This window comes from Populus euphratica, unplaced genomic scaffold (assembly GCF_000495115.2).
Source record: "Populus euphratica unplaced genomic scaffold, PopEup_1.0 scaffold24.1, whole genome shotgun sequence".
Taxonomy (NCBI): domain Eukaryota; kingdom Viridiplantae; phylum Streptophyta; class Magnoliopsida; order Malpighiales; family Salicaceae; genus Populus; species Populus euphratica.
In genome coordinates, this window is record NW_011499893.1 from 896,896 (window position 1) to 1,016,823 (window position 119,928).

The 119,928-nt window shown below is 35.1% G+C and overlaps 19 protein-coding genes, 2 long non-coding RNA genes and 1 pseudogene across 52 annotated transcripts in view; 8 read left to right on the forward strand and 14 right to left on the reverse strand.

The window, feature by feature from the left end:
- The window catches only part of LOC105131620 (ethylene-responsive transcription factor WRI1-like), a 5,050-nt gene extending 1,370 nt beyond the window's left edge, over positions 1–3,680 (forward strand). The window contains exons 5-8 of one of the 3 annotated variants that reach the window (XM_011034664.1): positions 356–480; positions 617–693; positions 2,242–2,301; positions 2,919–3,680. In XM_011034664.1, the coding sequence (XP_011032966.1) occupies positions 356–480; positions 617–693; positions 2,242–2,301; positions 2,919–3,418 (762 nt within the window). In that variant the 3' untranslated portion in view covers positions 3,419–3,680. Of the gene's footprint in view, positions 1–355; positions 481–616; positions 694–2,241; positions 2,318–2,918 lie in introns of all 3 variants that reach the window. The other 2 variants (XM_011034666.1, XM_011034665.1) reach the window with 2 other exon arrangements.
- Positions 3,681–4,576: 896 nt separating this feature from the next.
- LOC105131621 (protein FAR1-RELATED SEQUENCE 3-like) lies at positions 4,577–10,413 on the forward strand. 2 transcript variants are annotated; one of them, XM_011034668.1, is made up of 6 exons: positions 4,577–4,761; positions 5,362–7,696; positions 7,823–7,912; positions 8,273–8,422; positions 9,225–9,340; positions 9,994–10,413. In XM_011034668.1, the coding sequence occupies exons 2-5, from the start codon at positions 5,465–5,467 to the stop codon at positions 9,333–9,335; spliced, it is 2,583 nt and encodes an 860-aa protein (XP_011032970.1). In that variant the 5' UTR covers positions 4,577–4,761; positions 5,362–5,464; the 3' UTR covers positions 9,336–9,340; positions 9,994–10,413. The 2 variants fall into 2 exon arrangements, with proteins under 2 accessions (XP_011032970.1, XP_011032969.1); XM_011034667.1 differs by having other exon boundaries at positions 5,375–7,696.
- Positions 10,414–11,496: 1,083 nt separating this feature from the next.
- On the forward strand, positions 11,497–12,293 carry LOC105131623 (uncharacterized). Its single transcript, XR_843471.1, has 2 exons — positions 11,497–11,692; positions 11,889–12,293. It is a non-coding gene; the product is annotated as an uncharacterized LOC105131623 (long non-coding RNA).
- LOC105131622 (uncharacterized) lies at positions 12,050–13,497 on the reverse strand. Its single transcript, XR_843470.1, has 2 exons — positions 13,254–13,497; positions 12,050–12,515 (listed from the first exon to the last, which is right to left on the reverse strand). It is a non-coding gene; the product is annotated as an uncharacterized LOC105131622 (long non-coding RNA).
- Positions 13,498–14,306: 809 nt separating this feature from the next.
- Positions 14,307–18,049, forward strand: LOC105131625 (uncharacterized). Of its 5 annotated transcripts, none has more exons than XM_011034674.1 (5): positions 14,307–14,614; positions 14,895–14,965; positions 15,073–16,813; positions 16,891–17,095; positions 17,535–18,049. In XM_011034674.1, exons 2-5 carry the CDS (start codon positions 14,942–14,944, stop codon positions 17,605–17,607), a joined length of 2,043 nt encoding a protein of 680 aa, XP_011032976.1. In that variant the 5' UTR covers positions 14,307–14,614; positions 14,895–14,941; the 3' UTR covers positions 17,608–18,049. The 5 variants fall into 5 exon arrangements, with proteins under 5 accessions (XP_011032976.1, XP_011032971.1, XP_011032972.1 ...); XM_011034669.1 differs by having other exon boundaries at positions 14,309–14,614; positions 17,573–18,049; XM_011034670.1 differs by having other exon boundaries at positions 14,309–14,614; positions 14,899–14,965; positions 17,573–18,049.
- Positions 18,050–18,448: 399 nt separating this feature from the next.
- LOC105131713 (calcium and calcium/calmodulin-dependent serine/threonine-protein kinase-like) lies at positions 18,449–21,416 on the reverse strand (annotated as a pseudogene).
- Positions 21,417–22,748: 1,332 nt separating this feature from the next.
- Positions 22,749–23,468, reverse strand: LOC105131626 (phospholipid-transporting ATPase 1-like). Its single transcript, XM_011034675.1, has 2 exons — positions 23,126–23,468; positions 22,749–22,998 (listed from the first exon to the last, which is right to left on the reverse strand). The coding sequence occupies exons 1-2, from the start codon at positions 23,236–23,238 to the stop codon at positions 22,860–22,862; spliced, it is 252 nt and encodes an 83-aa protein (XP_011032977.1). The 5' UTR covers positions 23,239–23,468; the 3' UTR covers positions 22,749–22,859.
- A 2,073-nt stretch (positions 23,469–25,541) lies between these two features.
- Positions 25,542–29,853, reverse strand: LOC105131627 (ETHYLENE INSENSITIVE 3-like 1 protein). Its single transcript, XM_011034676.1, has 2 exons — positions 29,536–29,853; positions 25,542–28,066 (listed from the first exon to the last, which is right to left on the reverse strand). The coding sequence occupies exon 2, from the start codon at positions 27,880–27,882 to the stop codon at positions 25,894–25,896; it is 1,989 nt and encodes a 662-aa protein (XP_011032978.1). The 5' UTR covers positions 27,883–28,066; positions 29,536–29,853; the 3' UTR covers positions 25,542–25,893.
- Positions 29,854–37,029: 7,176 nt separating this feature from the next.
- LOC105131629 (putative pectinesterase/pectinesterase inhibitor 24) lies at positions 37,030–39,015 on the forward strand. Its single transcript, XM_011034678.1, has 2 exons — positions 37,030–38,062; positions 38,200–39,015. Exons 1-2 carry the CDS (start codon positions 37,030–37,032, stop codon positions 38,874–38,876), a joined length of 1,710 nt encoding a protein of 569 aa, XP_011032980.1. The 3' UTR covers positions 38,877–39,015.
- Positions 39,016–39,058: 43 nt separating this feature from the next.
- LOC105131628 (probable pectinesterase/pectinesterase inhibitor 25) lies at positions 39,059–43,155 on the reverse strand. The gene is made up of 3 exons (XM_011034677.1): positions 42,415–43,155; positions 40,066–40,420; positions 39,059–39,907 (listed from the first exon to the last, which is right to left on the reverse strand). The coding sequence occupies exons 1-3, from the start codon at positions 43,084–43,086 to the stop codon at positions 39,201–39,203; spliced, it is 1,734 nt and encodes a 577-aa protein (XP_011032979.1). The 5' UTR covers positions 43,087–43,155; the 3' UTR covers positions 39,059–39,200.
- A 2,636-nt stretch (positions 43,156–45,791) lies between these two features.
- LOC105131630 (type I inositol 1,4,5-trisphosphate 5-phosphatase CVP2-like) lies at positions 45,792–50,324 on the reverse strand. 6 transcript variants are annotated; one of them, XM_011034681.1, is made up of 11 exons: positions 50,177–50,324; positions 49,525–49,587; positions 49,210–49,285; positions 48,517–48,601; positions 48,282–48,386; positions 47,619–48,147; positions 47,303–47,496; positions 47,070–47,178; positions 46,519–46,667; positions 46,183–46,434; positions 45,792–46,082 (listed from the first exon to the last, which is right to left on the reverse strand). In XM_011034681.1, the coding sequence occupies exons 2-10, from the start codon at positions 49,555–49,557 to the stop codon at positions 46,230–46,232; spliced, it is 1,485 nt and encodes a 494-aa protein (XP_011032983.1). In that variant the 5' UTR covers positions 49,558–49,587; positions 50,177–50,324; the 3' UTR covers positions 45,792–46,082; positions 46,183–46,229. The 6 variants fall into 6 exon arrangements, with proteins under 6 accessions (XP_011032983.1, XP_011032981.1, XP_011032982.1 ...); XM_011034679.1 differs by having other exon boundaries at positions 45,792–46,097; XM_011034680.1 differs by lacking the exon at positions 50,177–50,324 and adding an exon at positions 49,951–50,149 and having other exon boundaries at positions 45,792–46,097.
- Positions 50,325–52,511: 2,187 nt separating this feature from the next.
- On the reverse strand, positions 52,512–56,415 carry LOC105131631 (nuclear migration and anchoring protein unc-84-like). Its single transcript, XM_011034686.1, has 2 exons — positions 55,143–56,415; positions 52,512–53,125 (listed from the first exon to the last, which is right to left on the reverse strand). Exons 1-2 carry the CDS (start codon positions 56,235–56,237, stop codon positions 52,820–52,822), a joined length of 1,401 nt encoding a protein of 466 aa, XP_011032988.1. The 5' UTR covers positions 56,238–56,415; the 3' UTR covers positions 52,512–52,819.
- A 1,508-nt stretch (positions 56,416–57,923) lies between these two features.
- LOC105131632 (ABSCISIC ACID-INSENSITIVE 5-like protein 2) lies at positions 57,924–61,628 on the forward strand. The gene is made up of 3 exons (XM_011034687.1): positions 57,924–58,077; positions 59,105–60,130; positions 61,296–61,628. Exons 2-3 carry the CDS (start codon positions 59,225–59,227, stop codon positions 61,374–61,376), a joined length of 987 nt encoding a protein of 328 aa, XP_011032989.1. The 5' UTR covers positions 57,924–58,077; positions 59,105–59,224; the 3' UTR covers positions 61,377–61,628.
- Positions 61,629–67,159: 5,531 nt separating this feature from the next.
- On the forward strand, positions 67,160–68,107 carry LOC105131714 (polygalacturonase-like; the record flags this gene model as incomplete). The annotated part of the gene is made up of 3 exons (XM_011034823.1): positions 67,160–67,455; positions 67,568–67,807; positions 67,897–68,107. Coding segments are annotated over 3 exons (747 nt in total), but the record flags the coding sequence as incomplete, so codon positions are not given.
- A 987-nt stretch (positions 68,108–69,094) lies between these two features.
- On the reverse strand, positions 69,095–74,364 carry LOC105131633 (protein ZINC INDUCED FACILITATOR-LIKE 1-like). Of its 2 annotated transcripts, none has more exons than XM_011034688.1 (18): positions 74,052–74,364; positions 73,613–73,859; positions 73,318–73,358; positions 73,135–73,195; positions 72,930–73,032; positions 72,713–72,815; positions 72,514–72,567; positions 72,369–72,431; positions 72,102–72,151; positions 71,916–71,991; positions 70,947–71,162; positions 70,703–70,790; positions 70,492–70,577; positions 70,294–70,401; positions 70,127–70,171; positions 69,950–70,038; positions 69,541–69,584; positions 69,095–69,448 (listed from the first exon to the last, which is right to left on the reverse strand). In XM_011034688.1, exons 2-18 carry the CDS (start codon positions 73,758–73,760, stop codon positions 69,336–69,338), a joined length of 1,488 nt encoding a protein of 495 aa, XP_011032990.1. In that variant the 5' UTR covers positions 73,761–73,859; positions 74,052–74,364; the 3' UTR covers positions 69,095–69,335. The 2 variants fall into 2 exon arrangements, with proteins under 2 accessions (XP_011032990.1, XP_011032991.1); XM_011034689.1 differs by lacking the exon at positions 74,052–74,364 and adding an exon at positions 73,953–74,028.
- A 9,071-nt stretch (positions 74,365–83,435) lies between these two features.
- LOC105131634 (protein argonaute 4A-like) lies at positions 83,436–90,627 on the reverse strand. Of its 2 annotated transcripts, none has more exons than XM_011034690.1 (23): positions 90,450–90,627; positions 89,365–89,608; positions 89,060–89,265; positions 87,942–88,166; positions 87,727–87,863; positions 87,561–87,658; positions 87,378–87,475; positions 87,100–87,271; positions 86,903–87,019; positions 86,706–86,813; positions 86,525–86,587; positions 86,331–86,444; positions 86,085–86,250; positions 85,877–85,989; positions 85,623–85,760; positions 85,351–85,484; positions 85,066–85,131; positions 84,805–84,868; positions 84,602–84,713; positions 84,438–84,511; positions 84,149–84,243; positions 83,993–84,024; positions 83,436–83,796 (listed from the first exon to the last, which is right to left on the reverse strand). In XM_011034690.1, exons 2-23 carry the CDS (start codon positions 89,596–89,598, stop codon positions 83,621–83,623), a joined length of 2,742 nt encoding a protein of 913 aa, XP_011032992.1. In that variant the 5' UTR covers positions 89,599–89,608; positions 90,450–90,627; the 3' UTR covers positions 83,436–83,620. The 2 variants fall into 2 exon arrangements, with proteins under 2 accessions (XP_011032992.1, XP_011032994.1); XM_011034692.1 differs by having other exon boundaries at positions 89,365–89,632.
- A 1,351-nt stretch (positions 90,628–91,978) lies between these two features.
- Positions 91,979–95,678, reverse strand: LOC105131635 (uncharacterized protein DS12 from 2D-PAGE of leaf, chloroplastic-like). 2 transcript variants are annotated; one of them, XM_011034693.1, is made up of 10 exons: positions 95,310–95,678; positions 94,563–94,623; positions 94,340–94,465; positions 94,062–94,156; positions 93,416–93,500; positions 93,254–93,310; positions 92,909–92,964; positions 92,596–92,701; positions 92,403–92,510; positions 91,979–92,320 (listed from the first exon to the last, which is right to left on the reverse strand). In XM_011034693.1, the coding sequence occupies exons 1-10, from the start codon at positions 95,432–95,434 to the stop codon at positions 92,258–92,260; spliced, it is 882 nt and encodes a 293-aa protein (XP_011032995.1). In that variant the 5' UTR covers positions 95,435–95,678; the 3' UTR covers positions 91,979–92,257. The 2 variants fall into 2 exon arrangements, with proteins under 2 accessions (XP_011032995.1, XP_011032996.1); XM_011034694.1 differs by having other exon boundaries at positions 92,403–92,471; positions 95,310–95,676.
- Positions 95,679–96,628: 950 nt separating this feature from the next.
- On the reverse strand, positions 96,629–98,919 carry LOC105131636 (cytochrome C oxidase assembly factor). 4 transcript variants are annotated; one of them, XM_011034698.1, is made up of 4 exons: positions 98,724–98,919; positions 98,359–98,438; positions 98,154–98,258; positions 96,629–96,756 (listed from the first exon to the last, which is right to left on the reverse strand). In XM_011034698.1, exons 2-4 carry the CDS (start codon positions 98,425–98,427, stop codon positions 96,715–96,717), a joined length of 216 nt encoding a protein of 71 aa, XP_011033000.1. In that variant the 5' UTR covers positions 98,428–98,438; positions 98,724–98,919; the 3' UTR covers positions 96,629–96,714. The 4 variants fall into 4 exon arrangements, with proteins under 4 accessions (XP_011033000.1, XP_011032999.1, XP_011032998.1 ...); XM_011034697.1 differs by having other exon boundaries at positions 98,359–98,447; positions 98,724–98,918; XM_011034696.1 differs by having other exon boundaries at positions 98,359–98,447; positions 98,646–98,917.
- Positions 98,920–100,026: 1,107 nt separating this feature from the next.
- LOC105131637 (tyrosine--tRNA ligase, cytoplasmic-like) lies at positions 100,027–103,136 on the reverse strand. The gene is made up of 10 exons (XM_011034699.1): positions 102,966–103,136; positions 102,712–102,862; positions 102,079–102,368; positions 101,897–101,993; positions 101,572–101,677; positions 101,396–101,478; positions 101,092–101,237; positions 100,706–100,811; positions 100,354–100,413; positions 100,027–100,163 (listed from the first exon to the last, which is right to left on the reverse strand). Exons 1-10 carry the CDS (start codon positions 103,058–103,060, stop codon positions 100,143–100,145), a joined length of 1,155 nt encoding a protein of 384 aa, XP_011033001.1. The 5' UTR covers positions 103,061–103,136; the 3' UTR covers positions 100,027–100,142.
- Positions 103,137–105,244: 2,108 nt separating this feature from the next.
- LOC105131640 (uncharacterized) lies at positions 105,245–107,507 on the forward strand. Of its 2 annotated transcripts, none has more exons than XM_011034701.1 (2): positions 105,245–105,615; positions 106,511–107,507. In XM_011034701.1, the coding sequence occupies exons 1-2, from the start codon at positions 105,583–105,585 to the stop codon at positions 107,405–107,407; spliced, it is 930 nt and encodes a 309-aa protein (XP_011033003.1). In that variant the 5' UTR covers positions 105,245–105,582; the 3' UTR covers positions 107,408–107,507. The 2 variants fall into 2 exon arrangements, with proteins under 2 accessions (XP_011033003.1, XP_011033004.1); XM_011034702.1 differs by having other exon boundaries at positions 106,562–107,507.
- Positions 106,557–110,413, reverse strand: LOC105131639 (galacturonosyltransferase 8-like). The gene is made up of 4 exons (XM_011034700.1): positions 110,375–110,413; positions 109,676–109,868; positions 108,239–109,477; positions 106,557–108,163 (listed from the first exon to the last, which is right to left on the reverse strand). The coding sequence occupies exons 2-4, from the start codon at positions 109,823–109,825 to the stop codon at positions 107,888–107,890; spliced, it is 1,665 nt and encodes a 554-aa protein (XP_011033002.1). The 5' UTR covers positions 109,826–109,868; positions 110,375–110,413; the 3' UTR covers positions 106,557–107,887.
- A 3,728-nt stretch (positions 110,414–114,141) lies between these two features.
- On the reverse strand, positions 114,142–117,664 carry LOC105131641 (mitogen-activated protein kinase kinase 5-like). 13 transcript variants are annotated; one of them, XR_843474.1, is made up of 3 exons: positions 116,484–117,664; positions 115,914–116,045; positions 114,142–114,736 (listed from the first exon to the last, which is right to left on the reverse strand). XR_843474.1 is itself a non-coding variant. In XM_011034706.1 (3 exons), the coding sequence occupies exons 1-2, from the start codon at positions 117,555–117,557 to the stop codon at positions 115,940–115,942; spliced, it is 1,086 nt and encodes a 361-aa protein (XP_011033008.1). In that variant the 5' UTR covers positions 117,558–117,664; the 3' UTR covers positions 114,142–114,736; positions 115,914–115,939. The 13 variants fall into 13 exon arrangements, 12 of the variants coding, with proteins under 12 accessions (XP_011033008.1, XP_011033007.1, XP_011033016.1 ...); XM_011034706.1 differs by having other exon boundaries at positions 115,914–115,955; positions 116,488–117,664; XM_011034705.1 differs by having other exon boundaries at positions 115,894–115,955; positions 116,488–117,664.
- Between the last annotated feature and the right edge of the window lie 2,264 nt (positions 117,665–119,928).

Here is a 119,928-nt window from a genome sequence, read left to right on the forward strand (position 1 = left end):
ACTCTTTCCTTGACTTTCTTTCATTCTTGCATTCTTTCTTTCTTTCTTTCAGGGATTGACCATCGCCGACATTCATGTACTTCAATGGCAAGTTACATGTCCAATTATTACATGAATCTCGTGTGAGCATGTGAATCGAACCAGTCACATTAATGAGTCGGTATTGATTCATATGAACCGGCTCGGATAGATCGTGTGATAACTTGCTAACTTGCACTCAAACCAGTCACATTATGAATTGTAACTCGATCTTGACTCACATGAACCGGGTCGGATGGTTCATACGATAGATTGCAAAGTTACAGTGAAGTTGATCGAACAAGCCTATTTTAAGCATAAACTGATGGCGATGCAGATAGAAACATACACAACGGAGATCGAAGAGATGCAGAGGGTGACCAGGGAAGAGTACTTGGCATCACTTAGACGGAAAAGCAGTGGATTCTCCAGAGGAGTCTCAAAGTACCGTGGGGTGGCTAGGTAAATGCCACTTCTCTGTCGTCTTTTATTTCTTTCCCTTCAGCAATAGTTGGTTTTTTGGACTATTATAATTTAATCCCTTGATTCCTGGCACTGGCTATGATTAGTTTGACTTGCTTGGCTTGAATCTTGATAGGCATCATCACAATGGTCGATGGGAAGCCAGAATTGGACGAGTTCAAGGGAATAAATATCTCTATCTTGGAACTTATAGTATGCTCCTCTCTCCCTCTCCCTCTCTCTCGTCTCATCATATCCCATATCTTACTGTCAATAATTATTGAAGCTATACCTTACTGGCACGAGACGACAACAATTTGCCATTTTACTTGAATGTCGAGCGTGAGTGTGTGCTCTGGGAAGAATACAATTCTTCGACTTTCTCCAAAATCTTCCCCAGTTGGCAAATCTGGCTTCATTTTTGATAACAAATCTTTTATCTCAACTCAAGTTCCAGTTATCCTGAAGACACTTTTAGAAAGGCAGGGTTTTTTTTTTTGGACGGACACCGTTTATTTGTGCTTTTTGAAAATATTTTCTACTTTAAAGTTCCAGTGAAACTTTTAGAAAGATGGATTTTTTTTACGGATGTTTGATACCGTCTGTGTTTATGTTTTTAGGTGTTTTTTCAAAGTTTTTTTAATTCTAAAAAATATTAAAATAATTTTTTTTAGTATATTTTAATTATTTTAATATACCAACATAAAAAAATTAATTTAAAAAACACCACGCAACATCTTTTTTGAATTGCACAATGAGCAGGCAGAGTAGGAGGAGGGCTGCTGGGTAGATTCCAAAAACAAGGCTGTCGGGGTATAATGGAATTAAATTTTAAGGTTAGATGTCTTGATTGCAAGAAGAGTTTTTTAGCTGATAGCACCTGCAGATGCATCAGGCCGAGGTTAGATTAGCATATCAGATCATATAAAGGATTAATCTTTAGATTACCACATCAATCTAATTACTAAATTAGTATAGAATGCGATGCCCACACGTTCAATCACCATTAGGAGGTCACGTGACAAACCCTTACAATGACAAAAATGGGCACGTGTCAGTTCTGCCAAAAACCCTCGATCTTAAATCTTCTTGCTTGCATAAGCCCAGGGCATTCCATTGCTAATGCAAGGACTAATGCTAGGTAGTGTCACCAAAGCCTCCTAATTAAGGTTTCATATTGCAATATGTTGTTTGTTTTAGAAATATTTTTTTATTTTTAATTAATATTTTTTAATATTTTCGTATTGTTTTAATTTATTATATAAAAAAATTAAAAAAAATATTATTTTAATATATTTTTAATTGAAAAACAACAACATCTGCATATTAATTAGCCACCGTGGCGGCCCTACTACAAGGGTAATGTAGATGACGGTGGTCACCGTCATGGTCGGCCTACGTTGCCTATAACTAGGAGAAATGTATAGCAGTTGCAGGTAGGTAGATGACGGTGGCTTTGAAGTCAAAACTTGTTCAGTCAGTCTCATTTCATTGGAAGAGAATACCTGGCTCATGGGCGAGAGAGGATCTACACCACAAATTGCTTTTTGGGTGTAAGAGTTGGGGTAAAATATATTCTTGCCCTTGTAGATTCAACAACATTCCACTTTGGTCCTTGTAGTTTAAGATTACACATTTAAATCATTTGGTTTCCAAGAATTCCCAGTGCGGTCAAGTACCTAATGATGAGCCCTCCTTTGTGAATTCATTCTTTTGAGATTTAAGATGTTTTTTTGTGGGATATTCTTGACTTATGCATAGGAGCTCGGAAGGAAAAGATGGGAGAAAATATGAAAAAGCTGGGGTCAAAAGGAAGGGAAGATGGGCATTTTGTCAGGTAGTAGCTAGATATACATGGTGGATAGAGGCCAGGGCTTGAACTTTTTCAGAACCACATGATTAAAATTGGGAAGTTCAAACCACATGGGTTGAAATGGAATGTCGATAAATATTTAGGGGCTAAAATAAACATTCCCCTTTGTACTAGCAGGAAAAAATCACCAAAAACAAAGGATTGGTCACCTAGAAGAATCCCAACTAAACATCTTCCAAAAGAGAAAAGGCAAGGTGGTGTGGGGCCTTACAAGCTTGGAAAATCTTTTTGGTTAAAAAGCTTGAAGGTACGGCTGATTCTTGATGCTGTGCCCGTCTAAAAGCAACAAGATCTTGTTCAGCAATGAGCTAGGGCACGATCAAGATCACAAACTTAATGTTTCAAGAAGTGAGATTTGAATCCTGTTGTTAAAATAACAAGTACATGGCAGGCATGTGAATTCCCAAATATCTAGCTTTGTTACTTAAAGCAATCAGCCTCTATTTATTATGTTCCATAAAATTATACTCTTCCTGCATGGTCTTTAATTTGCTGATTCTTGATTAATTAATTCACTAATCAGATTTTGTTTGTCTACTTCTTGTTTGCTAATTCTTCTGTTAAGATACGCAAGAAGAGGCAGCGGCAGCATATGACATGGCAGCAATAGAACATAGAGGAGCAAATGCTGTGACCAATTTTGATGCTAGCAATTATATAGAACGGATGAGGGAGAAAGGCATCCCTATAGACCAAATCCTCCAAGAACAACAACAACAACAACTTGGTAACTGCTCGATTGATAATCCCGGCATAGAAGTAGAAGCAGGAGTTGAACAACCATCACCGCAACAACAAGAGGAACAAGAACAAAAGGTTGCTCCGTCGTTGCAAGATCAATGCACACAGCTAGATTCAAGCTTGGATGGCGCATCTCCCATGGTTATTACGGGCACCATCGAAGAGCACGAGCCAGCATGGAGCTTTTGTATGGAATCAGGATGGAACCTCACAATGCTTGATCTTCCTTTCGAGAATTCTTGCGAGCTTCCGGACTTGTTCAATCATACAGGGTTCGAAGACAACATTGACTTGATGTTTGATGCATGTTGCTATGGAAACTAATAGCACAGGAGGGGTTGAAGAGGTTGGTGTTGCAAGGAGCATGGATGGGGAGGATAGGTTGTTGTCGGACTCTGTTTCAAGTTCTCCAACTAGCTCAACGGCCACCTCAGTTTCTTGTAACTATTATGTTTGGATGTTTTGATGGCCTTTGTAGGCAGAGGATTGTTGAGGTTTGTTTAGATTTTGTCATGTTGGGTTTTGTTGAGGTGGATGCGAATTAAAAGGCCTAAAAGATCCCTTCTGTTTTTTTTGTTTTTCCTTCCATGTTTGTTTTCTTTTAGAAGAAAATATGAATAAAAAAGTTCAATAATTTTTGTTTTCCCTTTTCAATTGGCCGGGTATTACCGTGTCATTTTTAAAATTCTTGATTTTTTTTTTAATTTTGATGATGTTAAAAATAAAAAAAATATTATTTTAATATATTTTAAAATAAAAATTATGTTAATTTTTTTTTTTACTATACTCCTCAATTGATTTATAATCGGTCTATATGCAAAGTTACACGAAAATGAAGATGATAGTTTTTTAAGTAGTATTTAAAATTATAATAACAATTATTTTTTAAATATTTTTTATTTTAAAATATATCAAAATAATATTTTTTATTTTTAATATTAGCATACTAGAATAATACAAAATTATAAAAAAAATAATTTAATATTAAAAATATTCAAAAATATTCAAAAATACTTTTTAAATTACAAACAAACACATTTAAAAAGTTGAATAAACTAAGTTTGGATATATAGAGTTAACCTAATAAGACTTGAAAGAGCTAAAACCATCATAAATATTATGTTTTTGAAAAAAATAACATGAATTATAATTTATCTTTATAAAATATAATTTTAATTGTACTAATCTAATTTTTAAATAATATTTTTCTAATATATCATTTTTTATAAACAAGATAAAAATAAAAATGAAAATCCTGGTTGAAAATCAGGAGAAAAACTGAAAATCCCATGGGCCTTGCCCTGTACCTTGACAAACACCGAAAATCCATATCTCTAACACCTTCTAAAAAAAGGAAAGAAAAAATAAAAATTTCCATAATTGTAACCGTCAGAGTATAATCTTGTAAATATTAAAAAAGGAAAGGGTGAAAATGTGAAACTGATAAACCAAAATGGCTTGAAGTAAAACTTAATGACAACAAGAATTCAAGGGTTACTAACGCTCCAAGAAATCAGAAAACAGAACTCTTCAAAATAGAAAAACACAGAGGACAAAATTTTTATGCAAAAACCCTAACAAAAGAGAGAGATAAAGAAGATTTGGGAAGTGGGTGTTTGTTAAAAAGAGGTTTTATTAGCTTAATTCACTCTATCACCCTTTTAAAGGTCAGTTTCATTTTATTTATGAAGACCCCATTTTTTATGTTGAAGTTTATGGCTTTCATTTCGATAGAGTTTGAAACTTCATTGATTTTTGTCAATGATTTTGTGGTTTTTTTTTTTTTTTTAAATGAGAGACTAAATATCTCGTGGTTACTGGGTATTTGTTTACTTGAATTTTGATATGCAAAACACAACACACTCTGCACATTTGCTTGGGGTGGTTTTGCTCTTATAATTCTGCTGTTTTCGTTGTTTTTTTGATGGGTTTGTTAATTTTTGCTCTTATTCTTGATGAAACTTTGTTGTGCTGGGATAGTAATTAGGCAGTGCCTGGTTACATGTTAGTGACAATGGCAGTGAAATAATGAAGGAGAAACAAGAAATCTGCTACATGCTTTATTTTTTCAAGTGACTTTTGCTTTAAGTGTGAACAAAGGCAAAATCTTTAGTTTTCTTGTTATATGTTTTTTTTCCTACTATGCAATAACCACCTTTTGTTTTTGTTACAATTCTTGTTTATAATTAGATATGTTCATTAATCTTCATGGATTAGTGCTTTGAACTGGTTACTTTTGTTTAATTCTGATAAGAGAGATTAATAAGAGAGATTATTCAGGCTGTTTGTACTGCTGATCGAGTTGGAATAAACATGAAGATTTGGTTCTAGTCACGCAGAGAGAACAAAATCTGCATTCACGCTACACCTATGGATGGTGAGGTGGTAGACGTGGAAGTCAGGGAAGGGAATAATCACTTGGCAGTGATTGCTGACCCGAATGAGACTGAGAAGCAGAATACAACCCGGAATTATACGGAAGCAGCAGTTAGAAATCAGGATGATGATGGAATTGCTTTACCGCATGTCGGCATGGAATTTGAATCAGAAGATGCTGCAAAGACATTTTATGATAACTATGCTAAGCGTATGGGATTTAGCACCCATGTTGGTCAGTTTACACGTAGTAGGCCTGATGGGCCAATTGTGACTTGGGAGTTTGCTTGTTCCAAGGAGGTTTTCAAAAGGAAGAATATTGAGAGCTGCAATGCCGTGCTTAGGATAGTGAGGAAAGATTCACATTCAGACAATTGGGCTGTGACAAAGTTTGTTGAGGAACATAACCACTCTCTGGGGACTCCTGGTAAGGTCCTTCGACCACGCAGGCATTTTGCTGGTGCTACAAAAAACATGGCTGAAACGCTGGATGCCACTAATGATGTTTATGTTTCAACAGACGGAAGTCACGTGCCTCATGAACCAAACCATGTTAGGAATGCCTTCCCTGTAGAACCTAATAATCTAGTCAGAAATGTTGCGCCTCTGCCTGCAACCTATTTCAGGGCTCCTGGTGGAAGGAAATCCCTTGGAAGAGATGCTCATTGTCTCCTGAACTATTTCAAGAAGATGCAAGCTGAGAACCCTGGCTTCTACTATGCAATTCAACTTGATGATGAGAACCGCATGACTAATGTCTTCTGGGCTGATGCAAGATCAAGGATTGCTTATAGTCACTTTGGCGATGCAGTTGTTTTTGACACGATGTATAGACCAAATCAATATCAAGTGCCTTTTGCTCCTTTTACAGGCATGAATCATCATGGTCAGATGGTAATGTTTGGTTGTGCATTGCTTCTAGATGAGTCTGAGTCTTCCTTTACTTGGTTATTTAGGACATGGTTATCTGCAATGAATGGCCAGCCTCCTGTTTCTTTCACCACAGACCAAGATAGAGCCATACACATGGCTGTTGCGCAGGTATTTCCAGAAACTCGTCACTGTATTTGCAAGTGGCACATCTTGAGAGAAGGCCAAGATAGGTTGGCTCATATATATCTTGCTCATCCTTCCTTCTATGGAGAGCTTTATAGCTGCATTAACTTTTCTGAGACAATTGAGGATTTTGAATCATCATGGGCCTCTCTCCTTGAAAAATACGACCTCCAAAGGATAGAGTGGCTTCAAGCTGTGTACAATGCTCGCCAACAGTGGGCACCGGTTTATTTTCGTAACACTTTCTTTGCTGCCCTTTCTTCAAATCATGGTATCAGCTCCCTCTTTGATGGGTATGTGAATCAACAGACCACAATACCTTTGTTCTTTAAACAATATGAACTCGTGCTTGAACATTCTTTGGAAAAGGAAATAGAAGCAGACTATGATACAATTTGCACCACTCCTGTACTTAAGACACCATCGCCAATGGAACAACAAGCTGCAAACCTTTATACCAAGAAAGTGTTCACAAAGTTTCAGGAAGAACTAGTTGAAACTTTTGTGTATACAGCAAATAAGATTGAACGAGACGGGATGGCCACTAAATACAGGGTTGCAAAATATGAGCATGATGACAAGGCATACATAGTGATGTTGAATATATCTGAGATGCAAGCAAGTTGTAGCTGCCAGATGTTTGAATATTGTGGCATTCTCTGTAGACATATACTAACTGTCTTCACTGTAACAAATATTCTTACCCTCCCATCTCACTACATATTGAAGCGATGGACAAGGAATGCAAAATCTTGGATTGGATCAGAGGAACAGAGTGCGGATTCACAAGGTCTTGATACTCTGACCTCTCGCTTTAACAATTTGTGCCTTGAAGCTATTAAATATGCAGAGGAAGGAGCAGTTGCCATTGAGACTTATAATGCAGCAATCAGTAATTTAAAAGAGGGTGGAACAAAGATTGCTTCTGTGAAGAAAAGTGTTGCAAAAGTCACACCTTATAGATCACATTTTAGTGGAAATAGTCAAGAAGAAAATAACAAGAAAACCCCTACTGCTCCTCATGAAATGATCCCGTCATTGTGGCCTTGGCAGGATGCTATGCCACCTCGGTTTAATCTTAATGATGGGGGAGTACCTTGTGCAGATTTGAATCAGCCCAGCATGGCCCCTGTATCTATTCACCGTGATGGTGGTCCAACTGATAACTCGGTATGCGGCAGAACCTATGTTTTTAATGTCTAATCATTTTCATAAAATTATTCTATTGAGGTAATAGAAATTTTTCCTTACAAGCATCTGAACATAGTTTGTGATTCTTTCATTGAAATAATGCAGGTGGTTCTCACTTATTTTAAGTCCATGACTTGGGTCATTGAAAATAAGACTTTGACACCAGCTGGTAAAGTAGCTGTCATCAACTTGAAGGTACGTAGTCTTTCCTTTTACTGAGCCGTTGACTTTTGTAAACTTAGTCTTACATTATTTTTCAGAAATTTTCATTAGCTAGTTACACGGTATTTGCTAGAAATTTATGCCAATTGTGTTATTTCAAAGCACCAGCTTCCTCTGCACAAAGCTTGCATATTATTTCACAGCTGTTGCTATGTCCAATGAAATTCTAACTGTTAATTAGTTCATTTTAGTCCCTCATATGCTTGCAAATTAATTAAGCATGGATGCTAGCTAATGAGCATATTCTGATACATTCATTTTATTATTCTAGCATTTTCAGCTTCAGTTGTGCATGCTATAAATTATCAATTATTTCCCTTGTCCTTGCTCTAGTTGCAAGATTATGGTAAAAATCCATCAGGGGAGACAGAGGTACAGTTTAGGTTAACCAAGGTCACGCTGGAGCCTATGTTGAGATCCATGGCCTACATTAGCCAGCAGCTCTCAACTCCAGCTAATCGAGTTGCTGTCATCAATCTGAAGGTACAAAACCAGATTTTACTATTCTTGTTTGTGAAAACTTACTAAAACAGTAAGGCTAAATACTTAGTGTCAGATTGGATTGAATCACTTTCATTAGTGTATTTTTAGTTCTCTCTAATAAGGTTTAATATTATGGTCTGCATAGATTTGTATGACATAGGCATTTCTTTTGAATGAAACCAGCTCCATGTTTTTTCTGAATAAAAAATTGATGTAAAAAAAAAATCTCGAAGATGGCCATTATACGTGAGCTCATAAGCTGCTTCCCTTCACTATTAGCACCATCCTCTTGTAGAAAGTATAGAAAATCTCTTTGTTATGCTATATGCAGCACATCGTTGACACGGGCTTGAGATCCAATCACAGATCCCACTGAAGAACTGTGATCGTGATTCTGGAAACTTGGTTCTTATAAATCCACAAAACCTTACCATGTCCCATAACCTCCATTTATCTTTCTACTTGCCAATTAAACCCAGAAATGTCAAGCTTGTCTTGCATTTCACAGCCTTGTGATCTTGTGGCTGGTGAGTGTCACCAAAGGCGTGCTTAATATTAGATGTCTTGGAGAATGTCAGGGCATTTAGTTTTTTGTTGCACCTATGTTAGGTAGGTACATCATGTTAGTATTTATTTTTTATTTTACATATCATCTCAAATGAGTAGTATTGCATCATCTGGTCACTTGAAAGTTTCAATCTTTTGCTGGTCCTATAAATCACTAGGAAAAGCCAACATAGACAATTATGCAAGGATTGTTTTTTTTTTTCCAACTCTTTTTTTTTTGGCTTATTGTCTCCAGCTCCAAGATACCAAGACAACAACTGGAGAAACAGAGTTAAAATTTCAGGTTTCTAGAGACACACTTGGTTCCATGCTGAGATCAATGGCATACATCCGTGAGCAACTGTGAGAGCTGTAAGTGGATTCATTTGGATTTTAAAATTTTGCTACTCATTGAATAATTAACAAGATCTTTAGTCCAACTCCCATGTCTTGGCAGAGTTCAATTTGCTTGTCCCATGAATGGCAAAATGGACTAATTTTCATTGCTTTGACTTGGCTATAAAACATTAATCTGGTTAGTTGATTTTGATTTGACCAGTGCTGGCACATTGGTGTAAATCCCTTATGTGCGAACTATAAGATATGAAATACTGATAATTTCCACTCTTAGATTATAAATTACCATTATGCTAAGCTGAATGTAGATGATATGCTGGCATTTTCAGGCCACCAACACTAGTTCTGCAGTGTTACCTCACATTAGGCATTGGTTATATAACACATTCTCACTCGAAGAAGATATTCAGAGAAATGGGTTCTTGTAGTACTTGAAGTTTTAACATGGCAGTTGCTAGTATAAGATGTCTGAGTCAGAATTTAACTTTCTGAGGTTCATGTATATAATGACCGAAATTTAGGAGATTATTTTTGCAGCTGGGCTGGAAACACCTTCATATTAGAATGTGATTTGATTGATCCACTCTTTGACGTGTTTTTTCTGGTATCTTTTCAATGTGGCACACTGAAATAATGTGCGCAGACATGAATATCTGTGATTCCTGCAGGTTTTCCGGCAGCAGCTTCATTTTACCAATTCTGTCAAGAATGGTATAATCTGTTAGAATTCCTTTGGGTGAGCTGAGCCCGAAAGAGATCCAGGCTTCCAGCTACACTGGGAAAGCTAGCAGGAGTGGAAGTGTACTCTTTCTGGTCTGGTAACCATTCGTGTATGATGTGCATGCTCCAGTGACATACAAGACGTGGCCTTAGCTGTAGTTAGGTATGGGGTATTGCTATTCCATATGACCAAGTTTGGATTAGCTGTAGTTAGGCATTGTTAATCTTATTCCTAACGTCTAGATAAGATAATACATGGTTTCCTTGTAACAATGGGCTGGAAACTTGATTTGTAAATGCGAGTAATTGCGAACAGTCTTATAATATTATATTGAATGAGCATTGCATATATATTATTGTTTCCCCTCTTTTGGAGCTGGTGTCATTTCGTTTATTAGTTTTGGCTCCCCCCGTAAATGTAGTTGCAACTACCAGCAGACCTATCTCTAGGGTTCTTAATCTCTGCCTGGTTCCATATGCTCTGTGCAGGCCCCCCAACAGTGCACATTGCTACATAAATCACTGTCACAATACTGATTTCAACACGGTCTTGGAAGATCACCATCAGGATTCAGCAACTCTGCTGCCTACATAGGAAGATTTCTGAAGAGTGAAAAGGGAGAAAAACCATTTTTTCCATCATAAATCTACCTAATTCAGGATATTTTTCTTTCAACACTCCCAAAATGAATGAGGCCAGACCCCTTTATGAATCCATACAATAGCCAATTAAATCTTTTCTTATTCTAATCTAGACTGTAAACTTGTTTCTCAACCAATAATGTAGTTTTTCATCTGTTTTTCAAAACCAGCAGTGGTTTATCACTCTTGAAGTCAAACTTGACTTGAGGATTATAATTCTTGGCCAGAAAAATGGATTTATTTGACAAGGCTCCTTTTTCTTTTTTTTATTAATCTTTATAATCATTACAGAATGTGAAGATAGAATTTAAGGTTATTACCTTCTTGTTCTTTATGCAACTCAAAAATCATTAGATCTTCTATCTAACAAGAAAGAAGTTGGTACAAGTAAGAAAAATCCAAGAGAAAAAAACAGAAAAATCCAAGAGAAAAAAACTTCTCATAGATGCAAAATTTGTATATGTATCCTCTGTGAACTCCTACTTTAATTGATTCAAAAAAATAATTACAAAACTTGGAAGATAAAAAGGCATCAAGAAAAGGGACAAACGTAAAATATACTTGGTGTCGTATCATTTCTTACAACCAAATTATTTTTTATATTAATTTTACCCTTAAACTCGGTTATAATTATTCAACAAAAACTATTAGATTTTATATAAAATGATATCATTTATTACAAAATAAAAGTACAATTTGAATGAAACCATAAATTAAAAAACTTGGAATTTGATATATATATATATATAAAACATTTATTTCAAGTCATTGAGAGTTTGAAAATAAGATTCGTACAAAATAAAAGCGATATATTTTTTTATATAGTTGGAGACTGGACAAAGAAAAACGAAAGCCACGAAACGGCGAAACTTCAACGAAAGCGAGCTTTCCTCTATCTTGTTTTCCTCCAGAAAACTTTGTTCCCTTTTCCTCTCACACCGGTTCACACCCCGCCGAAACATTTCCTATACACCAAAAGCTTCGGAATCTCGCTTAAGTTTCCTGGTATCTTTCTTTTTTCTGTATTTTCTTCTTCTTCAATGATTTCTGAGTTCTATCATATGCCAAGAATGCCTACCATGTGTATGATGAATTGCCGGTTGCCGGCCACTGACGAATTTGATGCCTTCTTTCGTTTCTTTCTCGCATTTTTGTCTTCAATTCCTTGTGGGGTTTAAGCATTTCAGTTGGTTTTGTGTAGGAATCTTGGATCATTGGTCTGTGCTTCTAGTTAAGGTAACCAAATGGGATTGTGCTTTCCTTCAACACCCAAGAAACTGGCCATGACTATAGGATTATTTGCTTCTGGAGCTGCTCTTTTTGCTGTTGGCTTGCATCAATGCTATGTCAACATTGCTCCTCAACGAGCTCGTATCAAAGCTCGTAATGATTTTGTCAGAGAACGATTAAGAAAGAAATATGGCAAAGAATAGAAGGAATTATGCTCGCTGCTCTAGCTACCCAACAACGGCGAGTTCGCTCCAAGTAAAAATCCTAATGATCTCGGCTTAACTCGAAAATAAAAGCATCTGTTGTTACAATCGGAAATCTGTTATGGATACAACATTATTCATTTTGAAATTATATCTTTATTTCAATTTTGTTATTTTCTTGGAGATTATGTTCATCTTTTCTAAGCACTCAGTGTGTTGATTCCACACGGCTCCGTATTCCTTTAATCCTTCGCTAGCATATACAAGAAAATTGTTAAGGGGGTTGGTTATGAACCCAATTAGAAGGAAGAATTGTGGACCTATCTGCCTTGGCTATCCAATCTGCGGCATGATTTGCTTTCCTACTTACAGCTATAAGAACACTACTGTTAAGGCTCTGGGCGCGGGGATGCGCCAATGAAAACACATTGCCTATAATTCGGCAGCGATGGACAGCGGCAGCCTTGCATAGACAGAAACGAATTCGGCAGGCAGCGTGCAATGATCTATGCGAGTCGTTGAGCTTGCGACTTAGCCTGGACGTGGGGGCTTAGGTAATGGACCTTCTAAGTCAGCAGCTGACGCAGCAGAATAGACAGTTGAGACTGCCATGCGGATAGGCAGAATATGGCTGTATTATGGGGGCAAAATGTGGGGAAGTGGCAGCTGAGTGGGGAAGGAAGTGCTCCACTATGTAAGCCACTAAGTTAATGAGAGAGCAAGTGCTCCACTATGCCTCGAAAATGAGGGATCATGGAGATCATGGAGAGTAAGTGCCCTGTTATGGCCTGAAAAATAGATATTATGGGTGAGCCTAGCAACTCACACTTGTCTATAAATAGGCTGCCAAGCCTCTGCTGTCTAGCATGCGATTTTGTACATAGCACACACATTTGTATTGTGTAATCCTTTGTTGATGAGATAAATAAAGGTTGAGAGGTATTCTTGTAAACTTGTGTGCTTGCTTGTGTTTGTTTCTTTTATACGACTTGGCAATTGTGGGAACTTCGTTGGGTGAGCGAAACACATAATCGTAGGAAACACAAGCAAAAAGGAGAGGCAAAACTGAGTTTAGTTGGGATTAGACTGTTGCATTAGATTGAATTTCATTATGAAAAATTTAACCCTGTGACATGCATGATATGCAGTTGCTGCTTCTACCTCCCCTTCAATGCACAGGGGTAGAATCCTTGACGACTGACACAGCAGCAGCACCGGATCATTGTCGTCACTTGGGGTGGAAAACCGAAGCCAAAGCTAGGGACTCGCGAATAGCAAGAGCTTCTTCTTGTGCCACTGATCCACACTTTCAAACAAGACCTTTGTCTTCCACTGAGGCTCCGTTGGAGTCTCCACCGGCAATATCAACTCCTGCGTGAGAAGTAGCTATTTAGAAGGGGGTGTAGTGGCAAGAGTTTGAAACTAAAAAATTTGTCTTGTAATTGTTAATATAATGGTTATTAAAAATTTATATAATTATTAATTTTAAAATTTATAAAATTAATTGAGATATGTAAAAATTAATTCAGATAAACATTTATTTTAATAATAAAAAAAGTTACTGTGTGAGAAGCTCCTTGAACATACGACGAGCACACAATTCAATTTCATTTCATACTGTCCATGTCTTGTCCACTTCAACGCTTGCACTTGCAAGAAATGTTGGCTCGTGCCTAGAGTCTATATGGACGTGTATAGAAATATTTGGAAACGTGCTAGTTATTATTATTTTTTAAATTATATTAAAATAATAGTTTTAGTTTTAAAAAATTATTTTTGATATTAATATATTAAAATAATTTAAAATATAAAAAATATTAATTTGAAATAAATAAAATAATAATTTTTTAAAAAATACTTTTAAAATGTAAAAATAATAAAATATATATAGAAATTTTTAAAGGTGTTTTTTTTTTCATTGGAGATAATAAAAAAATATTTATCTAAGTTCAGGTTTACTCAAATATTAATTTAGTCAAACTTTTATATATATCAAAATTATTAGTTAAAATCTTTTTTTAATTCCTTTTTACAAATCAAGGAATTAGCTTTTATGAAGAGAATCATACAATTTATCTTCTCATGTTTAATATTTTTCTCCCTCTTTTTATTAAGAGGAAAAAAAAGATCATCTATGCACTAATTTGTCTATAAATTCTCCTTTTGTTTTTTTTTTTTGCAAAAACTCTTAATTTTAACTGATCATTACCAAAATTTTATATATATATATATTAAAAAAAAAACCGCTGAACGAAAGTTACGAAACGGCACCACTTTAATGAAAGCGAGATTTCCTCCCTTTTACCTTGTATTTCTCTAAAAAAGGAGTGAACTTTTTATCCTTTCCCCGATCACATTCCGCCGATACATTTCCGATACACCAAAAGCTTTGTACTCTCGCGTTCCGGATCCGACACCCGACACCGCCGAGTCTCATTGCAATTTTTCGGCCCTATAAACCCGAGATTTCGGTTTTGGACAGTTCCTTAACAAAGTAAGCACTCCTTTTGTTTTCATGATCAGACTTGAAAGATTGAATCTATCAGTTTTAGAAGCTTAATCAAGTGAGTTGATGAAGTTTAGCTTGAAAGCTGAAATGGGTTGTTTTTTTTGGTCTTGAAATTGCTAATCATGATTAGTTTAGTAGTGATTGATCATAATTGTGGGTAGATATTGATGTTGTTAAAAATGTAAGTGAAAAAGTTTCGTTTTTTATGACCGTTTGATTCTTGTTTTTACTTAATTGTTGGGCTACTGATGTTTTATTTTTGAAGTCAGTACTGTGTTAGAAGTTGAGAGTTTTTTCCAACAGTTTTCCAGGATGCAATTTAAGGATAATAACCATGTAAGGATTTGATGTGTTTGATGATTTTTCTTTTTAGCTTAGACCTCAAGTAACTGTAGTTTTTGAGTATTTGAGTTTTGCACTTTTGATATGTTTATGAACCCCAGAATTTGGCACCTCCTAGAGCTACTGATCCTGGATGGGCTCATGGGACTATGGTTAATGGGGGTAGGCAAAAAATCAAGTGCAAATACTGTCATAAGATTTTTCTTGGCGGCGGAATTTCTAGACTGAAGCAACATTTGGCTGGAGAAAGAGGGAATGTAACTCCGTGTGAAGAAGTACCCGAGGAAGTTAAAGTTCAGATACAGCAGCATTTGGGTTTTAAAGTTTTGGAGAAGCTAAGAAAGCAGAAAGAAGCAAATAGCGCAAAGAATTCGTTTTTGTCGTACTTTCAGGATAAGGAAGGAGATGACGAGGACAATGATGATGCGGGGCCACTGCAAAAGATGGCTATCAGGAGAAGGGGTAAAGAGGTCTTGGAAGGGACATCTAAGCGAACCAAGAGACGCAGGAAGCAATATCTGCCAATGGCTGTGCCTGTTGTTGCTCGACCTTTGCTCCAGAATCTTGCTTCCCAAGAGAGCATCGACCAGGCTGATATCGCTGTTGCAAGATTTATGTACGAAGCTGGAGTGCCATTAAGTGCAGCAAATTCTTGTACTTTTCAACAGATGGCTGATAGTATTGCTGCTGTAGGCCCTGGCTATAAGATGCCTTCTTACAATGCTTTGAGGGGAAGATTGCTGAATAGAAGTGTCCAGGATGCAGGAGAATATTGCACAGAATTGAGAAAGTCTTGGGAAGTGACTGGATGCTCGGTTTTAGTTGATAGGAGGATGGATAGAATTAATCGCACAGTCATAAATTTTTTTGTTTATTGTCCCAAGGGTACCATGTTTTTGAAATCTGTGGATGCGACAGACATTACAAAATCAGCAGAGGGACTCTGTAATCTATTTGACAGTGTTGTTCAAGAAGTTGGTCCCAAGATTATTGTCAATTTTGTGACAGATACTTCTCCCAGTTATAAAGCTGCTGGAAAACTCTTAGCAGATAAATATAAGACCTTTTTCTGCAGCACCTGTGGAGTGCAGTGCATTGACCTGATGCTCGAGGAAATTTCAAAGAAAGATGAAGTAAAGGAGGTATTAGCAAAGGCTAAAAGAGTAACTCGGTTCATTTATAACAATGCTCGGGTCCTTAATCTGATGAGGAAGAAAACAGGTGGAAGAGATATTATCCAACTTTCAAGGACAAGGTTCGCTTCCATCTTCTTGACACTGCAAACAATTGTAACGTTGAAAGGCCATCTTGAGCAGATGTTTACAAGCAACTCATGGATGCAGTCATCTTTTACTAAGCAAAGAGCAGGAATTGAGGTGGCAGAAATTTTGGTGGATCAACTTTTCTGGTCCATGTGTGACCATGCTTTGAATGTTGCAAAGCCCCTGCTTTCCGTTTTACACCTCATGGACTGTGAAGATAGACCATCCATGGGATATGTATATGATGCGATGGAAAAGGCAAAGAAAAGTATTATTGCAGCATTTGACAATATGGAATCTGATTATGCACCATACTTGAAGATTATTGATCATGTCTGGCAAGAGGAATTCCATAGCCCTCTTCATGCAGCTGCATACCATCTCAACCCAGCTGTATTCTATAATGCCAATTTCTCCTTCAACAAAGTCATTCAAAAAGGTTTACTTGATTGCATTGAGACCATAGAGCCTAGTTTATCTGCCCAAGTTACAATCACTAGCCATATAAAATTCTATGAGGAAGCCGTAGGGGATTTTGGTCGGCCTGTGGCATTACATGGACGAAAATCACTAGTGCCAGGTTAATGTCCATAACAAAGTTTGTATAACCAAGTTCTTTTATAATTTATTACTAAATAAACCTGTCTATTTATGCAGCTACATGGTGGTCACTCTATGCATCAGATTACCCTGATCTGCAGCGCTTAGCAGTCAGGATATTAAGTCAGACCTGTAGCATCACCACATATGAGGGGAGCTGGAGCATGCTTGAATGTATCCAGTATAAGAAGAGAAATCGATTGGAGCAGCAGAGATTAAGTGACCTTACATTTGCTCACCATAACTTGTTCCTAAAAGAGAGGTAATTTTCCTTCTCCTCATCAGTTTCATTGCTGCTGTTTTGTTGGCCGATAGACTGGAAGCTCTGTCGTACACATTTTCTTCCATCCTCTGGGTCTGAAAAATGAAAGAAATCTTGATGACTCGATTCCGTGTTCAATTTTTTGTGTTTACCAAGCATTCCTTGGATTAGGCATCATGGATTGATTGTTATCCTTAATGAAGTCATGATACCAATTTCACTACCACTGATCAATCCTTAGTTCCTGCACAATTTCATAAGGTCTGTCAATGCTTTATTCACGTTGGAGAGAAAGTAATTGATTAAAAAACTTTACTTTGCATTTCATCGGAGTTGATTAGCTTTTATAAGAACTTTTATTGTCGTCCTGATATGATATTAAATGATATTTTACACCCTTGTGATCCTCTTCTCTTGATTAAACTCTCCTTGAATGTAGAATGTTGCAAATGCTAATTTTTCTGCTTTACATCCAAGAAGGCGAGCTGAGGAAACTAAATCCAGGTGCATGAGAAACAACATTGATCCTACATGCTTAGAAGCTATGGATGCCAATATGGGAGACTGGGTGGAGGATTTGGAAGAAGACTTAAGCTGGATGGATGTGACAGTCACCAATGAGGAAGTGAATCATGAAGTGCAAAATACTGATGATTCCAACTCCAATGAGAGTACTGATGACAGAAGCAGTGATCTCACAAAAGGTCTTGATGGAGATGATGATTTGTAGCGACCCACTTAGTTTGTCATAGGATAGCAAATTGGAGAGTTCATATAATTGTCTGGAATCTATTTGTGAAACTATTTTCATTCACGTTGTAGAAATTGCTAAATCAAGGGAATTATCCTGATTATGTTGAATGGAAATATAGAATTTTGGATCTTGCACGATTTCATTTTGTGGCAAGAATTTGTGTGTAAATTCTACAATACTACAGAGTGGATGGGCATAAATTCATTTTCTTTCCCTGCAGATTCAAAACTACTGCAGCTTCCAACTCAGATCATGCGTATTTTCAATTATTTTAGGTGGGACTTTTTTATATTGTACTGCGTAACCCCATGGGAAGGTTTTGCATTGTTTGACAGTGTGCATACAGATAGTTCATTTGAAAGAGCTTGCTAGAACTTGCTACTTCACCAGTTTGCCAATGACCTCCCTTTCCCTTGTACCAGCCCCTTTCTTCTGCCATTGTTAGAGTCAAACCCACCAAGGCCATGGTGCCAGAACTAATTCCAATATTAGTATTTAATTGACTGTAGTATGGCTATTCCATTTAACCAAACCAAATTTTGATTCGACAAATGCACAATTATTGGAGAAGATTAGCAGGTGAATTGAGCCTGACCATATGGATACATTATGAATATTACTAAGATCTATTGAAAAGTTCTGTCTATGAAGTGAAACCTATTCAAGCATCAAGAATGGCTGAGCTATATTCCCTGATATCCATGCTTCTACTGGTTTGATATCCATCACAACGAGAAGTTCCTAACTTCGACAGCAAATTAAGAGAGAATTTCATTTACCTCATTTAGTCACCATCTCTATTGCCTGTATAGCATTAGCTGAAAGAAAGGCTTTGTAAAGAAAAAAACAAGATGCATAGATGGAAAGATGATGGTGAGAGTAGGAAGTGAGAAAATTATTGTTGCCGAAGACATGAGAGGAGTTCATCCTGAAGTGAATTGTCTCTTTGCATTGCGGCTTTGAACTCATCAAAGGTGACTTTTCCATCACTGTTGGCATCCATCCTATCAAATATCGCGTCCAATTTCCCTGGCTCTGTCATATCTCCTGGAAGGCAGTCCTCGGGCAAAGCCTGCTCAAAAAACATTCCATATGTCATCTAGTCTTCGAAGCAGTTTAAACTTTTCAAGCTATAAAAATTGCAAGGGAAGCAGCTTACTCTGAGCATTGATGCCACTTCTTCCTTGGAAATGCACCCGGATCGATCTGTATCATACATTAAAGCAAAAGAAAAAATAACCTTAGCTTGATAAGTTACTTCTTGATGTTGCAAAATGGAGGGGAATCGGGGAAGAGAGCATACCTGGAAGCACAGACGGAGAGCATCATCTCCTCGAGAGTTCCTGAGGCTGGAGAAACCACAAAGTATCTCTCTCATGTCAACTGTTCCATCACGGTTGTTGTCAAATAGATCGAAGATGCGGGGTGCCATAGGGATCAGTGATGACATGTTCATTGCTTTCAGCAACTCCTCGAATTCGGATAGAGTAGCATTATCACCTTTTGCACACCTACACATAAATATATCTCTCGATTAGAATATCGAAGGTTGGTGATATAGGGCAATCAAACTCATGCCAGCTTGATTCTAGAGTTTCTTTATTCAATTTAAATGCTGATAAACCTAGAACTCAATGAAAACTGCACTAAAATTTGAGGCAGGAAATAGTGAGTACTCACAATTTGGAAAAATATAGCCTGAGTTTTCAATTTCATCCTCCTTGAGGTCATGTGATCCTAGTAGGGATTTTAACTTTTTGGTTCTTAAGAAATTTGTGCTACTCCACACACTGGCAATTGCTGCAGCACGGAATTTGAGACGGGCATTCAAACTCTGCAGCCTTGAGACAACCTCAGGGTCCATTTGTTCCTCTTTTGCAGAACCCCCTATCACCCAAGGATGATTTAGAACCTGTCACCACATGTAGTATGTTTTTCTTAGTGAAGGCTCTCAATAATAATAGGAAGAGATCAATAAGTTCAGGCTTTGGGCATCATTACATGCAGTATGTTTTTCTTAGTGACGGCTCTCAATAATAATAGGAAGAGACCAATAAGTTAAGGCTTTGGGCATCATTACATCTTGAGCACTCGGTCTCCTTTCCGGATCAACTTGCAGGAGATCAGTGATCAGTTGTTTTGCTGATGCAGTCATGTTCTTCCATGTCTTCTCATAGAAACTGAAATCACCCTGCAAAGCATTTGTCTTTCAGAACCACGGAAGTAAGATGAACTGAACAATGAAGCAAATGATCTAGCTTTGGTAAAGGCAAAAATTATCCATACAGCAAGTATCACTTCTTGTTTCTGCCTGTTGGACTGAGCAATGAATGGCGGATACCTGAAATATCAAAGGAAAGAAAACAAAAGACCTAAGAACTTGAACCGAAGATTGGGATATTGATTGCAAACTTGTGGCAACAAGACGAGAGGCTACAATTTGAGACACAAGAAAATTAACTCACCCTGAGAACAGGATATACAAGATTACTCCCAAAGACCACATATCAGTTTTAGAGCTAATTCTGCCTTGAGAAAGAGCTTCTGGTGAGACATCGTCAATGGAGCCAAACAACCCAACAGCCGGATCAGTGAACTCTTCTACAGAACTCAATCCAAAGTCCATGATCTTCAAGGTAGAATCATCGTTTTCATTCAAGAAAAGACAGTTCTCTGGCTTCAAGTCTCTATGAAGAATATTAGCCCTGTGAAGAGCTCCCAATCCTTCTGCAATCTGCCTAACTACTGTTGCTGCATCACGCTCGGAGTACTTGTCTCGAGCGACAATCCTGTCAAACAGCTCTCCACCAGAACAAAGCTCCCCAACACAAGATGCACACCATTTTGATCTTCATAAACACCATAGAGATCAACCACATTCTGATGCGGCGATACATTTTCTACTATCTTTCTCATAACCAATATATCATTTGAAAGTAAAGCATCGGATACGGAAACCTGCCTCCATGTTGGAAATTTGAACGAAGCAAAGCTTCTCTCACCATCACCGCGAGACCGCGGAATTCCTGATGGTGCTGATGGGCCTAATCTTTTCAATGTCTTGATAGCTACCTGCCTTCTACCTCCACTTGTCTTCATAATACCTCTCCTGACAACTGAGAATCCACCTCTTCCAAGGATGTCAGAAACTTCATACTCATCTAAAGTTTTCTTGTTTCCTGTCCCATGGAGACAATTTCCCGGAATGGAAACTAACTACCAAACACACAACAGAAATGGAATCTTGAAGACTTGGAATTTTCAGACAAAAACAAATAATGGGAAGAACTGGACATATTGTATTAATCAATTATTAGGGAGAGAAGAGACAAAGTTGAAACGCGGATTCGTGCAAAGATTGACATCACCTCGAGAGGAGTTTTTGCATTAGTTTATGCTATAAACTATGATGAAATTCATGTGGAAACAAGAGATAGGAGCAGAAGAAAAACAGACAGAGACATGGCAACTAAACCTTGATTATTAGTATACTGAGTTTCCATATCTATCTTCAAAATTCTTTATCTTAAACTCAAGGTTTAAGCTTTGATCATCGGTCCATATCATGGAGCGTTTGGTAATATAATCTTGTAATAGTAAAAGACATTTGCCTCATTGCATAACAAGCTCTCTTCTCTTTTCCTTTTTGGCACAAGGCAAGAGTTTAACATGGAATTAGAGTCATGGCCAATCTAAATTTTGAGGACATTTTCATTTTCACCTTAATCAAAACTCTTGATATTTATTCACTTTTCCTCTCTTTTTTATGGGGTTTTGATGGCTAAACTATACCCGAATGACCAAGATTAAGTTTTTCTTCTTTGAAGGGTATTAAATTTAATTTGGTGTAATTAAAGACATTCATTTAGACGAGGATCTCGAGATTCAAACTTAAGAAGCAAGAGACAACAAATTTCTTTAACCTTGCAACCTGCCCCTTAATTGTACATCATCCTTAATTTATATAATCATGTTCTTGATATTTTATTATGGTATTCGTTAAAATATACAAAAGACATGATGTAACCAACCACCAGTATGCGGGCATCAAACGACCCAACCACCAGTCCCCATTCCTTCCAAAACTTGTAGGTTTTGTGCTGCTGTGTTTTGGGTTCAGGCAGACAATTAATAAAAGACATGAAGTGATAGTTTTAGAAACAAGAGATGAGAATAATGTAAAGAACTGACCATAGTGGAAAATTAGAAACAAGAGATGAGAACATTCATTAAAGAAATCTATGTTAAGAATATGTATTTTATTGCTTGAAACTCGTATACATGTTAAACACACATGGAAAGAGAGGTTTTGAGCTTTGGAAATGAGTAGGAAAAAAATTATAAGCTAAGGATCTAATTGTGCATAGATTTGCGATGTAGGGATATAATTAAACAATTTATAAATTCAAGGACTCTTATAAATATATAATATATAAAAACAAAAACCTTACGGGAGGCTGCTTCCATAACCACTCTTTAAGAGGGTCCGCTGTTGCCTTGGAAAGGCCACAATTGCATAATTAAGCTACAAAGAGACTTTAATCAGCTATTAATCAAGGAATGATTAGGCCCAGGTTATTCTATCTGGGCCTTCATCTGCTGAGTGGGTCTTTTTTGTGGGAAGACTCTGTGGGCCTATGAGATACGGGCCTGAGGTGAATTAACACATACGTGATTCACTTTAAATTAGACCCATCAAGCCCAAAATCTCCTCCAGCGTAACAATCACGCGGTGCTTCCATAACCGTTATACATGTTAAAGCGTAAATCTTACTTTTTAATTTATTTTCTTCGATTTTTTTTTATTTTTTTTAATTCCTTCCTGTTTTCCTTTTATTTTTTTTTTATTTTTCTTCTCTTCTCCCATCAGTTTTTCACTTTTAATCTCACACCTTTTTATTTTTTTTACTTCTTATTTATATTTATCAAATTTTATTAAATTACCATAATACCCTTCATTCATTTATTCCTACATCTAAACCTTCAAGGGCTTATAGCCTTTTCCTCTCTTTAATTCAAAACGTTACAGCCGAACTTCTCAGCTTCTCTTGCAATCTGAATGCCATCAAGACGAGGAAGGAGTGCTGCTATGATTATACCAAGCGAGCACACCCAAAAAGATCCCTCCACCGTCATGTTGAAGATTGCCCTGTCAGATTACGTCACAGTTGCAAGCATTAGTTAGTCCATGTATACGTTACTTTTCTTTGTGAACTTAGCTGAGGGGAGAATAGATACAGGTAATATCTACATCTCTGGAAGAGAAGAGGACATACCAGGAGCCAACAAACATAGGAATGGCATTGAGGATCATGACACAAATGGAAGTTGCACCTATAGATCCCCAAATAACTGCATAAAAGACCCAATTCCATTGGATGATGTCCATGGCCAGGTGCAGATTAACCAGAATATCCACTTTTTGGAGCTAACAAGGTGACGCCCTGGTTGTCCTGCAAATTTATCTTTTGATCAGCATTCTAAGGGCTAATACATAGTATTTTACTTACTTTCCAATAGGATATCATGTGATTTTGGCAAGGTATAAACGTATTTGGGGTGGCCTGATTGTTGTGTAGCTCTTAACCCAAATAGAGGCTGTGTAAAAAAATTTCCTATTCAACTTTTCTAGGCCTGTTGCTTGTTTGCTGAATCTATCCACCATTTCTTAAAAAAGAAAAAAAAATATGGTTTTTTATTATTATTTTTGTGATAAAGCTATATTATTCCAGCTACCCAAACTAGATTAAGACATCTCCAAATTCTTCACCGTTAAAACTACATGAAAAGAAGAAAAGAAGAAGAATTCAAGACAATAAATAGTATCCCTCAACTTTCCTTGAGGAGGACCCATGACAAGGAATCATTAGAATTTGCATTGAATTTTACCAAGTGAATAATAGAAAGGTTGGATGGTGACAAATTATATCACGCAGAATATTTATTATAATAATTGTTTGGAGCATCTAAAAGCTACATAAACTACTTTTATGATTAAAAAGATATTATAAATTTTTTTTTCTTACCTTTTTTTTACATGTCAGTAAATTTTTTATCTCGATTTAAATAGTAATTTATTTGATACCTAGCAAGAGCTCGAGATTGTTATTCTAAACCTTCTCGAGGGTTCCACCTCCAAACACAAAATTTATGAATAATTAATATTTTACATTATTATTTAGCTATTGAATTAGTATTTTTTTTCATGTTAGTGATCACAGAGCGTGGACACAGTGTCTTTATAAATCAATTAATAATTCACTTCATTCTCAATAAGCTTTTATTATTTATTAAAAAAATAAGATTTATGTGATATATGTATATTTTCATAATATGATATCTCAAGGATTTAATGAAATTTACCATTAAAAAAATAAATTAGTAAACACAAACATAATTGGGGGATCATGGTCTCTTCTAGATCTTGTAGAGTCTATTTTAGCTTTAAGAAATAGTGTGCAAGCATCTTGTATGCACACGCTTGTCTGATAATGTAAAGGAAGGCCCAAATTGGAAAATTGAAGACAAGAGATGGGGTTGAAGGAAAGGGTGCAGGGGGTGAAAAGGACTCGCTCCATTGGCAAATACCTTCACTTCCAAAACCTGCCTAACTTTGACTGACCTTCCCAGGATTTTCTTTTCCCCATGCCAAACAAAAAGCATGGGACCTGTCTTATATTTTGCCGTCTAGTGTGATTCTTAATCTCTTAAACGTCTGATTGATAATGCCATTGAATGTGTTTGTTTCAATTATTTTTCTTTGAGAAAGTTGTAAAATTGATGTTTTCTAGTTGAATTTTTTATGATTTTGGCATATAAAACAAGCATCAAGTCAGTTTTTTTTTTTAAAAATAAAAAATACTTTATAAAACATCTGATGGATAATTCCATGTGTTTGTATCAAATCATTAATTTTTCATGGTACATGTATTTTAAAAAACCATCAATTTAATTATTTTTCCCGCCTCCAATCAGACCAGGAAGTCTCGCACATCTATATACTCGGTGCATGAATTTAACTCCCCATGTCATGTCTTCCACCAGGACACCCTAGCCTCAAACCTTAGGCAGGGAAGATAGGGATTCAGGGATGAGAGAGAGCTTGGATCCATGGTAAAGATTTTGAACCCTCAGTAGGAGTTCAACCGTGTATGAGTTGAAATTTGTACACAAAATAGAGAAAACAGAAACAAGAATGATATCAAAACAGCCCTATCAATGATATCAAAACAGCCCTATCAGATCATCGCTGCTTCAAACAGAAAAGAAAGGCATGTGTTTAACGTGCAAAAGAATCTTTCCATAAAGTTTTTTGACCCGAGACAGAAAAGCATATTAGTGCTGGAAGTCCTGAGATGCAAAAAAGATGAGTCCATGGTTGATGTGGTAGATACTGTTGCCAATTTTTGACTGCTGCTGCCTGATAGAATTCCACATCTTTCTTGTAACTTCAGCTAACATCCATCAACTCTTCCTGGACTCCACCACTACTTTGTCTCTGCCGTCTGTGTGAGGGTGTGTTGTGCACACAGGAAAAGAAGCATTTCTGTTCAAGTACCTTTAGAAAAACTGGTCAAGTGCATTGAACAAGCTGAGAAAGTGGAGGCATTATAAGGTCCCTTTCTAATCATATCTAGCGGGATCAAAAAATAGACCAATCAAGGAATGCAGGGATGTTGCACAAACACAAAATACAGCATAGCGTATGAAACCACCATATATTGATATGCGTGCACATATATTTAACTACATGCCGATATAAACTTTTCGACAGCAGTACTGAACATGGGTTTGGTCCTTGCCAGTTCTTTATTGGCCCTCTTCAATACTGCATTGAAAGCAACCTAGAAATCCTAGACTTAGCAACATAAAGTAGCAGAACATAAACTCAGAAGTTCACAAACATCTACATATACGAACATATTAAGCTACTAAAACTCGCAAGGAAGAAGTTTCAGCACTATCAAGCAGAAACTGTGTTGGTGATGAAGTTTCGCAACTATGAAGCAGACTCTGTGTTGATGATGCCTTTCTTCCCAGAGTGTTAGACGTACCACATGCCAGCATCCTGCTTTGGCATTGGATCCATGGAATACTCAACTGGTGGCATGGTGAACGGAGAGCCAAATCTGAAGTCAACAACATTATCATTGACATTGGCATCAAATGCAGAATCAAATGCCTTGCAGTGATCAAACTCAATTTCAGTTGATGGAAAAGCAGAATTGTTCACTGGCATGCTGGTCACTTCAGTTATGTTGTTTCCCATTATAGCCCCTTGGCCATAGAAGCTATCATCAACCTGAAATTGGAATTTCTGCTGTTGGTGTTGATTTTGACCGCCAACAACATTAGCATTCCTAGAATCCAGCTGAAACTGAAATTTCTGTTGTTGCTGTTGCTGCAGCAGATTTTGGTCCCCCATAAAACTGACATTCCTGCGGTCCAGATGGAATTGAAATTTCTGCTCTTGCAGTTGCTGCTGTGTTTGATCTCCAACAACATTGGCACTTCCAGGATTCATGTTCTTGTCTCGCTGAAGATTGGTATCATAGAAAGACATAAGATCAGAAATCGATTTTTTCCCATCTTCTGGAAGTCCAAGTCCTGAAACATTAAATGAAGGGGTCTGGTTTGGAGCTGCTGCCTTAGTTTGGGGAAATGGGAGAGAAAACACAGCTGGTTTGTCACTGTTAATTTGGAAATTAGACATTCCAAATCCCTGAGAAGTGTTTGTGCGGTATGAGCAATTCATTTGGTGATTATTTCTTGCAGTGACGTCGAGAAACCCAATTCTGGAATCATTGTAGGGGCATTGAGGATACTCGCACCTATACACCTTTTGATCAACCATCATATGTGGCTCACCAGCAGGCTGCTTCCTTTTCTGAATGAAACTCATGTTTGTCTCAACATGTTCTCCCTTAATTTGTGGAGCCCCTGGTGGCATCATAAATCTATCTCTTGGTGCAGCTGCTGTTGCCATGTTGAAAAGATTGACATCAAGAGGTTTGCAATCCTCTACTTCAACATTGGGCTCATCATCCACTCCTTCAACATCATAATCACTGGAATCGCTGATGATAAAAGAACCACTACCACCAGCAGACATGGGAATGCAGCTATCTGGGTATAATTTTCGAGACAGTGCTTCTTCCTGATTAATTATTGCCAACCAAGTGGCACTCTCCTTGGCAGTCATTTTATCCTGTAAACATTTAGACTGACAAACAAGCTTGCGAATCTTGGCAATATCAGGAGACAAGTGCTTAATCACTGCTGTTAGAACACTGACTTTCCAAGCCTTCTTCAGATCATGAGGCTTCTTGTATGGAGGAGGACCCTGATCCTTGGGCAAACCCTGTTGAGGCCACCATTCCTCATTCCCAGTGGGCCACCACGGGGGGGCAACGCCTTTCTCCAGTGGGAAACGCCTCTGAGGTGGATCACAGTGCTGCATCAGGGCTGACAGAAGCGATCCAAGAGTTGTATCCTGAAGTTCCTGCAAGGTGTGAGGTGTGGATGCTGCTGGACCACAATCTTCCCTCTTTCCAGGGATTGCATGGTCTGCTTGATACTTGGAAATAGCAGCAGGCCCATTCCGATCAAACCTGACTTTTTCCTTCCACCATCCCCGGAGATTGTCAGATGCTCCACTCACTGGCTTTCCCTTCTCAGGAATGATCCCATACACAAAACCCTGAGCTTTGCAAACTTCCATCATTTTCAGCATATATTTCAGGATACCATCTTGCGCTCGTGACATCTTCTTCCTTCGTGCTTGCTCCTGGGACTGACGCTGTTTTGCATTATCAACAACTTCTGTATTCTTACTCTGCTCTTTAAGTCGCCTAAGCAACATTCTGTCTCTCCACATCCTCCTCTCCAGCTCGTCCACATCCATCTCTTCATCGCTGTAATCCTCCTCAATTGTTGCCTCTGGTTCGCGTTCTGGAACCACATCCATTTCTCCAGGAGGTGCCGAGAAAAAGTCCAGATTGTTGCAAAATTCCATTTCTTCATAGATTCCCATTTCAGCACACGCCAAAGTCAGCTTGGTTTTAAGAAATGAATGGATGACTATGCTCAGTTAAGAATTGCTTCACCTCTCTTGCGATATCAACCTCCGTGCACAGCTATCGCTTAGAAGCTCACCTATTCTTATTCTTTGCAATTCAGAGTATATGATGCAGGAAGAGGCAGCCACAGCTAAGCTCCTGCGAGCCAAATAAATGCACTTAAATAATTGGTGAAAGTTTCTCCAATACTCTATCTTGCAGTAGATCGTGTACAATGAATCATTAAACTCTGATTTAATGTAAAACACAGAGTATGGAATAGCATAGACACCATGAATTAGACTAATACCTAATTATCTAACAATAAAAAACAGAGTAACTGTTTTAGAAGACCGACAAAGTGTATACCCACCAACATACAAATATAATCATATGTCCATTAAGGCTCTCTTTAGCTGGACATTTGTAAGACAAACAAAAAAACAAATATGTAAACGTAACATACAGCAAGCTTTATCATCAACATTATCAAAATCAGTTACGGTTTGAAAAAAATGAACTTGCTTTTCTCATGTCAGTGGAAAAAATTAATTCCAGAGATATTCAAATAAAAACTGCATGATTGTCTCAACCTGATGGTAAATCAATATCACCAAGAAGCAGACAACATAAATTCGAAACCTAAGCGAAAAAACCGCGGATCCCAGCCTCCACTCGGACACGTCAACAGGGTGTCTAGGCGGTGGGCTATGTCTTGACATGCCCCACAGGTAGTCTTAATTACATCTAAGCATACCTATATTACCAAAAATAAACCAATTATAATGAAATGAAATGAAATTACATACAATATCCCAACGCCATTTTACATGTCAAGATATCAAGAAAACACAACAATTTTTCAAATTAAAAGTTAGCAACCAACGACTCAGTCATAAGCACAATTACAAAATATACAAGAGGGCACCATCTTCACTGATGATCATCAACTTTTAAGAGGGTCAAAACTATAATCCATATAAAGCGTAGATCTACCCGTAAATAGATTTTGTTACATCACTAACAACTAAGATTAAACAGCATGTGATTCTCTACCAAAAATAAAAGAGAGACAGAGAGAGATGTGTGTGATTATTCATAGCTTACTAGACAAAAAAACTTCCAGCTAAATTGCTTGTTAAGTAAGAAGAGAAAAAAGAAAGAAAGAAACTCACCCTTTCCACAATAGCAACACTGCAAGTCTTTAACAAAATCAGATGTTAGATGTTTTACGATGAATTTCAAGCCTTTTATTACGCAAACAAGTATAATAAGTCTCCTAGAGCCAGCTTTCTTGAAAACTAAGCGATGCAAGGACACGACGCACCATGAATTAGCAGGGAACCAAAAAGGTCATCACCATGATACATGAAAAGACACTAAGAATCAACAGAATTCCCTTTTCTGTGTGACATAAATGATGATTAATTAATTACAAGATATTGATTGATATCGACAATTAATAGCGTGTACAAAATTCCAGGACAGTACAATTAATAAGCACAGAAGATCAAGCAACATAACAACACTTAACCACAAAAGACATGGTTTGATACAAAATTTAAGACATGGGATCCAATGGATTTATTGATAAATAAAGAAACGAAGAAAAAAAATTGTATCTTTACCAAGTTAACGAGTTGTGGATTCGTAAGAGCTGCTGCAACCATTGAAGAAATTAACAAAGTTTCTCTCTTCTACCTTTCTGGGGTTAAGAAGAAGAAGAGGAAGAAAAGGAGGAGGAAGAAGAATCTCTCTTCTATTGTGTCATGATATTGCTCTTGTGCTTACTGTTTAGACAGAGAGAGAAGAAGTAGGGACCTTAAATGCCTTCAAGCCTTTTGTGTTAAATTTTTCTACTGCTACTGTCTCATGGAGGAAAAAAAACAAGGAGAAAAATGCAAGGAGGGAGGGAGAAAGGTGGCAAATTGTCTGAAAGAGACAGGGAACTGGAAAGCAGTCTATCTGGGTGGGTGAAGTTATAGATAACCATGGTTAGAGTGGTTTTCACCGTGGTTAAACCGTGGTGATGGTTGGAGTTTTGGATAATTTGGAGTTATTTATTTATTTTCTTGAGAGTTTGAAAAGAGTTTATTATATTTGGATCTTCTCTTGTGTGCTTATTCACACTCAAAGTATGGTGTTCTATGGCTGTGTTGTGAGGTGGACAAATGGGTGTAGATCAAAAAAAAAAACACAAAAGATTTTGGTGAGGGATGGAATCCAAAGAAGCTAGGCATAATATTTTTTTTCATGTTTGGTGGTGGAGAAATTTTTTTATTTAATTCTCTGTATTACCTTTTTTGTTCAAAAGAATTGGGTGCCATTTTGGATATTTTGAAATTTCTAGCTACATATTTTAGAATTACCTTTTATTTACTTAATAGATTGCATATTTAGATTTTATTTTGATTTCTTAACTTGAAAAAAAATTTATTTAAAGTAGAATTTTATAAATGGTGTAAAATTTATTTTTGAAAATGATATAAATAAGAATAATGAAAAAGGAATTATTTTTTCTTTATTTGTGTGATTCTTCTAGTTTTTAAACTTCAAAAGATAATTTAAAAGTGAGATTATCATTTTTTGTATCTATTTTATTTCCCTTACAATCTATCAATACTTAAATTTTTTTTATAAAGCTCTTAAATTAAAGTAAATGAATCATTTATTTTTAAAAATTATTCTATTATCATAAATTATCAAATCATTCTTTCAAACTTTATAATTATTTGGTATGGATTATTAATCTATTATAATTTATTTATTTATTTAACACAAAACAAACGTATATTAATTAGGTATTAATCTCAAGTTTATTATTTCAAGAACAATTAAAAAAAAAGCTCCGATTGTTTTAAAATCACAAGCCAATATAAATTTGCCTTGGTGGGATTGAACAAAAGTTGTACGAAATACTCTATATGAACACGAAGTATTGAGATCCCCTCGCAAAAAAAAAGTGACGAGGAAACAAATTAAGTGAATGATGAAAATAATGGTGTGAGTAACTACACCATAAGTTTTCTGGAACTGAAACGGACAGCGCTTAGAGCCGGGACGGCGCCCGAACGTGCATGCATCGAAACCTTCCTTCGTGGAAGGAGGTCATCCTTGATTAATTTATTAATTAGTTAATTATATTTGCTTGATTTCATAGTTTTTATTTTAATTATTTTATTAGATTTCAGTTTACCCTTTATTTTTTTAAGTTCCAGGACAGTCACCAAATTCTGGGGACGCTAGATATTTAAAGATTTTTAATGCCAGCTTTATAATTAAATTACATTAAATTGATTTTTACACCTTCTAAATTTGTGCTTTGATTGTGACCTTGGAGCCCTTCTTGGTCTCGACAGTTTGCTATCTTATCTTATTTTCTAAAATTGCTGGATATATTTTGTACGGTACACTGATTTTGCTACATGTAATCACAATAAAATGTTTCCTGCCAGTGATTTAAATTAAGAAAGTCATTATTATATTCCAAAAAGGAAAAAAAAACAAAGTTTTGATTCTTTTCTATTCTCCTTTAATCGATTTTGATATGGTTACAGCGGGTCGATTCAGGAATTTGGTTAATATGTTTTTATTGTTAATCCGATTAAAATCTAGATTGATTTTTAAAATATATTTAAATGTATTTTATTTTATTTTATTTTTTTAATCAAACCAAGTTTAAGTGGCCTGAACTCCTATCTTAAATTTTAAATTTATGTGCAAAAATTTGAACGCGTGTTCAAAAAAAAAAAACTTATCAATTGTGTATGTGTAGTCCACGAAATATAAATATATTCAACATGCATTCCTAGAAGTTGCATGTCAAGGCTTATAAGTGACTTTTCACCTAGTCTTGAATGCCCATTTTGTATAAAAATAGTAAAATAATAATAAAAATAATAAAAATATTCATTAAATTTTAAAAGGATCGTTTTACATTTCAGGTTCGGCAGCTCCGGCTATGTTTTTTTTTTTTTTTGCTGGATAAATTATCTATCTGATATTCAACGTAAGAGAGTTTTAATTTTGATACACAAAAATCATTCCAATAACACCTTGGTTATATAAAAATAATATATATATATATAGAATCGCGTGTTGTGCAATGGACAAGACTTTGAAAAATAGTCCTAAGAAATAATATTCATTGCCCGCATGAAATGTTATTTAAGATTAAAATATATTTAAAACAAAAACATGGTTAGCATAGTCGAAAAATGGTCTCTATATTAAATCCAAAAGGGAAGAGAGTGATAAACGGGGTTCGTATCATGTGTGAATTTTACTTCGTCGGAAATTCTGCAGCGCTCAATTTTAATGCCTAAAAAATGATGCACTCAGCAGTGGGTTACGAGTTGATTTGTCAGTTCAATTAAATACACCGAATTAATTTTTATCTAGCTTAACTTGAAATTTAAATCAGAAAAGTCAACGAGTTATTGAATTGACCCGCAATTTATACTGATTTTAATAACAACCAGGCAGAACAATGAAATAATTATGAAATTGCTAATGGTGACACACATGCAGGTGAAATTTAGTATAATATCCAGCATTACATGGAATTTCTCGATTTATTGAATTTTATTAGGTGAATCCATGCGGAATATATGCCCATGTGAATAATTAGAGGTTAACGATATTGTTATATATAAAATTTTAAAAATAAATTAAATTAAAAAATCCGATGAGGTGGAGTGTAGCTGCACATTATTGCTGAAGTGTTTCCAAGGTTCATTGAACCTACACTCTAGAGTGGCGCTTTCCTGCTTTGGTTTCAGTTTTATTCCATGTAACTTGTTCGTCCAATGTAATAAAATGTATTTTAAGTAATGCCTGTAGCATTAATAATGCCGTGTCCAATGGCTTTTCAAGCATATATTCAAGATTAGACAGTGTATTACACTGATTCAAACGAATTTAAACATTAATCACACCTCTCTTCCTTTATATATATATATCAAGTACTTTAAAATAGAAGCCAAGTTGCTAGCATTGAGTGGCAAGCAAACCAAGAAGAAAAAGGATGGCTTCGTCACACGCACATTTATATAAAATGATGCTGCGCAGACAACTACATTGGTAACATTTAGTAATGTTGGTGGAAGATTGTTTGTTTTTGTATTTTTTTTAATTTTTTAAAAATATATTCAATAAAAATATTTTAAAAAAATCGTTATCAAACTATCAGCACCTCATAAATAACCAGAGAGTTTTATCGCATTCCTGTAATAATTTCGGGACGTACGGGATAATGAATGGTTAATGACATTATAATTCTTGCCATTTTAATTTTGGACAATCAAATAGATGAAATATCTTTTAACGCTTAATAAATTAGATCTTCAAAGCTTAATTCTCAAGACCAAAACTGTCAAGATGTCTTTATTAGAAATCGACGTCCCGCTACCATCCATGATCATTAAACCCATGCTTAAAAAAATAATAATTAATTATCATTCTCAACGAAAGGAAAAACCAAATTGATTGACTAAAAAATGAAGATTCTCAATCAGAGAAGGAGCAACAAGGCTGGTTTTTGACATGAAAGGATGAGTTTGTTTTCATGATTGAGGTTTGTGTACAGAGCCCATGAAAAACACTACAAAAAAAACCAAAAAAAAATCTTATATAGATGAGTTTTATACATAATTAAATTATATTTAATCTCAGCCTCAACTTTGATCACAAAATAAACACGTTCTAATAAATTTGGTCTAACAATTAATTCAACCTAATCCGGTTAGAGACTTAGTCTATATTGAATTTTAAATTAAACTGAATAATAATAAATTATTTCATATGGTTGTATTTTGATTTAATTTAAAAAAATTATTTGTATTTTTATTTTAAAATAATTAAGTTAACTTACTCGATTTGAGGTGGTGGGTTTATTAACTTTGATTTTGAAGTTGTGAGCTAATTTGTTTTTTTTAAAAAAAAAAATTATTTGTTTTATATTATTTATTTTTGTATTATCAGATTGCTTTGATTTTTTTTATAAAAAATATTATTTTAATATATATACAAATAAAAATTACTTTAAGGCTACCATAAAACAGCGAGAATGGCATAAGCAAAGCTGGTCATGGTAAAGATAAAGAAAAATGTGACTATTCATCTAACGGCCACAAAATATCTACTGACATACAAGTAAAGCATCTATCATCCAACGACCACAGAACTGCCGTCGATGTCTACTCAACAGTAAAAATCAAAACCTTTTTTTCTTAAAAAGAAAAAGCAAACAGCAGCAGCCGCCACGCAGATGGCGCAAGCAACTGCCTCCTTGTGGAAAAATCCACCTAAAAGTCCCTCTCAGAACTCGACACGTATTACCTCCTGGGAGTCCCACCTTGTCTTGAGAATGGTGGGGGACATGTCCACTCCTCGAATCAAATGATTCAGTCACGTGGCAGCTTACCCCTTCTTCCTTCCTTTATCCGTTCCCTTGCAAATTTTGTGGTCTTTTACTGGTTTACAGCCATCGGATAAAAATAGCTTTAAATATAATTTTAAACAATCTATTAATTTAATCCAAGTTGAAAATTAAATTATATATAAGTTTTTTCTAATATAATTCTATGGAAAGAGTACAGAATTGAAATAAATAAAAGGGGAACGCAAAGAAAAAAATGGAGGCAGGCAATGGAGAAGAAAGAAAAGCCGAAAAAGAGAAGAATGAGTAATTTGATTTTTATAAATGATTTATATAATTATTAACTTTATAATTTATAAGATTAGTTAAAATATATATATATATATATATATATATATATTAGTCAAAAGATATGTAAGCTATCCGAATACTATATTAATAAATAAATAAATAAAAACAGAAAAAGAGGGGAGTGAAGCTACATGTTAAAGCAATAACTTATCACCCCTTGCAAAAATTGCTAGAGGACATGATGATATTTTGGCACTAGAGGACATGGGGAGTGGCCTCTCGTAATTCAAGCCAAGTTCATGATAGTGATGGAGACTCTATTAATTTGATTGTTCCTTCTTGCCCCCTCCTCTTCTTCGTCTGTTCGTCCCATATGGATGCAATATATGGATGCCACCCGTAGTTCTTGAAACGCTGTGTTTTTAGGTCTGGCTCGCCCTCTCGATTCCATTTGGATAAGTGTTGCCGCGGGACTTTACTTGGATATAATAATAATAATAATAATAAATTCTAGAAGTGATGAAATTCCACCGTAAAGTTTATTTTTTTTAAATTCAAAATAATATTATTTTAATTTTAATTAATATTTAAATAGCATAGTTTTAATCAACTCAAATCAAGCCATTCAATCATTTACTTGAATCCTTAACCTGGACATGGATCAAATAGGGTTCAATAATTTTAATCTGGAACCATCCCTTTATTGCTGTGTGAAAGTGCATGGAGTTTGCATTTACTAGAACTTTGGGGTTTAGAGTGGAAATAATAATTTGTTATTGATTCAGTTAATTAAGTATTTGCACTATCCATTCCAATTAATTAAGTATAGTTTTTTATTAATATCATCACCTGTTTCATTTTTTTTTTAATTCGGTTGGATGGGATTTTATTAATAATTTCACCTATATATATATATTTTAAAAAATCTAACCCAAGTAAAGCAAAGCCATACTTAACAACACTATCCCCGACACTTTGGTACAATAGACGATAAAAATCCTCTGCCTCAAAATTCATATTATTATCCCACGAACGATACCATACCATGGTTATAAATTATAATAACGTAACATTATTAAACAAACATTTTAAAATATCTTTCACAAACTTATAAAATCGAGGGGGATACTTTATTGTTTGTTTCCTAATGGTAGTTCATTTTGGCATTGATAATGGCTGTAAAGCTAGGGCCTAGGTGATAAGGTCAACAACTATGCTGATGCTTGGCAGAGTATTGCCAGCTTCGAAGGATGAGAAAATATCAAGCATTGTGTTTATCCGAAGTTCAGGAGGCTTTCATCCAAGTAATTGCTTGTATCTATCATTGGAAAAATAAAAAAAAAATTAGGATATGGCCTGTTCCTATGAATTGGGTCACTAGAGATGAAAGGGGCCTTATATGCAAGGAAGGTCAACCACTCGTGGGCTGCTTTCTCTTTGTTTTCAACAGAACATCCCCAGGCTAACATTTAGCTATTCCCCTTTTCTTTTTTTTCTTTTTCTTTTTTTTAACAAATACATATTCTTTTAGATAAAAAATAAAATAAATCTATCTCATTTAGAGAACCAATTTAATCTATCTAAAAAGTTTTTATTTAAAAATATATATTAAAAAATAATATAAATTATATTTTAAAATTTCACCTAATAACTTAAGATTTGTAGGTTGAATTCATTTTTTGACAATCTTTAAAATAGTTTGAAATGAATTTATATATTTTAAAATATGAAATAATAATATATCTTCTTTGTCTTAATTATATATGTATTTTATACTATGAGATATTTACTAAATGCTATCGTATATAAATATATCTACTCAACTACTATTTATTTTGATTTCAATTTGCAGTGAAATTTATATATTAAAAAATTAAATTAAAAATACATAATAATTTATTTTGATATATTTAAACTATCAGAACTCAAAATGATACATTTATAAAATATGGAATGGAATATATAATTTAGAGTTAAAAAAAGCTGAACACTCTATTGCTCAAGAAATTATTTTGAGTTTCTTGATCAGAATGGAATGCTTCAAAATACAAGTTGATTTTTTTAAAAAATTATTCATTGATACAATTAGGTTGGTGATTAACAAAGGTAAATAACCTAAACAATGTAAGGATCATTGTTTAAAACTAGGAGTTTTTTTTTATTTTAAAAGCACACCATGGCTCTATAATGTTTGAGCAATGTCAAGGAGAACAAGAAGCGTTGCCGTTGCATTTGCAGCCTGGTATTTGGCTGCACAAGAAAACGTTAAGGGCATAGCTTGTTATGCTTCAACATGAGAAGCACTCCCAACATTTTCAACTTCGCAAAAAGTCCCCTAGTGCCTTGCACGTACAACGATGCTACCATTTTTTATGCTAACATACAAAAGCCTGCCCCCCCACCATTCCTTGCATCATAAACAACACAACAGCAACAACAAAGGGTGCTAAACATGTCTTCTGTCAAAGCCTATGGCAAACTTGACGAGGCCGAGCAAGCACGGCTCGAGGCTCGTCGAAGAACCCGCAAAAGAATCACCATCATAAGCCTTTCTTCAATACTTCTTGTTGCCATTGTTTTTGCTGCTGTGGTGGGGACTCGTGCTTCTAGTGGAAACTCAAACAAGGGTGGAGCTGATAAGTCACTTTCCACATCAGTCAAAGCTGTTTGTGATGTCACATTGTATAAGGATTCTTGTTACAATAACCTTGCTCCTGTGGCTAAGCCAGACCAGCTCCAACCCGAGGAGCTTTTCAAATTGGCAATCCAAGTGGCCAAGAATGAATTGTCAAAAGCCTCTCAGCATTTCTCTAAGGATGGAGGGGTGCTTTACAATGGCGTCAAGGATAATATGACAATTACAGCCTTGGAAAATTGCCAAGAGCTTTTGAGTTTGGCATTGGACCATCTTGATAACTCAATATTGGAAGCAGGTCATGGTGTCAGTGTGATTGATATTGTGGATGATCTAAGAACTTGGCTGAGTACTTCAGGCACTTGCTATCAAACATGCATTGATGGCCTTTTGGAGACAAAATTAAAGGCTACTGCTAATGATTATCTCAAGAGTTCAAGTGAATTGACTAGCAATAGCCTGGCAATCATCACTTGGATTTCCAAGGTTGCAAGCTCAGTGAACATCCATAGGCGCTTATTGAATGACGAAGACCAAGAGATGCCCAAGTGGCTGCATCCAGAAGCTCGTAAACTGCTTCAGAGTTCAGATTTGAACAAGGCTGATGCTATCGTGGCTCAAGATGGGTCTGGAAAGTACAAAAGAATCACTGATGCCCTCAAAGATGTTCCTGAAAAAAGCCAGAAGAGGTATGTGATCTACGTGAAGAAAGGGATTTATTTCGAAAATGTTCGTATCGAGAAGAAGCAATGGAATGTCACGATGATTGGTGACGGAATGAATGCAACAATTGTATCTGCGAGCCTGAACGTTGTCGACGGAACTCCTACATTCTCAACTACAACATTTGGCAAGTCCTTATTCTTGTCCCACTCAGTACTAATCCTCCTATATTGGTTGCGTGCTAACCAAAATTTAGCTATGGCGACAGAGGTTAGAAACTTAGAATTAGCTAAATGGCTGACAATCATTTTCCTTTTTCTGCAGCTGTGTTTGGGAGGGGATTCATTGCTAGAGATATGGGGTTCCGTAACACAGCCGGTGCAATCAAGCATCAAGCAGTGGCCTTGATGTCAAATGCTGATATGTCGGCCTTTTACAGATGCAGCATGGATGCTTTTCAGGACACTCTCTACACACATGCGAATCGGCAATTCTACCGTGAATGCAACATTTATGGAACAGTTGATTTTATCTTTGGAAACTCAGCTGTTGTCATTCAAAACAGCAACATACTACCCAGGAAACCCATGGAAGGCCAACAGAACACCATCACTGCACAAGGCAGGATTGACCCTAATCAAAATACCGGAATTTCAATTCAAAACTGTACCATCTTGCCTTATGGGGACTTGAGTTCTGTCAAGACTTACCTTGGCCGACCTTGGAAGAATTACTCAACAACTGTATTCATGCGTTCGATGATGGGGAGCTTGACCGACCCTGCTGGATGGCTGCCATGGACAGGAGATACAGCACCTCCTACCATATTCTACGCTGAATTTAAGAATTTCGGGCCTGGTGCTTCAACAAAGAACAGGGTTAAATGGAAGGGCTTGAAAACCATTACCAATAAACAAGCTAGTAAATTTACAGTGAAGGCATTCATCCAGGGAGAGGGGTGGCTCAAAGGCACTGGTATTAGCTACAAACCTGGTCTCTGACAGTGATACGTATCGCAGAGAACATTTCCTTTTTTGTGTTCCTTTCATGTTTCTGTTCCCTTTATGTTGTTTTCCTATACCATTTTTTGTCAATACTTTTTACCTTGCAAGGTTGATTGATTGTAAGTTAAGTTTGAAACAAGACTACAATCTCAAACAATGAAATTTATTGGCTACATAAGTTACTGCTAAATACCATATATTTTATTAATTTGATCAGACAGTCCTTACAATCTGCCTTATCACTGAATAACAAGAAATCCAGGAAGTGTCGACTCGAGAAGAATGAAAAATATTGTGAAGCAATAAGGTCCCTATTTATAATCAAAGTAGTCCTCCAGAGAAGGGTATGTCAGTGTAAGGCAACCAAATATCACCCGTTGTTAAATTGTAGACAGTAAAATTCGCAGCTTGCGTAGCATTCATCAGATTATAACCAGGCCATTTCACTCTCCTGCTAGTGTTTGCACCAGGCCCATAATTCTGAAACTCACCATAGTAAATAGTGTCTAATCCAACAGTTCCATTCCATTCTAGCCATCCAGCTGGCTGAATCAGCTCTCCGATATACGATTGCATGATCACAGTTCTAGAGTACACCTTCCAAGGTCGCCCCAAAAAGTTCGAAGTGGAGTTCCTGCCTGTCGAGTTCTTGTCCATAGCCAAATCAGGTGCAGCCTCAATTGTGCAATTTTGAATGGAGATCCCAGTATTTTGGTTTGGATCAGTACGGCCTTGCGCAGTGAATGCATTCTTCTGGTTAAGCAATGGCTTGCGAGCATATAAATTGCAGTTCTGGAAGACAGCAGCAGCATTTCCGAAAATGAAATCTACAGTTCCATATATATCACATTCCCTGTAGAATTGCCTCAAGGAATGCACATAAAGAGTATCCTGATAGCCTTCAAAGCTGCACCGGTAAAAAGTGGAGAGATCAGCATTGTTCCTCAGAGCTACTGCTTGGTGCTTCTGAGGACCTGCCGTGTTCCTGAACGTCATGTATACTCCCACAAATCGCTCCCCAGAAACAGCTGCAGCATAAAATCGAAATTCGTCAGGACCTTAAACATCAGTGGGAATTTAGTCTTCAATTATAAATTGAGGTTGTATTTGGTTAATATCTCAAGACAGAAAATATAGATACAGAAGAGGCAAGAGCAACCAAACAGCAAAGCGGTCATTCTCTCACCAAAAGTGGAAGAATTAAAGGTTGTCCAGCCATCAACTACACTATGGTTTCCCGTGATGACGGTCCGATTAATCCCTTCTCCAATCATCATTATGTTCTTCTTCTTTTTGGGAACAACAACATACTCCTCATAAATCCCCTCTCTAACAAATATTACAAAGTAGCCATCTTCAGGTTTTGAACTGTTCGGAGCAAATGCAATGGCATCTGTAATGGTTGTAAAGTTGTCATCACCATAAGGGCCAACAATCACTGAATCATTAAGAAGAATCCCGTCGTCAGCATCGCCAGAAAGGATGCGTTCTTCCCTGTGGCAATTGCTTGATTTATGGCAGGATGCTGTTTTCTTTAGAGCCTGCAAATCATGGGTTCATCAGTTTCTTCATCTATACAAGTAATTAAAATCAGAAACACAATTAATTAGTGTCCAATCCAAGGCCATTTTTTCTTTTCTTGTCCTTCTCGGCTGAACCATATAAATTATTGAGAGTCCATTATAAGTCTATACATCGATACTAAATCTCTTTATATAATTTTTTAGTTTAAATAATAGAGTATCATTATCTATGATACTACATCTCTTATCAAACATGAAGGAAGAACAAAATATCTTTATATAATTTTTTTTCCTGATCTGAAACCCGAAGTGATAATAAAAAAGAAGGCCCACGGATTCAAAATAGCAAGGGGGTATATATAATTAATTCTACGCTATTGATTATAATTTATAAACGGATCTCCCATAATTTAATTATTGTGTAAAGAGTTGACTTTAAGAAAATTCAAAGATGCATTTAGATACACAAACACGTGACATCCTCTGGCAGTAGCGTGCTTGTTCTCTCAAATAATTGACTAAAATAGTTGACCAACACGTGAAGGAAACCTTTTCCCCCAAGCATCACACTACAATTATTTTCCAAGCTCTTCTACTTGTCTCTACGCAATTTTATTTTATTTGTTATTAATTATAATTTGTAGTTAATTGTAATTTATTATTAAAGACAGCAATAAGACATCCATTAAATCCTCTAGCCTCAGATTCTGTCTGCTATATTCATATATAGTAATTTCTTTCGCAATATTATTTATAATTTATTTCTTGTAGCCAGAACTAGATGCCCTCTAATGCCATTTGTGATTTGGTAATCTTGCAAGGTTTAAAGAAATCCGAAATGCTTTTAGAATAGAATTTTTATTTTTTATTTTTATTTTTACTAGAAAAAGCTTCGAGCAGCATGAAGAATATATATATAAAGATTCCCTAGAGCTTAGAGAATTTCTTTATAAAAACAATTTTATATAATAATAATAATAAATCACATCAATGAATCAATTAAGTGTCTATAGCGTTTTTTAAAAGTATTTTTAAAAATGTATTATAATATTTTTTATTTACAAAATAGACTTTTTAAATGTACATAAACACTATATATATATATATAAGGATTTAAGCTTGGAGTAAGTAGCTAGATCATGAGTTGCCAAACTTCAAATTTTCAAAAGGTGAGTGAAGATCACACGTAGACATCCCATGCCATATGGACTCAATTTTGATTTTAATACTGGCTACAAAAATTGTTGGGTCTAGCAATTTGGTCCTGCGCAAACAGTTGTATTGCAAGCCCAATTTGCTGGGCATTGACTACCGTAAAGTGGCTACTGGCTAGTCTTCCAAGTGTACTGGTCATTTTACTAGTGTATATACAGACATTAACTTATTTGACCGGGTATATACTTCATTTTTAAACCAGTATTTTTAAAAAAAGTTTTATTTTTTTTTGTTTTAAATTATTTTTTTTTAATTTTTTTCAGATATCAAAAATAAATTTTAAAAATAAAAATATATTATTTTAATATATTCTTAAATAAAAAAATAATTTAAAAAACAACTACCTATAAACATGCTATTAGGCCCCACATGGGGAAGTGGCTGGCCTTTTCTTTTACTCAGTTCTATCGCGTCACACGAGGAATGTTAGTTAGGATCTGCTCAAGTTTAGGAATACTTTTAATTAATGTTTGCCTGCACCAAGAGCGGCCATCTGAGCCACAGTGTAGACTGTATTCCTTGGTTTGCGTATGCATTAATTTTTCTCCTAAATCACTAGGTTAATGTTCTAGTATTACAGCTCAATCTAGAAAGCTGTGAGGCTCCATGGCCTCAGCCAAGTGTTTTTTTTCTTCTTCTTGTTTTCTCCCCTTTGTTAATAGCCTAAGCTAAGCTTAGGTCCAAGCGAGATTTCATAGAGTTAGACTTGACCAAGATAGACCAGTACCCTTGTTTTCAAAATAATCACATAAATCGATCATAAACAGTTGCTAGCAAGAGGAAGAATTTCATGATACCTTGATAAGAGTTTCCAGTGGTTCACGAACCCCCTTCCTCAAGATTCCACGATGATGAGACCCTTTTCTTCCCTTGTTCTTCTTCAAATTCTTCCCCAGTGAATGTGTGACCAAAGCTAGAGAGACACTGTACAATTGAGTGCCATTAGAGAGAGGCACAGACAGAGCACTGGCAATGCTGCTCTTGGACTGAACCAACCCGTCGTAGCAAGATTGTTGGTTGGTCACTACCCCACTGAGCAAACTCTTGACTCTCTCAACCAGCACATCGTTCATTGACGCGGCTGATTTCAACTCGCTAGATATGGTCTCAAAGTAGTCCACGTTGAGTTCCATGAGCTCATGGCAATCTTGCAAAGCACCAAACTCTTCATGGGTCATCTTGGAACGTTGGTTTTTGTGCGTTAAGTGATAGTTTATCGCTTTAGACAATCTTTTTGCTTGTTTATGGCATTGTTTGACTGAAAACTTGCTGTACTCATAAGGGTTCGAAGAAGATGAAGGGAATGTTTTTAAGATTGAACGACAAAGCTTAGGATAGAGGGTGGATTTGCATGCATCGGAAGGCGATTGTGGTGGTACCGGTGGTGGTGGAGATTGAGAGGAGATTAACAAAGGTGAAAAGATGGAAAGAAAGGCAAAGAAGAGAAACAAGAATGGTGGGTGTTGCATCTTGACTTAATGTCTACAAATTAAGTGTTTGCAAGTGAAGAGAAAGGCATGGCATACATGGGCTTTAAATAGAGAGGGAAAACGCGTTATAATTATTGGAGGCAGGGGAAGGTGGCGTTTGTTTGTGGGATTTGAAGAAATATATTTATTTTAGGTTAGGGATGTGTTTGGAACTTGCTAAGAAAGGCAGCATTCACTTGATGAAAAAATAGGGTTACGTAGCTATTGAACTCATGATTTTTTTAATGGCAGTCATGTGAGTCCGTTCAAATCACTAAAACTGGACTCAGTTGGCTCACAAAACCAAACAGTTTTTTTAGGCTGGAATTCTTACTGGAGCACATGAATGGTTGAATCTTTGAATGGGACTCGTATGTTTGCGGAGAAAGGCTAATCACATTGACTACAGCATTATCATATGGCTTTGCAATCCCTGTTCTCATCTCCTTCTCCTTTCATTATTATAACATAAGTTAAATAATATAGAAAAATCATCAAAAAAAATTTATTGTAAATTATAATAATAATCTCATTTTATTTTTTTATGATATATTTCTTTGGTTATTTGTTTTTTTCCTTAACAATTAAACTGTTTGGGTGTATTTAGTACTAAATTTTAAAAGTATTTTTAAAAAAGTTTAAATATTTTTTTAAAATTAATATATTTTTAAATTATTTTAATGTGCTGATCTTAATAATAATTTTTAAAAAATATTATTAATATATTTTTTATATGAAACACACTTTAAAAAATAATTATAATCATATTTTTAAATACATATAAATATATTAATTATTATTATTGTTATTATTAATAATAATAAATTTAATTATAATAAGTTTGCCTGACTCAAATTTACTTTAAGCATATTAAATTTAAATAATTTTTAATATTTTTTTAATTTAAAAAAATAATATTAGACCGCATGATAATTTAATATTTACTGTTGTTTTAGCCATTGCTGATCCAGCTAGGATCAGGCTGAGGGAGGTTACAGTTCAGAGCCTGACTTGGGCGGGTTTTTTCAAGTACAAGCTCCCAGGTTCAGAGCCAAGCTCATCTTAGCACCTTACCTTTAGGACAAAGTTTTATAAGGGACATGTCGTCAGAAAAGTACATGATAATTCAATTTAAAGTTCATTTAGTTCACATCATTAATATATACACCTCCTCTATCCACCCTCTTAAATTCTCTAATGGAATCCAGATTTAAGAGGGAAATCACCAGCAGAACAATGACTTGGTAGGACAGCAAATTAAGAGGAAACATGGTGGCCAAATTGAAGAAGTAAAATTAAGCTTGAAGAATGGTGGTTTATTTCTGATGCTTTAAAATTGAAAGGTCGTAACTCCCAAGTTCCTAACTTCAGTAATTGATGACTACCTCAATGAAAGCACTTTTCATCTATGCTAGGCTAGGCACTTCCTTGGTAATAGACAGTTACTGTAGATAAAATGGATCAAGAATCCAATCACAAGAACTACTCACCTAACTTCGGGGTTAGGCTTATTAAAGTTAATGTTATTAAATTTAAATGATTTGAAAGTTTATTCAATAGTTTATTAATTCATAGTATAGTCTTAAATCTAAGTGATTGAGGAATTTATTTGATAGCTTATTGACCTATAAAATAGCTCAAATTAGACTTATCAAAGTTAATGTTATTAAATTATCTAGGTAGTGGTCAAGTGGTAAATACTTGAAATTAAGGAATTTGTTTTCTTTGTGATTTTATATTCAAGTCCTTAGTTGCTCATATGATAACTACTGAAGATTTACATGATTGTTAATTTCAGAGCCCGTGAGATTAGTCGTGATATATGCAAGCTGACTCGGACCACGTTAATTTAAAAAAAAAAGAAGCTAATGTTGTTAAATCTAAATGATTCGAAAGTTTATGTATGACTTAATTAAATTCAGATGAGATTCATTTACGTAGTCTAAGCTAAATTTACCAAAGTTAATATTGTTAAATCTAAGTGATTAAAAAATTTATTTAATAGTTTATTGACCCATAGAATAGCCTTAATAATGTTAAATCTAAATGATTGGGAAGTTTATTTGATAGCTTATTCAACTATAGAATAGCTCAAACTAGACTTACCAAAGTTAATGTTATTAAACTATCTAGGTAGTGGCCAAATGGTAAGGACTTGGGATGAAGGAATTTGCTTCCTTTGTGATCTCATGTTCAAATACTTAGTTGCTCATATGATAACTATTGAAAGTTTACATAATCGTTAACTTTGAAACCCGTGAGATTAGTCATGATACATACAAGCTGGCCCGGGCCATGTTAATTTAAAAAAAAAAAGAAGTTAATGTTGTTAAATCTAAGTGATTCGAAAGTTTATTTATAACTTAATTAAATTCAGATGAGATTCATTTAGTGAATTTTAAGGTATTGTTTTAATTTTTATTTGTAGTAATTTTTTTAATTTAAAATAATAATATTTTTATTTTTTAAATTCTAGAACAATATTATTTTATGATAGACCAAGATTAACCACCAACTTATAAATTAACTTAATTAATTTACAACAATGTAAGTGTCTAATAACTATGTATAAATCACTTACCTTCATCTCATCCTGGCAAGCGCGTGCGCGCGCACACAAAGAAGCAGCATCCATGAGTATAAAACATGCCATTTTGTAAACTTGGCATTCTTTGGCAAACACACACACGCGTAAAGAAGCAGCATCCATGAGTATAAAACATGTCATTTCCAAAGCAAACTTGGCATTCTTTAGCAAAACATTTGCTCCCGAAAAACTACAGTAGAATATGCTTTCTAGCTAGGAGCTTCAACTATGATGATTTTAGAATATTTCTTAAAGTATCATATCAGCAAGGAAAAGCTTCTCACACCACCAATCGCAGAAGACTCTAAATATCATTTTACTGCAAGAATATCATGCATGCTTTCCTTCTAAATATTTCGATATAAATGGCAAAATTTAGTTGCCTCTTATGTCTTCTAGCAGCTACAGTCAGTTTATCGGTACCCTGTCCGCGGAAAAGAAGGTTAGGCAACATAGTATGGAGAGCTCGTGATGAAAGCAAAAGCAGTTAGAACTGTTGGAGAACTCACCATTATGAATCAAAACAATCATCAAACACTGTACACGAACTCGCTTGTTATCTTCTTGTTAGAGGCAAGCACTCTTCACTTGCAACTCTCATGTTAAAGCCTGATAATGCCTTTATTAATCCATCATTATTAGTAACTCGTACGCCTACCATGAATGTTGCGCATACCGGCCGGTGGTCGGAAAACCTGGACTCTCCACGTACGTAAGATATTTGACGAATCCCATCTCCATACCAAAGAATTCTATCACACCTGCAATTTTGTTTAACTATTCAACTTTTTTGTAATTTTTTTTTTCATTTCAGTAATATAAGTGTAGGTTTTTTCTGAATATACCATGCTGGAGTTCTTCTTTTCTTTTGTGTTTCGATGGTCTCTCCAGCGTAAATGTCTGAGTTATAGGAGTATTTGTACGTTGGCGCGAAGTAGATCTTTCCCTCTTTCCATCCTCTAAACACTCGCCCTGCTTCCCTCTCAATTTTCAGCTGCCAGAACATGGACCGAATTCAGTTCGAGTGTGCAGCAAAAAGGGAGGAATTAAAGCTCAACACACCTCCGGAGAGAGTAAATACTGTGGCTGTTAGTACAATATGCTGATGTTTCATACAGTAACAAACATTCCTCATGCTTTTTTTCCGTGTTAAGCTCCATATACCATAACATTCTATTGAATAATAATGAACACGTGTTAAGCTCCATATACCATAACATTCTTGTATTCCACCCAGATGGTTTCGGTTTTTTTTCCGTTAAATTACAAAGATTCGCACAAAAAGATAAGGAAAAGATTTGTTCTTCAGTGCTGTAGAGAACAGAATATTTGATGACATTTTCACATTGCATACAACTCCTTCCAGTGTTATTCTATTCAACGTAAAGGAAGGTACCTGATCTTTGTCAAAAAGTTTGTCCCAGTTATACTGCTCCAGAAGCCTTCGAGTCTCGGAGTAGCTCAAAGCTATCCTGTAATTCAAGTCCCCTAACCATATGACCCGACTAGGGCCATCAAAACAGATTTTAAAGAACATAGATGAGTAGAGTATCAAGGGATTCAATTAAGAAAGATTTTCCAACGACAGGATTAGACTATTAATTGTTCAATGATTTCAGAGATGCTTACTCATGTTCCATGATTTTTTCAGGTATCCGACTACATGGAGATTTGCATATCCTTGAAAATTGTGTGTTCTTAATTATCTCTATGACATCCAAATTTCTCCTACGTTCATCTCCTTCTTTCTCTCCCGACGCCAAGTGACTACAAACAAAGCAGAAGCTTGTCTGATGGAAAGACATGCTAACAGATATACACCCCTGCAACCAGAGAATTAAACATGATTTCAAATGAGGAAGGTCTGTGATTCTATCTTGATTTTCAACCATGAACCATGGATAGCTTATGTTCATAAACAATGCATGTCTGTGTCTTAAATTACCTTGTTCCCAAGACAGCCTAAGATCCCACGGCCAACGTTAGAGATTCTCAAATGGCTTACATGTTGCACAAGCTCCTTCCTGACCCAAACAGTAACAAATATTCCGACCATTTGTTTCCCTGTTATAAGGCTGTACTTCATCTGGTTGGCACTACCTGGATTGGAAATTTCTGAAGATACATAATTGCTAAGTCCATCTTCATCCTCTTCCGAGGAACAGTAATCCTCGGTCATATTTGTTGATGGGGGCCAAACACAGCAATCCCTGCTATACTTCCTTTCCAATATGGGAGAGCAGTTGCAAGTCTTCAGCCTCCGTCGACTCTCAGTCCTGAAAGACTTGCAGACCTTTTTAAGAGAAGGCTTTTGGAAGAGAAGTGAGCTGCAAAGGGGTGATTTTGATCCTCTTGAAGCCACACTATATGTTCTATTCAGTGATTGATTAATTAAAGCCAGCCATTTTGCGGCTGGCTCGCTGTCTTCTGCCACAAGCACATTTCCAGCGTTCAACGGAACAATTTCCTGAAAACTGGCAATCCAAAAAGGAAACAAAATGAAGAGGAAATCAACATACCTTATTTAACTAAAAGAATTTAATATTTTGGTTAATTATCATAAAATTTAAAATACGAAGAACAGCAGGAGAAGGGGGAGAAAGCATACCCTAGGACATATATATCTGATTCATCATGAACCTTAAGAAAATCGTCGAGGTTGAGGCCACTCTGAGGAGATTTCCCTCCGACGTTCCATGTTGCTACGAAAACTCTATGAAGGGAGAAGTTTTCGACCAGAAACTATTAGAGTTTTCATATAAGCAGATACATTGAGATATAAAAAAAAAAGAAAAAAGAAAGGGAGGGACAAAAAAATATCGAAACTAGGATCTTTTGCTTACCTAAATGACTGGACTTGACTGCTTGGCATTGGAGAGCTTAATTGGTGAGAAAAGAGAGAATTGAATGATGGATCAGAAAGTGCTTCTGCAATTGGAAGGAGGAAGATGGAATTTCTAATGAGAAACAATGCAAAAACTTCAAAATTGTTATCGGAAATTGAGGACAAAAAGCGATTTGTGCAAGCAAAACTTGCTTTGAAAGGTACACATCAGTGGTTGCAGAGAAATCCAAGCATTTCTCAAAGTACACCCACTCATCTCAAAGTTAACAGGTACTTAAAAATGAAGGATAGGAGAGACCATCCACCTGGGGTGATTTAGACAGAGAAAAGGCACTCTAGCTTCCATTCTTCCATTGGATAGAGTCCAAAATGAATATGTTCTCAATTTTGAAGCAAATTGCAATGATGCTTTTGTCACTGTCAACCTTTTAACTTTTCTTAACTATGCCTTCCCAACCCTTCATCTTTACACTTTGGACTCGTTTTTTGACTTGCCATGGAAGTCAAAAAACAAATAATAAGAACAGGAGAAAATTATCTGAATCGAGGAAGAAAGAAAATGGAATGAAATCTTCTTAACGAGAAGAAAATTATATCTCTAGGAATCTTCCATTTCCATAAAAACTGAAAAAGAGAGGTTCCTTAACACATCAAGAGAGAAACAATGGTCCCAGGTGATTCATTTACATACCAGATGAATCAAACGAAACTTCCTCTGCCTTCCTCCCTCTTACCTCCCTCTGCAAGAGAAGTTTTCGCAGAAAAGGCTGCAAAACACGGCAAAAAATAACTGTAGACCAGAGAAAGATTGAACAAATAATGTATTCTAAGTGATCAAAAACTGTAGTAAATGCAATAGCCTGTCGTGAAATATGTAAATCTCTCAAAATAAAGAGCATGGTCATCTATTCAATTCTTATGAATCACAGAAAGATTTGAAAAAAACTGCAGAAACAAAGTAGCAGCAAAAGGCAAGGATTAAAAGAACAAATAAACCTAGATTTACCTTCTTGTTCTGGTCTTGATTCTCTAGTGTCATGTCTGAAACTGCTCTATTTTCATCAAAAACCTTCAAAAATATAGTAATTGCATCAGAGTCCATGAATCAGAAATCCCATAAGAATATTGAGGAAAAAACAAAGAAGCGGAGGAGAGATAGGAGTGACAGGGATATAAAAATCATGTCATAGTTAAGGTAATAAATCAATAGGCCGTAAAACAGAGTCAAGAATATCAATCCATCAACAATCAACTGTACCAATCAATGAATTTACCATTAAAGAATAAAAAAATGTGCGGATCCAAAAATTCTGATCATGTCTATATTTTCAACCAAGAAACATTCAACATTCAGCAATGCCAGATGATCCAAAACACAATCAGGCCCAACTACAGAAGCAAACATTCTGTTAAAGCCATGAATTCCATTTACCAGAAAGCAAAGATGACAGTGCTATCACATCCATGGAAAGAGAGAATCGAAGACATAAATAAGAGCTACAACAGAAAGCTGACAGCCCAAATGGGGTTTCCTTGAAATATTCAACTTCCCAAGCAAAAGCGTCCCAGCCAATGAAAACACATGGAAAACTGAGCTGCAAAAGAAAAGGCAAGTAGCCAAGAAAAGAAAAGAAATACTCAAAAGAAAGAAAAGGAACCTGTATATCCTGCTCTAGAACTGAGGAAGGACTATTATCTATCTGTGGTAAGCAAGTATTGAAGTTAACAAAAGGTTTCTCTTTGTTTCTATGATTGATGTACGTGTACTTGGGGTGTCTTCTTTTCTTGATTAAAATATGAGGGCATTCTCAAACCTATTTCAAGCTCTAAATTAGATTTTAACCAGATCGTTAGTGTTAAACATTCAAACAAATTAATTATCCATCAACAACTCAAGGTTAGGTCACAGATATTTTTGTTTAAGAAAAACCAAAATGATATTACTTTAACTTAAAAATTAACAAGTTGAACTAGGTCAACAATCAGCCTGGACAAATGACCAATGGATCAAGTTATTTTTCCTACTTTTATTTGTTTCTTTAACCCGCCTAGGTGAAGGGTTTCACAGCTATACGTCTTTCATTTATCAATATGTTTCATGGTTCTCTCTAGAAAATAAAACGCAAAAGGAAACAGTCAAAAGGGGATGGAATCTTAAATGTCTTTTCAAAACACTAGTTTCTTAGAAAGAAGAAGGAAGAATTCTGCTGGTTTGTTGTTGTTTGTTTTCTCAGAAAGGAAACGGGAAAGTGGACCCCCATGTGAGGGTGTCTCGCCTGCAAAGCAAATCACAAGCCATGCATAGGGCATCATAGAAGAAAGTGACTGTTTTGTGGGGGAGAAAAGTGCTATGGTTTCCTGGCAGATCGGCAGTTCAAAAGTTGGGAAGTGGGTCTTCGCCGTCTACTACTGCCATTCTACAGACAGCATGGATTTCTCTTCTCCTGGACCCAGTTTTGGGACCTGTTACTCTTGGCCTACATGAAGCTAACTTTCCCTAAATACAGCGTTAAGCTAGTCCCCCTCTATAAGCCCTACTACAGTCTTTCAAAAATACTTTTTTTTAAAAAAACAAATATTAGCTAGATATTTTTTAAAAAATATTTTTTAATTATAAAATAAAATTTTTATTTTATTTTTAATATCAATTTATTAAGACCATAAAAAATATTAAAAACTCACGACTTGGATTGGGTATACTTTTTGTGAAATCAATTAGGTTTAAAATTAAAAGAGGTCTTGAGAAATTTTTTTTTGTCAATATATTTTCCTAGATATAGATAATTTATATAAAATTGTTCTTGAAAGGAAATTTAATCTTGATGTGTAAAAGTTAGTCTAAGAATAAGTTGTGGTTAAAGAAATAGATCATAAGTCTCAAAAAACTTATGGAACTAGTTAACAAAATTCTTTTATACTATTATTTTTGAGAAAATCGGAATTGGATTTCTTTGTGAATAATATAAGATTGAGGAAGAGGAAGTAAATAATGATTAGATTTAAAAAAAAATAGTGCGACAATGAAAATAATAAGCAAAAATAATTACAACGGAAATCTTGATATACAAGGGCAATGATGATAAGCAACCCTAGGAAGCAAATAAGGAAGGGAAAAAAAAAGAATCATCAAATGGTAATTGCTCTAAGAATTATTCACTGAGTAATGATTGAGTTAAAATTCCAATCCTGCTTGAATTGATAGTCAAATTCAAGCCCCAAAACCCTGCTTATGAGGGAGCCTAAATACAAGATTGTGCATCGCCAATCATAGCATAAGAAAGATATATATAGCTAGAGAGCATCTTGTGAAGACCCAGATACATGGTCCCAGGGACTGATTTTATGTTTCTAAGATTTGTATACAGTAGCTATTGTTTTCTGGTGTAGCATGCAAACACCAAATCCCTAGAATAGAGGAAGAATGCTTGGTTTCACCGGGGGCAGAGGGCCATAGAGAGACCCTGCTCCCACAGACAACATGTTTAGGGCTTCTATTTCTCGTGTTTCAAAAATTCTGAAACAGTTCTCAATGAGTTATTGTGTGAATCGAAGACCATGCATTTGAGTCTTGTTTTGTTCAATGTTATCGAGAGTGACACGATTGAGACAAAAATACATATGCCGAGCATCCCATGAAAACACATCGACTCCATTACACTTGTTTAGCTTGTCTTCATCAACAACAAGATTTTAGTATTTCTTAATTCTCAGGCATGGTGGGAGGTGTTTCTCTGCCATGTTAATTTTGGGCAGAGATAATTCAAGGCTTAAATGTGTCTGTTCCTCTATGAATGGTCATGGAAAAGAAATCAGGACAAGGGGGACTCTGGCAATTTGAATCCTATTGCTAGTATGAAAACTCAAATCAGCAGCTATTGTACCGGATTAACGAGCAGAGAAGAGAGAGAGCGAAAGTGCAAGCTGTGGAAGGTAGATGATTGGAAGTGAAAGAAAAGATGCCATCAATGTCTAGCATACAGGATTATCCAAGAAATTCAAAGAAAATCCACATCCATTTACGATTTGAAGATCTCTTAATTTAGTTTCTGAGTTTTCACCCTTTTGATCAACAGTTCATAAAAAGCTGAACAATTTGACAACGCAGATACAAGCAGAAATGTAGAGCTGGACAATGCTAGCACACGAGTAGTGAGACCTATGGAACACGAGGGAGTGGTAAGCCTAAGCACATACTTATCTATGTCTAGGTACTTGGAAGCTACAAAAAAAAAATGTATGATAAAAAAGCTAAGCAGAGAATTTCAAAATGATAAAACAGTTACAAGCCGGGACCAGAAGCATCAAGGCTGCATTGCCGTCATTGAAGCACGATCAGGTTCATAACCATGTACCCTCAAGCGATAAATGCAGGTGAGTGAGGGGTTTCCATGGTTAGATGTGAAGTCCAACCTCAGTGTGTTAACAAGTCCAGAGGCTGTTTTGTCCAATACATTGAAGGTCTGAGCGTTACTCTTCTCGAGGTCATAAGTAAACTCTGTTAAAAGAAACATCTTCTCTTTGTCATCTGCTGAATCAAGATCGGGGTTCTGCATCCAGCCAGACACCTGACAGTCCTTAGGAGCAGTTGACCTGTCATAAGCCACACTCTGTCCACATAACAACGACAAGAGTCAGTTGGAGCACAAGATATATTGAGAAAAAACACAAAGAGTGCAGCTACTAATAGAAAATAGAGTGTTTGGATTGTTGGTGCACTTTGCAAGAAAGTCATGGCGAGTTGAGTAATCAGATAAAACCTATCACATTAAATCCAAAAAAAAAAAGCACTTTCTTGAGGAAAGCTAATTCCCCCACTCAAAAAGGAAAATATAAAAGGATTCAGGAGGAGCGAGGAAGCATGCCATGAACTGGCAATCTCAAATCGAGTCTGTTCCAAAATCTAAACCTCTCGAATGCAATTAGTTCTCCCAAGGTGTTGTTCACTGTCATATTTTGGATTTTTCTTCACGAAGTTCGAGAAAATAGCATAAAAAAGAGAATTCTTTCCGATATCATTCAATTTCGAGGACTCATAGAAATCCAGATTAGATTAAAAATCAACAAAAGAAAGCACAAGTGGATGAAGACATAATTCTAAATTTGGATGGGCAAAAGAAGCCTGACAAGGTTAGGCAAGTAAACCAAAACTTTCTCTTCTAAACAACAGGGCATTGGTTTTGGGGCTAAGGTGTATAAAGTTTACAGGTTGACTCAATACCATCATTCCAGTCTTATTGTTTGTGTCCATCCTCTCCTACCTTAGCATATGACAAGGGATTAAATAAGAATCCTCTTCACTGTCACTGCCAGCTCTATATGCTTTGATTGTGATTAGTATAACCACCTACACTGCTGTTTAAAGCACTGTAGTCACCAGCTTGACTACATTCTACAACATGCTAATTGCCAACTATTACAGATTTAGCACCACCATAACCATAATAAGCACATATCATCAGGTTTGAAGTACAAGCATCCCCACAACCATCACCAACCATGGTCCCATACTGCCATAACTGCAGTATCCTTAATCTCCAAAATCTCCTTCATGCTATGTTTTCTCACGCTTATTAGTTTTCAAATACATTACCATCATACCACTGATTAGGAACTAATAACTCTAATTCTAAATTTTTAATTTAACAAAATCTGAGATGCCCATGGGAATACAATAAGGAGAATAGGATTGCAGGAATTTGAAGTGTTCCGTGTGAGAGAAGTGTTTCACATTTAAACAGCCAAGTGGTGTGAGACAAATTTCCATAAAGGGGGGGAAATGGTCAAAATCCAATTTAACAGAAACAGAACATTGAAAAAAAGTAAGAACCCAAAATCAAATGTGGAAAGAGGCTGATAGGAAAGCTTCCACGGATAAAAACTCAACAGGTTAAAGTGGCTAGAGTGGGGATTGGACTTTGGTGACAAGAGAATCATATTGGAAATCTTTAGATTAAGTAATAAGAAAATGCACGAAGAGAATTAGCTTAGTTTCATTCCAGAGTATCAACGTTCTTCGTTTAGCACAGGTGACAATGGTTTTATTGGAAGTTGAATTGGATGGGTGAAGATACCTTAACCAAATTCGTTTTGATAACTTGCTCATGATCATGCTTCTATAGTGTGCGTTCTCCATTGGTTTTGACAATTGTGTAACACTTCTTTCTCCAACCTCTCAGATCTTTAGTTGAGATCAAGAAATTAATTTGAAACAGAAAATTATAAATAATCCGTCATCAATTCTTCACTTCCTAGAAGGCTCATCTTTCACCCAATCATCCTTATTTTGTAATTGTAATCCCGCAGTCTTGCTCATAGTCACTAAAACTATGCAACCAAGAAATATTTTCACACAGAATGGGAACTATTTAACTATTGCAGCGGAGTTGCAGCATCAAGTTTGAGGTTATAGGATTGAAACTCTAAAGATACACAGATTAGGGTCATGTCTTTTGGAATATTTGTGCAATATTAACGCTTGCTACTGAATTTGAAATCATGCAAGTTTTAATAACACTGCATGTTGACCAAGTAAATAAAATGAACTAAAAGTCATCTTTGCAGCTTAAACATCATACCAACTAACTCTGCAACTTAAACAAACACAAACTGAAATGAAGATAGCACCTTAGCAATGTGTTCCAGCGTAACAGCTTCAGGAACAATAGCACTTCGCAGCTTAAACTGGACAAACCCCCTACTTCCTTTCAAAGCAAAGCACTTCCCAGGCTCCCCAAAACTTGGTTTTAGCATCTCATCAGCATTCGGATGAACCCCTCCACCCTTCATGAACCAGTTAGCCCCTCTCACCGCCATATACGGATCAGAATGCTTCACAACCATTCCACCACTAGTTGCCAGCGCATAATCCACCCTCCCAAGCCCGTCAGCCGCATGCTTATCAATCTCTTTCTGCACTATCTCCCTCGCATACACCATTATGTCATCCAAACCCACACCACTCCCACCAAATTCCCCACCATTTTCCTTTTTAAACTGGTCATGGAACTTCTCAAAATCCTCCTTCGACAACCAATCACCCGCTTTCAACTCCCCAATTTTCTTCTCCAACCCTTCGCTTCTCTCCACTAACCTCCTCAACTCTCCCTCCAAGATCACATCTTTATCGTCAATCTTCCTGCTCATTTCCCTCCTTAATCCACCAACTTCACTCCCAATCTTCTTGTCAACAACTTCCACTTGAACCTGAATCATTTTCACCGCATTTTTCACAATGGACTCTATTTCCGCTATCCTCCCATCAAACTCATGTAACCCCATTTGTGTCCCCAAACTAGCACCATCAATATCCCCTGATTTCACAGCCAATTTCCTAACCAACTGCACTAAGCCTACTAAAACAAGCAAAAGCACGAAATTCTTAGTAAAAGCTCTCACCAACGTCATCCACAGCGGTCTCCTCGCCTTCGTCCCCGCCACCTTCCTCCCCCTCCGCGGCGAAATTGTCGAACTCGTCTTCTTCACTTGAACAATATCTTTCGCCGTCCACTCCAGAACCGCATCTCCTCGAATCGAGTGATAACTTGGATCCCTACTCGCAGAGGCGGTGACAATTCCATCCACGCCTCCACCACCGTTGATTCGTCGTTCACTCGGAACTACTAATTCGATGTTGTTGCTTGGTGATTTCTTGTCGGAAACCACCACCGGTCTCCGCCGTGAGGCTGGATTCGCAGTGATTGACACCGTTGAAGCCGACATTTCGAAGTAATTAGGGTTTTTAATCGGAGACTGAAGAAAGAAAGCCTGATTGGATCGAATTGGGAATTGTACAAACTGTAGAGAAGAGAGAGAAATTTTGGAGGGATGTTGAATTGAAATGAAAAAACCGCTCCTTTTCAGGAGGGGATTTATTTCTGTTGGTGAAAAAGTTTGTGTGAAACGACGTTGTTTTCATCCACACGAAATAATATTAATAAACTGTATATTTTTTAAGAGATTCATGAGCGATACATTGCTTTTAGTTATCATGTTTTTTTTTAAATAAAAAAAAATTGTTTTATGAAATAAGATTTTATCTAATTGTATCATTTTCATGGTACGCTATTTTTACTTGAAATATTTTATAAATATTTTATATTAATTATATTTTAAAATCATTATAAAATTAATTAACAAGATTGAAAATAAAAATAAACAAGAATAATTCTGAAAGATAGCTTAATAGATTAGATTTTGAGTTTGCTCTTTAATAATTATAAATTTAAATTTTTTTAAAATTATTATAAATTTATTAATAATTTTTTAGAGTGTAAAAAATTAATTAAGATAAATGCAAACTAGCTGAAATACTTATATTAATAATAAAATATATACCAAAGTGTTAATTAAAGTATTTTTGGTAAAAAAATGATGGTTGGAGACTCAATGGAGAAACTCTAAATAGGTGGGGGACCTTTTTGAATTTCTGTACAACTAGATGTAAGAGTGCCACGCGCCCACGGGGATTAAACTGTACAGTCAGGTTCTGTTCTTCTGAGGTTGCACCCTTTTTACTCTTCATGAGCTCTTCTTTTGCCGCTTTATATTCAACAAATGCTATCATATTTGTAACCATTTACAGAGACATGAACGGAGCAGAATTTTTGAATTTGGGGAGTTCTGCTGCATTTCTCCCTGGCAACATCAGTGGAATTCACATGGACTCCAATCTAGATTATAGAAGAGATATTCCCGATCTATTTTTTAAGACCATGGATGTTAATCACTAAATCACATTTCTTCCAAGCACATTCGCATGGATCAAATTATATATTTTACAAATAACTCAAGAGGATTGCAATGCCACCAAGAACTCGAGAGCTTGAACGGTATGATCATGAACCCATCATGTGTCTTCATCAACAATCAACCTAGACAGATATACAAATCCATGGCCATCAAACAAACGTGAACTCTCGCTTGACACCCAATTATCATTCTTAACAATTGATGATAAAAACCCATGAAGATGATGGGGCCTGCAAGATTGAGGCCATGTTCTATACAAACCAAAGAAGTGCCACCTGTCTTGCAGGAGCAAATAAGTGGGATTTCCCATGATTACCACATGAGGTCTCTCCCCCATGATACGTGTGTATATATGTATATGTTAAAACTCAAAATTGGATGACTTAATTATACTTATTAAACTTGATGAGGAATAAATTTAAATGTGATGAGTTGTGCGAGTTAAATTATAATAATATTATTTAAGAGAAAAAATTAATAAAAGAACCCATGAGTTTTGAACCGGGTTAAACACGAGTTGATAAAGTGCCAGCTTAAATTTTTAACCGGTCACTTCTCCCTCTGTTTTTTAAGGTATCGAGTCAACTTGTTCCTGAATGGACCCGCCGGGCAGTCCGGTTTAAAAAAAGAGAGGCAATTAATTAACACTCCAGTTTTGTTTTCGGAAGTTTTTAGAATTTGAGTTCTCTCTCCTACTTTCTCTCTCTAAATGTGAATGTATAATTATCAGCTGATTTTCACCTGAAATCAACAACAGCAACACAAAAAATCCCCTCTTTGAAGTCACTTAACTCATTCGTGGATCACAAAAGTAAGTCCCTTTTGTTGCTTACGTTTTCTTTACTTAACTTTATTGATATACAACACAAAAATGAAAAACGCCCCTTCCTTTATAACTCCTCCGATTTGAAAGTTGTTGTTTTTCACTTGCATTTGTGGGATTTGGTTTTGTTTCTTTTCCAGGTTTAAGAGAATTTTGATCTCGAAATTTATGTAAATATCTGAAAGATTTTTTTATTTTTTGAGAATTGATTTATGTTTCATGCAGAAGTTTCAAACTTTGTAATCTGGGGTTATTGAAAAGTTGTGATTATGTGGATTATTTTGTGACTTGGGATTTGGGTTTTAAGGTTTTCGGTCAATGAAGGGTAAAGCTTTGAGCTTTCGCGTTTGCTTGTAAAAGATTGTAGCTTTATAGCTCTCTGTCTGCATGTTGTTTCACCTGATCAATTAATTGGTTTCAAAGTGTTGTGTTAGATTCAGTGATACATGTTCTGTATTATGTTTCATGCATGAGTTTCAAACTTTGTAATCAGGGGTTATTGAAAAGTTGTGATTATGTGGATTATTTTGTGATTGGTTTCAAAGTGTTGTGTTAGATACAGTGATACATGTTTTATCTAGCTCGTTGAAGTACATTTTGGATTCTATATGGTTTTTTAAAAAAAAAAAATAATGGTAATGGTTTGAGGTGAATCTTCTTGTTATTTTCTCTTCCAATAGTGACCTTCTTCTATTTTATTTTATTTTAAAAAAAATTCTCCTAATCAAGGGATTTATTTGTTTGTTGGGCTTTTTTGCAACTTGATTGTATGTTCAATTACTTTTATTTTGTTAAACATGATGAATGAAGGTTATTGGTTTAGGTTTTTAAGATAATTAATTTTGGATGTTTTAGTTCTGGTCTTGCATTGCATGTATAAGAACATTGAAACTCTATTCATTTTTCCTTCAATCACAGTTTCTTTATTAGTTTGAAGAGTGTAATCTAAAAACCTTATGCAGTACAGGATTCATTTCTAGGCTTACTTTTCTGAATTGTTGACTCTGCTTTCCAGGTTCTGATTTGGGGTGAGTTTGAGGATCGGATCATTGTGGTTCATAGACAAGATTAGGGTTTAGAGAGTTTGTATGGATTTTTAGTTTTAAATTTGGAATGTTTAGGTGAAGGTTGTTGAATGGGAATGCAGACAATGGGATCTCAAGGTGATGGTAGTAGACATCATAAGCAATCTCAGTTCCAGCCATTGTCACGGCAAAACACAATGTACAGTCTTACTCTTGATGAGGTTCAAAATCAGTTGGGTGACTTGGGAAAACCCCTAAGCAGCATGAATCTTGATGAACTTCTCAAAAACGTGTGGACAGTGGAGGCTAACCAGACAGTGGAGGCTAACCGGACTACAGGTTTGGAAGTGGAGGGCACACCATTCACCAATCAAACTGCTCTGCAACGTCAGGCAAGCATATCATTAACTAGTCCTCTGAGCAAGAAGACAGTTGATGAGGTCTGGAAAGACATCCAACAAAGCAAACATGATGGGGAGATGAAGTCTAGGGAGCGGCAGCCTACTCTGGGAGAGATGACTTTGGAGGATTTCTTGGTAAAAGCAGGAGTTGTAGCTGAAGCATCTGTGGACAAGAAAGATGGTGGTTCTGTTGTTGCGGTTGATACACATGCAGCACAACAGTTTCTGCAACAAAGTCAATGGGTGCAATACCCACCACATCCACAGTATCACCATCCACAACAAAGCATGATGGGGGTTTATATGCCAGGCCGGCCTATGCCACAGCCACTTCACATGGGGGCTGGTTCTATGGTGGATGTTTCATACCCAGAGAACCAGGTGACGTTACCTCCACCCTTGATGGGGACTTTATCAGATACACAGACACCTGCAAGAAAAAGAGGTGTGCCAGAGGATATGATTGGGAAAACAGTTGAGAGGAGGCAGAAGAGGATGATAAAGAACCGCGAATCTGCCGCCCGTTCACGAGCACGGAAGCAGGCTTACACAAATGAGCTGGAGAACAAAGTTTCTCGGCTGGAAGAGGAAAATGAAAGGCTAAGGAAACAAAGGGTGAGGATTTGTTTTCGGTTACCCCTCTAGTACAATCTTCCTATTGGATATACTGATAACATGTGTTGAACTGTCTGTTTTAGTATATTTCTTTCCTGTCCTATTGACTGATAGTTTAAATAAAACCTGCACATCTCTCTACTTGAATCAGAGACGTGATAGTTTAAATAAAACCTAGTTTGTTTTCCTTCTCCAATGATTTCCAATAATCATGTAAATGGAATTTAGATCAGTTTGATAATATTATCAGATAGCTATATGTCATGGAGAAATGAAGATCAATCTATTTAGTTTCTTGATAGCCTTTTCCTTGAAAACCAAATCACAGTCCTAGACATGATAAGTCATTTTGAAGATTGTCTCCTCATAGGTGGCTGGGAAAGAAAAACAGACAATGAGTATTAATCACCATGTAAAACTTTAGATTCAAGTAGGTGGTAGAAAACTTCTAGTCTCCCCTTTTCCTTATTTTTGACAGAAAACTTACACAGTAAATGAAAGGATTCTTGATGAATGAGCTCCTTGTTTATTTTGTGAAATATCTACCTTCTTCTTAATGTATCCCCTAGGCAATCCACAACTTGCCTTTGTTGTTGGGAGATCTGTGATTACTCCCTTGTTATTGTTGAGAGATCAATTTTAGCAAAATCTTCATCCAAAACTCACAGGACTAGCATACCATGCATTTTCACCTTAAAGACGCCCTAAGTCAGTTTTCTTCTCCCACAATTTCCAGTAATTAACCAAATCAAATTTACCACAGTTCTTGACTAACCAAAACAGCGCAGTCATGATTTACAGACATTGTTGCTGCTCCACCAAACCATATTCTTAATTATACATATCTCATGGAAACAGAATAAATGAATCAATAAGCTGAATACGTTACTTCAGAAAAATGATGGAGGTGCTTTCTTATTGTTGATATTATTTTGGAGCAAAAGGCTATGCTTCTGCTCGTGGTGATTATGATGTTTGTTGGCATCACTTTGTATGTGCACAATCACTTCATTGAGTGTAAGAATATCATCTCTTTGGTGTTAGATAGCCTATATGATGATTGTAGAACTTGTCACTGAATGTGAGATATTAGTGAGTTGAACACACTCTCCCCTCTTTCTCATTGTTAATTACTTTTTTTGATCAGTTGTACTTTAACTTGCAGGAGCTTGAGAATATGTTGCCATGTGCCCCTCTCCCCGAGCCCAAGTATCAGCTTCGCAGAACAGCATCAGCCCCATTCTGACTGTGTTGAAGTTTTGTAGATATGATGCATTTCTGGTTTTAGCTCATAATTTACTCTTTGGCCCCTCTAGAAGCAGCTGTTTGTCACGGTTACTGCTGTGAGTTTGCTTCTCATCTTCGTGAGTATTTTCTTGTATCTATTCTGTGAAAAGCTGGTTAGAAATTTTCATTTGTAAGATTTTTCAAAAGAATGTTAGTTGGTTCTTTTCCATATGGTCAGTATACTTTTCTAGCTTCTTTCAGCCTCACAATATCCCCCACCTCATCTTCCGAGTTTTGGTGCAATTGTCAAGTATTCCCAACATTCTTTCATCATGTGTTTTATGCTGAGAGTGACGGACACTGCTTATATTCCTACAGAAAAGCATAAGATTGTGCTGGTATATATTGTTTATCAACTATGCAATCTGGTACTAAAAAATGACAAAAAGTAGGAAAATGCACTGCACGGTTTGAGAAACCCGCAGCAGGGTGCAAGGGGCCAGATTTCCTGGTTGTTGTGCTGGATCAAATTGTCTTGTAAATGTGCAATGTCTCGTACCCTATGATTGTAACTAAATTCACCAGTCCAATCAATCCCTGTTGCAGAAAATGCTATGTTAACTTTAGAGAAAAATGGTTGACAATTGGATGCCAATTCCAAATCCAACGGCGCATTGCTTTTGCAAATGTGCCCAGCTACCTCTTTCTTAACCACTGCATTATTGCTTTCTTTTAAGAAAATTGACTCGCAAGTCACCTGGCATCGAAGCAAGTTGGAGGCAGATTCTGCCAAAGAATATTTCAATGGTGACACTCTTACCGTATACAGTAAAGGGCATACGTAAGAGGTGACCATCATGCCATATTCGCACTATAGCAAGCAAGAATGTCATCAAACATCGTGGGTGTGTTTGTAAGAATTTAGGTTTTCTAACAACATATATGAGTTGTCCTGTCCTTGAACATTTGACAGTGAGCCTAACAGCATTAAATGCTAGAGAGGAGTACAGCTCTGCATAGAGTTATTCATAACTAGAAAAGTCTGATTCCTTCAGCTATGATCAACTTCCAAGGATGAAGACAGGCAGCCGTTGATATCAACTACAATGATAACGAAACAAAAGGGTCATTGCTCTTGCAATTCAAGATGCTGATGGTTGAGAAGCAATATATAATAGGATTATAGCGAGGTACTGCTTATCATTTAGTAATATTAAATACATCCTCACTCAAGGTCAAGATGGAACTAATTATTGTTTATCAGTATAATCTGCAATGAGATTTAATTTGTGGGAGATCATTAAACTAGTCTAATTCAGTTTAGTCTTCCAATAATTATCCCCTCCAAGCCAATGGTTAGTGAAGCAAGAGCATGCCGCAGATATGCCATGATCCTACTTTGACCTCATCTAATTTATTTTTAGGTGTATGATCTTTCTTTCAGGATTAGCACGTTAATCGATGCATGCATATGAACTCGGTGGTCTTTACTGTTTATTTTATTTATACACATCGTTTCATTAAACAATGCTTGCGTTCCAATGGACGTTCTTACTATTCTAATTCTAGCTCCTCGAGTATTAAACATAAACACTAATATCATGGAAAAGAAGAAGTCAAAAAATACAAAAAACAGTAACTTTGAGGGCCATGATTCTAGGAATTAATAATAATAAAACAGCCGATTTCTTCTCCGTTGTTTGCTCCACCTGCCACGATCCAACAATTGCTTGATGCCCTATATCAAATATTTCCCCTTCGATCCACAACCTCGTGACATGACTAGTGAGGATGACCAAAATATTAAATGGGTCATTCTTGTTATACGAATTATTTTGATTTTTCAATTACCATCTGTAAACTGCTTTAAAGTCAGAATCTCACACGTGATCATATCTTAACCTGAAAATAAAATAAAATAAAATAAAATATTTCACCAGTCACATGCCCCAATATTGTGCTCCCTGTGGAGCAAAGAGAGAAGGTACGGCATGTGTACTTCCGTTGCAAGAGTGCATAAATATTGACAAGAGACCTGGTAGAATCTATATACCCATGCTGCGGGTAAAGTTAAATTTTTAAATAAAAAAATATTAACTTCAAAAAATTTAATAATTGAGTTATTAGTTTAAATAATATAAAAAAATGATAAAAAGCATAAAAAAAAACCACATTTATATCTATCTAAATTATCAAATAACTCAATAATAATATAATTAAAGAAAACTGTAAAAAAAAAGAAGTAAAACTTTAACAATAAAAAAAATAGAAAATGTCCGCTTAAAAAGAGGAGAAAAAACCTAAGAAAATTTAGATAAACTTTTTAAATCTTATATAATCTCTAAAACTTGCAACTTGTTAAATTTTGAATCAGAATTCAATTAAAAAATTAAATTTGATATATTTATTTTAGAAGGATAAAAACAAGGAAAAATATTACTAAAAAACATGCAAAATAAAGAAAAATATAAAAATAAAATTAAAATAAAATTTGATAGAAAATACTCAATGATAATGAAACTTGGAAAAAAATAAAATAAAAATACCAAACAAAATAAATTGTGTGCCTCGCTATCTACAAATCATGAGTGTATTTACATATGTTTGATAATAATTGAGTGTATTAATGATATATATATATATATATATATGATAATTCCTGAAAAATGGTTGTTTATCTAAAAATAAAATGAATGTGTTTTAAATAAAATTAAAAAAAATAAAAAGAAACACAATAAAAAAACAATCAAATTAGTGATGTATATTTATTTATATTTAAATATTATATGCACTATAAATGAGGACATTGCCGGTATAACCAAGGATGAAGGAGTGTAGGAAGCTAGGGTGGGCTGTAATTCAAGTCAAATAAATAAATAAATATTGGAAAACCCAATACTCTCCCTGCACTACTAAAATAAAAAAATAAATACTTTTTTTTTGCCCTTCATAAGAATTGACTTCTTACAAAGAATTTTTTTTGTTATTTATTAAAACTCAATCCTTTATCTTTATCAATACTCGAGAGTTGAGAAACACCATAGAATTTCAACTTTCTCAGGTCTCAACATCATTGGATTTTAGCTTGGGCTTTGAAGAGAAATTGTTTGTTGCAACTTGCAACCACCATTGAATTGGAGCTGCCAGATTTTATAATCATATGTTCACTTAATTAGTGCAGATGGGACATGTTAAATTGAATAGAATAGAGGGAGAAGGTAAACAAATTGATGACATTTATGTGTACTTTGTTAAATACATGGTTAAAAAGAATTCAAATAGTTATCCAAAGAAAGATATTTTAGTGCAAATACAAAATCTCTTTGAATTTGTCCATATAAAGTAATCTTGATATTTTTCCTGCTAAGATGGCAATCTCTAAAAAATTAATACAAGATATATATTAAAAAGTTGGTGATTGTTTGATTGTAATGAAATTTTTTGAGTTTATATTCATTTTATATTTAATGCATGAAATAATGGGGATTACTAATTTACTTTATCGAGCTTTGCAGCAAAAATTTCTTAATATCTTAAATACAATGGATCTTGTATCAATTACTAAAATATTGCTTTGAACTTTGAGAGATGTCAAATTTAATCTTCTTCTTACGCATATGCAATCTATTTGCATACAATATGAGATTAACATACCACATATGAATGCTTTATATAAAAAAACTATAGGTTGTTCATATCAGTAGCAGCAACAAAGATTAATAACAATTTATCAACATTATCATTATGATATATTTAACTCAACAATAAATTTTCAGTTGAAATAATTAAATTCTAAATTCAGTGATAGGATAGTAAAACTCATTGTACTTAGCTCTACTTTAAAATCTAAAAACAACTTTAAATCATTTAAAGTTAATGTCTATCTTCAGCAAACTTACAAATAACATTAACTTTAAATTGAAGATTTTAATGAACAAGAGATGTATTATTTGAGATCTTAACGAAATTTTATTCTGAAGATTTTAATGAACAAGAGATGTATTATTTGAGATCTTAACTGAAGCATTATCAAATTGATATGATTCATCATAAGAGCTTTCAGAATATGTCTATCATTCTTTAATTATGTTGAGGATTAGTTAAAACAAATAAGTCACAACACTATCATTTGATTGACAGGTTCATTCGTCTTATTTTGACTTTGCTTATTTCTACAGCCACTATAGAGTGAACATTTTCAGCTATGAAACATGTTAAAACTATACTTTAAAATAAAATGAAATATGAGTTCTTAGAAAATTCTATGATGATTTACATTGAATGAGAATTTGTTGAAGATATTGATTCAGATTCAATCATAAATGAATTTTATTTCAGAAAATATCGAAGGGTGTAATTTTAATAGTGTAATTTATTTTTATATTTTTTTAATTTTATGTATTTTAAATTTTATTTTTTAAATTTGATGTTATGTATTTGGATTGAAAATTTATTGTTAACTTGACAAATTTATATATATATAAGTTAATGATTGATTTTGAAAAATAATTTATGTTTATTTGCTTTGTAGCTCAAGTTAGGAAAAGCTCCTAACTATGCCTTGGGTATAACTAAAGTTAAATTCATTATAATTTAGGAAAAATGATATTCTCTGCAAGATGAAAGAAAAACTAGGACCTTAATTTCGCCATACCTTGTTAAAAACTAGAATCCCAGTCCGCAATTTGTACTGTTTCTGCAATAGTAGCATAATAGCGTGAGCTAGGTGTAGGGAAATCCTTCACAATCAGATCCAAATTGCCATCCAAATGCGAGGAGATCCGATTCTTAACAATATGCTCTGTTTATTAATTAAATAGAAACTTATCAAATGAATGTTAGGAATTGAATTTAGTGACCAATTTGAATGTGGCTTCCCCTCCCTTTAACATCAAGTGCAACAAGCTCCCTGTATATATATATATCAAAGAAACTTTTGGATCAATTGTGTTCTTCAATATTATTCCTTCGAGCTTGTTGCGCTTAAATAATTTTCCTTTGATTGGCCGAAGTCAGGCAACATCGTGGACTAAAGTACCAGCTCCCTGAAGCCTCCCACCATTAATCTCCATGCACAAGTCTCCTCGATCGATCGGTTTCTCACTCTTTCTTTCAATTTGCTTTCTTGCCATCCAAGCTTCCACTTCTAATGAGCCCTCTTGTTATTAGTACCCTCCTCTTCATTTCATTTGCCTCCTCATCTTTAGCAAGGTGAGCAAAATATAGCGTCTTGAGTTATGGGGCCAAGCCTGATGGGAAAACTGACTCAACCAAGGCCTTTGCCGCAGCTTGGACACAAGCATGTGCCTCTACAAAACCAGCCATTCCTGATGTTCAGGGTCCTTGCAAGAATAATGCTATCTTGGTGACTGTAGCTGGTACTCCAGTCGCTCCATCAGATTATGGGCTCATTAGCAGCGCAACGGCATGCTAAATATGACAGATTGATCATGTTTTTTTTGGTCTGTAGGCTAAAATACTCAGTGAATGTATGTTTGTTAAACTATTTTTGTTGAAAAATCATTTTAATTTAAAAGATTAAATTATTTGATAAAATTTCAAATATAATTTATATTATTCTTTAACACATCCTTTCAAATAAAAATTATTAATTTAAATTTGAAATTTACACAAATTCATGCTATTTTTTATTTAATTTTTATTAAATAAAATAAAAATAATGAGATTTGAACTTATAATTGCTTTATCATCAACGTTTTGATATCATATCAAAAAAACTATTTTAACTTAAAAGCTTAAACTATTAAATAAAATTTTAATATATGATAATTTATGTAATTCTCTTACGTGGATCTAATTTCCAATTCCAGTAACATTGTGATCACTGGATTAACATCACTAAATAGCCAAATGTTCCACATTGTCGTCAATGCCTGCCAAAATGTCACGGTGAAAGGAGTGAAAGTATCTGCTGCCGGCAACAGCTCTAACACGGATGGCATTCATGTTTCTTCATCAACCAGTGTCACCATCTTGAATTCGAGAATTGGAACTGGTGACGACCGTATATCTATTGGCCCTGGTACCTCTAATTTGTGGATTGAAAATGTGGCGTGTGGACCTGGCCAAGGAATCAGGTAATTAAGCAAAACATAGTCTAATGATCGTACTAATTTTCTAATATTTAATAATATGCTCCTAATCATGGGATCAGTTAATTAGATAATTATGTGTACATGGTTGATGTAGCATTGGAATTTTAGGCCAAGATGTCCAAGAGGCTGCTGTGCAGAATGTGACAGTCAAAACCACTACATTTACTGGCACTGAAAATGGAGTGAGAATCCCGTCCTGGGGAAGACCTAGCAATGGTTTTGCTAGAAATATTCTCTTCCAACATGCAGTCATGAATAATGTCCAAAAACCAATTATAATTGATCGGAATTATTGTCCCGGTAACAAGAATTGCCATGGTCAGGTAACTCCCTTTTAATTCTACTTTAAAAGACTGTAAATTGAAGAGACACTAGCTTGAACATTCAAAAAATTTATTATTTTGAACACTGTGCCGTTTTGTATAAATTAAATAGGCTTCTGGGGTTCCAGGATATCCCTGGATCATCGGCAAAAGAAATCTCAGTGAAATTTGATTGCAGTAAGAAATATCCATGCACTGGGATTAACCTGGAAGACATATATCTCACTTCCCAAAATCAACCACCTGAAGCATCATGTACCAATGCTGGGGCAGTTGCTTCAGGTCTTTTTCAACCCACTAGCTGCCTATAGCCCTATACAGCTAGGCGGGAATCAATGGATGACGACCTTTGATGAGGAAGGCCAGAAAAAAGAAAAAAGTGGTCCTTTACTAGATGAATGAAGCACGTAGCTTTATCGTTTGGAATTTATACATTGTGCTGGATTCTTGGTCTTTTCAAGACTGCATCTAATCCATTAAAATCAAGGGGTGATGGGTTTTTGTGATCCAACTATCAGTGTAGTTGTTCAAGGGAGACTGGTATGTTAAAAAGTTTGAGATGTTGGATTATTGCATCAATACGTGGATTACTAGGTTCATCTGGTTGGACTTTTTTTAATTAAAATGATAATATTTTTTAAGAAAAATAGAAATGACCCTAATTGAATTTGGTATGATCAATTAGTGATGCATCAACTCGGTCGGATTAATTATGTTTTTTCTGAATTAATATTTTTTCAATGGATTAATTATGTTTTTCCAAGTTAATATTTTTTTCAATTCAAGATGATAATTTTGAATAACAGATTTTTCAATTTTTAAGCTAATTGGTCATATTAATTTAATATATTTATTTTTGTGTTCCAAAATATTTATAAAAAAAAAAAATTATTTATTTTTGCTTCTATTTATTTTAATAATTTTAGATTATTTTCACCGATATTAAAAATAAATTTTAAAAAATAAAAAAAATTATTTTAATATATTAAAAAAAACTTTAAAATACAAATAGCACCAAAATATTATATAACCAACCTAACCTAACAAAATGTCGTGAAGTCACTTGATATCTTTCAAAAGATGGCGCAAATTAGACCTTTAATTGTTAATGAACAAAAGCAAAATCTAGCCAATGATTAATATGGAAAGGAGTCTGTTGATTGACAACTGCAGATTCCATGGAGGTCACATGATAGCCTGCGTGTGATTGACCTTACCTCATTAAAATTCTTATTTTCTTTCAGGTCATTATTAAGCACGCTTATCATTTATTTATTTGTAGTTTCGGCTCCCGTGGATTATTTCAAAAAAACATTATTTTTTGAAATTATAGAATAAAATATATTGAATCCTCGCAATTATATACAATAATGATTGTGAAAAACACCAAGGATCTATCTTCCTGCCTGCATTATAGCAATGCTGCCTTGCCCAAACCAAAACATTACATAAAAGATGCATACCGGCAAACTAGTTTCTCCTCGTCCCGCGGACAAGAAGAATAGCCTTCTAAGGTGATTGATTGTTAATGAAAATTAGCTAGGCAGTCCCGTTTCTTGGTTTGTCTTGTGTCTGTGCCAGGAAAGGTTTGAAGGTCATCAGCACTCCAATTAATTCAACCGCGTTCAGGATGAAGAAAACCAGCTGCACACCTGCATTTGAACATTACAGAGTCAAGCTCTAGCTTGGACATGAAAAGGTACACGTTGATTCTAGCAATGCAACTATCGTCAAAACATTATACCTGGCAGAAATGCAGCGTTTTGGCGCCTTTGTGCCCAGGATAATCTGCAAACAATTGTTAAATTTCTTCGAGTATTGAATAGGAGATGTAAGTTTTGTTGTAAAGACTAGGACATTATTGTATTTGATTACTGTTTCGGGATAAAATAAATAATTAAAACATGTATATAAGGGAGATAAACATGTTTTGTTGAGGGAACGGAAATGTAGACATAAAAATAAATTGGGTTTTGGAATAATTTTAGAGGGAATTTCTATCCTTTCATGGTAGAAAGAAAGAGAAGATATGTCCTCTCTATCCCAACTATCTTTATTTTTATTTTGAAACGGTAACCAAACACTAATTAAATAGTAGATAATCGGTTAATCAAACACTAATTAAATAGTAGATAATCGGTAAAAGCTCTTACATAGCGCCACCTCCAGCCGGACCGACCGCCTTGAAAAAAGACATTCCCGTCATAGAAATGCCATTAGCAGCTCCTCTTTGGTTTTGATCCTGTTTTTCCAACAAGCAACAGCGATAAATCAAGACATTATATTGAAGCAAGAGGGTTGTGGTAAGTAAATCAAGAAAAGAACTTTACCACAGCATTGTTTTGCAGAATAAACATGCCCGTTATAATTGAAACCTGGTGATCCAAACATGGTAGGTAGTGTCAGAGAAGCGCAACAAGAGCTAAAAATCTTTCTTATCCTAAAGGATTTGATTCTACCATCCATTTGAAGTTGTTCAAACTTGAAGTGCACTTACAGAAAAAACATTCTTCATTATAGATGCACAATTTATCAAAATGCTGAGGCCGAGCCCGGATAACATAGCTATAAAAGGGTAACTTGACAGTAGCAGTATGGATAAGGCCTGCATTGGGAAGTTCACGAAAAAACTGTCACAAAGGAATAGATGGAAGCACGAAACATACATAGATGCTAAAGGGTGTTAAGTGCTTGCCGCTGCTATTCGAGCTACTGGTATCGGTCCAAGAATCCTCTCCACGTATGGATACAGAGAAAGTTGAAAGACAAGAAGGCCGAAACCTATTATTTGAACAATTTGTCAGTGAGTTTCCACTGTAAGTTTGAGAATAGGGTCACCATAAAGCACGGTTGTTAACATGAGTATTGTATCAAGTTTCAGCAGCTTTTGAATGTTATATACATGCCTGAGACTGCAAGAACTTCACCAACATCCTCTGTTGTATAGCCCAGGCCTCCAAGTTTTCTAGAGCTTTCGGCCCATAATGAGAATATCTACAGGAAGAAATCAAGTACAGGCACTCTTATAACTAGAGACAAAGCATTATTTAAGTGCATGAAATAAAGCTGTTTCTACAGGAGTGAATCTGTAAGTAGTCCTGACTGCAGTCATTAAAGTAACGGGTTAATAGGAATGAGAGAGATAAATACCTCTGTGTAAGCCATGTCATGAAGTGAGAAAATACAATAGACAATGATGGAGGACATCAAAGGCCAATTCTTTAGAAGGCTTTCATTAGAAGATGGTTTCCTTCCTTTATCATCTGTTCTTGCTTCGTCTCCTTTAGATGCGCCGGTTGCAGCTTCCAAAGCATTATAAGAATCATTGGATGAAGTCTTCTTTTCATTGTGCACATGCAAAGTTTCCTGTAATAACCACATTGAGGTAAATAGGCAGGCAGTAATATATCCACAAAGTTATCTCCCAAACAAGCATGTAGTGAAAGATCAGATGAAGGTCATAGTTTTGTTTCCTTAATCCCAACACCATTATAACATAAATTGAACACATTCTAGTCATCGAGAGACAAAGGGATGAATGTCTTGGAAAAATTTGCGGGCCAAAAGTTGCACAAAAGACATGATGACCTTGCTGGTCGATTTTGATTGTTATGACATACTGATAGAGATAATATACTTGTCAGGATGCCGTCTAGTGACATAAATCAAGTTCTGGATTCACAAAACATACGTGATCCGAGAGTAGGATATATCCAGAACAACATAAAATGTAAATGTTCACAACGTAGCTACAAGAAGTGGCCTAGTTCAAGGTCTTAATAGAGATGGCAGAGATGTAAATAGGTCACAATATAATATATATATGGTGACTCTGACCCGCAGGTCACAACTGGTAAGTACTGCTTTAGTATAAAAAACATTTCTTTCTGGAATGGAATCCCAAAATGAAAGCAGCTGAGAAGTCCAAGGACATGAATGAGCTAAAGTTGGAGCCTTGGCTGAGATGTCAATATTTTGATGATCATGGAAGTCTACAAGAGATTTACTTCCAGCAATCAGTGGTCAAAACAACAACGATCAATGCTCAGCATGAGAAAAGACCTCTTTGAAAGAAACATTACACAAATTTTACAGGCATCAGTTGATAGAGACAAGTACCGGAAGCCAGCAAGAAACAATCGTGACCACCAATGCGAAAAGTGATATACAGAAGCATGGTAAGAAGTAGGGAAATCTGCACAGGACACTCTGTTTGTGAATATCATTGTATGACTGGAAGATGTAAACTTAAGTTATCAAACAGAACATCTCATGATTAAAATCGAACAGTGCAAACTCATTTACCTCCCAAAAAGAGATTCCTTGGAAAATAAATTTGGATATTTCTCAGCTGGCTGAAGTACCAAAATTATGAACAAGCATTAGAAGAATAGTTAACAAGAAGAGAAGGGGTAGGAAGGAAAGTGTGAGAGGGGGAGCTACACAAGCTGCTTAGGAGTTAGTTCCCCATTGTGAATGCTATTCCCATATTTTTACAGCGGACCATGAAAATGACAGAATTTTCATTGCAGAACATTATTGCATGAATAAATAATCAAGAAATCTAAATACCTGGGCCAGGAAACCTCCTAGAGCTGGGCCAATGATCAGTCCTATGCCCCATGCTGTACTAACCTGGAATTGAATCATCTGTTAATTCAGACCCAACAGGGCTTAAAAAGTACTCAAGACTATGCACAGGTTTAATAAAACTCACTGTTGATAATCCTAATGCTTGATATTCTGCCCTGAAAATCTCAACTGCATATGCCTGCTCATGAAGTTATACAGAATAGAAGGGATAAATCGTAACTAAAACTCACAGAAGTAAGTAGAAATCCAAGAGAACAGTGAGAACTATCAGTCGTTCCTTGCTAACCAAGGGAAATTTTGATAAAAATAGTACAGAATCCTACCTTTATTGGTCCGAGCAAACCATTCAAACACCCAAGAAGAAATCTTGTAACAATGGCCATCCAAAAATTCACACTAAGACCAAAGAGAGTATTGAAAATGACCCTGAGACCAACCAATAATAAAGATAATCAAGACAGAGTAAACATGATATTTTTAGAACACAAAAACCCAACCTTAATGGCAAGAACATGAACTTGAAATGTAGAGATTACTCACACTGCGATGGTCCCTAAAAGTATAACAGGTTTTCGACCATAGCGATCAGCTACTATTCCCCAGAAGACAGAAGTTAGAGCTCTCCCAATCATAAAAGAGGACCCTTTTGACATACATAGAACGATTCGTCAGGACCATTTCATCAACAACTTATATGATGACTTTCCAACACATGTCAAAAGCAAATACTGGAAAGGAAGCTCACCAACATATCCAGCATAGTAACCAATATCTTCCTCTCGTTCAGCAATTCCAAAATCTCTAATCTGCAAATAGAAAGATGCAATTCATGAATAGCCCGTGCATTTCAGGGCCATTTAGAAAGAAGCAATCACAAACTCCAGTGTGCATTATACAGATGGCTTGTAAAACATGTTCAGGAACTCACCATGAAATAAAGGAATGGAAAGAGAGTTGATATTGGAAGTGCTGCAAGAAATGACATCACAGTTACCATATATCAAAGAAACAGCACAAATAAACAGTGTACAATTGATGCGAGAAGCCAGAAAACTGAAACAGAAGGCCGATTGAGATGTGATGAAGTTGAAATGCCCACCCAATTCAGATACAAACCAAACCATTTAATGATAATGCAGTCACTACCTTTTCACCTTGACAAGCTGCAAGCCAAAACTCAGGTTTCTTTTCAAGTCCAAAATGATTTGAAATAAGAATCTTACCAGTACAAAGCACAACAATCCATATCGAAACAAGATCACGAAAAGGGAATCCTTTCTTCAACTCTTTAAGTTGATCAACCTGACATCCTGGGCAATTCTCATGGTAATCATCCTTCTTCAACAATGCCTCTCTGTACTCTTCTGCCATGCTTTTATCGAGCCAGACAAAAGTCCAGCCCAAGAATTAAGCTCCCTTCTTCCAATCTTTACACAATACAAATCCTTCCAGACCTTCTCGTTCATCAACCTATCAAAAACAAGAAGTCTGCAAATCAGAAAAAAGCAAAACACAGAAAGAACATTTAAAAGAGAAACTGATTTTCCTGTTTCCTCCACGTACGCAGAATTTATTCACATACAAATTTATTCCTGGCATAGGCCATATTTTCTTTTCATTCCTTTACTAAAGCAAAACCATAGACAACATTCACAAACTTACTGGAGAACAATCTATTTATCTTTCTCCTCTTCTTGCTGACACGGAGACACCGAAACATCGAATCCCTGAGGGCTTAAATAGGGGAACCTATTTGTGTGACAGTAAGTATTCGAGACAGGCTATGGCTGTTAGCTTGCCAACTTGTTCACAGCCACCCACATCACAGCACACGTCACTGGTCCTAACTACGGCAGGTAAACATTACAATAATTCAGAAGGACAACGCGAGGAGGAGACATCATTTGTTTATACAAGGAAAAAACACTGAACCCATCCATTTTTCAAGGAATCAAACTACAAATTGAACTCTCCCTCCTGTTTTACCCTCTGTGTTATCTACCATGATTGAATTAACAATGACACGTTGGGGGCAAGGTTACTGGGTCGCTGCACCCGTCTCTTAGTCTAGGCTGAGTTTAAAAAACAATTAACCCGGAGATAATCTCCTGATTAATCTGTCAAGACAAACCTGTTTAGCTTCTGTAAAAAAGGAAAATTGCAAAACAATTTTATGTTGATAATTTTTAAAAAATAAAACAGTATTTTTGTCTCGATTGAAAATGAAACTTCTTTAGCCGGATCATGCACCGGGCATGTTTAGTCAATTCGATTTGAGATCGAGAAAATTCTTGGTCAAGATTTTCGTCTGACATGATTATATCAAACAAGATACATTAGTTTACATGTGTCCAACCTTGTAAGAAGGATGATTAGAGACAGAAGCCGTCCTTGGATGTATCGATAGCCACAAAGTTGCTGACATTTTTTCTCTCTAGTTTTTTCTCTGAGATTTCAGAGGACATGAATTAATTAATTAATTAAGTTTTGATATATATATGCTATTAAATAACCACTGGGAGAGACTTGAGTTTTTAAAAAAAAAAACCACCAAACCAGCCGTACAATGTCAGCAACTGTGGTTACGAAATAAGGTTATATGCTATTAAATAACCATTGGGAAAGGCTTGAGTTTTTTTAAAAAAAAACCACCAAACCAGCCATACACTGTCAGCAACTGTGGTTACGAAATAAGGTTGTAAAAATAAAGGCGCTGGTTCGAGCACGAAGCGGTCAATGTTGATGCGGACCAATCAGTCGAGTTGGAAATTGGTCATTGTCGTGGTACAAGTAGAGACCTGGAGTGATTGGCTTTACTGGTCATCACTGTGCATGTGCCAGCAATCAGAGACAAGGGAGATGGGTTGCTTCATTATTTTCGTCCTTTAAAAATCTTTATTTTTTATTTTAAATTATTTTTTTAATATTTTTAAATTGATATACTATATCAAAAGTAATTTTTTAAGAATTAAAAATATATTAAAATTTTTGAAGGAAATAAAGTTTGAAAAATAATAGCTCTGAATCCCCTAAACAGTGATTCGATGAATGGTGGGTTCCTATGATTTGAGGGCTTAATAGGATTATTAGTAGCCACGTGGTCATATAATTATGCCTAATCAAGAGATTATGAGTACTAGAATGCGAGATGGTTGGTCTAATTACGACGAGTAATGTTCAATGTTATGATTTGTGTATTTTCTCAAGTCCTTTCCTGTCAATTTCTTTTTTTTTTTACTTGACGTTACTAAATTATGATTATACATGACTTCTTCTTTTTTTTTTGCTTGAAATTACTAAATTATGATTATACATGACTTCTTATGTAAACACTGATTAATAAAGCCAATGCTTCCACCCATACTGGATTTTATACCGACCAAAGTGACTATAACTAGAAGTTTTTTTTTTTTTTTTTACATACCATCCTTAATTTATAATACCAAACTACATGTAAAATTCTTAATCCAGCTATATTGTATAAAACTCAAATTAAGATAAAAAAAAAAAAACAAATAATCCTGTTTATTTTTGTGTTTCATATTTTTAAAAAAAATTAAATTTTTTTATTTTTTTTACTTTTGATATATTCACAAGTAAAAGTATTTTGAAAATTAAATCCAATCTTGTTGCTAAATAAGTTAATCTGAGTTATTTGAAAAAAAATTAAAATAATATTTTATCATAAAAAATTAATTTTCTTAAAAAATCAGTAGACCAGGAGTCTGATTTTGTTCCAGATAACAAGACTATGGGTGGACATAGATTTTTTACCAGGTGAAATTAAGTTATTTATTATATTTTTCTTTGGCCTAGAGTGGTCCGAATCCCTAGTCTATATCATTCGCCTACTATATTAATACATCAAATCCGTCTGAATTTATAACTAATTGTAGAAGTGGTTGGTCCCTGATTTTTTTAAAGGGAAAGAAATTAAATAGGGAGATCATCACCACACAATATAAATAAATTTTAAAAATTAAATTGAATTTGGAAACCCGTGGTCTACGTGTTTCCAGCTTTGGTTGATTAAAAAATGATTGGGTATGTGGAAACAAATTAAATAGAAGAAGATTCATGTGGAGCCCTGCCTCACCAAACAGGCTGTCTTTATTGACACGTGTTCAATTCCATAAGCGACAAGATTCGCTTTCAGACCCTGCGGAGAAAGATGTCACGCTTTGGGGATAACTACAAACTAGTCCCCGGCTGTGCTGCGATTGTCAGCTAAGTGCCTAAAGTAATGAATCAGACAATGCTACCCCTGAAAAATCTTTACATTTTTAATCAATGCTACTCCTAACTAATTGTCATTAATAGAATTTATTCATCTAAAAAGAAAAATCATATGCCATTTTTAATAGCAGTTTTTGTCCTATAAAATCTAGTTATAATCATGCTAAATCGGGTACGAATTTATCTAGTTTGATTTTTTATATTTTTTAAAATAATATTATTTTATTTTAAAAAAATATAATTATTGAAATATAATTATTTTTTGGGTTGATTGAGTCAATTTAATTTTACCCACCAATCCACAATTCAGATTAGTAGTTGGACTGAATTTTGAATCTGTGAACAAAATTTCCAGGAATAAATGAAAGTCATTATCAGTATTAAAGCAAGGTAATTCTGGGTGGATTTTGCTATTTTTCTAGACACGCGATTGATAACTTGGCACGTATGATTGCATTCATCGGCATGCACAAATTAAAAACACACATGGTCTATTGATTTTGTCAGAGCTTTTCAATTATGGATCCAGAGGTGGGAACTCCAATGATACTGCTTGCTTGGATATGGGCTCGAGATGGACAGTAAAGGGCACATATCATTGTCACTGGGGGCTTATGTTTCTATCAACTCCCACCCACCCTCTCTCCGTTGGATATATTTAAGATATAATAATGATTATTTTTAAAAATATTTTAAGATAATATTTTTTTTAATTTTTAACAAATATAATCAATATCTGTTTCCAGCTTGTCCATTGATTACTTTTTATCTGTAAAGTGTACTGTATGGCAGCCTAGGGCAAGCATGCCATGTGAGCTCTCAGATCTGAGCAGAGAACCAAGTGTGTCAGGAAATTGGGTTAACAATTACAAGTATAAAAAACAGAAGAAGAAAAAAGAGAAGCTCTTATGATCGATGCTGGCAGTATGCCTGCGGGACTTGCTGAATTTGATGGGAAATCATCGTCAAGGTGTTTTTGTGTTTGCGTGTATGGTACCAGAGTAGGAGCTGTGAAGATTCTTGCTGGGGATAAATGGTGGTTAGGTGGTGTTATCAGTGCCGGAAATATAAGTATTTATCATTCGGAAAGGTATTATCATTTACGTTTGCATTCCTCCTCCTCCTCCTCCTCTCCCTCTCTCTCTCTCTGTTCAGGGATGGCGGGCTCAGTTTTCAGACTTTAACAGCTATGATAATCGTTGTATATTGAATTAAACTCTGAAAATATGGCAAATGTAAACGCATGCATCGTAGCTGAATCTCAATTCAAAATTGGCTCCTAGAGAAGTAATGAATAATGTTTTTTAAAATAGTTTTTTTAATATATATTAGAATAAAAATATTATTTTTTTATTTTTTACTTTGATACTTCAAAATTTAAAAAAAATCACTTTAATAAATTTATAAATAAAAAATACTTTTGAAAACTACATTGTAACATAAACAAAAGCCATGTCAAATACATCTTAAAGTAATATTTAATTATTGCCCTCAAATAGAAGGGACAAAGGCAATAAAAATACAAAAAAATAAAACAGAAAATAAAACTAAGGTAGAATAGTATTTGGTAATAATATATAAGATAAAATATATTTTTTTATCCTGTTTGGTTATAATCAATATGACATAATAAAATATAAAAAAATTATTTTACTCTTAATATATATCATTATCAAACTTACATATTTTTTTTAAAATAATTTGCTATTTTATTTTTTTACTTTGTTTTATAATATGTGTTTAAATTAATAACATTATAATAACCCTGATTATAAAATAATTACTAATTTAATAGGTTGATTCAGGACCTGAATTAGACCAAGTTTAATAAAAAATAAAAGAAGATTTGACTCGACCTAGTGTAGTAAAAAATCCAAGTCAAGTCAGGATAAAACATGGATCAAAAACTTGTTGAATTTTTTGGATAAAAAATAAAAATCTTGGGTCATCCAAGTTGTCCGTCTCGGCTCATGACCATAACCTTGTCTTATGTCGACTCTCGGGTCAAGTTTTAAAACTATGATAATAACTATTTTTATCCATGTATTGACTTGGGTGAACTCATGATGACCCTTCTAGCCTATAACGTGATCCTTGCCCGAGTTGCCCCTGAGGTTGGGATTTAAAATTATGATAATAATGATTTTTACACTTGTATTGACTCGGATCAACTCGAGCTGACCAACCTGATCCATGACTAAGGTTTTCTCCTAGTTTAACCCTTGAATTAAGTTTTAACACTATAATAATAATTATTGTAATTTTATATTGATCTAGGTCAACTCAGATTGCTCCTTATAACACGTGACTTGAGTGTCACTTAAGGTCAACTCTCAAGTTGGGTTTTAAAAATATAATAATAACAATTTTTTTCTTATAGTAATCCTGGTCAATGGTCCATTCCACTTGCGACTCGAGTCTTGTTCCGGAATGACAATTGAATTAGGTTTTAAAACTATTATAATAATCATTTTATTCTTATATTGATCAAGGTCAACCTGACCCGTAACTCATGCTCTGCTCCGGATCAACCTCCAAGTTAGTATAAAAAATATAAACTATGTCAAATATCTTTTAAAGTAGCGTTTAATTACCGTTTCGATACACAGGAGACAGAGACAGTGAAAATAGAAAGGATAAGACAAAAAATAAAACTAAGATAGAATTGTGTTTGTTAGTAATATACTAGATAAAATGATTGTCTCTTTATCCTATTTGGTTATGGTGGTTAAGACATAAATATATATATATAAAAATATTTTACCTTTAATATATATTATTATCAAACTTACATATTTTTTTAAAATAATTTGTTGTTTTGTTTTTTTACTTTAGTTTATATTAAGTGTTGAAGATAATAATATTATAATAATCTTAGTTATAAAACAATTACTGGCTTGATAGTTGTAAAAGAATTGTATATTGTACTCGTGACTCGGGTCTTGTCCTAAATCGACTCCTGAATTGAGTTTCTAAACTAACATAATAATTCTTTTATTCTTATATTGACTCGGGTTAACCTGACTTGTGACTCGAGCTTTGCTCCAAATCGACTTTTAAGTTATATTTTAAAATTATGGTAATAATCAATTTTTTTTTATATATTTTTTGGTTGAGTACTTTCGTGAATGAGAGTTTTTTATAAGAATATTTTAAGAATAAAAGTAAATAAACATTGATTTTATAAACATATTTTTGCTATTATTTTCTATTTTAAAAGTATAAAACTTTACTCTAAAACTCTTACATAAATAATTTTTTTTTATAATTTTATCGAACACGTACATTTTTACCATCGCTTTCTGCCTTCCTTCTATCCAATAGGCCATAGCAATAATAAAACGTAGCCATAGCAATAATAAAACGTATCTAAGTGTTAATAAATTATGTATCTCACCTAATCTAATTACCAAATTTACTATAACTAATCATTAGTTATGATTACGCCTTGAATATCTTAATCTGAATGGAAAATTAGACGGCGAGCATTCAGCCATGTATTTCCTTAAAAAATATATTCAGTTTTTACCTGTTCAAATAAAATCCTGAAAGTATCATAGATTTGTTTTCTCCTACAGAGAGGGCCCATGCTCTCTAGAAACAAAACAAATAAACTAAGATGGTTTCTAAAATAATTAAATAATATTAATTTAAAATAAAAAATATTTTTTAAAAAATATAATCACTTTTGACCTTTCATGGAAAACTCGCTCGTACATGCAGATGCAAAACATGTTTGCAGCCAGTGGGGCCGCTCCTGCGAGTAGGTTTTTTTTGGTTTCCAGTCTCTTCTTAATAATATTTATTGCTTTAGCTAAAATAAAAGAAAAAAATTTAAGATTTTAGCTCCTCTAAAATATTTTTTCTAATTCGACCCCTTGAATTTAATTTGGCGGATCCGCCACTGCACGCAGCCTCCTCACGCGGGGGGAGTATTTGCTGCCTTGTTTGACAAAAGCAACGCCAACTACAACCACCATTTTGTCATCTAGGAGTCCATGCCACGTGTAAATGAACCCATGTGAAATTGTGAACAAGAATGAATTCATCAATCCCTCGAGCTCGGGGACGGTGGAGTGTCAAATCGGGCCGGCGTCTGCATTTCAGGATTGATTTAAATATTTATTTAGGATTACAGTAATGGTCAGGTTTAAAATATTTTTTATTTAAAAATATATTTAAATAATATACATTTTTATTTTTTAAAAATTATTTTTGAAATGATGACACTAAAACAATATAAAAAATATTTTTAATAAAAAAATAATCTTGAGGAAACATGGTTTTATAAACACGACAAAACCCAAGAAAAACAATGAAAATAAGAAGGAAAAAATGCTAGAAAAGAGAATCTTGCAATTAAAATGAATGTCAAGATCACAAGATCTTGAGAATAGGAAGCTGGAGAAGGAAATATATTGTGGGTTGGGATGCGAGAAAGAATGGAGTATAAATCGTGATGTGATGCGGTAGCTACCCTATACATTGTTTATATAACTCGACGGATTTTTTTTATTTCCCCCTTGCCTCCATCGTTTTCGTGTGAATTCCCTCTTGCCTTTTCTTTTTCTTTTTCTTTTAAATGGTTGGCATCGATGCGCACTTGCTCTGATCCCATTTTCAATGTCCAACCACTGGTTTTACATGCACACAAGTGATTAGTTGACGTTGCTGTCATGATTGTCTATTTCAATTTAAAAGTTATATTTTAAAATATATTTTATATTATTTTTTAATATATCATTTTAAATAAAAACTTTTTAAATTTAAAATTTATATAAATATACGTTATCTTGTGTTTAATTTTTATTAAATAAATAAAAATGGTGAGTTTCAAATTCGTAACCGCTTGGTTATCAAGGTTTTGATACCATGTCAAAGAATCATCTTAATTCAGAAGTTAAAACTTTTAAAGGAGATCCCAGAATATAATTTATATTATTCTTTAACAATAATGAATAATGATATATAATTGACCTTAGAAGATTATTATATTCAAAAAAAATTAAAACACTTTTAAAAGTTATTTGATGGCATAAAAAAAGTTGAAGTAGTCTATGAAGATTTTCAAGTTAGATTTAAAAAAAGTTATATATTTTTTCATGTTAAAGTGATTGGTAACTTGTTTTTGGTATTTAGCAGGTTAAGGTGACTTGTGCTGTAATTTTTTTTAAAAAATAAAAGTTAAAAATCTTCAATATTTTAAAAAACATCTTTTAATTTGAAAAATATTTTAAAAAATAGCTAATAAATACAGAATATATAATCTCATATATCACATATTTTTTCAAGTTAAGACTATTAATAATTTATATTCGATATTTGGTAAGTTAAGGTGATTTTTGCCACAAAATGTTTTTTTAGTATAGAAATACTTCAATATTTTAAAAAATATTTTTAATTCAAAAATATTTTAAAACACAGATAAATCAGCATAAATAAACCCACGAATAATATTTTTTCTAAAAAGAATCCCATCAGTAAGAAAATTAAAAACCATACATTATCTTTGTCTGCAAGTCAAGTGAGGGATGATCACGACATGTTCGTCGGCAAACAATACTCTACATTATCTATATCTACTCTCTTCCTTGTTAATGTATGGTTTTAATTTAATTATATAATAATCTCAGTGATCAAATTATCATTCCTAGTTTAGGTGTTAATTATAGATCTACAAGTATCATGATTATGAGAATCTAGCATTCTTCTTTTCTTATTAGTCTCGAAAGGAAGATTGTCATGCACATCATGGAACTTTAAATTCCTAATGTCACTATCACCTCAGTAGATCAAGATTGGAATTTTCTGAAGTGGTGGAAGATGATAAAGGGAGAAGGGAGCTCAATAAATCATCGCTTCTAGTGTTGGGCCATGTTACGATGATTTTACTAAATTCTAGCAATTCATTTTATATGGGCTGGATCCCCCATTTCCCCACTTCTACTTCTATACAAAAGCCCATCAATCTTAGTACCGAGCCGCATTTGATAGAATCTCGGGTGAATAAGATACTCGGGTATTCAATATGAAATAAAAACTATAATTATTTATCCAAGAATAAATGGATTATATAGAGAAAAATAATAATTGACGAACACACACACACACATATATATATATTACAATTATCATCCATGTAAAACAAACACTTGCTCTGTAACTAATTCAATAGTTAATTGGCCCGCCAAAAGAAACAAACCTGTATCTATTGTTATGTTGCGATTAGGAGGCCTAGCGCTTAATAATCCATGCAGACATTTCGGTTCTCTAATTCTCGTAATGGTTACTGTTTATTTGGAATTGTTAGTGATTATTTTTTTAAGTATTTTTTTTAGAAATATATTAAAATAATTTAAAAACATAAAAAAATATTACTTTAAAATAAAATAAAATAAAATTCAATTTTTTTCATAAATATTTTTAAAATACAAAAACAAATAGGATGATTTCCCATACATAATTATTATCATGGTTAAAAACTTAACACTCTAGATTTTAAATTATTTTTTATCCATATTAATCAATGTTATTTTTTTATAATTTTTAATATGTTCATATATTTTTAATTAAAAATATTTTTATAAAAATATTATACACCATATTACCATATGTACACTAAATCATAAAAAAAAACCAATATTTTTTTTTATCTAAACAAAGTTTGAGAGATTTTTTTAAAAAAATAATTCAAGGCTTAAATCACAGGAGTGAACCAAATTAATCTTATAACTACGATTCTTATAACCTTCATGCGAACTTTCCAAAAAAATAGATTAAAAGGAGACTTTGAATTCTAATGTCATCGTTTATAGGGGGGGTAAACCACTTGACATCGAAGTAGTGATGTCAGGCATCATTTCAGGACGGGAATGAGATCCGGTTAAAAGACCAAAATACGATTGCATGTTTGTGGTAGGAAACTATTCAACTCTAGGCTAAAGTAAGCTGCACAGCTGTAACTATGGTTTGTGAGCATAATTAAAACCAACGACTTAACAGAAGAACATCGAACTGCTGACATTATCATGCAGACGAGGCAATTCTGGAACTGGAACAGCACTTGGAACAGTAACCCCACCACGGCTAGATGATGTATCTGACAAATCATCGAACTTGATAAACTGACTCATCTGGCTTGCAGCTAAGTGGGCATAGCAAATTGGAGCAACTGCAACAAATTAATCCACCCAGTGAAAAGAACATACAAGCATATTTCTACAGTTAAAGAATCTGCTAAGCTGTTAAAAGTTAAGAAATTGCTTGTCGGAAAGCTTTGCTTTAGAAAGACGGTAAAGGCCCAAAGGTTGGAGTGCTGCTAAGAGGGAACATGAAAAGCCATCACACCGAGTCGTTTAATGCATTACCTACAGATATGGCAGTGGTGCTCCTCTGATACCTGCAAAATTTAAAAAGGTAGACATTACTTGCTGAAAAAGTTATTGCGCATGCCTTCAGATTGATTGCCATAAGTCCAGCCAAATTATATCATCAGATAATTGTGTATATAGGCAATTACTTACACGTATGACAAGGAGTGCACAAGCTCTTGTAAATCATCTGCAGAAAAACCAAGCTCATCATGTAGAACATGGTAATGAGTAGGCCTAGTCGTTCCCTGTTCGAACAATGAGGTTATTAGCCATGTGCTTTCTACAACATAAAACCAAACATTTTTATTCTTTATATGGAGAAGAATCAGTGCCACACAACAACCAAGCTTAAATATTAAGACTCGGCAGAATGAAAAGAAGCAAGTTCAATAAAAGGTAGCTAGAAGCATAGCCACTAGACTCGTATAAAGCAACTTACAATCATCCCAGCATGAGCACACATGTAGAAGTCATTGTTTCTGGGATGGCAAACCTTGTTGTCAATGACAGTACCTGCATGGAAAGAACTTCCGCAGTCAGCCTTTTGTTTCTTCCTTCTTTTCCTTTCATTTCAGGTGAACAAACTAGGGATAGTGAACTAACCAGGTGGAACATTATCAGGTGATCCCGACTGGAAGAACTTGGTATGGTGATTTTTCTGGGCAACAATCATCATGAATTTCGGGCACCAGTTCTCATCCAAGAAATTGCAGGCCTGGAAAAAAAAAATACAAGTGTAATTACACCAGAAAAAAATCTATTAGAAGTAAACTGCTCAAGAACAAATATATCAGAGATTAGAAAACCTCAATAATTTGTTCAAGTTCAATGTTTAGAACTTGGTTGAACTGTGACTCGCTCACTCCATCTCTACACAGGAAAGCAAGTACATTAAACAAGCAAATCATAAATTATCACTAGTGCAAGCCATGCAGCATCAGTAATTGGTTATAAAAATTATAAACTACTTAATCAGTTAAAAAAATTATCAATTAAAATATGTTTCTCATGTCTCTACCTATCCAAACAAATATATAAAGGACATTTTTCAGAGCTGCCTTCTGTACCTGAAAATAATTATCTGATCAGGCTTTCTTTTTCCTGAGCTTGAGTAGAAGTCCAGAAGTGACTCCCTGAAAGTTGAGAAAACAACAAATGCATTCCAAAAGTTACCGAAATAAATAACATCCTAGCTTTCAAGAAATCACAAAAACTGATGATCAACAAGGTCGTCCAAATTTGTGTGTCAGACAATCTCATCATTGAAAACACAAAATTAGTTAACACAATGAACGCAAGAAAATCAATGATCTTCGAAACCAATCAGTACTAAATGTGAGTTTTTTACTCACCTGATAATGCCCTGATCCTCACGAGTACCAGCAACAGGCTTGAATAGATTTGCAATCATTTCAACCTTCTGTGACTGGGTGCGAACAGAAGCTCTGTAGCGAGAAATTAATGGCCAGTGCCTGGAACTTACCACCTAAAAGTATGCAGTATAAGAAGAGAATTGAAGATTTCGAAAGAGAGAAAAGTGAAAAGAACTTTGAGGTAACATAATTTATCAAGCACAGATAACCAATGGTACAGCGGAAAGAAAAGCAGAGAAAATATTTATTACCGCAGCAATAGATGGCACATCAGAATGACCAGGAGAGCCATGTGATACATCCATCCCAAGTATTAAGGTGGGAAGCTTAGAGACCAAAGGTATAGAAGGAGCATGCTCAATTGATAACAAGGAATTCATTCCACCAAGCTGTGGGAAATGAGAGAATGATGAGAATTAGATAAGGCATGAACGCTTTGGAGCGAAATCAGACAGAATTGGAGAAAACAAGAAACTTCAAACGGTATGACATTGCAAAATTCTACCTTGGCATTGATTTTCAGTAGCACATTTGTCAGGTACTGATCATTCACCTTTGTAGGTGCAATGCACTGTGTGACGATCCCTAAATCAGAAAGATTTTTCCTTTTCCACGGACCTTAATTTGCAGCAGTATATATTAATTAGAAACAATCTCAAGGTATCTAATTAAGGCATGAATAGGAAGCGGGTAAAGAAAGCAAGCAGCACAACCATAAATGTCAGAGTTCTTCCTCTCTGGAAGAATACACAACAGAAATTGTGGTGGCTCTGGAAGCTTAGACTTAATGGCCTCGAACATTCTCTCCACTCTTACAGTAGCAGATTCTCGCCTAAACTGGAGACTCTCTTCAAATACCTCAAATGGGTTACTTATGCTCTGCAAAAATGGAAAGGTTAATGTAGATCAATTTGCAATGATGAAATCGATTTCATATTGCTAAATGCTGAAACACTCACAATGCCTTTCATGTCTCCACACTTCATCAAGTTACTGCACAGATAACGTATGTCACAACGTGCAGAGAAGTTTACTATAGCCCATTTTTCTATCTTCACTGGATCCACTAGTTTCTGAGATACACAATCAAAGTTCATACATACACCATTTATTAAACATGAATGATTAAAGAAAAACAAAGTTTAAACAGCACCTTGTTGTTGAAATTCCATCTCCCATTTCGAGGGAAGAAGTCCTCTCCATTTCCCACTTTTAACTGTAAAAAAGACAGTGCGCCCGCAGTGTAAATTAGAAGAAAGAAACCAACTCCTAATTCATCAGATGCCAAATGCATATATATCAAGGAAAAGGAAAATACTGAGTTTGGTATTTACCCTGGGAGCAGATAATACACGACCTTCAACTTGAGTAAACTGAGCACTAATTGAAATTCCAGAAGAACGAAGCATTGGATCAGCATCATAATTGCTGCTTCTCAAAGCCTACCGAAAAAAGCATTTGTGATTAGAAATCTGAAAAAAATGAAAATAAAGCTACAGGTTTAGATTAACATTTGCTGGACAGTACTTACATCTGTCAAAGATCTCATCCGCTCTTGGGGCTTCTGCCGTGATTTCTCCACAAGGGAAGCCCTTTGCAGGTTGGACAACGCCTTGGTGTAGCGTTGTAACGAAACCAGATTGCACAGCTGCATATATGGGAACCAAACAATAAGGCGTAGGCATGTCATTCACCATTTGAATTGCTAAGAGGCTCCAGAAACATCACCTCAAGAGGAAAATACGATGGGCGCTTTGGTTTCCCAACATTAATGCACGGGAAATCAGCTGAATACTGCAATCGCATTTTGCGATGATTTACAAAGTAATCATAAACCGTAACCTCAATAGTTTGCACTTCACCTTCCCGTTCCCGTCCACTTCTTTGGTTTAGCGAGAAACTAAACGATTTACACAAGTTTATTGAGCACATGACAGCACGATTTTGAAATACTAAAAGTTAATGCATCAAGTCCATAATAATAAAGCAACATATAAGGAACTCACGTTTGCTCTCTGCAGGATTTTTCAGTCAATCCAGTGATTTTGTACTCAGTGTTGGAGTGATTAGTTTTAATCCTCAAATTTTTAAGCATCCGCTTAGCCTGGCATTTAACCCATGAATGAACGAATTTGCAGGAGCGCTTTAACAATAACTCAAAATCAACATGGAAAGTCAAAGTTGGCTACCTTTGTCCAGTCAATATGGTAAGGATCTCGAACATTCTGATTCATGATTAGGAAGTCCACTACTGGTCCAGGTTTAACTATCATGGTGGTTGATACATCTGCGCACAAAAACAATAAGTATGGCCATTCTAAATGACTGAGTAATAATTCCTAGATTTCTACCAACCAATATTCAGAGATAAGCCATCTTGGGCTGCTCGAAAACTTGAATGAAAACCACGGCATCCCATGACACCACCTCCCAACTCAACGAAGTTTCTTGGATTATTATGGAAAAACGACTGTCGGACCAACAGGCAACCCCTGCATAGAGTGAAAACCAAATCAGATACAGAAACAAGTTGAGCAACGGAAAACCACCAGAAGAGGAATGGCACTCACTGCCTTGCTGCATTCTGTCTTAGCACAATGTCTAGTACTCTGACAGCTTCTTGAAAATGTTCAGATTCTTGACCCTGCAGAACAGCTGCAATTGCTTGAACTGGAATTTTAGTTGCGTAGCTGATTTGTACTTTAATCGTTTTGGAGTGGTAGGGCCGCTTCCTTCGCTTTAGATCACTTTCACTGGGGCTGCCGTTACCCCTGGAACTGTCGTTATCTCCACCTCTATTTACAATAAGGTTGTTAATTCTGTTTTGTTTCGTCTAGAATAGTCGAAACATTTTATATCAATTTAAAAAACAAAACAAAACAAAAGAAATTTCATTTCATTTCAAATCTCGGTCCGTTCCGGATTTTTCAGCTAAATTCCACCTAAAATGTTCCAGTTTCATTCCACATGTTCCGTTCTGCTCTTGAAAAGCCATTAAATTAAATTTAACCTTGTTCAATTTAATTAATTAAACCACTCAATTATAAAAAGCTTTTTTTAATTACTATTTTCAATAACAATGATATTAATAATAATATTAAAAATTATTATTACTATTTTCATTAACAATTATATTAATTTTTTAAAATTAGATTTATCACTAATATATATGGTTTATATTCATGTTGTTTTTTTCATGTTTATACTTTGTAGGAATTTGAGCAAAACAAGAGATGTTTTATATTACATTAGCTTTGATAACATTGACCTAACTTTATATTTAAAATATTTGTGTTAAAACATTTTATTTTTATAATATTTTGATATTTTATTTAAGTTAAATTACTTTAAGTTAAAGATCTATTTAATCTTGACTATTTAGAAATATTTTAAATTTTGAAATTATATTTGTTTGGCATTATGTTTGTATTGCATAATTTATAATTAATTTATCTTGAATTTAACTTATGTTTTTGAATATATATATAAACAGTACAACCCCGAAATGACACACTGAAACAGTTCGAAATCAAAATATTCCATTCCAATTGAAAAAACAAAACATTTACCGAAACGGAATTAACAATCTTGATTTACAAACCTCACACGGTCAATTACTTGCACATGAAGAAAGATAAATCATAATAAAAATGAACAATACAAACTGATTAAGTAACACTCATTTTACCTGGTTAAGGAGACATCCTCCAACACAACAGTGAATTCCAGCTTGTTGTGTGGAAGAGAACCAATCGTAAACAGGGTCTTCTCCCCGTCATAAGCAAGCTGCTTACCTTCCAGCTCAGAATCATAGGTCTCCTGGACTTTGTCCATAACCTTTCTTCCGATTCCCTTTCCATCGGTCGGGTGGCCATCTTCATAAAATAGACCAACCTATCACAACATTAAACATATAAAACAAAACAAAATTCATTATGCTCAATGTATAGGAAACAAAGGGGGAAAACAAATTGCAAGTGAAAAAAAAAATACACTGTATTGGTAGAAGTGGTCATTTGACTTGGGCACTGCCACTTTGAAATGGTTGGTTAGTAGTTGTATTCTCTGTCCTTTAGCACCGTACCCACGGCGAGCCATGGGAACTCGTTTTGGGGTTGCTGCTTTCTTTGTTTGTTCATAAGTTGGACCCAATTCTGTTTTCACCACGTCAGAAGGAATTATAGCCGGAGGTGGTGGCAAATCTTTCCGTGAATCTGAAGACTCCATTTTCTGATACCTGATAAATCAAAAACACAATTGACTTCGACCATACAACAGTTAAATAACCATATCAGCAATCATTATTAACTAACGCTACTATGTAAGACAGTACATTATTAACAACTGAGAATAGATTCTATGTAAAAAACAGTGTTATACCAAAATAAAGGAAAAGAAAAATAGAAAGAAAAAAAACGGAGCAAAATAGAAAGTTCTATTAACAGACATTAATCGAAAAAAAATAGAAAATAACTGAAATAAGGAACTAGAAAACACAGAAACGCGGGGGTAAATTTTTTATTTTTGAAGAAGAAAAGCATGAAACAGAGCTTTTAGATTTAAAACACTCTTCAAAATCTCTAAGAAAATATCTCAAAAATGACTTTCGAGCAGGCAAAAACGCAAAACCAATACATGAACAATACTAAAATACGCTTTTACAAATCTATAAAAAGAAGAAAATACCTAGAATAAAAAATGACGGACCATAAAAACACGGAAAAAGACATTTAAAAAGAAAATAACCGAAACAGTATAAAATCGAAAGAAATTTAAAAAATCTGTCGAAAACGAAAAAACCGCTTCGTAAATCACTTCACTGAACGACAAAATATCTCAGAAATATATTAAAAAACATAAAATAAGAGAAAAACAACGGAGCCTAAACGCATAAACGAAGATCACTAAAAAAAACCCCATGCATACTCAAACGCACAGAGAAATCACTACAGAGACACAAAAACCTGCAAAAAAGCACGAATCACCCAAAACAGAGGCATTAAGCGAGCGATGTAGATCGCGCGCAAGGACTACAGCGGCATGAAAGAAAAAGTAGCGTTACACTACAAAATATATACCTTGAGCGTGACAAAAACGATGGAGCGCGCGAGGCTGATTTTGCAGTGGCTAGAGAGAGACGATACGAGACCCTAGCTTACTTGGCTTGCTACTCGTTTTTTTTTTTTTTATAAATATATTATTTGGATTTTTAGAGGGCTGGACACTGCTCAAACTCAGACTCTTTTAAGAGACGGGAAGAGACGCCAGTCTGCTGCAAGGAGTGTTATAGTAGCCTCCGAAGGGGGGGAAGGCCAACTGGCAGGAGGACATTTTTGGATGCCTATTTTGCCACCTTGTTTCTCTTTTTTGTGGCATTAAATGAAGGTTAGGAAGGTCAGTTTGTTTAGTGTTTTGAGAAGTTGAAGGGCCAGCTGTCCTTTTACTTGTATGGGAAGTTTTCCCCTTTTTGGAAAGAGTATTTTCTTTTTCCATATAAATCAAACTTGAAAATAGGGGAATTAATGAAAGCACAATTTCTTCCATAAACAAAATTCCCTTCGAGTATGGCCTTACTATCATATCAATATATTCAATCAAGAGAGATTTCATCAACACACATTTACACAAGGGTAACATTGATCGAAACAAGTACACCTTTTTTTTTTCTTTTTTTGTTTCTATGTTTTTTTAAGAATAAATCCAGCGTTTGATATTGATTACTTTTCAACATATTTTTTGTTTAAATATATATATATCAATATAATATTTTTTAAATTTTTAAATTTTATTTTTAATATCAATACATTAAAAAAATAGAAAAACATAAAAAAATTAATTTAAAGTAAATAAAAAAATAATTTATTTTAAAAAAACTCTTAAATTGAAAAAAGAGACTCTAAAAAACATTGGTACGTATAACCTTTATACACAGCAGCCTGTTTATTGCCAAATGGCTGATTCCTGAAGCTTGCTGCCAAGAATCTTGTAAGCCTTCTTGGTTATATACCCTAGGAGGAGTAGCATTTCACGAAATAAGGGATGATTGTTTTTTAAAATATTTTTAATGTTAAAATATATTAAAATAATATTTTTTTTATTTTTTAAAAATATATCATAATAATTCAAAATATATAAAAAAATTATTTTTTTTTTAAATTAACTTTTAAGAAACGGGATTAAAAAAAATCCGATCTTTTAAATAAAACAACTGACCCAAGTTATCCTCCTCGCAGCTCAAACCCTAAAAAGCATCAGACCCCAGGCTAGGTCTGGCAACCTTGCTGTTAACATTTGTTGTCCACACATAGAACACAACACATAACTTTCTTGTTATCATGCAACAAGGTTTGGATTTTTTTTATTTTTATTTGGTTAAAATTGAACCATAGTTTCTCTACAGTCTACAATTGCTGAAATATTGCTCAATTTGCTAGCTATCAAGCAGTAACCAAATACAGGAATCTTAAATAACAATTCCCATAAACTAGGTTATGTGAGACCTAATGATTATTAAACCTCTAATATCGTACCATTTTGACCTAAAAACTTAGGTAAGATCTCATGAATGATTTCATGTAACTATTAACACTTCATAATAATAGTTATCAATGGCAACATGGCTAAAGTAATGGCTTTGATTTTTTCATGTTTTTGTAACAGAACTGCCATCTGCTTTCAATGATATTGGTAATAAAATTCCATAGTTTGTGAGACAGTTATATTGTGGTAAAGACTAAGAATCTATTGTCCATAGTTTATGTGAGGCCGATGTGATTCCTATATGCAGATTAATGTGACAACAAGTTTCTACATTCCCCGACATTGAGTATAAATCACAATCTCCGTAGAGTATATGATAATGGATCTGGTCATTTTCTAGCATGGCTCAAAAACTTGCTTCCTCGGTCGTTGGTCGCCTCAAGAAATATCGCAAACTGTTACCGAGAACCTGCCAAGGTTCATAAAGCAACATGAGGACACAAGAGTATCATCAACAACAGACTGAGGAAGTAGACTTCGATATTTCATACCTGTTGCAGAGGCTTGCTGATGGCTTTACCCTTGTAGCTGACATGAAACTTTGCCTTGGCCAACAGCCCCTGGGTGCCGCAGTAAGAAACATCGGTGTGATTGTTATGCTAAGGATACTGTGTTTCAAAATATGAGAAAGATACAAAGGAAAGGAAATCCAATGGCGCAGAATATATGCAGATGAATTATCACCTCGGTGTCAAATTCTCCTGATTCAACAGAAATGTTAATGTCAGTGATATTCTTTACAAGATCCAACAGTAATCCTGGTCGATCAGCTGTCTCCACTAAAAACAAGCTGCCACATAAATACAGTCAACCCTTTAGTAATTACTGTTCACAAGCTAAACACTAGAAACAAAAGGTTATTATTCTTGAAGGAGACAAATTTTTTCCAACTTCACAGTGTAATCCACAATAAAAACTTGATAGAATCGCTTTGAGAGCATTGTGATAAGAAAAGCGCGTATCTGGACAGTATTGAAGAAATCAAAGCACAAGTTACCTTCGGTCAGGACCATCATCTTTGACTTTTATACGGGTTGCTATATCCACATCAACCTGAGGAATTGCAGAATAACAAAATTTTGAGCTAAGCTAAGATCAATAACTTGGGACTTAAATCTTCTCTGAATAATTCATAGATGAATAGTTTAACATTCTCCCCTTAGGACATCTGTTTCAACGAGAAAGAGAGTTGGAGACGGGTAAACGCAAATAACACCCATCCTACGGGCTATGACACCCTTACCTCAATTTTAAGAGTTTGCAGGAAAATGTTTTACTATGGAGAAAAGCCAACAATTTTAGAATTTAATAACTTATTAAGACAGGATAAACAAAGAGAAACCTGTTTTGGTTGCTCTACTCCAAAGGCAATTCCCATTGCTAACTGTGAGCTTGATTCCTGTTTGACAGTCATTAGGTTACGCATATACGGAGATGCACATCTGACAATTGACATTCTTTAATGATATTTAAAGAGCATAAATGCACATCCAACAATGATTACCGGGTGATACTGAAGCAAATTGTTTATGATTGTCAAACGAATGGCCTCCAGCAGCTCTGGGTCATCAACTTTTCTACCAGTACTTCTGAAAAAAAGCTCCATTGCTAGAGGCAGTCAGATTTGCGGTAAAAAGATACTGTAATAACAGAATCATATGGTCCATCAGAAACAAAATTATACAAAACATTATTTCAGAAACTCGTTTGTTCAATCCATGAATTTCATCTCATGGAATATCTCTGATAGTCTGGTTGTTAGTGTACTTTTGCAGCATTGTCATGTATGGACACAAGCAACTTCCTCTCTAAGTATTATTGACGGTCACCTTTCCTTTATTTAAGAGAGAGACTACTGATAGTTTGGAAATAAAACAAAGGGATCCAAGTCTTCAAGGAAGATATGGAACAACACTTTTGAGCACAGAAAATGTTGCATTATAACATTTAATTTCCTGTTATAAAATTCTTGGCACAGTTAATCTATCCTTCATTCCTATACAAAATTGAATGACAAACCAATTATACTGACTTGATAGGAGAATTCAAGAATAGCAGAGAGAAGGAACAGACAAAAAAAATAAAAAATCCAACTTCTGTAAACAAGTGAATTCTCAAACCTTAAACATAACATGTAGGATGTAACTTACGATTTAGTGATGGCAAATGTGTTGTGCTTCCCAGAAGAATCCAAAAAGACATTAGCCTTAACAACATTCAGCCCGAGGTTTTTAAGCGCATTCATCTGTAAGGCATTTAATCATAGATTGCTCACAATTGTCTGTATATGCTAACTAGAAGGCAACGATAAGTGGTTCAGAACAACAGAGTTTCAAAATCAGTTAAATCTGGAGATCCAAAATAAATATGTCAACAGCAAAAGAAAGACAAATCTGATGACTATCTCAGCCAGTATAGGACTCCATACCGTATCCAGAAGAGCACCAAGGCGATCTCCAAAGGTTATCTCCACCACAGTTGCGTCTGGATCAGAGTCTTGGTCAATTATAACTTTCGGAGTTGGAATTGCATCAGTCTCATTTTGACTTCCATCCTGTTTAAAACACCATTTCCTCTATTTAGTAAATAAGAAGAACTTGCAAGTTCATATGCACTACAATCCTATAAAAACAGAAAAAGCCGCCCCACACCTCAATGGTTGGAGCCGATGAAGCTTGCACAACAATTATTGTCCTGGTGGAAGATGACAATCTGGCAACAATCATATATGGTTAGAAGAAAGTATAATGACAATACAGAATGATGAGGTGAAAATGTAATTTTATTCATGGAATGCTTGGATAATGATGTAAAACTTGTGCTCATTGTCATGGGGTGCTAAACTGTATTCCAAAAAATGCTTCTCTATTTCACTGATTAGAGAGAGGCTTTCAGATCCAGAACAGCCATCTTGTAGCAGACGAGTCCTTATGCAGCTATTCCTCATAGTAATGAGCCATTAGGGGGGTTGAGAAAAGAACTGAAATTAAGTAATTAGTAGTAATTTCAAGTGTGGAAGCTTTGATAAAAACATGAAAAGGGCAAATCTAGCTACCATTGTTATTAGTAGCAGGGGATTCAGGAGTTGGCATTTAGCTAAGGTATGGATGGTGCATCCTCTGGCCAGTCCTTAAACCACTAGGAAAGTTAATTAACTTGGAGAGAGAATTATCCAACAAAAAGAAGAAGTAAATCGGTCACATTTAAATGGGTTATTGTTGTTTTCAACACTCACTCAAGTTCTTAATCAAATCCAACAGAACTACAGAAATCATCCTAAGATCTTTATTCAATAAAGATTCAAACTTGAATGTTAAAGCTGAAGCAGTCATATTCACAGAGAAACATTACTACACAAACACCTAAAAAGAGGGAACAATGTCTGAAAGTAGGCATACCTTCTTCGTTCCTTGCATAAAAAAGGAAGCTGTGTAGGAGCCAAGCCAAAACACAAGGGATTTTCAACCGCTTTAACATTACTAAACTGAAATGGAAGATTAGCAAAAGCCAAGGAAACAGCCATTTCGATCCTTCTCTTTCTCTTTCTTTCAAGAACTAACCTGTATTTCCAGCAACAACTAAAGACAAGAAACAAAGGAAGAACAAGAACCCAAATGAAAGAACATCATTAATTCCAAGAAAGACAAGGAGAGGACTTGAGAAGGAAGGAGAAGTGTAGTAGTTCTTGTAATATCCGCCATGAGAAAGAAAATGAGCGTTTAATATAATATCCTATCTCTTTATCTCTCTCCGTGTCTGTTTCTTGCAATTTATCTCTAACGTCCATTCCTCATCTGATCTTCATTTCATTGTTTTTATTTATATTTTTATATTTTTTTACTTGTTCTATATTTCTTTTTATTCATGAAGAAATATACTTTTTTTATTTATTAAAAACTGTTTTTTTTAACCCTCCATTTGGGGCCATGGGGACAGTCTAACAATAGAGACATGTTTGGTTAAGATACCTCTCTCTGTCTTCATCGAAGGGCTCTCTTTTACCCAGAAAAGCAAAAGAAAACCAAGCGAGTGTCGTGGCTTTGAATTTTATTGCAAGATATTTTCACCTGGAAGCTTTTTCTTATGGGGCCCTCTTGAAGTTAGAAGAGCTAAAATCTGGACCATTTATGAGTTGCCAAGTGTGGATATAATTGAAAACGGAAGGCAGCACTCTATGGTTCCTTACATTATTGAATTCAGTAAAGTTTCGGTTTTCGTCCTGTTGGGATTTTGCCTTTGATGGATATTAGCACTCTAGCATGATCCATGATCCATGATCCATGGTTAATGTCTTTTGGATATTAGCACTCTAGCATGATCCATGGATCTCAAGCACTGGAATATCAAGCGCATATGATTGGGCTGATTACATAATGGGTTCCTACAAAGGATTCCAATAAGCTCTCTTTGAGCAAATTCAAAATCAGCATCAAGACTCGTCTATTATGACCACTTTTTTTTCTTTTGATTTTTTTTGGTCTACTAGCATGACCATAGTTAAAAATGACATATACAAGGCAACTGTCCAAGGAATGATAGTCTTCTAAAAACAAAAAAAAAATATTTAATATTCTCATCATACAAGTCTCAGTCGTCAGGAAGAACTTGGAAGAAAGGAAAACCCAAAAAGAAATGAAAAGGGGGCTACATGATCATTATCCAGCAATCATCTAGGCAACAAAATCCCTTGGGTACAAGGTAAGGTGTGTTTCTACTGCTATGAGCAAGGTAAAGCTAAAGCAATCATCTTCTTTATCCAGGTTCCACCCTGCAGGAAGGGTCCATTCAAGCATTCCCATGAACTTAATAACCCTTGTTTCCTCGGATTCTAGCTCTCATGTCAACCTGAAAAAACACAGAATATGACTTGTCAACAGAAGGGACCTTTGTAAACATTTAACGGATTCAAAACTGTTTCTTTTCATGATAATTTTAAGTGATTTTTTCTTGATGCTCTTATTCACCTGAAAGATTATCTTCAAATTAGAAATCACTAGTAAAACAGAAGCTTTATTCATCTTCATTCACTTTTGGTAATTCCCATACACCGCATATAGGAATGCATATGGATGCATAATGTGTAGAGGCATGGTCAGGCACAGACCGACACAGAAAATCAAATTGCTCTTGGAGCTAAAAGGAATACAGTCTCGTTGCAAAGTGCAGAATAGAAGAGCATGCATTTACTTAGTTCAGGAACTAGGATTAGAACACAGTTCTTTTAAAGTCAGAGATGTGGGGGGTTGTAGATTACACTGAATCAGAATTTTCAGACTCGGCACCACTGCTTTGCATCAACCTGTGATGTGGAATATGCAACTAACTAATCTAACAGCATAGACAAACTATGGCGGGCTATGTAATAATGATCTAATAACTAACAAAGACATTTTCATCATTGCCACACAAGTGTCCTTGTGATAGATAGCATTAGTTTTGTTAAAAGAATCAGCGCAGCCTATGAAACAATCATGGAAACTTCTTGCATCTTTCATTTCCAGATTATAGGGCCTAGCAAACCTTAAACCTTATATGTGTGTATTAGACCTTCAAAAGGTTCTCCATTGACTTACAGCATCAAGTTCTTTAACTTTCAGTCAATTATTACCATTGAGATTCAACCTTTTTTCACCCCGGTTCAAGTTAGAGTTCGAACCTAATAAAGCCCAAAACGCATAGAACTTTCAATTCTCACCCACCATCTAGTGAATGAAGAAATTAATGAGAACTAATTGGTTTTTACAATCTTGTCTAACAAACTCTCACTATGAACCAAGGATGAAAACAAGGAATAATTCATATAGTGTATAATTTAACTTCACTTGGTTGATGAATAACCAGGAGTTTTATTGGAAATCCACAAAAGGTCTCATTTGATGTAGTTATATGCATTCAATTATCTTCACAATAAACCAAAATAAACCACGTGGATCTTCACCTTTATGATGTTCAAAACAAGAACTTGAACTCAAAATTACTGTTTCCTTCACTTAGAGGTCCCCATCTATTGAGACTTTAATTGCACAGTGATGCTAGAACTCCAGGTCTGACAAATATATGCAAACTAAACCCATAATTCGATCCAACAATGGTCAAAATCAAATTATTACTCATCGCAACCAAAGCACAAAGAAAAATAGAAGTTGTCAAGAAAAGAGAACAGAAAACTTGAAAAAACCCACAAACTAGAAAACAGAAAGAAATCAAATGGAATAAAAAGCAAGAGAAAAATAAGATCATGCCTGGCCTCTCTTGCAATTGAAATAAGTTTCCCTAAGTCCCACACACTCACTTGGTATGGAAGGGCTCTTCTCTCCTGCACATTCTTTATATGATCGATTCTCAATCTACATACATAAAGCAAAAAAAAGAATCTCAAAAGGACTGAATTTGACCAATGAGAGACCTTTAACATTAAAAACACCATCTTGGTAAAGAATGCAGTACCTTAATACAATCAGACTCACTGAGACACTTGACCAGTTCCATTGCAAGTCCCTTGCAAGACTTTGACATTTCCACTCCTCCTAAAAAACCTAAAAAGATAAATACTTCAAAATAATTGCTTTAAAATATCAAGATTCCTGCATTTGTGTTTAAGCTTACGATTTTCAATTCTTAGAAAAAATTATTAGCAGTAGTTTCATTGAGGCATTGTTTCAAACAGTTTAAGAGTGCTAACTCAGAAACGTGAAACGAAGCAAGAGATTCATAATTTTTGGAGCTGAATCTACCTCAAATGATGCTTGAAGCCTACGACTGTAAAAATCCAATTATAAAGTTAAGAGAGGGTGAGATTTCTGAAGCCAAACCTTGGCGATTTGCGCCAGTGATTATCGATGGGGGGAATGAACAGAGAGAAGGAGAAAAATTCTAGCGTTTTGGAAAATATTTGTTTCTTATTGTACATCTTAAATAGCGTTTAAGCCGATGAGTAAATTACACTTTAGTTACCTTAGTTTAATAAAGTTTTTAATTTGATCCATTTTCTAGAGCTGAGCATAAATTCCTTGAAATCGTCCAAAACTCCCTTTTTAAATGCATTTTTGGTTTGTTTTAAACGGTAAGATTAAAAGACTTGATGACTGTTAAATATAACCAAATCATGCAAGGATTTGTGGTTTTAGATTATTTTAATCATCAGTTCTTGAATTTTATTCTATCTATTAGATTTTAGAACAAGATAATCGAAGAACTCGTGACAATTTTTCAAAAATCCAAAAAGGGTTATTGATTTTGCTTTTTTTCACCAAAAAAAATTGCAAAACAAAGAAAGTTCTGTTCTATTTTTCAAAATTTAAAAACAAGTGGCACAAAGTGATTCCAAACACTCCCATAATTTGTCATTTGTAATAAAATTCAAGTAGCTTGATTGATCACTCTTCTTGTTTTGTGCCCACTATCAACTAGGGCATGCTGTCAATCCCAGTTTGTGAAGCTCCCTTGCATCCCTTTATAGCCTTCCCTGCTTTAAAATTTCTTGAGCAGAAACTGTAAAATTCGTGTTGTTACCAATACTTCTACAATCCCTTTTCTGTTTCACACGTTTCAAGTTTAAATGTTGGATATGAATTAAGTTAGCAAGTGTTTTTTTTATAACTAGGTATTTTATAAATATTATTACGAAGAACAGAAAATTCGACCAAGCACGAAAGCCAAGATCTGGTTATACTTCATCACACAGTGTTAAACCTGAACCAGGCCCGTCCGAGGATGAAATAGAGACCAAACGAACCTGTTGAGTAAGATAAAATATCCTTCTTACTGTCCTTCAATTAAAGGAGTCGCATGATCAGAACTAATAAAATGGAGGAGCTGATAAGAATCTTTAGCTGGATTGTGTAACGAAATGATGCCAAAACAACAAAGGATTATAATCCACATTTAACGTTAAAGTCCTTCATAGGGTCACTGAGTTCAAGCCAACTCCCTTATTATCCCTGGTATTTCAGCTAGAAATTGACTGAAAGAAGTGGCATGCGACCTTATTCAAACTTTAATGACAAACACGGAGAAAAATTGAGACAAAAAGAAATGCTACCAAATTCTTATCTAGATTCTGTGATTTTCATGAAAGATCAAAGGTTTTCTTGACTGTTGGTTTCAACTTTCAAATTCTGAAAAGTAACCGCCAAACATAAATGACAATCTTTATTAAATAAGTATTTAGCAATTTACATTTAGAAGTGTTAAGAATACAAGTAGATCAGGAAATCACATGCTCTTCCGCATCACCTTGTTACTCTGTAACCCTGCATATTGGAACACCAAGACATCAATTTCACATATAAAAAAAAAAGGCCCACGATGATTGAAGCATGCATTTTAAAAAATAACATGTCCAAGTTACTTTCTTCTCTTTTTTATTCTGTCCTTTCCTTTTTTTCTTCGCAGTTGTGCCTGTTTTGCTGAAAAATAACAAAGAACAACAAACAAACAAACCTTGACTCGTTTCAACAGATCTTTAGCCTTGGGATCTTTGCTAAAATGATCACGTACAGGCTGCAAAAAATGTAGTATTTAATTAGCTTGCTGAGCGAGTTAGGATAGAGTAATTTCAAGTAATTATACATCATACAGCATCAACAAACTACAGGTTGTGTTTTTAACTGTTATGGACACTCAAGATCCTCCAACAGTAACAGTGATATAATAGAGAGGAAGGCAAGGCACAAATCTGACTTAAAAGTTCTGGTCAAGAATAATCAGGACATAATCGTAAGAAAAAAAAGAAAGAGTTGTCTGCCATGTGAATCCACTTTCTCCCATTCAAGTCCCCTGAAGTGAGGTTTACCTGCAGTATTGTATTCAACGCTTTCGCAAGAGCTGCTTTCAGGTCACCCGGATGTAATCCACCACTTTCATAGTCAGCTACCAGTTCTTCAAAGCTTTTGTAGACCCTACATTAATATATAAACCGGGTACATGAAAGAGTTAACTCATGCAGGGAAATAATTGTCATATTCATCAATACAAAAGAGTTAACTCACACGATTACTATATAAAAACAAAAACAAAAGAGTTAACTGTTTAAAAAAGCATGAAGCGACAATAACGAAGTTTCCAACATTCGAGAAATAAAGAACAAGGACAATAAATGCAAGAACTTGCTGAGATGCACTCTTCCTGAAAAACAAAAACAAATAGAAATGAAGCAATTAGAAGATAAAGAGAACTTACTTCTCTCCACCATTTTCTGGATTGCGTTCCACCTTGAACTCATGGAACCATGGGAAGATAATGTATTCAATGTATTCCAGACAAGGATTGCCCTCGGTAATTTGTGGGGGGCAATATGCCTTCTTTATCTTAGTTTTCACCTCTGCCTATGACACAGTAATTAAAAAAAAAAAAACAAGGCATAGAAAGTAAAAGTTAACCATGCACTGCTGCAATTTGCAAGGAATCTTTATATTTTCAGGCATGCAAATTCACTGACATTGCAACTTCTCTTAAATTCTCCATACATAAAACCAGAACATACCTCTTCATCCTCCATGAAGATGGAGGAAGATGGATCACTTTTTGACATCTTTTCTTGCCCTTGCTGTAAACCAGGTAGCATGTCTGCATTCATGAAATGTGGAGTCAAACGTACTTTATTTAAGAAGCTAAATAATATCATCACACAAGTTTTGAATAGAGGAATTAGGAGCATACGATGAGATAAAATGATAGGCTTGTTTTTCCTCTTTATGTCATCACAGTATTCTCTTGCAAGGACGTTCACTTTCCGTTGATCCATCCCCAATTGACAAATGTCAGCCTGTTGAGAATTTTGGAGAGGTAGGAGCATATGATGACAAATGTCATGTGAAAGTGATTTTTGGAGAATTTTGCACGTAAGAACACGAGAAATTGGTTTAATATTTACAACTATAAGCACAAGCACCTTAAGAAAAAAATGTCATTACACATGCCCAGATTGAAGAAATTGATTAAAAGAAAATTCCAAACTCAGATTTACAACTGCAAGCACAAGTACCTCGAGGAAAAATATGTCTGCACATTGCATGCATGGGTAGAAAATCTGGGCTGCCGTTAGCTCATCCTGCTCACTACGGCCCATGATTTGAACACATCTAAGGACCAAAATGCAACCTTTTATTAGTTCCCTATAGAATCACGGACTATGGAAGCATCCAATTTTCAAGCTCTATCAAGTACCTCATTATCCTAGGAAGCTTGTTCCTGCGAGCTATATCCATAACAAGAGGCCAGTATTCATGAGCCCTGGAGTTGATTTCGTCGGAAGACCACAAAAACTCGACTTTATCTCCATCAATATCCATCCCAACTGCCTTCCATATCTCGATAAGATATTCCCCCACAGTTTTAATTTTCTTCAAGTCTCCTCCCATTTTGTTATTTAGTTGCGCAAACCAGTCAGCAATCCAAATTTTCACTTTGCAACCAGCTCTAGTCAGCTTGTTGACATTTATTGTCTTCATAACTCCCTGTTCAACAACAGTAAAAGCACACATATAAAAACTAGACTGAACAAAAGCTCTAAACATAAGCTTCAAGGCATAAACTGAGTCAAGTGAAGCAACCAAGGCGCAATTAATAGCAAATGCCTCCAGGTTGACAAGGCAAAGCTAAAATTGAAATCAACACTACTCCACAGATCCTTAATCAATAACCACTTGACAACTTTCTCAAAAAGATGTAGCCTTTAAGCCTCAAACTCATCAATCATCACAACAAAGGGTAACCAAGTAGACTAGATTTTCATTACTAACAGCAAAATATATGAGAACCAAGATAAAAACAAGATTGAAACAACAAAAAAGAATATACCTGAGCAATGTGCATTCTCCCAGAAGGTTCAAAACCATCATAACAAATGGGTAGCGGTTTTTTATCAAGAAGATTACGTAGTTCATCTTCTTGGATGCATTCTTCACCAACGCTTCTCACAAGTTGAAACCTTTCCTCTAAACTCATCACCCTGAAAATAAAAACCCATTAAAGAAATCCAAAACAGATTAGAACTTTAAATGAACGAGTTAGAATTTTGACCAAACAAACAAATTCAAAGAAAAAGTAATTACTGGGGTGTAGAGGGATTTGATGAGGGTGAAGCTGAAGGGGTGACAGAGAGGGGTTGCATCTCTTCAGATGGAGGGGTTTGGTCATTCTCTTCCATTGTTGCTGTTGATGCGAAGAAGGAAAGGTCTTGTCTTTCGGGTTAGCAAAGGAGGCGGTCTGTTATTGAATGCTGCTGGTTTCAATATATAATGTTGTTTTACAGCAATATATTAAAATTATTTAAAAATATATATAAAAAAATTAATTTAAATACAAAAAAATAAAAAATTAACAAAATAATAATACAAGCAGAGCTTATAAAAAACCGTTTGTTCTTTTTTTTTAAAAAAAAAAAGGGTGCAAAGTTAAAGGGAAAATAAGTTTTTACTTTATTTTTATTTATAAAAATATAATTTATGTTCTAAATTAGTATAAATTTTTAAATTAGGGGAACAACTAAATTATTTTTATATATAATAAATAGAAACATTGATTCCTTAACGATAAACCAGGAACTCTCTCCTTCTTTTTTGATACCATTTCTCTCTCTCCTCTCACGGATACAATTCTGAAAACAAATTAAAGCCTAATCTGATATTTCTAATCAATATGTTGAAATAGTTGAATCCAAAGTGGTTTTACTAAGGATATATTATGGGAATCTTTTTCCTTTTTCTGATCTCGTATTATTCTCATATCTCCAATTAAAGTAACTTTAAATTTCTGTTTACTCTGGAATTATTCTCTGTTTGTACAATATATTTCATAATAACTTAATTAAATCTTATTATTTTCACATATTTTTAAATAATAAAAAATTAAAAAACAATATTTGTCATGCTTCCGAATGCCTCTAGCATCAATTATACGTTAGTAAAGAAGGTGAGCTGGAAGAATTTGATACTGGGTATGATATTCTTTCTAATGGTGATGATGCCAGCCCCCCTCGCCTATGATTCCTTACAAGAGCAAGCGATGATAAAGGTGGGTTTTTGTCGATGATGACCTCGATATTCTGATGACTGCTAGAAGTGCCATAAATAGGAATCTGGAGAGTGATGCGCCTAGCATTAGATGCAGCAGCAGTGGCGCCGGCGACGATAATGCTAAAAGCATTTTGTTTTTGATACCATTTGTTTTTGAAAATTCTTTTTAAAAAAATTTAATATTTTTTATATTTTTAAATTATTTTAATATATTGGTATAAAAAATAATTTTTTTTTTAAAAAATAATTTTATTTCTTATGCACAAACCAACAAGGTTTCATCTACCAAGTATGTTAATAATTTTGCAAATAATCTGAATATGTTTTGTTAATTTTGTTTTGACACCTATGTAAAGTATAATGAAATTATAAACATTATATGATAAATTATAGGAGGATTAGGATAACTTTTTTTAAAAAAAATAATTATAGCTTAGTCTCTATTTTACATAAAGGATTAATTATATCTGTAGTTTTATACTAGTTTATAGCTTGCGTTTTCGCTGCAGGTTGAGCTTAGATTTTTTGGATGGTAGATAAATAATATCTAGATAGATTGTTAATTATTTTTTGACATTGGTTGAAAAACCCTGGCCCCCACTTTTTCATTAGAGTTTCATACACCCATCAAACTTATAATTTTTAGATTATTTGGATGGAATTTATTTTTTTCATATTATTATATAATGAAAAAAATACAAAAACTGTTTAACCTATAGCTTTTTCTGTTGATAAATCCTATTATTTCTAATTTATTTTATAATTTATTTCCTCCACCATTTCGTGTCCTTGTTTTAATTTATAATCTGAAATGTATAAAAAATAAAATAAATTCATGAGAGATAAATAAATTTTATTAGGAAAGAATGCGTTTTTTGGAAAATAAAATCTTGTATGGTCAACGTTGGTTTGATCACTTTTTAATTATTTTTATACTCATTTATGAAATATAGATGACTAGTTTATAATTAATTGTAAATTTTAGGTAAATATATTATTGTAAAACTCAACCCTACTGATGAAGCAGGAACTGAATTGATTGTAGTTAAAAATAAATTATATAATAAAAAATGACTTAGTTTAATATGTTAAAAAACTCGAATGAACTCGTAATATAATCATTTCAAAATAAAAAAAAAAAATTGTGAGAAAATTAATTGTTTTCTCAGTCAGGTTGTAGCAAGATTTCATTTTTATAGCATCACGTGTTTTTTTTTTTTTTCCATTAGGATTTTTTACCAGTTTAAACCATTAACAAATTTCTAACGTGTACATGGATCTGCCCCCTTTCCATGATAAAGAAAAATGGTAAGAAGCTAAGATCTATCTCCACAAAGGAAAACAAATTAATGGGGCAATAAATTTCCCACCCCTATTCCATATGAGTGTTCCTCAGCTCTCAGAAACACTTCTATGGTAACAAAATAATATTAAGAGATTCATGGAAGCGAGGGAAGAAGATGAATGGTTCTTCATAAAGGGGAAGGATTTGACACCCATCAAGTTTCTTTCGCTACAAAACCATCAAATCTTGAAAGAAATCTTTCCTAAATGTATTAGGGTTTGCCCCTCTACACAAGACTAAAAATATTCTGGTCTTCACCCTTGCTGCTCCTCTCAAATTAAATAGAATTGTAGGAGGGAGTCATTAATTATGGAGGAAATGAGTGCTCCTTGTGGTTATGAGGTGAGCCTCTTCAATGGTTTGTTTTACGTTAAACTTATCTCTAACTCATGTTCTGTCCCTCTAGATTTCATATGCATGTCATATACCATCACTAAAGTGGTCTTGTATAGATAGATTACCATTGCTATTTAATTATGGCATAATATATTGGTTTTTAATCTTGCATGTAAGTATCAATTTCTTGATGATATCATTGTTTGAAATATATTTAGAGATTAATCATGCATGTTTGTTTTGCAAAAAATATTTTACTGAAAAAAACTCTTATGTAAAACTTTTTTTTTTTTAAAAAAAAATGAGTTTTCTTCCATTGTTTGGATGTATCAAGACAATTAATTTTCTATAATATATATATATATATTAATTTTCATTTATAGTTTTTGAATAATGATTATAGAATAAGAAAAATAGTAACTTTTATAACAAAAATAATAATAATAGTAATGATGGTTGCATCTTATGATAAGATATTGATTTTTATAATGAAAAAATAATGATTACTTTAATTATAGTGATTATATTGGTAGATTGTATCTATTAACTTAATTTTAAGCGTTTGTTTCACGTTAATTGAGTCTCAAAACAAACATGCTCTAAATAAATAGAAATAATCTAATTTCTGACTGACCGCACCATATTGATTTTTCTGCTACTTGTACTGTTCCTGCTTGCCTGGTGCCTAGAAATAGTTGCTCATCACATGGATTCATTACAGACTACTGTTTATGCCAATGGGGATCCATGATTTTTCTAAAAGAAGGTTAGGCGTTGGTATGCCCACCTTGAAACTATGGGGCTGTTTTTTCGTTTAAATGGTGGAGCTTTTGCTCTTCTCTAGTTGAGGAAATCCCAAGTGATATCATCTGCTAAACTGCCTGTTATGGATTTTTGGCAGAGCATGGATGACCTAAAACATAAGCTCTTGTACACAACTCTTGAACTGCAGAAAATGAAAATGAAGGCGAATGTGACGCTGAGAGAACAGAAGGATACTGTGCAGCATTTGCTCAATCTCTTAGCAAATGCTTACAAAGAAAGAGATGGAGCAAGAGATCAGCTACAGACATTGATTTACCAGTCGATGTCTTCTACATCACCTGGTCAGATTCTTTCTCGAGTCCTACCTGAAAGCCCCGTCTTAAACACGACTCCGAAAGCAAACCTTAGCATATCAGAATCCAATTCTGAAACATTCAATCGACTGTCACACTGTTCATCTTCTGTGGATTCATTCTTTGATGCTGGTTCATCTCCTGATTTCCCAAACAAGAACATGGCAGGATCGAGCAAAATGGGGTTATTGAATCAGCCTTTTGTTCAAGAACAGCAAAATTGGACAAAATTCACGGGTTTAGTCTCTTCAGGAGGTAACAATGTTGAGAATGACAGGGGCATTGCAGTGATTGATTATCTTGCTCAGGGAAAGGTTCTGCCTCAGAAGGGAAAACTCTTGCAAGCCGTGATGGATGCCGGGCCCCTGCTCCAATCACTTCTCATAACAGGACAACTTCCTCAGTGGCGAAATCCTCCTCCCCTTAAAACACCTCTTAGTATTTTACCAAATTCTAACAAAGATGCGTATGTTCATCAGAAGCCATATGCAAATCCAATTTCTTCTGTTTTGAGGGCTTCAAATTCGTCACCATCAAATAGAATGAATCATTTATTACAGTTCACGTCAAATTCTACAGGAGCTCCTTCATGCTCGGGATGGAGCAATGCAAGGATTATAACTTCATCAGCCAAAACAAACTCTCAAGTCCCACTTTACAAGCGACAAAGGTTGATGTGAAGTTATAAAATTTTGCCTTGTCTTTATTGCTTTCTAATTGTAACATTCCAAAGTATGAATTTTTCCTAGCTGGCGGAATCAAAATGACATATCTCTTTACATTGTGCTTGATTCACTAATACACTTTCTGCTTGCCCATTCCCTCAAGCCAACCAGACCCTCCCTACCCTACCGGTAACTTTTGCTTGTGTTTCTAGGACTACACCACTACCAAATCATTCCAAACGTTCATAAATGAATCTCTATTATGCTTAGAATGCATGGTTTCCTTTTCTTTTCTTGTCAACGAACAATGAGGAAGCTAATATATTATGAATATAGAGGATGAGAAGCAAGACGAATGAAAACTTGGGTAGATCCAACAATCTAACCAATAATTTAGTTCCAACATGCTTAATATTCCTATACTTTCAAAATAAAGTAGAAATAACAAACAATTACTTGTTTACACCAATCGAGGCTTAAGATATGGCCATTTGATTAGGGGGCAAAGTTGCAGGCTCGGAAAAACTCCAGATCATAGTCGACATACTTCGTCCAAAGCGGTTGGTACCTAGGAATGGCGGTGGCAAGCCAAGGTTTTGAATCTCCATTGTAGTGAATAACTGCAGCATTTTGAATCTTCTCCTCGCTAAGTCCTGGGTTATAGCCTAGCCCTAGAACATGCCATGACTTGTCTAGTGGCTTTGTTGTGGAATAAAATGTGATTAAACCAGGTGGCAGTGTCCCCAACCTCCACAAAGTTCGATTCCCATTCTGCAACAATATCAAGATCAATAGTCAATAACCACACAAATAAGATCAGAACTCAAGAATAAGGTAAGTATTTACCAACTCTTGCCAATAATGATACTTTTCAGTGCAGTTGTCTCTTCTCCAGGCATCTAAATCAAAAATGTTCATTCCATAAGCCCATGCACATGCCTTGGGATCGAACGTCTCCTTAATCAAAGGATGATCAAACTTCAAGTATTTATCATATCGATGGAATGACCCAAAACATGTCTCGACCGCTCCATTCACTTTCCCATCCATGTCAATCTCCCACAACCCTGTCAAGTCCTTTTGAACCACTACATCATCATCTAAAAATAAAATCTTGAGCAATTTTGGATACATTTCTGGCAAATAAAACCTCAAATGGTTCAGCATAGATAAATACTTGGGGTTCCTGAACTTTAAGTTGCTAGAGTCGGTTGTCGAGTTTTCGAGTCCATTCCCATAATAATATCCCAGCAACTCTGCAGATTCCTGTTGTCGAAGCACTGGCACATAAGATGAGTTCAGGAATTTGTAATCTTCAACTGCTTTCACTTCAATGTGCGTCCCATTGTGGTCTTTCAACTTGAACATCACTTCCATTGCTGCAAGAGTTGTCCTCTCTGTCACAATATGTAAAACATGTTTCCATGGCTCCTTTGCGTTTTGCACCAATGAATTCACCACCACTGAAGCTGCAAGAACATTATCTGAAAATATAGCATAATGGTAAAGATTTGGATCTTCAAACTCTTGCCGTGGCTGCCGTGACTTCGTCTGTCTGTTGATGTAACGAATAGGATTCTCAATCCTCTCTTGCATTAACCGCAATGCAAGGCAATGCAAGTTTCTTGGGATTGCTTTTGCAGCAATTGATTTCGCGAACTGACCTTTAGTTTTCATTTTTGTCATCTGTTCCTCCAAACCAAAAATTGTGTCTTTCAGTTTTTGAATCTTGAGTTGACTATCAAAAGACCCTTTTGATTTAGAGATCAATTGCTTAGCAAATTTAACTCTCTCTTTCGCCTCCTTTAGAAATCGGTGCACCAATGCTGTATTGGAATCCGAAACATCACAGTGAGAAGCCTTTTTTATGAGATCTGTGAAGTTTATCGAAATCTCAGCAAAATTCCTAACAAGCTTAGAGTTCTCAAGTTTTAGTTTCCGAGCTATGGAACCATGCATAAGCAACAAGCCTTGGTAGTCAACCATTGACCGCACAGTTTCCTTCAACTGGGCCTTGAGAGCGTTTGATGTGAGAGAAAGTGGATGTCTCCCGTCATTACGTTCATATTGTTTCAAACCTAAAACCTAACGAAAACATAAAAATGTTAGTGATAGCCATTAACAGTCCTACTTCAAAAGGAAAGGAAGATATTTCATGCATGTCTACATTTTCCTCGTAGAATTATGGTTTCATCTTTCAAGACAAATTGTTTCTGCAAAATCTATATAGTTTCTTTTCTGATATACCAAACAAATGTACAAACAGGGAGAAAGAATACTTACTTCATGGTCAGTGGGACTGGAAGAACCAACATGAACGTTGAGAAGGAAGGAGCAGGTGAAGAAGAAGCAGCCCACAACTGCAATGGTAGAGGCTAATCCCTTGAAGGAAAAAAGGAAACTCAATGCCACTCTTCTTCTGCTCCTAGCCATCTCGCACACCAAAATTTCAGAGAACGAGAAAGCTATGGCTGTCCTGTATGGTATAAAGGCAATTAAATAAGAGTTTAAGCATGGGTAAATCTGTTAACATCCAATTAGAAATCTTATTTTATTATTATAAAGGGAGTTAGAGAGCAAGATTAACTGGTATCAACCATGGTTGTTGAGGTGATAGTTATCTTAAAATTGTTTTGATAAGGCAAGGCAAAATTCTGATTTTATCTCTTCAATCTGGCAAAGCTTCACCAGCCCAGTTACCTTTATCCAAAAAACTATAGAAGTTACCTGCTTAATGATTAGCCAGAAGTGAATCTAGGGGGGACTCTATCAGAGGATTAAAACCACTAAATTTCTCACATGGGATAGAAGGCAGAAAGTTCTACACACTGTTCCACCATCTATATTGCTCTCTGCCCCAACTAAGAGAACTAAATTGAAAAAAACAAATAAAATAAACTAAAGATGAGCTAACAGGATTCCCAAATTCTGTGCAGAAACGTGGGATGTCATCATCAAAGAGTAAGAACGGAAAACAAATACCTTAGCCCGTTATTTCTAACAGGATCAGTCAAAGCCCAGGAACTTTCCAGCTTTGCGCACAATAGGTATTAGAATTGAGCAGCCGCAAGGTTTCTGGGCACAAAACAGCAATAATTTGCTCCAAACCAACGCCACCTGGATCAATGGATCTCTAGTTATCTCTAGTTATCATCTGTACCAAGAACCATACCAGAAAATTACGAATTAAGCGGTTTCACATAGAAAAAAAACTTGGAAAAATATCAAGAAAAGGTACAATTTTAAGCTCAAAACTAAAAGATTTTCTGAACAATATCCATCCAATTAGCAACTTGGATACAATATCTGAAATCCTAAATACCTCTCTTGGCAACATGACTTGGAATGATTAAGCAATCCATTCAAACACTTAGTACAATCATCGAGGCTGAGATCTCTGGTGCACTGCACTATACCATACCTCATCTCGTTCCCAGTACCGTTATAACAGTCTCGGACAAACATGGATTTCGACTGTCCGACAGATTCTATAAATCTCTGTAAAAAACCATTCACCAAAACATCGGCCGTTCCAAGTCTAGAATTGTTGTAAACTTAACCGTATGGTTGAGTCTCTAACAGACGAGGAAGTTGCGATGCGTAGCATGCATTGATCATACCATACAAAGGCCTCGGAGCTGTTAGGACACAGCTATAAGAAGTCGCAACTTGCTTTTGCGATGCACTCGCGACATAGACTAAGGGAGACATCTCCTCGGCAAAGATAAAGACCATAAACTGTGTCTGGCTCGTGGCCAGGACTATAATTGTAAAATCCAGCATTGCTAGCATTCAATCTTAAAGATGAGAGGACAGCTTGAAGGTTACTGAAAGGTAAGGTGTCGGCAGTGGCTGTTTTCCTGGATCCACAAAATGGATCTACCACTGTTGTTGCTACAACATTTTGCTTGGTAATAAATATACAAAGATTGAACTAAAAATAGCCCCCCAAACGATCATGGATGGCATTTTTATGCATGATTTCCTTCTTTCAAGGCATGAACTTTCCTTATATATATATATACACCTGCACCAGAAGCTACAGCTATCTTTCAAAAACCACTGCTACTATATATAACACAGCTATTTTCAAGGCAATTAATACAACCTTTTGATGGAAAATGAAGGTCAAAAGGTGTGATGCTGCCTGACATGATCTTCTGTATTTGTTAAGGGACAGGGGATTATCTGAATACAACCACCAATCCATCATCTTCTTACCATATGAAAACACATTAGCTGCTTCTTTGTCTGGATACTGTTAAATAATATTTATGTAATCTTATTAATCAGCTGCTTCTCTATCTGAATACTATTGATGTCACTTCAACGGTGCATGAAATCCAAAAAAGCTCATGTGGGTTTAATTTAGGCGCCCCCCAAGTTGAATAAATGGGGTTATTTACATTAGCTATCTATAATCTATATATAATATTAAAGCATAAACAATTCAATTAAGATCAATTAATCATTTAATTAAAATATTAGAATGAAATGAGGATTACAGACTAGAACAAGTCGTATTTCATCAGTTTCTGCAATTATTTTAGAGTGAGATATTGTCTTCCGCTTCTACAGTATTACTAACAGATAAAGTCGGTCAGTATATTTTTTAAAATTAAAAAATAATTATTGCAAATATAATTGTCATTATTATTTAATCACCAACGGAATTACATACAATCTTTTGTTAGTTGCATATCAAATTCATCAAGAAAAATATCAGTAATATTTTTATCAGTGATATGTCATGTTAACAAGCTAAAATGAATAAAAAACATTTATCAAATTTTAATAAACCCGGACCACAAATCATTAATAATAGTTTTTTTAATGTATTCGCTTCAGTCTGTGAGTGTGAGGTTAAATGGGAAGAACTATTTGTATTGGAGCTATGGAGTATTTTTATTTATGAGCCTTTGGTAAGATTTAAACCGAATGACTGGGAATATAAATAACAACATAATATTATTTTGGTAAATTTAAAAATTATAATAGCGTTCTGGTTATTGGCCAAAACTATAATAAAAAAAAAATACAAGGATTAAACTAAAAACAGCCCCCCAAACTATAATGAATGGCATCTTGATCGAAGCGTGATTTCCTTCTTTCAGGGCATGTATTTGTTTGTGTGCGTGTGCGTGTGCGTGTGTGTGTGATGTTTTATATCTAGGTAAATAACGTGGTCAATCCAAATAAAAAATTACTTCAAAGATTATATAATTATGACTGCAAATGAGAATTTTATCTTTTGAAATGACTTTGAGTTTGGGGTATAGATAGAAAACCAGTAGGACCTAACAACTCTCAACCAGCTGGTGATTTAGATAACTTGAACAAATCAACCCCGTGATTCACCAATCTAAAACTTTTTAACTTGAACAACCCCGTGATTCACCAATCTAAAACTTTATTGGATGGGGTTGAGTTTTATTTGGATTGTATTAATTTTTTTTATCAAAACAGTATTTTTTAAATAAAAAAAATCAATTGAATCGTCAACTTATCCGTAATCTTGTATGAATTAGCATAGCACCAGATTGCATCTTATAGATATGGTATGGGGTGAAAGAGCAAATTAGGACTATTCCTGTAAAAAGAGAGAAAATAATTGACTCTTGAAGAAACGAAGAGGTGAAAGTTTAAAAGAATGAACTTAAGCGACCAAATGTCAACACCTTGTGGAAAAGATATGTCCTTGTTATTTTCGGGTGCTAGCAGTAAACTATAGACTGATTAAGAGAATGTTGATTAAATCATACGATCATTCCATATGGCTGAGGGATTCCTTGTAAATATTAGCTAATGTCAATCCCCCAAGCCTCAGATAGATGATTTTGCCTTTACTTTTTCCGTTCATTCTCCGTTTGCAATAGATGCAGCCACAGAATAGCAGTCATGCTACGGGAACACCCGTGGTTCCTCTCTCAATTCCTGAAGTCCTAATTGACTTGCTAGCTCCTATATGAACCTGAAAATAATGTTCATGGATAATTACTTGCCTCTGATTCTTGTTACTGGGGAAATAACAAGTGCTACTGCAAGCCTGCAAGCTAGCTTGGTTTTGTGGATATATTGGAACCAAGAATTGAGTTTTTAAACGAAATAAGAGGGAAGGTAGAGATTCTCAAGGTGTCAAGGTATGTCCAAATATCAATTCGTGGACAAGCGCAAATTTCTTTTTCCACCATGTAAGTCAATGCAGAGACATCAAGGTTCTTAAACTGCAGATGAGCCGAGCCATCAGCAGCAATTCCAAGCCCGCTAACTATTGTTGGACGTTAAAGAACTATCAATTAAGAACATGTTAGCTTGCTGAAGGAAATGATTAGTGGGAGATTTGATGAGGTGATCATGCCAGTGCTTCCTAAGTAAGGTCATTAACTTACTATAATCAAGGTCCATCTCTCACCAACTCAATCCATACAATAATGGAGAACGGGAAAACAATCTACAAAAATAGCGCTGCCTAACTCTCTCTGTAACGTGCAGGTATGCTCCCTTGTGTTCAAGAATAATAGACCATGAGCATGGCTACAACTGCACTTGGCCCTTCGATTGAGTCCATAAACTCCCTGGCTTCTCAAATGTTGTGGCATGACTTCCGCCCATGAGCTTTTTATGGCTTTAGTGGTTATTTCAGTAGATTAGATATGGCGTTCTCTACACGCGAACGTAGTTTCCAGGCTAAAGGATTGATATTTCTCACCAAATGACATGATCTAAAAGGTGCCCATACACTATACATAGAATGATGTGAAATAGCGAAGGGAAGATTTAGCCTAACAGAGAATTTAGCCCTGTAGGATTTGCTTTTATGTGATTATCATGTTTATGGATATATAGAAAGAGAATGAAGAGCTAAAAGCACTTCCACTTTGAATACAAATCGCACCAAATCTTTGCCAATTCAACACGTTCGCTGGCCCCTACTAGTAGTCGTCTAAATGCTTTGAGCACTTATAAGATAAAGAAGAAATCTCAAGAAAGCAACGGAGACCATTCATGCACCAGGAACCAGCTACACTTGCAGGAACAAGGATCCAAAAAGCGAAGAGAATATATGCCAAATGCCCTTTTCATTGAAAAGTACCCACCAGATTGATCGACAGATTCATACCCCGAAAACTACGGACAGTGTAGACCATGTTGGGTGAGTGGTTATTCAACAAGTGACCCCAAAGTTGTGAGAAATTTTTTATGCTCTTGCTATGGGCAAGTTCACTCAAGTCCAGTGGCATACAAAAAGAACGGTGCTCAACTCATTATATTCTTAAGGTAAGTAACGTCTTGCATGGAAGCTAGCATCGCCAAGCCTAGCCCATGTGTGCTGGCCTGTAAAAGCTGGCAAAGACAGCGAAGGAAACTATCAGTCAGATTATATGGTTAACAGTTAACCCTCTCCCTCTCCCTCTCCCTCTCCCCCTCTCTCTCTGTGACTGGAACCTGAACCCTTTCTGGCTACAGGACCAAGTCCAGCAGGAAGGATAAAAACTAGGAAGTGGTCCTCAAGGATGACGCTGAAAAAGGCAACAATAATAACCATCCCATGTAATGCAAACTTTAGCATTCATTTTTTGGTTTTGTTTTGGCAGCTGCCTGCAATGAGAGTCATGAGTAAAATCTTACTAAGTGAATTTAACGGGTTCTAATATGTAGCAACATTAACTAACTAGCAGAACAGATAACTGTGTGTGTGTGCGAGTGCCCATAACAACTCATCATAGCATTTGCAAACAACTAGCCCCACATCCAAAAAGAAACACAGACAACTATTTTAAGCATATTTAGTGTATAGATTTAGCTAACACGGCAAAGCTGTCCTGTCATCTCCAAAGAAAGCAAAACTTTCTAACACGGCAAATATGAAGGACCGGACCGGACCATTTGGGTAAGGGGGGAAGCAAAAGGCGTCTTTTAGAGCATTTACAGAAAGCTCTATCATGAATCAATTAGATTAGTTACTAATTAAACACAGTCCAATAATTATAAAACATCCCCTCCCAACTTTTTGCAAAATCATGGAAATGATGAGAGTTGAACGTAGGTTTCCAAACATCCCTAATCTAACAAGATAACCAAAAATAAAATGCATCATAAAATGGCTGCTTATATAAATTTTGATACTTGAACAATATTTTCAACAGTTATGTTAGCAGAAAGGGTAACGGGTAAAATCACATGATTGATACTGACAGGGGAAATTGAAAAGGACGAAACGATGGTACCCTAGCATGGCCATACCAAACATGTTATGCTTTGCTTTTTCATTATATTACAGTTCACTAGGACACATTGCTTTCAAGAACAATACACATCGTATTCTGGCTTTCCAGCTTGTGGACCTGTGGTTCTTAACCAACCATACCAGCAGCACAAACACTAACATTCAGATACAAAGGAAAAATGATATTTGCATTGCACAGTGATATCTATAAAGATGATAGTATTGGATAAATAGAGAGAGACTAATGCATTAATACTACAAAGCAGAACAAAACTTAATGTCATGTATCCATACAAGTTTGCACGATTCCTTCTGAATCTTTACACCCACCTGGAACTGTAAAACAGAAATGGCAAAAAATTAAAAATTAAACCACTCATCACTAACAAAAATCAAACCTTCTTTCTTAACTATATCTTCAAAACCCTGAAAAACAACAACAACAATCAATCACTCACTCAAAAAAACATTGAATTACTAATCTGATTTGATTAAAACTCAGAAACACAAACTCCCATGTTCTCGTTCCCCTCCTAAACATCAAAATCCAAATGATCATATCAAAACCTGCCAAAAACTAAAACAAAGTAAAAGCAAATAACAAAAGAAACCAAAAATAGGGTAAAATTATCTTTATCATAATCATAGGCATCTTAATCTAATTCAATCAAAACAAAAAGGTTCTGTAACATTTTCCCATTTCCACCTAAAATAAAAAATCCAAGCCCACCATATCAAAACTCACAAAAAACACATAAAGAGATAAAAAGGGGAAAATTTTCACATTAATATCATAAACAACAACAACAACAAAAATAACCCACAATAGTAACATGAAAAAATCAATAAAAAAACTACAACTACCTACTAAGCAATTGGCCTAGGAGGCGGCGGCAACATCAAGCTATGAGTACCATTTCCACCACCCCCCTCTCCACCTCCACCTCTTCTCACAATAAACGGATGCTGCAACAACTGATTGGCAGTCCACCTCCTCGACGGCTCCCTCTGCAGGCAACAAGCAATAAAATTCCTAAACTCCCTTGATGCACTCGCCGGCGCCTCCGGTGGTTGTGACATACAAATTGCGCACATTAAACTTGCCCAATCCCCTTGTCTTCCTACACCAAATGGAAACCTCCCTAAATAGAACTCCAAAATGCTAACCCCTAAGCTCCATATATCCCCTGCATACCCATCATACAATCCTTGATTCAGATCAGTGTTTATCCTTTCTGGGCTCATGTAAGCAATTGTTCCTACTGAGCTATTGCAAGGATCCATCGTCTGTGCTAATATTCTGCTAACCCCAAAATCAGCTATCTTCACATTTTTTTTAGAGTTCATTAACAGATTACTTGGCTTAATATCTCTGTGCACAATTTTCCTTTTATGCAAGTAGGCGATGCCGTTTAATATCTGCCGTGCCACGTCAGATAGATATGCCTCGTGGTTTATGTGGGTCCCTTCTAAGGAACCGTTGTCCATGAATTCTAGAAGGACCTGGATCTCACCGTTGTGATCGAACATGTCGTGGCATTTAACGACGTTGGGGTGGTTGACGTCGCGGAGGATCTCGATCTCGCGGCAGATCTGGTTGCGAACGGAGTCTTCGTGGTTGCCGTAGATGACTTTGAGAGCGTAGAGGCGGCCGGTTGGACGGTGGACGACTTTGTAGACGGTTCCGCCGCTGCCGCTTCCGATTCGGTTGATTCGGTCGAGCTCGGAGAAGCTGAGTTGAGCTCGAGCTGAGGAGACGGAGGATGAAGAGGGGTTTGAGCCGACGGAGTTGGGCGGGAGAGGGAGGGGGACCGCGAGGGCAGGGTCGCGTTGTGGGAGAGGGAGGGTTAAGTCAGGGCGGCGACGCGGTCTGCTGTTGTTGGTGTGACGATTAGTGGAGGAGGGGGGTTGTGGTGGTGGTGGTTGATTCGATTTCATGACTCGGTGAGTTGAGTCGGATCTGATGAGCTGGGGAATTTTGAGAGGGAGAGGGGGGATCCTTTGGTCCGAGAGAGGGGCGGGGGGCAATGTGGGCGATGTCAGGGAGGGAGGGAATCGGTACTTTAAAGGGGGAAAAATTTCACGCGCTTTGGAGGAGAGTGGGGGCTAGGGCCAGTGAGGGATAAGTGGGGTCCAGCGAGGAAAGGTCAGAATAAGGGCGTGAGTACGGTAAATGCGCGTGAGGGGCAGGGTTTTAATTGTCTGCGGGTGAAGACATTGGGTATCTCGTGGAAATTTTAAGACTTGTTTATGGGTTTTGTACCCATTATTAAAATATTTTTTAATGAAAAAGAACAAAAAATCTACTTTAATGCTTGTCATGCTGTGATTTATTGTGACATTCCAGGATATATTTTCTCTTGTTACATGTGAAATTATATAATTCCAAGAGTATTGCCGCACTGTACTGATAGGTCGGAGTATAGTTGTTAAATTTGACTCCTTTGGTGGATTGATTTGAAAAGCTCACCATAAATTTTGATATTGATTTTAGCCCAACTTGATTTGTTTTATTCATGATTTAGTTGAGTAAGACAAATCTAATACTCTCTATTAAAACTAGAAAATAAAAAAAATAAAAAATCAAGCAATGTTGTTTGAATATAAAAAATAGAAGTAACTTGGGGTTTATCATGACAATAGGATTAAATAAATTCAAGTTCAAAACTTTTTTTTATTTTATAATATAGAAGTTATCAGTTCAATAATAGAGAAAGTTATGTACAAGACTGTGCTAAATTACAGGGTTTTTTTTTTGCAATAAATAATGTTTAAGTGATATAAACACATTTTTTAAAAATTAGAGCAATTAACAATTTTAATTTGAGTGGCAACACTAACTTATTAATGTTAGTTTTATTTTAATTACATGATAAAATAAAAGATAATGATAATATATAGACAATTTTTTATAGAAAACATAACAACACCTTCAAAAAAAAAAACAACAGAAGCACAAAATTAAATGAAAAAAACTAGGACGAGTCAATAGGCACTAAAAAATATAATGGATAAATAATTAATTACATAAAATGATTTAAAATTAAAAAATAGTTGTTAAAATGATAAAAATGAAATTGGAAATAAAAAATAAACTAGAGGGAAACTAGATTTTTTTTATTGGATGGTTAAATTTAAAAAATCTAAAAAAAGGGGGAATAAAAAATCAAGGAAAATTAAAAAAAAATAACATAACATAAACTTGGATTGAAAAGTAAAATAAAAAACCAAAAAAACCTGTATAAAGGAATCAAAAAAATAATAATAAACCTATAGAATATAGACCATATAAAAAAAAGATATGAAAAATTAAAATTAAAAGACCAGATAAAAAATAAAAACACTAAAAAAAGGGCCAAGGGATGGAAAAATATATTAAAAGAAAAGGTGAAATAAATTTTTGTCTAGAGAGTTAGATTGAAGAGAAAAATAACTCTAACAACAAAAATTAAGGACCAAGTTAAAGATAACAATACAAAATAAACTTGGATTGAATAACAAAATTGAAAAAAAACTTTTATAAAATGATTAAGTAAAAAAATCAGAAATTAATAGAATAAGAATCCAATTGAAAATCATAATATATTATAAATTAGAATTTAATAGTTAAATTAAAAAAATAAAACTTTTATTAATGAGCTAATGACATTATTAAAACAAAATAATCAAATCACAAATATAAAATAACAAAGAAGACCGGTCAATAATTTAGGGGAGAAGAGGGAAAAATAAAATTACCGACAGTAAATTATCCATTCGTCAATGACACTCCCCAAACCTGCTAAAAAATTAAGTTTGATCAAAAGAAAGCACTGCACGGCTAATAACTTTTTAAAATTTATTATTTCTTGATTATGATAAAATACAGTAACACTCTTACTCTTGATTAAAAAAAAAACAAAAACAAAATAAGCAACTCCAAAGGACACGAGCACCATTGACTGAAAGCTTTTTTTTTTTTTTTCATGTACTGAAATGGCATATTAGTAATACAACTGTAACCTAAATTATAAAAACCCGATAATACGCCTGTACTAACGGCAAGTGATTTTTTTTTTATCTCCGGGGGGGCAATTTAGTATTTTCATTGCTCATGTAAAATAAAAGGAACGCAGGGTCCTTTGTTATTTGAATAAGCGATAGATTAGTAATTTTACCGTTGCCATAGAAATGTTGCAGTAGAGAGTGAAATGTCTCTAGTGATACAACAAAACACCATTCAAACCTCCTTCACGACAGTTCTCGAGATACATGAGAGTCGCCTCTTAATGGTTCATAATTACAATGGAGGAAGAGCCCCCCCCCCCCC

Coding starts and splice junctions, on each gene's coding strand:
- LOC105131621 (XM_011034668.1), top strand. CDS start 5,465: ATGGATGGTGAGGTGGTAGACGTGGAAGTCAGGGAAGGGAATAATCAC. Junction 7,697..7,822: donor GTGGTCCAACTGATAACTCG/GTATGCGGCAGA, acceptor GAAATAATGCAG/GTGGTTCTCACTTATTTTAA. Junction 7,913..8,272: donor TAGCTGTCATCAACTTGAAG/GTACGTAGTCTT, acceptor TCCTTGCTCTAG/TTGCAAGATTATGGTAAAAA.
- LOC105131625 (XM_011034669.1), top strand. CDS start 14,942: ATGCAATTTAAGGATAATAACCAT. Junction 14,966..15,072: donor AATTTAAGGATAATAACCAT/GTAAGGATTTGA, acceptor TATGAACCCCAG/AATTTGGCACCTCCTAGAGC. Junction 16,814..16,890: donor ACGAAAATCACTAGTGCCAG/GTTAATGTCCAT, acceptor CTATTTATGCAG/CTACATGGTGGTCACTCTAT.
- LOC105131626 (XM_011034675.1), bottom strand. CDS start 23,238: ATGGACATCATCCAATGGAATTGGGTCTTTTATGCAGTTATTTGGGGA. Junction 22,999..23,125: donor CCTATGTTTGTTGGCTCCTG/GTATGTCCTCTT, acceptor GTAATCTGACAG/GGCAATCTTCAACATGACGG.
- LOC105131627 (XM_011034676.1), bottom strand. CDS start 27,882: ATGGGAATCTATGAAGAAATGGAATTTTGCAACAATCTGGACTTTTTC.
- LOC105131629 (XM_011034678.1), top strand. CDS start 37,030: ATGTCTTCTGTCAAAGCCTATGGCAAACTTGACGAGGCCGAGCAAGCA. Junction 38,063..38,199: donor ATTCTCAACTACAACATTTG/GCAAGTCCTTAT, acceptor CTTTTTCTGCAG/CTGTGTTTGGGAGGGGATTC.
- LOC105131628 (XM_011034677.1), bottom strand. CDS start 43,086: ATGCAACACCCACCATTCTTGTTTCTCTTCTTTGCCTTTCTTTCCATC. Junction 40,421..42,414: donor CACTGGAAACTCTTATCAAG/GTATCATGAAAT, acceptor CATGATTTGCAG/GCTCTAAAGAAAACAGCATC. Junction 39,908..40,065: donor CTTTAATTCTTCCACTTTTG/GTGAGAGAATGA, acceptor TTTATGCTGCAG/CTGTTTCTGGGGAGCGATTT.
- LOC105131630 (XM_011034681.1), bottom strand. CDS start 49,557: ATGACACTAGAGAATCAAGACCAGAACAAGAAG. Junction 47,179..47,302: donor GAAAAAATCATGGAACATGA/GTAAGCATCTCT, acceptor TGATGGCCCTAG/TCGGGTCATATGGTTAGGGG. Junction 46,668..47,069: donor AACTTTTTGACAAAGATCAG/GTACCTTCCTTT, acceptor ATGTTCTGGCAG/CTGAAAATTGAGAGGGAAGC.
- LOC105131631 (XM_011034686.1), bottom strand. CDS start 56,237: ATGTCGGCTTCAACGGTGTCAATCACTGCGAATCCAGCCTCACGGCGG. Junction 53,126..55,142: donor CGCTGGAACACATTGCTAAG/GTGCTATCTTCA, acceptor TTATGTGGACAG/AGTGTGGCTTATGACAGGTC.
- LOC105131632 (XM_011034687.1), top strand. CDS start 59,225: ATGGGAATGCAGACAATGGGATCTCAAGGTGATGGTAGTAGACATCAT. Junction 60,131..61,295: donor AAAGGCTAAGGAAACAAAGG/GTGAGGATTTGT, acceptor TTTAACTTGCAG/GAGCTTGAGAATATGTTGCC.
- LOC105131633 (XM_011034688.1), bottom strand. CDS start 73,760: ATGGCAGAAGAGTACAGAGAGGCATTGTTGAAGAAGGATGATTACCAT. Junction 73,033..73,134: donor TTACTATGCTGGATATGTTG/GTGAGCTTCCTT, acceptor GTATGTCAAAAG/GGTCCTCTTTTATGATTGGG. Junction 72,432..72,513: donor AAGCATTAGGATTATCAACA/GTGAGTTTTATT, acceptor ATTCAATTCCAG/GTTAGTACAGCATGGGGCAT.
- LOC105131634 (XM_011034690.1), bottom strand. CDS start 89,598: ATGGAGTCTTCAGATTCACGGAAAGATTTGCCACCACCTCCGGCTATA. Junction 84,714..84,804: donor AACTTGAACAAATTATTGAG/GTTTTCTAATCT, acceptor TTTTTTTTCCAG/GCCTGCAATTTCTTGGATGA. Junction 83,797..83,992: donor CACCACTGCCATATCTGTAG/GTAATGCATTAA, acceptor AATTTGTTGCAG/TTGCTCCAATTTGCTATGCC.
- LOC105131635 (XM_011034693.1), bottom strand. CDS start 95,434: ATGGCTGTTTCCTTGGCTTTTGCTAATCTTCCATTTCAGTTTAGTAAT. Junction 94,157..94,339: donor TTGGTGCTCTTCTGGATACG/GTATGGAGTCCT, acceptor AATGCCTTACAG/ATGAATGCGCTTAAAAACCT. Junction 93,311..93,415: donor ATTTGCTTCAGTATCACCCG/GTAATCATTGTT, acceptor ACTGTCAAACAG/GAATCAAGCTCACAGTTAGC.
- LOC105131636 (XM_011034698.1), bottom strand. CDS start 98,427: ATGTCAAAGTCTTGCAAGGGACTTGCAATGGAACTGGTCAAGTGTCTC. Junction 98,259..98,358: donor GTGAGTCTGATTGTATTAAG/GTACTGCATTCT, acceptor TTATGTATGTAG/ATTGAGAATCGATCATATAA. Junction 96,757..98,153: donor TCAATTGCAAGAGAGGCCAG/GCATGATCTTAT, acceptor GTGTTTTTTCAG/GTTGACATGAGAGCTAGAAT.
- LOC105131637 (XM_011034699.1), bottom strand. CDS start 103,060: ATGGAAGAGAATGACCAAACCCCTCCATCTGAAGAGATGCAACCCCTC. Junction 101,994..102,078: donor AAGCTTCCTAGGATAATGAG/GTACTTGATAGA, acceptor TTTGGTCCTTAG/ATGTGTTCAAATCATGGGCC. Junction 100,164..100,353: donor ATCTGTTGAAACGAGTCAAG/GTTTGTTTGTTT, acceptor TCCAATATGCAG/GGTTACAGAGTAACAAGGTG.
- LOC105131640 (XM_011034701.1), top strand. CDS start 105,583: ATGGAGGAAATGAGTGCTCCTTGTGGTTATGAG. Junction 105,616..106,510: donor GTGCTCCTTGTGGTTATGAG/GTGAGCCTCTTC, acceptor GATTTTTGGCAG/AGCATGGATGACCTAAAACA.
- LOC105131639 (XM_011034700.1), bottom strand. CDS start 109,825: ATGGCTAGGAGCAGAAGAAGAGTGGCATTGAGTTTCCTTTTTTCCTTC. Junction 109,478..109,675: donor CCAGTCCCACTGACCATGAA/GTAAGTATTCTT, acceptor TGTTTTCGTTAG/GTTTTAGGTTTGAAACAATA. Junction 108,164..108,238: donor ATCATTATTGGCAAGAGTTG/GTAAATACTTAC, acceptor ATATTGTTGCAG/AATGGGAATCGAACTTTGTG.
- LOC105131641 (XM_011034703.1), bottom strand. CDS start 117,557: ATGAAATCGAATCAACCACCACCACCACAACCCCCCTCCTCCACTAAT.